This window comes from Idiotropiscis lumnitzeri, chromosome 10 (genome assembly GCF_059441095.1).
Source record: "Idiotropiscis lumnitzeri isolate Australia: NSW breed Sydney's pygmy pipehorse chromosome 10, RoL_Ilum_1.0, whole genome shotgun sequence".
Taxonomy (NCBI): domain Eukaryota; kingdom Metazoa; phylum Chordata; class Actinopteri; order Syngnathiformes; family Syngnathidae; genus Idiotropiscis; species Idiotropiscis lumnitzeri.
In genome coordinates, this window is record NC_142400.1 from 13,571,845 (window position 1) to 13,716,023 (window position 144,179).

General features: G+C 38.9%; 1 protein-coding gene and 1 long non-coding RNA gene across 2 annotated transcripts in view; one reads left to right on the forward strand and one right to left on the reverse strand.

Annotated features, from left to right (window-relative positions):
- Positions 1 to 45,206: 45,206 nt before the first annotated feature.
- On the reverse strand, positions 45,207 to 112,454 carry LOC148329427 (uncharacterized). The gene is made up of 4 exons (XR_015845707.1): positions 112,105 to 112,454; positions 58,225 to 58,307; positions 45,573 to 45,670; positions 45,207 to 45,332 (listed from the first exon to the last, which is right to left on the reverse strand). It is a non-coding gene; the product is annotated as an uncharacterized LOC148329427 (long non-coding RNA).
- A 20,814-nt stretch (positions 112,455 to 133,268) lies between these two features.
- The window catches only part of adamts16 (ADAM metallopeptidase with thrombospondin type 1 motif, 16), a 37,226-nt gene continuing 26,315 nt past the window's right edge, over positions 133,269 to 144,179 (forward strand). Inside the window, exons 1-4 of the mRNA XM_088306805.1 lie at positions 133,269 to 133,396; positions 133,561 to 133,648; positions 136,071 to 136,426; positions 142,635 to 143,037. Coding sequence (XP_088162931.1) covers positions 133,337 to 133,396; positions 133,561 to 133,648; positions 136,071 to 136,426; positions 142,635 to 143,037 — 907 coding nt within the window. The 5' untranslated portion in view covers positions 133,269 to 133,336. The remainder of the gene's footprint in view (positions 133,397 to 133,560; positions 133,649 to 136,070; positions 136,427 to 142,634; positions 143,038 to 144,179) is intronic.

Below are 144,179 nucleotides of genomic sequence, written 5' to 3' on the forward strand. Positions count from 1 at the left end.
AATACATTTCCACATCTTGAGTAAATGCCATCGCCTTCTCTTTGTGATCCTTCTGAGCACATCTGGGGCCAATACCGTCTGACATGTGGTCAGCTCAGCTTCTACTTGCTTTCCTCAACAGCAACAATGCCATCAAACCTTTGACTGAGAGTGCAAGGTACACTATTCCGATACAGTAGTCGGAAAACAATTTTTAATTAATTAGTCAAACAATTGGATGTTCAATTTCGTTCTTTTTTAATCCACTATGGATCCCAAAATATTAGATAACCAAATAATCAGCTGGCAAGACGTAAACTACTTCATTGATCAACAATTCATATCCCAGGGTCAAATAATCATTATCATTCCAAAAAAAAAATGTTATTAAGCTTATAGCTTAATGTTGGAACACAACCTAGTGGTGCCGTATCTGAAGATTAATCAACGATTAAGAAAAAAAAAAATCGACTGAGGAAATATAGTCGCACCTGTAAGTCAAGGTAGTACTGTACTCTATCTAGAATGTTGGACATTTTACTTATGAACATAAATACCTTGGGCATGAACAGATCAACATATGTTTCAGGGAAAACCAATTCATGCTCAGGAAAATTTGGGAAAAAATATTCAGCTAAGTGCAGGGCTGTTTGATTATAAAAAATAATTATCACAATTATTTTAGTAAAAATTGAAGTCAGGATTATTCAAACAATCATTTTTTGGGGGGAACAAAACAACAAAAAATGTGTAAATGTAAATAATATTAGAACAAATTAAAAGGATTTTATCTTAAAATAAAAAAATAAAAAAACGGTGCAATGTATAAATTTGAGTGAGGTCAGTTTTCCTTGTACAAAGAAACTGCATTGGAGTTGACTTGCTTGAATTGCCATAGAACTGTTCATAAAATAAGCAATTTCAATAGAATGCTTAAATTGTGAACTCATGTAGAGTCACTAGAACATTAGACATAAAATCAGTACTATTTTAACAATGTATGTATGTATATAATAATGTTTTTTTTTTTACAATTATGCCAATATAGTTCTCATTGAGTGTAGTAATAGTAATCGTAATTGAATTTCGATTAATTGCACAGCCCTAGCTTAGTGTTCAATACGAACAATACGTATCACTGCAGTACCATTACAATGCAAACTGTCATTCTTTTTCATCTAATGAAAACCATTTGCCTTGCTGTACTGCATTTCACAGTTACTCACAGCTTGTGCGTAGCATGAAATCAACAATCAATTTGACAGAGTCTCAAGCAGATGTTTGGTTTCCAACATCGACATCCAAGAAAATCTTTAAAAGTAGCTTGTTTCATGCAGAGCCAAACAAATACTCGCAACCTAAAAGTGAGCAAGAATTCCGCTCCCTGGAAGCATATTGGAAACTGACAATTTGCAGCAAGAGTCTCTTTTGAGGTAACAAAGGTTATATTGGTGTCACTGAGATTGTTGTGCACTCGATTTTCAATTCAAGGTAGCCTTTGAAATATTCATCCAAATTCAGTCAATGCCAACTGTTGGTATGTGGCAGGGGCACTGACAACTGGACTTATCTCAACATCCAAGTTCTCAGCGGGCCGTCCTCTGCATGCTATTGGCTTGTCCAATGTTACAATCTCTGCTTCTGGGTGAACGGTGCAGTTGGAGAGAAGAGATGGCTAAATACTTGGCGAGAGTGTGGTGCGACTCGGTCCAGCCTGTGTGCCTTGCTCACCTTCCCTCTCTCTTTCTCTCGCACGCTCACCTCTCATGTATCTTTCGCTTAAGTTGCGAAAGCGCTTGCTGAGAAAATCTTTATGAACTCCTGGGTCTGTCGGCTATGCCCGGCTGCTTAAAAAAACCTGCCAGTGTAACAGCTGTCTATGAGCTCGGCCCTGGATAAAGCACTTGGAAGTGGCACGGCTTACACCATAGGGTGGGTCTTTATGAGGGGCCCTCCTGTGTGGCAGCCACTGCTGGGGCTGTTAATTGGCACACTCTGAAGTGCTGTATATCTGCCCTTCGTCATCCAGCCACAGGCGGAGGCAGAGGGGAAACCCAAATGTTTATTCAGCACTCGCAGCCGGGTTCACTCGTTTGCCATTCCACTTCATTATATGAAAAGTATTCACAATCGTGCTTTCGCTCATTGCTTGAAACTGTAATTTATAAAATAGAATTGATAATTGATTCAGAATTAAGCATTTTGTCTTTGAGCATTATTGTGCAGTATTTGCAATGTTGAATGCAATACGTTAATAACACACAAAATATATACTATTGGGGGCAAATAATGTATATATATATATATATTTATATATATATATATTTTTTTGTCATGTAACTATTCAAGGTAAACATTAGTCAATAATTATTACAATGCATTATAATAAATAATACCTCCCTGACTCCGCAATATATAATTGATAGCATTTTTGTATAGAGTTGTACGTCAATACAATAAATTATTTGTATTAACAGAGCAATAATCACACTCATAGACCTGCAAACATACACACACACGCAAGAGTGCACCGAGCCTCACAGGAGCATATGCATGTTGTTAAGCATCATGGCCCTGGTGCACCATGGGAGTAAAACAAACACGAGTCCACATTTCTCTCTGTCTGTCTCTCTCTCCGGAGCGAGTGAAACATAGTGAGCGTTTCGTCTTTTTTTACGATGATTTGCTTGCAATTATATTGTAGTGTGGCGGCTCGGTGAAAAACTGATTTGCATATCCGCCTCACAGTTCAGAGGTGCAGGGTTCGATTCCTGATCTGGCCTTCCTGTGTGGAGTTTGCATGTTCTCCCCGTGCCTGTGTGGGTTTTCTGCGGGTACTTCCGTTTCCTCCCACGTTCCAAAAACATGCATGGTAGGTTGATTGGACGCTCCAAATTGTCCCTAGGTGTGAGGGTGAGAGCGGGTGGTTGTTCATCTTTGTGTACCCACGATTGGCTGGCAACCAGTTCAGGGTGCCCGGAGACAGCTGGGATAGTCTCCAGCACGCCCGGGAACCTTTCTACCTTGAGGAGATGTGTGCCCTCCTGAGTGTCACTGAAAACCTTTTCATGAAAAGATTGTGTCCAAACTACATATGCAGAATGGTTCAGAAAGCTTGTCCCACCTGACGGTTGTGAGATGGTTTCCTCTATCGGAAAGAACTTTTGAGGCACTGTTTGGGGGAGACATGACTTGGGCTGCAAATGCAGCTCATGAACCTGTGCACTCAGCAGATATGGCGCTCATGTGACAAATTGATTTACACAAGCTACATCAACTTCCTGCCATTGCAACACATGACGCACACATGAAAGACTGGCTAAACCTCAGATATCAGCACATACCAGTGGATGACATATATGGCAGCCAGCGCAATTGTTAAAAACAAAAAGATGCGTTGAAAGCATTAAATTTGAATGAAGTGGATACAGAAATATAGAAACCCTGTGAATTATAGGAGTAAGACAAATCAATAAAATATAAAAAAAGATGATAAAATAAGGAGAAAAGCAAGTGAAGAATGAAGACTGGAAAAAAAAAAGAGTGACAGAAGCTTTCGAGTGGATGAGCCGCCCATAAGGTTGCCAGATGAGCTTCAGCTTAACCACAATCCTCCAAACTGAGACAAACATACGCCTCTATCTCCTGTATGCCTTCCACAGACGCCCCTAAACGATTGTAAACATTAATTCTGAAGAAAAGGGAGGCTTCCCGGGGGCCACTTCTGAATCACACTACTTCTGCACTGGTGTGAGATAATCACCAGCAGATAATGTTCAGTTTGTAAAGACATTTCCAAGGAGTGACTTCACTCCGCATCACGGTCGGCTGTTTTAAATGAGACTTGGCAAAAGGGTGCAAATACAAACCTGGAGCGAAATGGGAGATATTTATGCTTGTGGCTTCACTGGAGCTGACAGTGACATTCCTCGATTTTTGTGGGTGACGGAAATAATTAAAAGGTTGAAAAAGACTCATGACATCCCATTGCACCACATGCGCCAAAACAATTTAAATGTTTTAGGAGTATACTTTCTGCGGCCACTAACATTACAACTGCTACTCTGCTATCAATTAACCTTCACTTAATAGTTTTGCTTCACATTTAGAGTTCAAAGATCCTCTAAAGTGAATTCTGCTATTTTTGTTTTCTATACACATTAGCCACGTTTGAAGAATGTGAAAATCTGCCAAGTCTAAGGCTAGGGTCCTCCATTTTTCATTCAAGAACTCAAATTATTAATCAAGAAAATTCAACAAGCTTGCATTGAAGTTTTCTCAATTTGTTTTTGGAGTAATCAGTATATAACTAGTCTTAACACCTCTTTTGTAATTGACAATATGGAGCTTTGGCGGGGTTAGTGACGGGAAGCCTTGAATCCGGGCCCTGAGGGGGGCCAGTGTCTGTGCTGCTAACCTAGTTGGGGTTAGCGACTGCAAGTTCAATGCCAATGGGCACGGAGTGAGATTAGCCCTGATACTGAGATGATGACGTCAGCGCAAGGAGGTTTGCAATGATAACAGAGAATGAGGAGCTGAAACCACAGAGAAGCCATCGCTACAGAGCCAGGCAGCTATGGATTCTTATTCAAGTAAGCAAATGGCCTTCCAAACTTTGACCAAAACTTCATCTTCCAAGTGTGGGTCATTGATTGCTTCAGAAGATGATCCTTGGCTCGGGACGTCTTGATTGTTTCATTTTGCTTAATTGTTCAAGTTTCCTGAAAACGTAACAGGTGAACAACAGCATTCATTTCATCGGGGTCCTGAGATATAGCAAGTAAAGTCTAACTAATAATTAATTAAGGTACTTATGAGACCAGTATGAGTCGCCCATCCTCCACTATACATGCTGCTACAGCAACCAGTTAGTTAGCTGTAGCAAAATATTCCTACACCCCATGAATGCATCATGCATCAATTTAAAGAATTGCTGTGATTTAAATCCCTAAATTTTACAATATTTTTTTACTCACGCGATCAAATGCCGCTGAGCTAATACAAAATTCACTTTCACTCTCACTTCCATACAAAGTAAAGCACGGAGCTTGAAGGTGACACAGCGGACTAGCCTGCCGCCTGTCCACTGCGTCAGCTTGTCGGAGCATTTTGTAGCCTGTTAACTTATGAGCTAGCTAGAAGCTAGCGCCTCTTATCATGGCTTAGAAAACCTTCCAATGACTCGGGATGATATATTCTAGTCACTAGTCACGGCCCAATCATGTACGGATGGGTAGAAATGAGAAAAATTTTAGAGTTAATGTTATGCGATTGAATGCTGAGCAAAGGACATGGGGCAATGTAACAGAAACAAAAATGAGAAGCACTGGTTTTAGGAGACTTGAAATATTCTGAACAAAACAGATAACAATGATTCAAATGTGTCATGGAAGTAAAAACAAGAAATTGTCGAATGAAGATGCAAACTGATTTACGCCCCACTATTGTAGATACTGTATTTACTGAAACGGATAGACATAAGTTGTTTATGATAAGAAGCATATTTCATCTGTACTACATAAGTTATAATTGCAAAGCTATAGTATAGTACAGAATGTGTTATAACACAACTGTTAAATGTCTTTAGTCTATGTGGTGGTGGTGGTGGGGGGGGGGTCATAAAGTTATGAGAACCAAAGAAAGAGCATTTTTGGCACATGTTGAGATGTGAAGTACTGTTACAAGCACACGTCTGCATGAACTAAGTGGGACTTAACTCTATCAAAGTTCCCGCACCCTTTTGCATGAACACAGAATTACATATGGCAGTCACATGACTACACAAATTTGCAGTTTTTTTTCAGTCAAATACAAATGGCGTGAGAGGGAAACAACTGATTTGGCTCCAGTCATACACTCAAAGTGCAATTACGAATGAAAATTTGAAATATAGCAAATTCTTTGTGAGGTCTTATTTAGAATGTGGTGAAGAACTGTTCTTGCTATTCATTGAAAGTCTCTTTTGTTTGTTCACTCAATTTAATTTTTTTGCTCTCGCCTTGTTGAAATGGTCCAAAGTAACTTTTGAGGAAGAAATACTTCAGGTGTTTACATTTTTTTTTTTACTGAGGAACTCAACATTGCTCTGTATCAGCTAATTATTTACTGATTTGACACCAAACAAATCCAACATCTCTGAGTTTACGTTAAACAGGCTGTGGCTCTCTCTCACTCTCTCTCTCTTTTTTTTTTTTTACAGATGAAACATTGCATGTGTCACATCGGGTATGCGTTTCCCTTTGTGCTTTTTTCCCTGTCCCTTACTTTGTTTGAAGTCTCATTTATTTTACTTACGTATCAGCTTCAGAATTGATTAGGCTCTGCTTTCAAACACCCGCAGAACACTGTTGGTTTAGACATTTGGAGGCAAGTTCCTCCTTTCCCGAATCTAATTAAAGACATAGCACGTCTTGACATTATTACCATTTCCAAGGGAATACAAGAGGAAACGAAACATAAACACTCTGGACATGTGAAAGGAGGTATCCTATTCAAACTTTCACCTTCTCTCACTCTTCTTTTTTTTTTTTTTTTTTTTAACATTGCTTGAAAATAGAAACCTGGAGTTTGTTTAGGTTTGCATGCCGTGGGATTGAAAACATTTGCTCACTATGTATTTAATTGTTAAACTAGCTGAATGTCCCGGCTGTTGAAGGGCTCCAAAGGTCTTTTCAGCAACGTTTTGAAACTTCAACACACACACAGAATCATTTGAAAACATATTGCAAATTCTCTGTAATTGTTTGAGAAACAGTCAGACACAGAAGTGAATGTCCCACAGTGTGATCCGATTAGAATCCTCACACACAGATTATTGAGTTAAACAACCATCTAACTAGATTACACTCTGAACTGTTTGTACGATGCTGAACATAGTCGCCTTCGTATTATTATTGTTCTCCGTTTATATTACTTAGTGCTTTGAGTTATTATGAGAGCCAAAACATTCACGGGGAGAGAGATCAAGTTTAGTGCTAGAATATGTCACGTATATTTACATGAATGTGAGGCACTTGTTATTAGGTCATGTTAAGTCATCTTGCAGGAGAGAATTAATATCATCTAGTGTTCAACAATATAAACAACTGAAAAATTCTGATTGGAACGGAGGCCTATGTAAATAACAAAGTTATTTGCTCAAACCTTTTGACACAAGTAACTGAGAACCTTATTAAGTGGTGTTGTAATAGTTTTGAAATGGAATGCGCAGTGAAAAAGAATGAAGAAAATGAAATATGGAAATGTGTTTCATCAAAAATTATCACTTTTTTTGGGTTATCCTATAGACCGGATTGTTTATTTGATTTATTTTTAAAGGTGTATTGAGTGTATTGATTGAGTCCAGAATTATAGAAACGAAGATAAACTACTAGCACTTGAAGTTGTTGTAAGTCAAGCAATAAAATGAAGATCCAAGTTTGAACAAATTTTATAGACATAGGTACTGGTAGAGCAGATTACGGGTATTAAAAACCTTCCACTCTGTTTAAAACTCGTGATATGTTGTGTGTATTTGTGGGAGGTTCCATCCATCCATCGTCCTTCAATCCAAAAGAACAATAGTGCCCATTGGACTTGAATGTACTTCATCCAAAAGATTACTAAAAAAAAAATCACTTACTCAAACATACATTTATGGAACATGGTTTGAGCACTAGAGCAAAAAATGTTGGCTTAACTCTTACCAAAATGCTGGCGGGAGATGTATGTGTGTATACATTCTAGAGTCTCCCTATTTGAAAAAAAACCCAAAGTAGATAAAACTCAAAATGAAAACCAACACAACAAAGAAAAAGTAAGTAAGTGAAGTGGCACCAAAATTGGCCTCCTGTTCGTCGTCAAGCAACATCCAAACAGACATGCTTAAAGGCTCACATTGGTGGCATTCTGCTGGATCGCATTGGTTTGCTGCGTGCCACGTCGAGCCTCTGTGGCCAATTCATGCTGGAGGCCCAGGGAGTTTGGGTCATTGAAAGCTTGGGACAACGTAGCGCGACACACGCACACAAACACACACCCAAGCGCACGCTCGCACAAAACAAGAGAAAAGTCGAGTTGGTTTCCCACAGGGCAGAGCTGAAAGCTACACCATGTTCAGCTGGTACAACATGATGAAAGTGAACTGGAACACATTGTGCTGGACTGCCACTGAGGGGACATCGCCTTGTGGTGATCTTTTTTTTTTTTTTTAAGCATGAAGCTGTGTATTTTCCATTTTTTATTTATTTTTTTGTGAGTAAGCTCCACATTGTCAAGTGGAGTTACAGGAAATACTGCAACTGTTACCATTTAGGCGTTAACCGATTAAACTACTTTTGCTTGTGAAGCAACAGTTCTGTTCTTGTAGGCTAAGATGAGAGGCAGAAGAGATTTTACTATGGCAAGTTGCTGCAGTATTGCATTTATCTATTGTTGTAATAACATAATAATAACATTAGTATTTTGAGTAACAAAATGAAAAATGAATTAGCTCAGCTTCCCTCAACAAAAGCAATTTTGGTTACATAATGCATTCCAAAATCAATGCGAATGCTACGCCAAAAGAATATTTTTCTTGTCTGTCCTAACAGATCTGCAATGGGATTGGGGGAATCCAAGGGGTGGGGGGTGTGTGTTCAAATAGACATTACCAGTTGGCGAAGCCAGCAAAGAACATCGCTCACCCACATGAATACACTTTGTCAGCCATGTTTTGAGCAGTGTTTTGTGTGTTAGGGTCAAAGGCGACCTCTTGACTCAGGGAGTTTATACATGCTAATGAGGTTTGCACTCTAACCTCGCAGCTAACTGCATATGGCGTACCCACACAGCCCCGCCCTTTGTGTTTACGTGGGATGAGGGTATATTGATCATTGAACCAAGCGGAGAAAATAGAACAAAGTCAGACCACGTCAAACGATGGGATTCTGCTGTTTCTAATTCACCTTCAAAATTACTAAACAACAATGGGAGTTTTCTTTTGGGGTTCATTTTAGTTGAAAACCATCAATTCGTGGTCCTGCTCGATTTAGGCAAATCCCAACAATGGCTATTGTTCGAATAAAATGTTCCACCATTTGGCAATAATTTGGAAGTCATAAAATCATACTCATATTAGACACATTAAAATATTTGTATTCAAGCACACAGCACAGGATGTGTTAAAGTTGAAGCTTTGAAAACTCACTTTTTGCAGTAAAACTTCTACATTTGCAAGAAATCAAAGCCTCTTTGTGGGGCTGGCCTTAATCCTTTCTCCAGCATATAAAGGATGTACCTTTAAACTGGCTTTCACTGCTCTGATAACCATGCAAATTGCTGAGAGGTGGGATGCCATTTCATTGACATTGTTTGTTCGAATAACGTGGTGCAGGGGAAAGGTCCAGTCTCAGACATTCCACTGAAGCCCTCCCCTCTGTGAAGTTGCCTGACAAATTGTCACAAGCTTGTTATTTGCCATTAGTTTCTTGCATCTCTTCCTTCTGTTGGCCTAACTAATTCAATCTTTTTGGGAGGTAATCTCATTGAATCCCCACAGGAGGTTTCGAGCAACTTTACTGTTTTCATTCTGTCTATGTCTCTCTCGCTTGGTTTCTCTTTCAATATATCACTGGACTGAGTTCTGTGGATGACTGTTCTCTTCCTAAATTATCTCTAAATAATGATTCAAATTGTGTTTTTTTTCACCTTTATTTAAAAAATTGCTCATTTTAATTCCATGATCTTGTGCGTGTTCTTTTCCTCATACTCAAAGATTTTCTTTCTTTTTACCCAGTATTTGCTACAGCATAAAGTATTTATTTTTGTTTACATTGCATTTATATCCTCCATCTGAAACTGTATGTACCTTGTTATCTTTTAAAAATCTTAACCACACATATATTATTAAAAACATGCGTACTATCAATATTGCCACTCTTGTAGATGCATGTGAACATGAGTGACATAAACATTTTTTTTAATGTGCAGTACAGAGGTTGATGTGATGATTCCCAAATCAACTTTTAAATAAAAAAAATGAAATAAGTCTGCGCTCTGCGACAGACTTGGCAAGAATCGGGCTTTGCGAGTTTACTCATCAACAGTCCACCCTAGAGGGCATCAATCAGATGTCACATTGTAATAAGATCCAGAAGTGTGCTCAGATCAGAGTAGGGCACGGCTAAAAACCATATCCCTGTGGTAGCAGTGTGACTAAGAGTTTAATTTGGGAGCAGCCGTCACTTCAAAGGGAGACGTGAGTATTTTCCTGCTTATTTGCACCCCCAATGGGGCCTATACATTATAGTATAACCAAGCCGTGGTCCTCTGCTTCTACACTAATGCCACCCCGATTGCCTAATTTCTCATGTCAGCAACTTCTTCAGTGGAGAAAGAAAAGGACAAATTAGGGAACAATTGAACATGATTGTGATGTAAGTTTTCTGTGCAGCAGCAGGCAGCTCACAAGCCACCATGCTTTTTAAAATGCACCCCCCCCCCCCTTCAATTTATGTTTTTTTGTCAGAGTTCATTCCCAGGACACATCAGGAACCATTTGTGATTTGCAGGCAGTGAGCAGTCACTGAGGGAACCTCATGGCCTCCAGCTAATTAAAAACATTTAGACGCAGAACAAACAGAAGAATCAGTGGTGGTTTGAGTTGTTTGACAGGTCATGTGGCTTTGTGCTTGTGGGTGTCACACTTTACACTGAACTTATTATTGCTGCAATTAAAATATGACTACTATATGACGATACAATCTCTATGGATATAAATATTGAATTTTATCCATGCAAATGTGTTCGTCGAATGTTAGTGTGCACTGGAGCGGCAACTTTTTGAAATTGTCAAACAACACGGAATTATGCTATGTCCTATTACAAATACAAAAAATACATTGAGTTTAAAAACTGTCTACTTTTAAGTAAAACTCAAATAATGTCGCATCTCAAAATAGGCTTTTGTGAATTGTGGAGACACGTCTTTATTAATAGAAAGTTACTGTTTCAACATATTGGCAATTTGTCACAAGCGAGCATGCACTTTAACTCAAACAAAACAGTCAGCGAAGCAAGTTTTCAACACGGGTGGCCTCATTCTGGTTTGTCTCAACCGTGAACAAAAACTTAAATGATAAGTAATAATTAACTGGGAATGTAAGGCGACATTAACAAACTCACAACTTGGTATGTCTTTAAGCATAATTACAGAAAAGATTCAGTGACCTTTTGTAACCAATAAAAATAACAATTGGCACGCCGTAATAATCAAGAAGCTGTGGTGAGAGTAAAATATTTAAATTATCATAATAGATACCAGTCAAATTTTCAGTTCCTGTATATAAATAATTAGTCAATTATTACTACAGGTAAATGACTTTGCCAGTTTTTAAAGTATTTAGTTTGTCATGATTTATATATGCATTAATCCATAAAGTTGTTTTTTTCTCACATAAGTGAATTTACTTAATTTATACGCACATAGACCAATCAGTTGTGCAATTCCATATACATTCTCAAAAAAAGCATTACATTAATAAATGGGTTGGCTAAAAGGTCCACGCCACTCTCTGTTATGAAGGAAAAAAAGGCCAAGTAGCACGGCTGTCGAGCCTGTCTGTCGTGAACAGCAGCGGCCCAAGTGAGACCACTCAGAGTCTCAGCAGGCTGCGGCTGTCGTGCTCTCCAGAGAGCCGACAGCATCCTTGATAAGACTATTCTCAATGAGAACTCTGCGCCATTCCTACACTTTAAGAGGAAATCTTCTTAAAATACTGTCTTGTATTGTATTTTATGATATGATCATCTTGGAGGCTTCTTGAAAAATAAGATGGATAAAATAACAGAAATGTTAATCATCTCATGTCACTTAATGCAATATATCTACATGAATTTAACACAGAATTATAAATTATATTATGTGTACACAAAAAAAACAAATGTGCAGCCAGTGAGGAGAGATGTCAATTCTGAATTCAATGGAGTGCCTTACATACACTTGCAGGGGAGTACATGAAAATTTACAGTTGAATTGTGACAGTTTAAAAAAAATATAAAAATAAATAAATAAATACATTTCCTCAAGATGATGGACCATTTTGATTGACTCTACCAGAGAAGTACAAATTTAATGTGGTTTTAGTTTTTAGTGGCAAAAAAAAAAAAAACGTCTGAAAACGGTAGTGTGGGGGGATGTGGATTAGACATTTGTCTCAAAATCAGGGTTCAAATCTCTGCTTGGACTTTGTTTGCATGTTGACTCTGTGCTTACATGTGTTTTCTCTGGTTGCTCTGGTACCCATCTGAATTTCAAACAGTCAACTACTGCCGGGATTGGCTCCGGCCAACCTGTTACTTCAGGCAAACTATTAAAATGAATCATGCGGTTTCAATATTGCTTGTCGTCAGAAGTTGACTTCGGGTGAAAGAGACTACACATTGGACTGGTATATAAGTCACACATTTCAGAACCGTGCCATGCCAGCTGTCAAAGAGTGAAAATCTGCATATAATCGACAGCCATTGAAATAGATGAGAAAAACTGTGGGGGACAAAGTTTGTATTGTAAACCTAAAACAATGTTAAAAAAATAAAAGTAAATAATCCATGAAAAACATGAATAATCAAAAATGTTGAAAAGAAAGACATATATCGGAAAAAATGTTGGAAAACAAAATCTGTTAAGAGGAGAATCCATGGGTGCCAAATATCAAGTGTGTGGGGCTCCACTGTAGTAGAGGAAACATTCGAGTACTCCAGTAAGTAAAAAAATAAAAAATAAAACATTTGGCCAACGGTGTAGCAACATGTTCCAATATTAAGCTAGTTAACATTGTTTATTCGCAATTTTGCGGATTTATTAGGTATGCAGAGCATGATTTACCGTCAACATTTTTTTCCCCATAATACCACAGGGTATTGACTTGCGCCAAAAGGACTTGATTTACCAGTCGATCTACGTTCCTACTCTCGCCTATGGTCATGAGCTGTGGGTCCACGTTGAGTGGAGCCAGATAAGTTGGCTCGGGCATGTGATTATGATGCCACTTGTTCGCCTCCTTGGTGAGGTATTCTGGGCACAGAAAGGAGACCCCGCGGTCGACCCAGGAGGACACACTGGAGAGACTATGCCTCCCGTCTGGCATGGGAACGCCTTGGGATCATTCCGGAAGAGTTGGAGGAGAGGGAAAACTGGGCTTCCCTGCTTTGAAACGTTCAAACGTATCTCATAACATATATATATATATATATATATATGCACATGTACTAATAATAATGTAATAATGTCATAAAAAAATTTAGTAGAGTTAGATTCAAACACAGTTTTAATAGCTTTATTTGATCCTTGAAAATAATTCTTCCATCCATCCATTATATCAAAACGGAGTATCTTTTTTATATTCTTCTCATCGAAATCATTCTCAAAATTTCTGTCTTACAAGTTTAGATGTACCTTTGAGCACCACACTACCGTTGATTTCCGATGTCTTGATAACTTAAATAGGGTATTTTCTTCTGAGTTGATGTGCCAGAGACAGACATTGAATATGGTATTTGAATTTGGCATTGGAATTTGGGTAAATTAAGCAAGTAAACTAGCTGCACAACTGAGCGGAGGTTATAGGTTGCCACAAGAAGAAATTTTGACATCCCTATTGTATAGATTATATAAATATACAAGCTTTATTTGTGACCAACGTAAGGCCTCTGTCGTTCTCTCATCTCTCCATGACCCAATTCCACATCTGTCTGTCAAAGTTCTGCACCATTTCCAACTGGTAAAGTGGCTCTGTGGAATGACTACTCTGCGACGATTCACTGACATATGTCTGTTTTGCTGGGAATGGCACAACTAAGTCCAAATTCTGATGAGGACATATGGAGGTCAGCACCTCTACAAAAACAATGACAGATGCAAAAGCAAGATAAGAATTTGCCATGGCATCTAACTGTCATCAGCATGAGGGAAGCCCTCTGCAGGCATGTGGGGGATTGAGACGAGCAGAAGAAAAAGCCTGCAGAGTCCGTTCGTACCAGTGTCTATTTCGCTGTAAAAGAATTTGCCTGGGATCTTGGCCTGACAGATTAGCCCAGCACGCAGATGGGGCAGTGCATCTGTGAAACAAGAGCTACTTTTATGAGGTACGTAACACAAGCCTGGGGTAGTCACGGCAAGACCAGGTAAGCGATCCCTTGATGAAAGTGAGGGCAGCGCTCCACCTTTCATGTTTCCATAGGTTTTATTTGGAGTGCACACAGACAGGGCTGCAGACAGAAATGACAGACAATTAAGATTGCACAAAGGCAAGGGAAATTCAGTATCGGGCTACATGACCCCTGCTTGCCGGCAGTATTTCAATGCATATGGCTTCCTTTTGTGATGAAATTCTTGGAGGAAATCTGTGTGAAAGACAGAGAGAGAAGGAAGTGGGAGAAAAGTAGAGCCTGGAGCTCAAGCAATGGGTAAAACACACACTTATATACACCTGGCAGCTTCCACCTAAACCAGCCTTCATGCATCAAAGAGGCAAAGCAATGGAGGGATGTGGGGATTAATGTGGAAATAAACCTTCGGCTTTCTACATATCAAAGACCAGATAAGCTTATGAAGTTTAATTCATATGTTTTATTCTGCTGAAGAAAAAAAAATGTGGTCATTTGTGATGATGGCTGGGCTGTCCCAGTGGAATGATAGCACGATGATAACGATCCGGCGCCAACACTTCAACTGAATCCATTTCCAAGGAGGAAGGAACAGGTTTGAGAAATATAAATTAACCTCCCTTCACCGAAAGGAAGAAAAGGTGGAGGTACACCCATGAATGTCCACTGACAGGGATTTCTTCATCCAAATAACTAAGACATCTAGTTTGAGCTATAAAGGAATGATGCTACAGTCAGTCAGTCAGTCGGTGGCTGAAGACAGAATAGATTTTTTTTTTCAGAGGGATGTTTAAATCTGAGAATGGATTTTATATTTCCAGCAGAATATCAAGGGCGAGCAGGTGAGTTTCCGGGATTTTCGTTCTGCAGATACCTAATCTTGATCCCCCAGTAAATGTGGATGAGGAAATGAAGTCACACAGCAGTGTAATTGTGACCATTTTAGGAATGCATTAGAATGAACTTGACATAACGAACAACCTAGACCAAAAAATAAATTGTGGAGAGAAGAATGCTGAGTAAAGCATATTCCTTGAAAGTCAAGGATATATATATATATATATATATATATATATATATATATATATATATATATACATTTATATTATATATATTTTTTATTGTTTCCCCCCCCCCCCCAATGTATAAAACAAATTGCTTTCCCATAACCGCACATGCTGTATTTGGATGGAATAAATGTGTGAAACACATTTTAAAAATAGTGTTATGCAAAATAACACAACATAGGGAAGTGATTGTACCGTACTGTAATTTTGAATATTATCAATATTATTATTATTATCATTACTATTTTCTTCAGAGATATTTTCATTGTTGAATTTTGCCCAAGAGGTTTCTTCAAATTGTTCTTTTAATGAGGAAGATTATTTTTCCTTCTGAGGCCTCTCTTGTTCGCATTCAGTTAATCAAATGACACGGCATCTTTAATCTATGAGCCAGTTTATTAGCGTAAATTCTTAAAAGCCTACAGCAATGAGGGGGTGCGATTCAGAGCGCATGATTAAGTAGCAACGGGGAAATTGTTGTCAGTATTTCTTATGCTCTGAATAGGTTTTCAACTAGAATTGTACTCAAACACGACGGTCGTTAAAAACTCAAAGATGAATATAAAAAGAAGAGGATAAGACATTTAAAGAAAAAAAGCTGGAGAACATAACAGGATATCGATTTGAGCATTAACAGCATACAGATGGAGATAGCTCCTGCCCTATCGGGTGAAGTTATTAATGGACGCAAGTGTTCTGCCAATCCGTTAATCGCAACCGTGCTGAACCGCATCATATATCACTCATCCTCACAAACACAGCCAGCAAGCTAACCAATCAGTCAGGCCGCCGAGCACAGTGGCAACCAGCCAAACACCAAATGAACCAGCTCATGAGGCTGCGAGGAATCAGCCAGTCAAAGAGTCATTCAGCCACTTGCCTGTCCACTGTCATCAAGGGTGACAAAGTCAACCTACTCGTCAGCAATTCTGTCTGCCAGGCCAAACTATTCACACTTAATCCTTGGAGGGAAAAAAATATACAGCATGCAATCTGTACACCATAAACACAATGTGACACTCGATTTATCACCACATTCTTGGCTTTGCAGTTGATATGCTGAACCCCACAGTGGCCGAAATTTCACCTCCACCCATTGCCATTAACATCCCCCTTCTTGTGCTTAACCAAAATTACTTTCTTAAAAATGCTGAATCTGTTAGTGATAAGCAGCATTGTGTCTGGTTTGAGATCATGTCAAAGCCAAACTAAATCTCTCTAAAGTGCAACCAAGTCTTGATATATGGCATAGAACACTTGTATTAGCAATGTTTCAATTTGGTAGCTATATGAATGGTGCATCCAAAATGGGTGTGGCCAGATTTGCTAGTTTTGTTTTTAGGATGACACAGCAACAACATTAAAAGCATTGTTGTAGTACTCACTTTTAATTGCAGGCGAGTGATGTTACATTTACCACATGTAAGAGGGCATCATTTTATGACATTCCAGGTCTCGTGTAGTAATTCAAACTCGAGGTGTTCGGGAAGACACCAGCAATAATGTCTTGCGAACGTCACAAGACTTTGAGCCAAGCAAATTTCCTATTTTGCTTTGTTCAAGTCGAAACCCCAATCAATAAATTTTGTATGGAGGTTACAGTTATGTGAGAACCTGATGTCACATCCAAATCTAGTCACAAAACAGATTGTGAACACATGGTAGACATTCTGAGCTCTGGAATGTGTCTTGTGTTCGAAAAATATGCTGCATGTTACATTATTTGATTGTGTTTCCAAAATGTGAATGGAATCTTTTCCAAATCTGTATAATTGCATTTTTGTACATTATTATTCCATTTAACTCAGCCTGTAAAATTGTCATGCTGTTTAAATTTAAACTGCAAATAAGCCAGTGTCCTTGGGTGACATTTTCCTGCTAGTCCACGGAAAAGACCTGAAGTTTAAACACTGAGGTGTATAGTACATTATTTATGTTCATAATGGTGAGTAAAACATTTTGTCTTTGTTTAGTTAGTGCATTCCATTTTATATTGTTTGACTCAATCCCGTGCATACATTGTGATACTTCTGCATTAAAACATCCCCACAAGCATGTCGTAGATTTTCCCAGCAAAACTTCTGTTCTAGATTTTGAGCACAGATGAAAATAACACGAGAACAAATAAAAACACAACATGTAAGAAACCACAATGATGAATAGGGAATTACTACAACAAATCACAAAACAAGACAACAAATAACATGTGGCAACAAATCACAAATTAGATTAACACAAAAGCAGAAATGCAGCGCCATTAAACTTCTAAAGCAAAAGAGCCGCCAGTGTTGGGCATAAAGGGTTGTAAAGCAGCAGAAATGTAATAAGTGGTGTGACAAAGGAGGCTTTGCTGATTGAAATACTATCAAGTGAGTAAGTCCATATGAAACTTTTCCAAGTATATCCAACCCATATGCTTGCAGACAAAACAGTCTGCAGTGGACAGTTGTAATATGTAATCTAAGCACTCTTCTGTTTTGATCAAAACAAAAATAAATTTTAATTTAAATTACATTAAAATAGGGGCCAAGCCTTGCTTTGAAAAACTAAAACAAAAAAAATCTATGACAAATTGCCCCGCCTGTAAACATTTCTCTCAGTTGACATGTGTCACATCGACAAAGTTTTGTGGCACTTTGGTGCCCTTTTGCAACACTGTAGGGCAAGAAGAAAGGGTGCTGGCGTCATGTGGTGGCAATTTAAGGTTTTCACACAGCACAAACAGCAAATAGGTGAGTTTTTCAATGAATGGTTGAACTAACGATTTGCTGGTATGCAGTGAATATTGTATAAACTCTGAAGTTTAAACTTTGGATGGGCCACTGCTGAAAGAAAAAATGAAAAGGAAAAGTACTTGCAGATACTGTATTCAGGTGTACGAATTTGATAAGAATAACACTGTGTGTGTGGGTAGCATTTTTGCTTTGGTTCGCAAAGGAGCATCAGAAGTTGTTTCCTGCTCATTTTTTTTACATTCTTCTTCTTCTTACATTATGGGACCGCAAATTCAGTTAATTTGGTCCAATTCTCAAGGGCAATAGTCAAAAATCATTTTTGCACTATGGACCGGTTTCATGTAAAGACACATTTTGATGGACTTCTGAAGCCACTGTGCATTGACATCGAGATGCTCACAAAGCCCGGCTGCCTCTTCATCGGCGGCACCTGCGCGCTCAGCCATTGTTGCCTCCGTTCGAGTGATGCATTTGCGGGGGAGTTTATCATGTGGCACACGCTCGCGGCTGAGCCCAACTAAACTGATAAAGGAACAAATCAGTTCAGTATGGTCACTAAAATGATTTCCCCCATTTCAAAAAACAAAGTCCAAATCTTTGGTAAACAAATGCGCAGTGATGCACTTGAATCTGGTGCGCTTTTAATATTTTAAGTGTGTACGCGCACCTGTGCACCACTTACGTGCACCTCTCGAGATAATGTTTTTCAACATTCTATTGGGACCATATAAGTATATTTTAATATTTTCAGCCTTGATTAAATGCCGTGGCAATTACATGGAATACAATTGTCCCATTTTTGTCAATCAATCTTGACCAGTAAGCTTACCCAGTCTACTTTTTGCATCCACCCGAAAGAGGGGAATGGCTTCGTGAAAAAAGCTGGTCACATCCATCAGTCTGTCAGTAGCAGACAGTGACAGAGAGAGGATTAAGCAGTTTGCTGACCCCAGTGCTTCCAACAAGATCTCCATTGACATGGTGTAAATTCACCATTTAGATTTGGCAACTGCTGACAGAGTAGACATTACAGCTTGAATGCAAGGAGATGATAAGAAACTGGAGAGCAAATGGTTTGTCGCTTGTTGTTTTGTGCATAAGGAGTGTAGCAAGTAAACTTTTACTTGCCTCACCTGATCTGTAATGTCTGATTAATATATGTTGCAGACAGGAGTCTGAATGAACATTTTTGCACACCAGCCAATGGCTGGTGACTCTCTAAAGTTACCAGCCAATCAGAATTTACATTTTTTTTTTTACTTCAGATTTCCTGGTTTTTTTCCTACCTCCTTCACACGCGTTCTGCTCGTGTCTGGCACTGGTTGCAGACTTGACTCTGGTGTGAAATACATCCATTTGTGCTGCCAATGGCCGTATTAAACGTCATTGGCATTACAGCATAGTATTCCGATTCTGGTTCCTTGTTTTGATTTTGAGTCCAGACAATTCTTCATTTTGATTCCTTGAAAGTTTGTTCTCATCTCTCACTATTATATTTTTTTTCGGGTGTATTAATATCAAATGTATTAACATTAATTTACAAGTTATGAATGTTTGACTTTCAGAAGAGCTTTATTTTTGAAAACCACCTGAAAATAAACTCATACGATTGAAAATGAGTATACACTGAGTTCTCAATGATGGGCTAACCTGCAGTGTCGACAGACAAATCAGGGCAATTTGGCAACCCACTTTCAGATTAGCAGCAGGTACTGATCTGTTTACAATGTGCCCATTGTGGGCACACATACTCGCTTAATATAGAAAATATTGTACAAGCTAATGTTGGCTGGTACTTTGTGCTTAAATTGACCCACTGTTTAGTTGTTGGCTGTGTCAATGTTGGCAATAGACATGTTTTAATATTTAACTCACCCAGTTATGATACTGAAGTTTAGAGCACAGTAAGGTAAGGCTTGGAGTGGGATGAGACATCAGACATGATACTCGATTAATTTATATACGCTATGCCACCTGCTTTACACAAGATAATTTTCATTTAGTTTCACAAAGTGAAGCCACACTTGTGATCGGTGCCCGTTGCACCCATGAGACGTGCTAATGTGCCCACTTTGTTGATCTCATAGCAAGTTCTTCCTCGAGGTGGCAGACAAGACACCTTACGAGGAAGTATCATTTTAAATACGAATGATTCCGGGTGAATAGTTCTGGTTTCAATTGATGCTCAAGACTCAATTTCAAATCCCAAGTATATCTGACTGACACAATTACCCAAACTGGCTGCAAAGTGTTTATTAACACCCGGTGGGTGTTAATTTAGAACCCTGGTTGCGCAGCACCCATCCGTGCGTCAGTCTGCATCTTGTTGATCAAAATATACCGTGTTGATCCAAGATTTGTTTCCCACAATGTCATTTGAGAGCAGCAGGGAATGAGTATCAGTGAGCAGTTGATGTGACAAATATAGAGTCGAGCCTTGAGAACATAGCATAAAGGTCAGCCACTGTGCAGCCGATAAGACTAGCTGTCTAGACCATCAAAGTGCTTTCTGCACGGTAATGTGTTACCAAAGCAGCTATTCTTTTTGCCTCTGTGAAAACAAACACTTGCGACGTGATACTATAATAGACAATGTATGTTTATTTAACAGTTTTAAGGGTCGTTAGGTCAGTACTTGTTTGAATGACCTTTGCTAATCTTATTCCAATGGTAAAAATACAAAAGTAACCAATTTGATAATATAAAGCAAAGTGCTATTTAACCTTTGTGTAATTATGGTAATTGATTGAGTTACAAATATTACAGTACTGTACAGTAAGTACTGTAAGTGATAAACCCACAAAAGTCGAAAAAAATGTAATTTTTTTCTGCACTGTTTTATGTGTTTGAAAAATATATAAAAATGACAGAATTCCTTCATGTGGAAAAGAAAGCTGAAATATGGCATGAAATACCAGAATGGAAATTAGTTAAAAAAAATTATAATATTTGTCACCAGAAGGCAAGCAAGAATGTCTGATACAAATTGGTAAGTAAAGTAATTTCTTAAGAGAAATACAAAAACAAACAAAAACTATTCTCTCTGTATCATTTCAGTGGGCTAGTACAGTCAGGCTCTCCTCTCATTTATTTCTCATCCAGTTTGTTTGTACACATGATGAGATGGTCACCTGGCCCAGAGGATTAGAATGGTCCCCTGTTTACATTCTGCCCACAGCTTTTGAAATGATTCAATTTCCCTAATCTTGTTTAGCTTTAGAGTATGTGGCTTTGAGGCAATATGGCATCCTTTTTAAATGGAAGCTCCTTTGAGGACATTTGCATATCTAAATTTTGTACTGAAATTCATGACTGCTTCTGCTTTGCAGTCCTCTGAAAACCCAAACTGGAGGCATTGCTGGCTCAACCTGGAGGCGTAATACGTGTTTGATGTGTAAAGATAGTCACCTGCTTTTTCCTCCTACTGCTGTTTCTGAGGAATGCAGAACTCTCTTGATGTTAATGGGATAGTCTGCTATACCATTCACATCATCATAGGAGAGAAAACTGCTGAATTCATCCCTCGCAAAATGGATAACATGAATGTTGTTCACATTTCTATTTACATCCTGTAACGAAACATTCGTAAAGTTAGAGCCATGTGTCTCGCTTTCTCGCTGTCCTCTACTTCCCTATAGAGGGCATTCATTTGGTGAAAAAGCATTTCTATTCTAAATAAAAAAATGTGTTAAGTTCTTGAACATATTTATCAAATTTTTAATTAGATTAAAAGAAGAAAAACAAATATGTATCCATTCCCCGTACTTGTTTGCACACACTCCGGCTCACTGCAATTACCTGCAACAGCTAATGTGCACTGATCTGTAAAATATATGTTGAACTGCTGAGAGGCTTTCCGTTCCAAGTGGTCCCCAATGAATTGAGTGTTAAGCCCTTATGGCACGATGATGCAGAAGACATTTGTTCCTCAGACTTAGCCAGCAGGGAAGCAACAACAGACTAAATGGAAGCAGATTTCCTCTTCATTTGTGTAACTGCTTGATCTACAAAGAGCCGTTTCAGCTTTGGACTGTTTCTGTTTCGTGTTGTAGATTAAATGTACGAAATGTAACAAATATGCTCCACTGAATAACATGTCATTTCTAATCAATGTAATACAGGATATACCAAGAATAAAAGGTTTGTCATCTTGTCGTTTGTAAAAGCAAAAGTATTACCTCAAACATCTTAGAGATAACAGCCTTGTTAATATTCTAAAATGATGTGGAAAGAGTGTAAACACATTTTATTTTATCTGTGGAACTTTAGCGGCGCTATTCACATCACACGGCATGATTATTGTTTCAAACGCTTGAAAATATGTCACGGAAAAAAAAAGATTAATCTTTCCAATCCCCAAAGAACATCTTGATCCGAGCAAGAAGATGCTCAGTGTGACCCGAGTGAAAAAAAAATATATTAAAAAGGAACAAATCATTTCTCTTTTCGCTGTAAGATATATGTGATAAAGCGAAATGTCAGCAAAAATACTGAAGCTGTATGTCAGCAAAGCCGGTTGACAGACAGGGGGGAAGAGGTAAAAATGTTCTATCATGTCCGACAAGGTGTTCTTTTTGAGATTTAAAGATCGCCACACAACTTTAAACATGTTTGTCACTTTTTACCCAGACGCAGGTAACTATCATGGTCTTCACAAGAACTTTATCAGCTCAGTCTAAAGGTAGGGGAGGAGGGTGGTTAGTCCATTCCATTTATCTTAGCCCGGTTCCCTTCAAAGGCAACAAATAAATTACAGTGTACATTTGATACAAATTGATTTCTTAACTCAAATAACAATGTTGTCCCCGCGGTCAGGGCCATGTGTCACTCAGTCACCAGTCTGAGTGAAAGCCTCAATCTCTCTCTGTGATAGAAATAGGCCTGACACATCTCCACCAAGGAATGCTAATCACGCAGGCCTGGCCTGGTCCTTTGTGGGCAGGCCATGATAAGGAAAATCAGTTTCCTCTCCTGTCAGACACTGTGGCCTGCGCCCTGATCACTGTCTGAGAGGAAACAAGACATGGGACGAGAAGTTACTATCCCAGGCATTATGTCGCCTCGTTGCAGCTAATGGCAGAAGACTAAAGGTGGAACGGTGAAAAAGGAGTGAAGAAGGCGGTGAGCAAGGAATGAATGACTCGGAGTGATGGATCGGTATTGGAGAGGTAAAGACAGAAGAATCACATATATACTTTCAGCAAGACAGAGCTATCCAGAAAAGGGGGAAATTCCTGGATGGACTTTGCAGTTCTGTGGTTTCAGTGGGAGATGAGACAGAGCTGGAGCAAACCCCAGTGAATATCTAGAGACGATCTTATCAGCGACGGCGAGAAATGAGATATTGGCAGGAGCTGTTGAGTGCTCTCTCAGATGAGCAGGTTAATAGGGTTGGAAGGCAGGCCACAGGCTAATTGGATTTACGGTGGCTTGATAAACAGTGGAAAGCCTTTTTTTCCCCAGCCTAAACTACGGGTCGACTTCACACTCCTAAAAGCGACTTCTGTTGCTACACCCCACCACAACCTCAACAAGCTTCGAGAGGGAACTTTCGCTGCCCTCTCCTATTCTTAAAAGGCTATGAAGAGAGGGTGACTGTGCAGTCGGGTGTGTGCATGTGTGTGTTTGTCTATAGGTGGTACATGTGTGAAGAAGAGACACAGTTTGCCATCTACTGATTTTAATCAAATACCTTTTAACCTGTCTGACCTCTAAGAGTAATCACACAAGGCTAGATCAGGCAGCTGCTTTCTTGCTCAGCATTTGAGGAATGGAGGGAAAGGGGACCTGACAATGCTAAGAACACGTTTCCACACATTGCCATCTTAGTCATACATTAAAACTGTTTTTTAAAACTGATGTTTTAAAATGATCAAAATGTGTTCAGTGAATTCTAAGGGATTGTCCCTCACTGGTGTCATATTTATTAATTAAATCTGATGATATCAAAAGTATGTGGAGCAACAAATTTGTCTGTGTGCATCTCTATCAAATTTTGTCACACCACCTGCTCGACGAATTAGATCCACTTTTCCAGAGTATAAAATCGAGTCTAATCGAGTCAAATTTGTAGATGTGCTTAAGTATATACGCTGAGCATAATAATAATAAAAAAAAAAAAACGCCCTGGGTCCCCAGAAGGCCTGGTATCACCCAGCGGGGTCTACTAAATTCACAATCACACTAAACTCGACTTCCCCCACGTCGAAAATTGACATGCGTCCGTTTTTACACCGAGCCCAGTCTACTTTCTTTGACCAAATTTGCAGCTGTGTCAAGGACGAGGAAGCTCCGTGTTGGAACGCCCAGTGAGGTACCACGCAGTCTCAAACATGCCAGACTAGACTTGCCCCAGCACCAAAATGAAGTTGTCCCAATTTTTACACCAAGTGCACATGTGCCAGTCTACTAAAAATAGCGCCCGTATTAAATCATGAACATTATTGTTTTTATATTCTCTCAATTTGAACTTGATTGTTGTAACTATGCAGAATTATAAGATGCCTTTTTAATTTTTGAAGCTTCAACACTGTTGTTAGGTAATTACAAACATAAAGGTTTACATGACAAATGGTCATGCAGAAACTTATGCGCAGCAGGAAGCGCACTTCAAAGAACACACTTCTCACTTTCGCGGTTCAAGGTTTTCCAAAAACCCATCTATCTTTGTTTCAGTGTAACTGCTAATAGGGCTGCTGACTAACTCGCATTCTCACACAATAGTTTTCTTTTGGTTTGCCAATTGAGACAGAATTATTTTTACTCTGCATTAACTTCAAATGTGAGCGCAAGGAGGAAAGTGTGCCCTCTAAAATCTATGTACAAGGCAAGCGAAATATTGAAGAGCAAGCGACAAGCATTAAATATTTTTTCACAAATAGTACCCAATGTGAAACACCCTGCGGTGTCACAATGTCCTCATTTACATAAAAAGCCCAAACTGGTGGATAACTCCTCTGCATGCTTGGGAAAAGCCAGATTGGCTTAGTTACTGTGAACCCCACACAAGACAAACCCAAGAAAAAAAAATGTTTAGAAATAGCGGGGCGGTGGTGGGGAGTGTGCAGGGCTTCACTCAGCCTCTGGATATCCATTGGCAAAAGAGACACATCAAGGCCGTCGCCAGCTTTGAAAGCAGAAACTAAAACTGTGATTGATGTGGAAGCGGATGCTGAAGTCAACTGTTGGACAGACTGCATTTGGTAAAAGTTCACAAATTTGCAGATAAGCCTCGATGTAAACTCAGAGCGAACCAGCAAAAAGCATGATAAATGCCTTCAAGGACCCGACAGGCTTCCGTACGTTTGTAAAGTCCATTTTGGAATGGATGTCTATGCATAGTTTGCATTAGATGAACAAGGTCAATCACAGAGTATGCACACAGAAACAGTGTCGCAGAGCCTTATCGGAAAAACAGCTTTTAGTTTGCTTCTAGGTCCTTTCGACTAAAATCCAGTATTTACGCTGTGAGAGAGAGATGGACAGAAAGAAAAATAATCAAAGCATGAAAAAGAGAATGGTATGGACACAAAGAAGGAAACAGACTGTCCCCTTCCCCCATTTATCTGAACTACAATGGGAGACGACAGGGTTGGAAGGGGGCCTTTGGCATGGGTTATCTCACAGACTGAATTCATCAGCCCTTATAACTTCAGCTTGCCCATAAAGAATTTATGAATCTGTGGATAATAATCGGCTGCATCCTTTTCCTGGAGAAGAAAGAACAACTGATGTCTGTTAAACAGCCCAAAGGCACTGACCTCTCCCATCTGATGGCTACAGAACAGAAACACACACATACACTCTGTGCTATGTCACATTGTTTCCAGACTCCAGAGGTATAGAAACAAAACAAAAAAAATAAAAAAATGACTCAACGTAGTAGTCCCACATCCTTGACATATTGGATTTGAAATGCTAACTACTGCCAGTATCCCTTTTATACTAAAAGAAAGTAGTTGGGAAGGGATTGAGGGGGGAATTGGTGATGCAGGGAGACTTGTCGTATTGGAACAGTGAGGACAAATTTTCTGCATCTTGAAAACATTTGGGTTCAGTGAGATTGAGATTTCCAGGTACAGTATGTGGATCCAATACTCAATTTGGAAGATACAATGATTCATAACATAATGGCAAGTATTAAGGTGAGCAATGACATTGCAACAGATTTTAAACAGATAGCGAATTATAATAGCTAATACTTAATAATATTTATATTATTAATCTTAATAATTATTCCCATCAGTCCTTCAAATCGTCATCCCATAATTTTTGCATTATCTGGTGTTGCCTCCATGCTTTGAACAATATAATGCGATACCTTCCCTCTCTGCCCTCTGGAAGGTGTTTTTGGAGTTACATATTTATTCCTCTGTTTTTATTTTTTTATGTGACGGTTGTTACAATATGTCAACGTGATAAAGTGAGTCGACCTGTCTGTAGAGCAAGGAAGGTTGGGCACCGCTAATCCATAAAATGGCAAACACACCTTTTTTTTTTATTTTTTTTTTTATAAATGACCCTCGAACATTCAGTCATGGTGCCTTGACTCAATTAATTATGTTTATTATATTTATTAGATTACAACAGACTAATAAAAATCGAGAAAAAAAATTGCTGTTTTAAAGTGTTAATGTGTTAGCCAGAGCCGGGCACACTTTCTGACTGATGACAACACATTCCCAAGCTTTTTTTTCCCGCATGGATTTCAATGACTTCACATGTCTTGGGAAAAATTCCATGCTTCATGATTTACAGCCAGCCTCCAAATTCAATTAAACATGCCTCTTTGGCGTTTGCCCACTCATTCCCAGGTTATATGCAGAGGGTGTTTCAGAAGTCTTGACATGAAAATTTGTGTATGTGCAAACCATGGCATATAAAAAAAGACGTACAGGGATAATATAGCCCATAATGTAAAATTTTCGACATGCTTCCAAATCCCATATAACACTGAACTAATTTGTTGCTTGCAATGGAAAATCTGAATGTATTGCTCTGCTTACACTACACCAACCAATTTTAGTTGTTGTGATCAGTGTTGAGTTTCCTGAGTTAAGCAAGTATGTCGTGGAGTCCTGCCTTCTCCCTTTGAACTGTGTTGCTCTCAAGCGTACAAGCGCACATGCCCGCTGACATTGCACGACGGTGATCAGATCACTGATAGTAATACCCCACATCCATCACCGCTACATTACTCGACTGTCATTGTGACTGGTGTGCCAATTTCTGGTGGACATTTGCCTAATTAAATGTGTCCAAATGCCAGCTTATGCCAACGAATGTAACCTGTGGTTGTAACTCTGCTTCAAATGTGCAAACCCTGAAACAGCCATCTGAATGACACTTCATAAATTCATCAAATTGTCACATGACAGTTTGGGAGCTGCCAATTGCTCTTCATACCCTACACTGCAAGCTTGACAATTCCCACAGACTTGCATATTGTTGTCCTGCACAATTATAAATCTGGATGGGATAAAATGTTATTCTGCATCAAGATGCTACTTTATAGAATTTTTTTTTGTGTGATGGTTTTTGTGGATCAGGTGTTATAGTTGAATAGTTTAACATCCACTACATTCTGCATATAGCATGTGTTTGAACATAGATTCACATATTGTCTTTCCCTCTCTCTTTTGCAGTATGGAGTGCACAATTAGCACTTCAGGTTTTCGGGCATGCATGGAAACCCTTCCGGTTCGGTAACTGGCTCAGCATAAAATGAATGGAACACAAGTCCCTTATCTGGCACGGGCTGTGTTTTCGCAGCTGACCATGCCTTCTTTTTTCCCTGACGATCATCTTTCAGGCTGAGCTAGGATTCCATTCCTTACACATCAGAATGAAGACATTCATCTTAAGGATGACATCTGTGGTGAATTTCTCCCTAACCCTATAGCCATTAGCAACAGGAGTGGGCAAGTGAATGGGCCTATAAAGTTGGCTCATCGTGGATTCTGACTTATATAATGCGAAAACCCTGTAAAGTTCAAATTTGGTAATTCAAGCTAAAATGGTTTATGGTTCTCCAGAGGCGGACCATAATCCATGGCATGTAATGTTCAAACACAGATGTGTAGCACATTTTAGCAAGGGCACAGGTTCCATATAACATCATTAATTTGTCGTTAACACTTAGATTTGTAAAGGGAGGCAGTGTTAGTTTACCCTCCTTCGGAGAAAAAGAAAGAAGTTTAAAGCCAAAATGAACACAATATTTATTGTGTTGGAACACATGTCATGTGTTGAAATGGGTGCGTAGGTTTTTCAGTCCTGGTTACAGCATGGATTCATTTCCATCTCTATTTTCACATAAGTCGCACTTTTAATAGTTTTACATAAGGGCATTTTAAACTGTGCAAACAAATACTGGCTCCTCAGTTTACAAAGCTCCCAATATTATTTAAGGCTGCAGGATGACACATTGTCAAACAAGAGTGTTTAATGAGAACCCACTCTTGCCCCAACACAAACAGTATACGTATGCGATTTGTATTGGCCTTGATTCATATGGTGTGGATGACACGCTTTGAAGAGACCCATCAATCAGTTGATCTAAAATAAAATGGATGGGGCAGATATATCACACTTTTGAAGACAAACAAACAAAAAAAGGAGAGAGGGGTAATTCGAATGAGAATCAGCTGCGCTCAGAGATTTCAACGGTAGTTTAGAAGAGGGATTAAGGCGCACCCTCACTGTGGAGCCAGCCTTATAAGGTACACCCTATTACTTTTGCTTCACACGTTTATAGATATTTCATCATCTGCCTCACACCAACGCCATGCTGTTATGTCTACGTAGTCCGGGTCTAAAGCAAAAAGGATACTACCATACTTGTCTGCTGCAGTCTTGTGATGTAATGGAGTAAAATACTTTACAGACTTAAGTAGAATTTTACACATATCCATACTTTACTTATTTACATTTTTGGAAAGTGAAATGTAAACATTTACTCAAATATGTTTCCGATAGCCATCTTTGTTACTCGATACTACAAAATTAAATCTGAATAATTTTTTTTTTTGTCATAATGCCTGAACCGTTTCGCGCAAAGCAAAAGATTAGCTCAGCCTGTACTGACTGTTAAAAGTGAACTGGACGTACAATACGTGGATGGGTCCAGGGTTACCTGCAACCTTGTATTAGGTTGCCCTGCTGTCAATCAAGAAGCTGTTAAGTCAACCTCCCCGCCTCACTGCTTCGCTCGTTCTTTAGTGTGAGTGATCTGTTTATTTTAAAGTGTTGTGCATTCACCCGAGTCAGTCGTTTTTTTTTGTAGTTGGACTCATTAGGGCTTCTTTGCTATTGAATTACTTAGCATTGCTATTTATAGACATACCACTATACTACATAGAGTTTTTCAGCTTGTTTGAAAGTGATGCTTTGTGCACATTTGTGGTATTGATAGCTTGTCATAGTTGGTTGGGAAGTTGGTTAAAATGTGAATTCATTCTAAAGAAAGAAAGTTAAGAAAACATTGTGAGGACGCGGTTAGACGAGTCCACCTGCCCAAAGACGTTTGGCCGTGCTCTTGCCATTTTAGCCTAGACTCATTTTAGGCCTTTCATCGCCCTCAACTCATGAGAGCACTCACTGGTGTGCCTGGCGACAGTTAAAACCAAATGCAACGTCTACCATATTTCCGCACAAGGAACCGAAAACACACATGAGTGACAAGTGAAAACGCTAACGTGCTAAACGACATGAGATGGTGGACATTAACTTGGACCATGCTTCTTCTTCTATGCTCGTCAAACAGCCTGACATCTGTAAGTGTACAATATTCATCATTCATGACAGTTGCATGGCAAGCAGCTGCCACAGACACCACCCAAAATGACCGCCTTTAGCTTCCTGAGTTTCCGCACGTCTTTGACTACATTCTGGTTTGAATTGAAAAGGCTGAACGAGGAGCTCATTGCCACAAACAATAATGTATTTCTCTGGAAATTATTTTAGAAAATTTTATTGTGTTACCAGCAATCAAATAAGTCATATACAGGAAATGTCATTTTAAATGAGAAAATGAGCAAAACTGCGCTACTGTGGAGCAGTATGTGTTTCCTACTCTCTGCACACACAAAATAAAATCCAAATGTAACGGGCTTGGAAGGGAAGTACACCTGGCCGCTGACCTAAATGCCTGGGCGACTAACTAAGTGGCGATAGCATCCTCTTTGAAACCTCAAATAAAAATAAAAAAAAAGCAAAATAAATTATGAAAATAACCTCGCTTAATTTAAATGATAAATAAATATGTTTAATTTACATCCCAAAAAATTTCACCACCTAACCCAACCACACGACACATGTCTTACTGGTTCATGTCAATCACATGAAATTCCCCCTTTCCTTTCCACAGTAACAGGAATAACTCTTCTCGGAATAGGCTTACATTTAGTTCATACATGTGGGACAAAGTGTCTGTAAACTCACAGTGCTTACTGTATGTAATGTACATGCACTATTCAGCATTGAGTTGAAAGAAGTGACCCACTGGAGATTGACCGTGAACTATAACTCCATTTATACATTGTAGCTGGAATATCTCTGTGACCAAACAGATTTTTTTTTTCTCTGAAAAGTCATTGAATGTCCTTCAACAAACAAGATATGAGATTGTGGTCTAATCCACAGCGAGACTGTACCTTTTTCACAGTTATCTTTCAATCTAATACACACAGAATAATGTACATACAATCTTGATTATGCTTGCATCATCCGCCTGTTTTTCTCCATGACAAAAATAACCAAACAGTGTGTTAAAAATTTAACTATATTGTCTTTCATGTCATGTCAGTGTTAGAGAGTAAGGTTAGGGATGTTGTGAACATGTTTGTCTCGGCAGTCCGTTGCCTGGGGATAGTCTCCAGGCAAAATCCATACTGTGAATCCAGGGCTGCCTTTAGATGCAAGCCACTGAAATGATTAGTGCTGCTCAACTGGAAAGGCACAAAGGGCCTGTTGGCCAGCCCTGAAAGTTTCAAAGTGAAACCGGTACACCTTGTGTCTGTGTTAATTGATCACAGGAACATTATCTTGCCTGTTCATGGCTTAATTTGCCCTCTGAATCAACACCATTTGTCGACTACCGCATTCATTTGTTGGAAGAGGAAAAAAAAAGGTTTCCCACATGCAATTCTTTTTAACGTGTACTTTTATGTTCCCATTGCAATATAAGTAATTACAAAATGTACTTATATATTTTTTTGCAATAAAATTCACTAGTCTGAACACGGCATTCGGATTCGTACTGTGATTGCAGAATATGAGTTAAGCAGTAAAATCTGTCCATTTTTAGCCATCTCAAGGGGACGGCCATTTTGTCAATTTTGTCGACTGAAAAGGACATCAGAGTTGCTCAGGGCGCAAGAAATGACCAATCAAGGCTCACCTGTTTTCTAAAGCCGAGCCATGATTGGTCGTTATCTGAGCAAATGCAATGTCATTTTCAGTCAACATAATTTAAAAATGGCCGCCCCCTTTATGCTTAACTCATATTCCGCAATTAATTATTCGGATCAGTGCTTCGGATTATTAAAAAAAAAAAAAAAAGGTACAAATTTTACTTAAAAATATATACTGTTATCAGTAGCAAAAAAAAAACCTTTCAATTATTCTCTAACAATTGATGTCTTGAAAATAATGCCAACTGACATTTACATTAACAATTTGTAAAAATGAGAGAAAGAAATCCGCATAATAATTATTTGAAACAAAATGATAAACACATCACACTCGCAGCTTTGCTCTCCTTTGAAAATTAACCCTTGCAACTTTGTTTGCATATTGCCATTTTACTTTTATAATAAATGGGCAGATGACATTAAGTTAACAATTCTATTATTGCCTTGTTTCACTGTTGTATAAAACTATAAAATGTTTACCAGCATAACGGCCCGAAAACATACTTTGACATTCGGTGGTATGTGTGACTTTTTTTTCTTGTACGGTCATTCTGTGACAATGTGTTATGTCCTCACAAAGAAGGCATTCATAGCCTGACTGACACGGTTGGCTTGCTGCAGTCGACAACTCACGATGCATTTGCTTTGAGATAAGCGCATTATCAACACCCTAGTGTCTGTGCAATAAGGGTGATTAGAAGACATAGTACAAATGCTTCCATTTTGATTTCAGAAACCGTACCTGCACCCATTTGTAGCTATACAAATCTATCACAACAGACGATCAGTGACGGGAAATGTGTATTTCATTTCACTTGCTGTCCCCATTCTTAATGGGTAGCCATCCAGAGAGAATGGAATGATTGATTTTTGTCATCCTGAATGTGGATAGATGAATGGGGTATAAAGGAGGAGGTGGAAACAGAGTTGGAGGAGAAGGAATGGTTAAGATCTCACACCTCCTGCTCCCCAAAACAAATCATGCCGGCAAAATAAATAAATAAATAAATGAAATAAATAAATAATATGAATGTGAGTTGTCACCATGCAGACTTCACGTGCACATGGATGTTCATTTCTACTTAGCTTCTAAGGGTACCCCATTGAAAATTTGATGGGAGGAGTGTGAAGTGTTGGACTGGGGGGGGGGGGGGTTGGCGGTAGTGTTGGAATGATAAATCCTGCTTTCTGTAGCTTGCCACTCTCAATCTCAGCATGACGGCCCTGTCCTAATTCATAGTGATTTTGAACTGTTTTGTATCAGAGAAGGTAAAAAAATTATTTATCGGATGGGGAAAAAGAAACAAAGAATGAGGGGTGAAAGGTGAGGTGACAGAATGGAGACTATGCTAAAATATCCTGCCAAAACATTTCAAACACATGATAATCAATATTTAACACAGCTTGTCAAAAATGTCTAATATGTACTTTTTCAAAAAATTGACAGAACAATGAGGTTTTCTATGCAACACAGGCTTTTCCAAAGGCTGACTGATGTTACGCTGCAAGCGTGACTCCACTAATGGAGCGAGATACATCCCAGGATTTTTCTTTTTCATGATTAGATGCAGCTTGGAAGAGGTTGAGGAAAGGAAAAGAAACAGCATGACAGTAAATAGCTGCTTCACAGAATAGCTGATGCATAATCATCTGTCCGACACCATTTACTGTTTCCAACTTCTCACTGAATCTGAGGTACGACTTTATTTTGTCACATTGTTTGACTTTTTGGAGAGTCTTTGCAAGGCAATCAAGGGAATGCATTTCTTTTCTAATTATCTCTTTAAGTAAATGTGAGCGAAAAAATATATGACGGCCTGATTGGAGATCATCCAAAGCCCATTTATTTCGACAGTATGTGATTTTCCTTTCCAATCGTGTAATTGGGCTTCTTTAGAAAAACCACTGAGCTCATTACTCTTCCAAACTAACTTCATTTCACCAGGCAGTTTTCCAGATTTTTGTGTTTTTAGCTGACATGTTTTATCCACGTCCTTGATTCCAGTGTGTCTAAATAGCTGGATAAATGAGAGCTATGTGCCAATAGTCTGAGCAACCAAGTAGAGCCGGGAGTAATTGATGCACCTCCTGCGGGTTCAACTAAAGGATACAGAGATGTGATCTAACCAAAATGTAGTGTATGCAGTACATCATTTCCTCTTCGCAATGGGTTATGATTAATTTGCCAAAAACTGCCATGAATGACAAAGTGATTATTCAGCGTCATGCGCAATTGCAAACTAAAGGAGAAGTGTAGTTAAAAAAATTCACTCTTTTTTTTTTTTGTTTTGTTTTGGGGTTTTTTTTGAGCTGCCGCAATTCATGTTAAAATATCTCAACATTTAGTGATACCATAAGTAAATGTTTGGACTAAATTTACCAATGTCGCCTTGTATTAAGCTATAATTCTAGTAATGCTCAATTTGATTGTCACAGTCAAAAACGTGTTGTCCTAAAAAAATGTGTTTAATATAAGAATGTATTTTGATATTTATAGGCATCAATATTTTGGCTGCTAAAAGCCACATTCGACATATTTATGATGCTGCCATTCCATAGCGGTGCTGTCTCTAACTCTGTGCTACTGAATGGATAATACATATGAAACTAATCTGTTTAAACCGGTTGAGAGGAAATATAGAATTCTTAGTTAACATTTATCTGACCTCTTATCTGAATGAAAATATGTATCCGACAAGAGTAAACACTATGTTTTTGCCTCGGTATCTCTTCTAACATGATGGAGTCTAGCGGACGCTAATCTTGTAAAGTCAACCTTTTAAAAGGGGAAAGCAGTCGATGTGGCTTGGAGAAAAAGGTCTGGATGGACAGCTGTGTACAGGATTGTACGCGAGCAAGGAGCTGCCCCTGTCCATATCCAATGTAAGGTTATAGGAATATCATAATCCCTCCTCTGAGCTCCTTTGCTCGGAAGATGATGACTAAATTTCCAGTGTCTTATCACACACTACCAGACTGGAACTAGTACAAGGGGTTCTGAGGGAGGAACCCAGCATGAAAAGTGCTGGCGATGAGATGATCTGATTAGTGGTGGCTATTGGATTTGTTTGTGGTGGTTGCAATCGGAGAGAAGCAGGCGTTGTTCAAAATGCCCATGGAGATGCAAAGCCTCCACCGATCCTTTTACCCCCCTCCCTAAAAAAGAATTCCCTTCTTGGAGGAGTGTAACATGGGGCAAGTCTGCAGGGGTAGGTGGGGAGGGGAAACAAATTTAACACTTCAGGGGCTTGGAGCGAAAGGGGGTTTGTTTATTTTATCAGGTGGGTGGATGCTGGACTGCTTCATGCAGTGAGACAAGTGGGATTGACTGGCGGTATTCAGTGGGACGCGGAATGGTTGAGTGTCAAACGCTGCCTGCAAGGCAACGATCAGCGGCATCAGGCTCTTAAGAAACCCGACCTGAGGCACAGCTAGACATAGTGGATTCAGGAGATTCTCCAATAAAATACATGCCATGTGAGGGGCTGGATGGGGAGGAGACGCCAAGCGGCTGTGAAGATGCCTCAAAGGAAGCAAGACAAATAGGGAGGGTGAAGGAGTGGGGCCTTCAGGGAAGCGCTACTTGGCTGATGTAAGGATGAGCTACCCAAGCCCAGATAACAGAGCCCAAGAAAATGTGCCATTGTTCAATTAGACGGAAAACACATCCAAGTAAAGATATATTCCATACAGAAAAAATGCATTTATGGTCTCAATGACAGTATCAATCACTGTAACGGCTGTGAAATAGATTCTTAATGATGATTAAGTAAATACCTTTGAAGCTATTGAGGAATGGATGCTATTTGAGAGTCATTTATTGCAAGATTCTTTGAAAAAAATACTCTGGAGAACAGAGAAATATGAGGGGAAACAGACAAGGAAATACATAATACATTCGTTTCAGATAGGTACTCGGCTCAAACAGTAGCTCGTGCACTTGAAAAATTGTATTCATTCATGTTGAGACGATGTAAAGGTAAATAAAGAAAAATAAAATCCAACAGTCTAGCTCCCTTAACAGATGCATTCTTCAAGGCTATTTTCCCACATGTTTAATTTTGTTAAGTGACAAACACATGTCAATAGTGGTCTGCACCACTTACCTTGAATAGCTCGTTTGAACAACGGACAAAGACGTGGTTTGCTTATATGACATAATACCGCAGTGCACTTTGTACCCCTAAGCCCAGTCATTTCAATAGAGAGAAAGCCACTGAGTCAGCTTGCCGAGACAATGTCGATAGGGTAATGGCACGGATCAATACCAAAGATTTGGGCCAGATCTTAATTAAAGAAACAACTGCTGATACAAATGATGTTTTCAATGTATTGATATTGCATGGGGCAAAGGGGAGTGCGGCGGGAGCACAGCAGTTGATCAATGTACTTAACATTAGCATTTCTTTTCATCGTGTACCAAGATCACTTAATTCTCCCTCTCTCCCTCTGTCATTCTTCTCTCCCTCTCTCTCTCACTCTCTCCAAACACAATTGTTAAACAGTCTGAGGCAACCCACATCCCCTCCCCCACCTTACAAGGTGAACTTGAAGGTCTATGTAGTTGTGCTTTTATGTGTACCAAGTTCCTGTGGTCATTGTGTGTTAAACCCAAGGAAAATCAAAGAAACTGTTAAGAAGAACAACAGGACTCAAGTGTATGAAAATCAATTGTCTTCCGCGCAGAATAAATCTCCCTTTCAATTACACAATACTAATCTCTGTGCAAAGCTATGTCTCTCTCCTCGGTGTTTAGGTTAATGATGTCAAGTCATTGAAACAGGGATTTATGGATTACTCATACAGAATTTTATCTTTTCTTTGTTGCATCCGGCGTGTGGTGTTGTTGTTTGGAAGAACAGGTTAAAATAAAGTGCTTGTCATGAATTGGCGGGGGTGAAATGAAACAATATGCTGGTGTTGTAAATTCCGTATGCAGAAACGAAAGGAAAACACAGACATCTGTTCCCTCTTGGTCAAAAAATAGGATGCTATAGTCTCTTGTGAATGGTACAACAATACTTATTAAAAAAGAAGTTGAATTGATGGATACCATTAAAGCAAAAAAACAAAGTCTCTCGAGACCTGGTACCACAAACAGTCTAAAGTCAATAGGATGATTCCCCAGGTATCCCTGACCAGCACCCAGTTTAAAGAGACATCAATCTCAGATGTCAGTTCCCAGCTAATGAAGCTACAGCCAATCAATATTCAGGATGCTACCACTGACTTAAATGAAGTACTAATGCTAATAAAGCTCTCTTACTCTATGAGCTTTTAACACGCCGCCTGGAACAGGTTCAGTACAACGATATAAAAAAAAATTAAATAAATCTTGCTTCGTTCTTGATTAATTAGCATTGTCTTGTATTTACAACAGAAACAACGTTGCAATCTATTTTTCAATTGATTTTCAATCATAATAACAATATGATAATGCGGTGGTCACCAACCTTTTTTTTTTTTTTTTTTTGCATCACAGACCGGTATAAACCAATACATGCTGTTCACGGACCAGCAACCATGCGCAGACAGGGTGTGTGTGTCTGTGTGCCATAAGAATCAATGCTTTTAAATTGCTAGTATCAAAGCATCGGTACTGACAACAAAGATAATTAGAGACTAATTCAACATTTTAACATAACTTTTTACGATATTGACCACATAAAATAACATATGGAATTACTAAAAGTGGACCACACGGGAATAATGAATACGCCTTAGAAGGTAGGCAATAATTTCTAAGTGCATGATCAAAATATGACACGATTGATTTGCTGCTTTTGTCCAATGGCTGCCGTTTAGTTACTATTAACTGCTAATGTTTTCTTGGGCAGGCTGTACAAACTGCTGGCATTTTCATGCTTTCCACTTCATCACTTGGGCACTACCAGTTCAAATGATTCAACAGGTTTTTGGTTTTTGATGACATACCTTGCACAATGGCTTCCTCCACGTGAGGCTTGGTAAAGTGCATCGGGAAATATATAGTGAAGAAAAAGCTACATATTAGTGCATTCCATTTACCATTATGAAATTGTTTTTTTTAATTTTTTGGGACTATGACGTGTTTTTCGGTAAAAGGACAATTAATAACCCAAGGACTCGCTTCTTGAACAGTGAAAAAATAGCAAATGTGGATTGTGGGTGCAAGTTTGAGCTCTAATATAAATAGATTAATTAATTCATTTAATAATACATTAATTATCCCTTTGTGAGCTTTGTATGTTTTGTTTTTCTACTCTTTGAACATCTTAACTTAATTTTTTCATTTTCTATGCATCACGTGCTCCTGAAAGTTCAATCATTTACTTCTATTATCTCAAATGCAATTGAAATGCAGAGTTTCAGAATTCATGTGTAAGTATTTTTTTTTTATGTAAAACAAACAGATTTTATTATTTGGGACATTCACAAATGTCTTTGTTAGTATCCTCAATATATGCTGGAAAATAAACAATATTTGGAGATACTACAATTGTGACAGACTACAATGTTTGCTTTTATCTATGAGATCAAAACTGAATAAATCAGTTCTTGACTAGAATACAGTAGCACTAGCATGGCATTCCCTAATACTGCGATATAATTTATAGCAGGAAGAAATTCTTCTGGTGTGACTCTACAGCAAGGAAACACGATTATTTCATGCAGACTGGCAAAAAACGATATGAATATGAATCTTGTCTTACACATCCATGCAAAGGTGCAGTCGGCAGTGCTGTGGATGGAGTTACCAGTTAATAAAGGGGGGTGGGGGCGGTTCAGGATTGACTGACACGCTAATACTGAAATAATTTCCACTTTCTCACCACCTCCCTCTCATAGGCAGGGAATTAGTATTATCATATCAAAGGGTTCCTTTAAAATGGGTATAAAAATCATTTAAACAGACAGTGGCAGTGATTATTCAGACTAGGTTATTTGCCAGCGTTTGCATGTAATATGACATCGTCTTCAAGACAACTTCATTTGCCGCTAAATTGCTGTCTGTCACCAGAATAAGTAAATTTGGTGCTGTTTTATCAGCAGCATTGTGTCAAGTTAGGGGGGATACATCAAACAGTCAATCTGATCAACAGGAAATGAACACACAGTGAATAATGCAGTGACTGAAAGGAGAGCGGATTGGTGGCGATGCGCTACCTTGATGTGCCTAATGTAAAAGTCCCCACATTCTTTTTTTCCCTCAGCAAAAAAAAAAAAAAAAAGAGGAAAGACGCTTTAATCTAAAATGCTGTCTTATCGTCATGGCTTTATGACCAAATTTATTAACGTAGACTCAGGAGAGCATGTGGATGAGTTGAAGATGCATCATGGTTAAAAACCTGAATGTGTGGAAGAAATATATGGAATGTCATCCGCAGCACAGTGATTTCATGCTCTTTGTTTGATTTCCCAAAAGGCTTGTTTGCAAAAAAGACAAATGTATAAAACATTTGATAAAAGGGGAGTTTTCTAATATATTTCCTCTTCTTTTACAGTGAAGGGAAACAAGGAATAATAATTAAAAACCTTGACTCGGCTGCTGTTCTTTGTCTAAACCAGGGGTGGGCAAACTTTTTGATTGGCGGGCCACAATGGGTTCTAAAATTTGACAGAGGGGCCGGACTGTTTTGAATGGAGTGTTTTGGTAACCTCACCTCATATGAGAAAAAAAAAAAATTAATTTGAAATGAAAGTGAACAAAAGCATTACAACAAAATATGTGCCTTTGACACACTATAGTAATTAGAAAATAAAGCCTCAATAAGGTTTATTCATTTAATTTTTTTCAAGTTTGGCGGGCCGGATTAAAACGTTTAACGGGCCGCATGTGGCCCCCGGGCCGTTGTTTTCCCACACCTGGTCTAAACTATACCTTCTTATACATGCCCTCCATTTAATTTGAGCTCAGAGGAATCATTTGACCACAACAATCGCACCCAATTAGATTATTACATGCAAGAGTTGTGGTACGACTGTCTGCTCATGTATAAGACAAGGACAACAGACAGAAAAAGCTGGATAAAGGTACAGAAGGAAAAAAAAAAGATATAATAGAGTTCTGAAGTCTTTTGTGGAGCTGATATTGTCTCTTAGTTGGATGTTTGCCTTCGGGATAAAAAGAACTCGTCTGGAGTAACAATATACACCAAAATAAAGTATTGAGCTTGAAAGAAAAGGGGACAACAGCAATAAGCGAACAATAGCGCACAATAGCAGGTATTTAAAGGCCCCAGGAGAAGAAGGATGGGCTTACGGTCACGTCTGTCTGAATGATGCCCCACAAACTAAGGTCACAAAAAGCGTTTCCTGGCTTTTCAGAACCTGCCGAGATTCATTATATTTTGAGGGGATCAGGCCAGAGATTCATGAAGAGTGGTTTAACCCCCCAATTAGTCAAAGTCCCTTTGAGGCGTCTTCTACCTTGTGTTGATACATGAGGCGATGGTGACAAACCCGCCCTGGGGTAAAGTGATTCAATTCCAAACAGAGTTCAAAGCACTCCAGTTAAACTTGGAACACAATACTGCAGTGCCGAGGGTACAATTTGAACACGTAGCCATGGCCAGACTCTGTGAGAGAAGGACATGGATGATGGGGCATCACGTCATTACAGTTCTCAATGTTTAACTGACACAGATGCTTGCAGGACAATGGTCATACATGAGAGGTAAATCCCAAACCAAAGTAATTCGCTATCAATAACCGAGCAGAAATGGGCTTTCTAAACAGATAGTAATATAATCTGGGCATCACGTCACTGACTCCATACACATCGGGGGAGAATAAATTTCCAGTGTTTCATATCCCGATTTTAATCACACATCTTGTTGCCTCCTCGGTCTGCGGCCCCATAAAATTTAGCCGCTTTAGCAAAACAATAATTCAATATGGCAGGATGTCATTATACGACTCCTCTCACATACAATCAAATGAAACATACATGGTGCTTCTAGCTCTGGAATCAATTGCTTACTTGGATGTAGTAAGCAGATTTATATATAACAGCGTGACAGAAAAAAATAGCATGATACCACAATTCGCCTACTCTCTTTGTGTACAGTATCAGTTTAGAGACTTTGTTTCAAATAACAATCAAGTGAGACCTCCATTAGTGGTAAGTTGCATTGCTGTCATCTCTAATCACAGTGATGAGTAATTTCAGGAAATTTGTGAAACAGTGTGTTAAATGTTGGATTTGACACTGCAGGCTAGGATTGCTCTCAAGATGACCTGCTATAACTTAAAGCATGATTACTGTAATTTGAAAATCCCAACCAAATATCTTGTCTACATTTAAATTGACCTAAAGGACTGGAGAGGCAAAGCAGATAAGCATGTGGGTGTTTTTAGAAGCACCTTCCTGTCATTTAGATACTGAGATTCCTATTTGCAGCGACGATTAAAATGCATGTATTTATATTGTTATAGCATGGTTAATAGTATATGAGAAGAACTGGCCCAAGCCTCGTCTCTTTTTTCTCCTTCACAACCATTTTATAATGGAACTAAGAGCACTTTTTTGGTTATCTGTATCTCAATTGCTTTCTCCTCATCAGTGAGCAACTCTTCTGTTCCAAGATGATAGGTGAGAGAATAGGAAACATTGCCCGCAGCAAATAAAGAATGTGGAAGAAAGAGAAAATATAAAATAAACGGTATATATATATATATAAATGTAAGGTGAAGAAGATAAATAAGACAGATACTTTGCTTCATTGTCAGCGGCACTCCAGGGTTATTTGAAGCACTTATTTATGCACTGTAAGCAGAACAATACCAGTGAGCAGAAATGATTAAATAGAGACTCTTCAAGCAATAGACATCTCATTGTGGTGGCCCATGGCTTGCCACTGGGCCAGCTTGATAAAAGCACTATGAGCTGATAGCTGATACAATTTGCCAGCCGTTTTGAATGGGCAAAGCAGGGAGGAAGGGGCTGAGGCTCCGTTAGTCTGTCACAGACAGCCTGTATAAGCCATAATAAAATCATTAGAATGTAAATGCTTTATTGCAAAATAAGAGCCTCAAGCTAGGGTGACATTATCTGCCGCCACCAGAATGAAAGCACCGATTAGCATTCCCCGATTCAATGATAGCAGCAACTTATCTTTATTAAAATTTCTCAAATTGAGTCTTCATTTTTTTATGATTGAGTTTTAAGCAAATGTAATATCCAGTTCAGTTTGTGGATGAAATGGGCGGAGGGGGAGCACAAGATGCCCCAGAAATAATTAGTGCACACATTTCTTCCCGACATGTGTTTCATAACCAACAAATTGGATTTTGTATTTGCCGTGTCACTATCTCATACATTTGCATTAGAATGTGTGGCTGAGTTTACAGAATAATTACTGAAAGTGTACACCTCTTTAAACATGTGTCTCATAAGAATTAAATTTGATTTGTTTGAATGTGACTATCATGGTGCTGGCAAATAATTGTTGCGGCACGGAGGTTAGGACTGTCACTGGATTTAGACGTTCATATTCATGACACACACACACGCACACATTTTCAGCAAAGTCTTTAAGCAGATCATTGCTTTGTCGACAGACAGTCAATTCTTATGCAAATAGCCCGAGTGCTGCGTATAGAGAATAATATGCAAAAGATCAAATGTCACACTTGGACTACAAGAGTCCGTGTGATGTAATAATGGCTGACTTCAATTTTGTCCTGTAGTTTATATTTCCTTATATCCTACTCAATGTGCTAAATGTCATTGCACAAATCGCTTATCGTGTAATCGAAACGGTCATGAAGCACAGAATGAAGACAATTGTTTGTAACACGGCTGTAGGGGTAATACAATGTATCGTACCGTGTTGATTCATATAAAGGGCCCGAAAATACTGATGACCATTTTGCACCGGGTGTCAGTCTGGTTTACACTCATACCTAGCAAATAATTATTGCTGTTTTACCACCTGGGTTAAAATGAAGGTCAAAAATGCTATTTTGATGGCAAATTGAGTAAAAGGTGGACTAAAAGTTTGTCATTAAACTAGCTTGCATTCTCTATGCTTCTTTTTGGAACTCTGTGGTATCTCAACATACCCAGTTAACAAAAAAAGTCAAAATGATTCCTTCCTCACTGAAAGACAATTGGTTACTTTCAATTGCAGTCATTGTCAAGCTCGTCGCGCAAACATTCGTGTTGTGTGCTTGGTTGTGACTTCATTAAGAGCGTTGAGAAGTCCTGCACAATGCAGTTGTTATGGTGCACCCAGAAGATTTGCAATGGTGTTTATGTGCCGCCTTTAATCGCAATCAGGGCTCATATATCTTGTGGAGAAAATTCAAAATCCCAGACATCTTCCCTATTCGCCGAAGACAAAAGAGGGGGCACAAATTGGTCCAAAACACATGTGTTAAAAAGAAGCGCTTACATCAAGCTCAAGGGTACTCAAGGGAGCCAGTCCAATCGTTGTATGTGAAGAATGATTGTGGAGCTGGGGAGCACGTACCAGTAAATAAATCACTGACACAATGCAGATATTCTACGTTGAAGTGAAAAGATAAATGCTTCGAGAGCGGTAGATGTCAGTTTGCGCAGGAGAAAGCCACAGTATAATTCCGAGTTAGTAATTGAAATTTGCAATAATTATCCTTGAGGACATAATATTAGATTATGATCAGTGAAAAGAAAAAAAAAAAGAGATGGACCATAATACATCGCTGGATAGGTGCTGCGTGGCACTTCACCTCAATACTCGGCTCTCACTTACCCCTTTGACTGTATTGTGTTACTGAAATATGACGGCTCCATTTTTATCCTGTCACAATGACAACTGATGGGCTTATTTTCTTGTGGCCCCCAGGGATGATGAAATAGTAAGCAAACATTCCTTCTCAGGAGAAGAAAGGTGCTCCATCATAGTGGCTGGGGCCGCCACTGCCGCTTGTGTTGTGTGGCAATAACACAAGGTTAGAGGATACAATACACTTGGCCTCCTCCTCAGAGGGTCGACATTGTCACTTCTTCTACCTTCTTAACTGATGCCTTGTACGGCTCTCAACACTGTCTTGTCTTTCAAAAACGTTCTGACAAGATGCAGTCTTCAAAATTTGGATTGGGTTTGATTGGCAGTTATAGTGTAAAAAACAACATTTTCAACATTTGCTACTATTTGGCAATATTTGTGTTTTCATGCTGCCACTGTGTTTTAAATGTTCAGAGAAACAACATTATTGCATAAAATATTGCCGTATATAATCACCATACGTGTCACAGTCATGGGGCCTATTGGCTTCACAATGACAGTAAGTGCCTTGAACCATGACATGCCATGTATAAAAAAAAATAATTTAAAAAATCATAAAATCTGTTCATACTTCCATGGGATTGTGACGTGTCAATGCACTGATTTAAGGAAAATAACTGAAATCCGGATGTGCACATTTCCTAAAATTCCCTGATCATCTCATTATGATCTAATCTCGTTGCACACTTGAGTACAATGACAATAAAGGGATTTCTATTCTATTTCTATTCTATTTTAACCAATATGAAAGAATAGTTTTTTTCCCCATCTTTAAGCAGAATTCTCAATTAATGTGTTGTTGTTGCATCTTAAAGCAACAAAGACTCACTATTCAAATAGGATTAAGGTTCAGCTCTGACAACAACAATCAAGCATTCTAATTGTTTGGTGTGTCATTTCTATAATTGATAATCAAAGTCTTTATCATGAATAATAAACTGTTCCTATGTTAGCATGTTGCTGCCTGTTGGAACACCCACCGTGTCAGGGCACAGCCAGGCAGTGGCATTTGTCTCCTTGCTGTAAAAAGAAATGACAGTGTAATGTGATTTACAGGCGATCGCTTCAGCTCAATTCAATTAAGACCCCAATAATCCATGATGAATGCACACCTACGCCAGTCATTAGGATTACAAACAAAATACGGGGCTTATCGTATCATGGCACCATGGAGTGAACACACCCTTTAATAGATGCGCTGATTCACTTAAGTCATTTATGTCACAGTCTGTAATGCATTCAATGTCTGCTGGCTGCTAATGACCAGTGAGTCTCTCAAGACAATCATTTCTCAAATCAGGGCATCACTGACTGGGTGCCTACCGCCAATACCGTACAATGTTTGACTATGTTAACACATCTCTTACAGTAGCACTAATAACTATGAAAAAAAAATTATAGTTGACATATGGGTGAATTAAGGACAAGCCGAATGTAGGAATAGCAAAGCAGTTAATAAGGGCAGACGGTGAATGTGTGGCCACTACGTTTAGATTGACAGTGTCATATTTTTAAGAGGGTTATGAACCACAAAACAAGGGTTAAAGGGAAATTGACCCAGCAGTTGACGGGTGACTGATATATTGAGCTGAAGGTCTTTAATCTTGCCGCCGAGGTTACGTGTAGCTTATATAACAAATTACAATGCCTACAGGGTAATATATCACCTGATGGATCTCCTTCAGTTTTTCTTCCTGTATTCTCATGTTCACATTTCGTCCACGAGAGACCCAGTAGAGTCACTAGAATATAAGTTACAGGTACAGTGTTCTCTGAATACGATCAAGATGGATGATCTGTCAGGACAGACTCAATTCTTTAGGACGATTCAGTGCTACCGTTCGACTTGTTCTACTGTATTGACGAAATTCAATACAGCATTATTTATTAAGAATGTATCATCACACATGGAGGTACTTTGAGCAAACGTGCAGAGATGGGCATCATCAGTGTGTCACAAAATTTCCAGAATATAAAAAAATAATTTCTATGTCACATAAAGGGCGCTGCATAACCAGAAACGCAGCCAAATAAAGAAATAAAATAAGATAAAAACAACGGTCACGCACCCGCACACTATGCTGATCGAGGAACAGAAACAATATGGAACAAACATCATTGAGGTCTGTGGAATGGAAAGACAAACTTTATTGTTTGATTTCTTTAAGTATTTGGCTGCATGTCCGGTGTGCGGCACCTGCGTGTGACGTGCTACCGTCCGTTCTTGACACCGTTTGGCTGACTCAGACCAACTGGGCTGGCCTGAAATAATGCAGAGAACTCACAGTCGGACTAAAGCACTGACACATTCCCAAATCTGAAAACGACTTGTTTCAGAAGTGTCTCAAAAGTAACTCTCACTTAAAAAAAGGTTTGGAGATCTGTTGTATGCTATAATTTCTTATGACACATTTGTATTTTTGAATACAATTTTATACTGTATATGGAGCTGAAAATCAATAAAGTCACTCTACATTTATTTGTGAATCTCAACCAAAATACCTGGGTCCATTGTACCACTCTGGCGTCAGACGTCAAGATGTATTTTATTTTCTTGATACGAGAGTCCTTGTCAGCCTTAAACCATGTCCAGGCTGCATCTGGCAATTGATAAAATACATACAAGCATTTTCTGATAAGACCACAAGTAGAACAACAATGTCCAGGTGCAGATTATTGGTGAACTAAAAGCTACGTTTGCGACTCAGAAAGAAGCAAGTCCTTCCGATAGCTCTGCCAAAAGAGATTCTGCTTCAGCACCCCAGCTTTAGATGTATTTTGATGTTCTGATATCCTACTACTAGTGTAAGTGAGAGGTCATAATCCCCCATTGTACAATGGTTCAAAATATGCTGCTAGGATGCTCTGATCACTGGTGATACACTCCCCTCAAATATCACAGAGGGCTGCGGAACGGTTCGCGCAAGGGTTACAGTACGATTCGAAATGGTGGATAAACTGCGAAAATTGAAGTTATTTCTCAAGAACTAAATGAAATCTACTTATTTTCACAACTCCTCTATGTATATAATGGCTGACTGGACAGACAAAGTTCACGAAAGACCGCCGTTATTTGACATAACCGTCAGAGGCCGCATTGACTATCGTCGTTAATGGCATGGAGGGGTGCTACATCTCATGCATGCACAGAAAGTCCGTAGTAGTTGGCTTCTCCGTCGGCTTATGCGGTGAGTTCTTCTGTCGTTTTCCGGTCTGACGTGCCGACTTCTAGGTTGAAGCGACAATTGGCCACAACGGCCTGAAAGAACAACCTGCAAAAATAATTATATTTTTTTTGTGTATATTTAGACATCTGATAGACGTGCACATCTGTTGCTTTTATCATTCACAAAATATGTCGTGCAAAAATGTATAATGTGGTCTGAAGGAAAGGATGTGGATCATCTGAAACCAAATCTGCCTCCCACCCAAGTACAAGGATGTCAAGGCCATCTCCCTTACCCCTGTCTGTCAACAGCTTTTGAGAAGTCAAAGTATAAAATAGCAAGGTGCACTAACAGTATCTGTCCGATGCAGGATACATATAGCGAGTGCGTTGGGAGGCTCAGGTAAGGACTTCAGCGTCAATCTGTCACTCGCTTCCCTCAAGGCGATAAGAGAATTCCAACAGAGATAACGCTGGACATTCAACTTAATTCCAAAGGCAGAACTTTTCATCAGAGGGCCACATATTAGCTTTTGAAAAAAACATAGTGTTGCAAGGACCCGCCATCACCCCTCTGCCTTTTGCTTGCATTCCGCGGTCAAAATCTTAGCATGACATCATGGACGTTGGTACTTGCAAATTGAGAGCAGAAACGTCATTCTGAAAATTGCTCTTTGAATGTTTAATTCATTCTCTAATATCATATTGCCCCTCTTCAAATAAGATTGTTTTGATATCACAATGACCATCTTTAGTCCTCGATGTGTCAAGCCGAATATCACATCTATGGATGAAGTTTTGAGATCATCCACAGTCTCCTTCACAGCTTAGTTGTTTTCCAAATGAATTCTTCAAGGCATTCTGTTTAATAAAGTGGAGAGAAATGATCATAATTCTTAAAAGATCATTATAGCGAGCAGTTGATCAAACTGCCTTATAGAGCATAAAAAAGCAATTTCCCAAATGTATACTACAGATTGCAATATCATGGATGTCAATATACCGTGTTGATATTCGTTTCTTTCATCCGCGGAAAAAAGGTACATAACAATCCAACCTTTGTACATAAAAAAATCCACGAGCATTTCTACGTCAGGGGTGGGCAAACTTTTTGATTGGCGGGCCACAATGAGTTCTAAAATTTGACAGAGGGGCCGGAGCAGATGGATGGAGTGTTTTGGTAACCTCACCTCATCGTAGAAAAAAAATACATTTAATTTTAAAGCAACGTGAACAAAAGCATTACAACAATATATATGTCTTTGAAAAACCAAATCTGGAAAATAAAACATTAACAAGCTTTATTTATTTAATTTTTTTCAAGTTCGGCAGGCCGATTAAAACGTTTTACGGGCCGCATGTGGCCCCCGGGCCGTAGTTTGCCCATGCCTGCTCTACGTAATCACCCATTTCGATGGAAACTTAGTGGAAAACGTGAAAAACAAGGCATTCCATACAAAAACAATTGATTATGTTTTATAGTGCAGCAATAGCCCTTACTCAGCTGGGTGCATGTGCAAGAGCTAGTCTTGCTGTTTTTTTTTTTTTTTTTTTTTGGAAAGGCTCATGTGGATCAATACGACATGGCACATTTAGGCGACCTCTACACCACACCTTGGGACGAGGAACGCAAGATTGGAGCCCCTTGCTGCATCATTACCACTATCCCTTTCTTTTTGCTGATTAGTGGGGGGTGTCGTGACAATAACAACTACAGCAATACCCCATACCCTTGTTCAAGTACATGACCAACCTAAAGTATTTTTCGATTTCAGATGTTATATTTGCTCTGTGGCACTTGTCAGGGTTCCACAGAGGAAATATTTACTGCACTCGTAAGCCAGATACAAAATATGACTGTTGACCATGGGTTTAATATTGGCTTTTTTAGTTTTCTTGCAGGGCTTTTAACAATCAAGATGTCCCCCTGCAAACAAAGACTTATAGGCATGTGGAAAGGTGAGATAAAAACAGTTAAAAGTGACAGCTGAAATCTAGGGCTGTGGTACCAGAGCCATTACTCAGTACTGTCTTAAGAAAAAAAAAAAAAAAACTCTTTTGTGCTTTCATTTAAAAAGAAAAGGTTCAACTTTCTATTTTGTTCCTGTCTAATATTTATATAGCGATTCAGCACAGTGGGCATCTTAATCATCTTTAATCATGACTGTGTGCATGCTGGGACATTTAAATTGTGTAATTTACATCCAAAAGATAAACATAATAACAGTAAAACATACCAGGTCCCGGATTTAGAAGTAACACAAGTGTAGCGTTCTCACCAGGGTCACCCCTATGACAGAAGCCACACTAATATATATTCGTATCTTTCGTAAAGCTGTTTGAGGCTGTAGCAGATAATTCAAGAGAAGATTTTATTATTTTTCTTATTTATTTATTTTTTGGTCTATGTGGGCCACCAGAGAGACAATAGAGACCCATCGATTGGAAAGGGGCTCGACATCCTGGCTTCTTGTCAGCTGAATAAAAAGACCATTACCCCTTCAGCACTGAAGTGATATATACCACCGGGGAAAGAAAGAATTAGGACTTTTACCTCCCGTTCCATCAAGCAATATTCTCTCCTTTCTTTTTCCTTCTTTGTTTTGTTTGCTGCAGTTTGTCCCTTAATCATGGCAATCTTTTCGACATTACACAGCTAAGTTTGTGAAACAATAGAGGAGAGGCTAATAACTTTTCCTGGGGCGGTAGTTTTGGTGCTAAGGGGAAGAAAAGGGAAGGATGGTGATGATAAAAGGATGGCGGCATTGGTCAAAGGTTAGCTACTGTGATCTCATTGTTGCTTCTTTAGCTCTTTCAAGAAGAGACTTGTGTATTTCATTACCCCGGGAAGGAATTCAACCCTTTTTCCTGAACATCTTCAAATAAATTAGACTGTTGATGTGAAAGTTACGCAGAGCACAAGCATGTATGTTCGCACATTTAAGTTAAAGATAATGGACGCCATGGGAATTGATAATCTGACTCTGAACGGACAGACCTTTATTAGAACTGGTGGTTTGCATTTATGAATGTTATAATATGTAGTGGCACATGTATGTGGATAGTTTGTATGGTGTGCAGGTCACTGGATAATAAAAATGTATTGTTTTCAATGTCTCTTGCCAGTAAATTGTCATACTGTAAATAACAACAAAAAAGGTCAATATGCAGGTTAACATGAGAAGGTAGTTCAAATCAATGGCGGACTTCAAGTTCAAAGAACAAATCCTTGAATGTTGTAGTTATGCCTCAAGATACAGTATAAGACCCTGAGATATTGATCATGGTGTGGTTTTAGTTGATTTGCCTCGAGAGTCCACCCCATTTCATCGCCAATATGATTAATACATTCCAATTTACAGAGCGATGGTATTCTTACAAAGAAGAGATCTATTTCACCCCTTAAGATCGAAAGTTAGAAACCACAGCATAATTGATGTCCTCCCGGGACAAATGCTCTCATATTTATCACCACCTGACCTTTCATCTGATCTCATCCATCATAAATTAAAGTTGTACAGCAGTAGCGTGGCCCTCACTCCTCGCTCAGCACAACCTTTTGTCCAGAGGTCCTCTCCTTCACTTCATTTGGAGCTGTTGGAAGGAGCAGTTTAAAAACCTGCAGTTCAGCACCTCTGCTGTTCGGGGCAGATGGTCATCACTGAAAGCATCCGTCAAACTCAGGCCCTCTCACCAGTAGCCCACCGGCATGTACTCAGTTCTTTTGCTCTTCTCGCTTCTAAAGTGCCGTAAAAAAGTATTTGCCCTGATTTTTTTGCGCATTCATCATACTAAAATGATTCACATCATTAAACCAATGTTCATATCTCTCAAAAACAACTGAAGTGAATGTAAAATACATTTTCCAACGGTGATTTTATTTTTTTTTAAGGGTCAGAAATTCCAGATCTATGTACAGAAATTGCCCTTGAACCCCTGAATAACTGAAATCAAGAATTTAAGAAAACTGGTAGAGGGGTCAACTCAGGTAGGGCAACTGGCGCAAAAACTGATTCTCAATGGGACAAACCAAAATTTGCGACACGTCATGGATGAGTTGTTCTACAACTCTCCATCGCAGAATTGTTGTAACTTATAACGGGGCGTTTGAACATGGACTGTTTTTTTAATTTCATACCAAAGCATCTCAAGCAGATTTATTTCAAACTTTTACTTGGCCACTCCAAAAGCTTCATTTTATTTTTTAGCCATTCAGAAGTTGCCTTGATGTTCTTTCAGGTCATTGTCCTGATGCATAACTGAAGAGCGCTCTAGATAGAGGACATGAACTAATGCCTGGCCTTTCGCCTGCGGCATTTTCTTGTAGAAAGCAGAATTCATTGTTCAATGAATAACAGCAGGTCATACAGGTCATTAAGCAGAAAAGCAGCCCCAGACCGTCACGTTTCTACTACCATGTTTGGATGTCGGCATGATGTTCCTTTTAGGAAATTATTTTTTTGTTTGCTTTTTTTTTTTTATATGAGATATAAAAGGCTGCACGCCTTCTAAATTGTTTAGAGTATTTCTCTAAACGCAATTAATATGTTTCTTGGTAAATTTGAGCGGAACCTTTGTGTAATTTTTTACACCAGTTGTACCCTTCTCCTGTGGATAGCATTTTTTTGCACTGTCTTTCTTATGGCTGAGTCACTGAACTTAACTAAGGCCAATGACGCTTGCAGTTCTTTGGATCCCCTTCTGGGTTCTTTTGATGCCGCCTGGATGAGTCGTTATTGCACTCTTGGAGTCATTTTGGTTGGCTTGGTAATGGCTTTGAAACGTTTCCCAAACTGATTGATTTCAATCATCATGCTTTTCATCTTTTGTTCATTTCTATGGATTGTTTCACTTTTAGATCTAGTAGCCTAGTTTACAGCCTACTGACAGTTAATTCTATGTAAGTAATATCCTTAATCAATAAAACTACCGTCAATCTGGCTGGGGCTTTTTGATTGGCGGGCCACAATGAGTTCTAAAATTTGACAGAGGGGCCGGAGCAGATGGATGGAGTGTTTTGGTAACCTCACCTCATCGTAGAAAATAAAAAAAACATTAATTTTAAATGAAAGTGAACAAAAACAATACAACAAAATATATGTATTTGACAAATCAAAAAATAAAACATGAACAAGGTTTATTCATTTTTTTTTTTCAAGTTTGGCGAACCGGAATAAAACGTTCAATGGGCCACATGTGGCCCCCGGGCCGTAGTTTGCCCACGCCTGCTCTAAACTGTATGGTGCATGAGAGTACCAGTTCTCCAGGCTCAAGTTTATATTTGTGCTACATGAAATCAGCTTACATTTTATTACATTATACCATAAGCGATTTAGGATTTTGTTCCAATCCAGGTCCAGTAAGATTCACATCTCCAACTTGCTCTCCGGGTACGATGGGGTATATTAATATTAATGAGGCATAGATCATTAATGTTAAAATTGAGATTTGGGGCCGAGCCCTTATGACTCTACTGTCGTGATTAACACAAAGTAATGGAATAATGTATCATTCACATAATATTAACAAGGTGAATTGGAGAAAAAAAAATCCACTCAGAAGAGGTCAGTAATTATGGGCTAACGTCTATGCCAGCTATGGATTTTTAATAGGCGGGTCTAATGATGGGTGAAATCTGTATCGTATTGCGATAGTGAAACATGCATTTTAAACATCTTATCTGATCAACCCGGGTCATAGCAAATCATTAGTTTGGCAGTGTTGTTCCGCTCATCTGTTTTCATTAGAAAACTTCAGAGAAGTCAAAAAAAAAAAAAAAAAAAGCAAACACATGGATATTTTATCACTTTTAGCGATGTCGAAATCATTTATTAAAATGAAAAAAAATGCTTGAAATGTTTCTCGCAGAAAGCCTTGTTTCTTCGTCCAGCTCCCCTCTCTGTAGCCCACTCAAAGCTGCTCTTCAGCAGTGCAGCAGACACTGCAAAGAAGCAAGTGAAGGAGCATTTCATGTTTATCCATTGTCATTCAGTGCATGACTACCCCACACTCCCACCAGTGGCAGCCTACAAGTGACCCCTGAAAAGAGGGGGTCAGGAAGTAGGTCGTGCGGAATGGCCCGGCTGTTAGCGCCGGCACTCTTGACAGCTTTAAGTAGATCTCTTTTTAGCCATTTATTTGGAGAGTCTTGAGGGGGTGTGTGTGTGCGGGAGCAGGCAGAACAAGAGCAGAGCTTGACTTCCTCCTGAAAGGGAAACTAAGACTATGATGCAGGAGTGAACTTTCACTGATCTAAGCTTTCAAAGAGTTTTTTTCCGAGCAATGGTGTGATCACCTCGACAATGAACTCGAGCCTATCAATATGGCACTTGCAAGGACGTCAATATTTCTCCTTTTTTCTGATTAAGCTGATTTCTATAGTATGGTTTTTCAGAGACTAGGTCATTCCCAGGCTCCTGTGGGGCCTCCTTACAGTGATTATTTGCTGCTGAATTTGTCACAGAGGTACCTCCTGAGTGACTGATGTCTACACTACTGGTTATTAAGTGCTAATGTCATCATGGTTGATGCAGAATTTGTTGCCATTATTTTAACCATACTCTTGCATCACTAAACACTCAAAGGTGTGCGAGGATGATATTGAATATATGTTTTAAATGATTTTATACTGAAATAAAACAATGTGCAAGCAAGCTGTTTTTGTGTCAATGCGTTGATGCTTCCCTCAAATAAAAGCATGAAAACAACTATTTGAATTTTAATGTTCTTACTGCACACTTACATGTTTGGCGCTTGAAACTCCCACATGAATAACAACATGCTGGTGATTTTCTTTCAAAATAAATTTTATTCTCTTCACTTGGTCTGTTTAAGTATGTGCATTAAATGCAAAGTGTGTGGGTGGAGATCCATGTGTAAAGTTGCAATTCCATGCGTTAGAATGAATAAGTTTAAAGAGATAGTACTAAATTTAGCCCCATTGTGCCCAAATTTAGAGTCCATCCAATAGTCACTGTCTTGCATTGTATAATGCATTTTTATCTCCTCTGCACCAGCAGACCATAGATTAGCATTATAGATTCTAGGGTGAAGTCTCGTCACCACTTCCCTTGTCTAGAATTCTAACTGCAAAGGCTGCCATCAGCTGCAATAATGAGCCTGACAACCCGGGTAAATGTGTTTTTTACGATCATAATGGCGAGCATATTGATCTAAATGGACATAGCGTTGGCTTATTCTATCAGTCAGAGAAACTGTGTGGCATGGTGAACACCCACTATCAAACTCTCTTGGCCACTTCATTGATATCCAACACTGATAGTCTAGTATTTTTATGTAGGAAAATGTTTTTCTTTTTTTTTTTTTTTTTTTAGATTTGTTTTCAATCATTTGTCAGCATCCATTTGTAAGCTTCAAATTTAAACAACGTATTTGAAGTGGTGGGAAAAGATTCATCACAAAGTCTCATTTGTAACATCATTGACATGACAATAATGACCCCTTGGCACTACGGAGTAATGGGTGGCTCTGCCCTTTAACCCAAACCAATGAACACATTTGGTTTAGGCCAGAGCTCAGTGATTTATTTCTGACAATATTATGGCTTCTGAAGTCGTAGAACTGGACACCTTGGGCATTCAATGGGACAATCATTAACTTAGCAGGACATGGTTCACGTTTACTCTCGTTCCCCTCTGCGAGGGTATTTAGAATTCACTCACTTTCCAGATTTCTACTGGTTTATGGCCCAAATAATGTGTTCTCAGAAACTGAATGTTTAAAGATTCTTTAAGTGGAAGAAAAATAGAGTGTTGCACATTTTGCCCACAAACGTGACTAAGTGCTCTTATCATGCACACTTATATTTTTTTGTAATTTAGCATTACATAATTACCTTTCATAATTAAAAGAATTTTTTTTTTTAAATGCACCATTAAATGCATAAATTTTAAAGTTAAATTAAATTCTACATATTTTATGAGTATACAATATTTATCACTTGAACGTTCATTTAGAGGATAAATATGTTTTTAAATATCTGTGTGTTGTCCCATTATGCACAACAATTGCTGATGAAATTGTGTCGGTGAAAAACACTAATGTCGTCATCGTCTTCAACACCGCTTATCCTGTAAATCGTCGCGGGAGGGTGTTAAGCCTAGTACAGCTGGGGAAAAGGCGGACTGCACCCTTGACTGGTGCACACGAAGGTTTGGTGTGCAAAGTTTTCCAGGCATAAAGAGAGATATTACAAGCTGCCACCAAACCAGAAAAGCAGTAAAGAACCTAAATATAAATAGAGTATAAACCAGACAGTCATAAAAGAATCCTACGTAGGCAGTGAAGCAACATTTTAGTTTACGCACTTGTTGGCCTCTCACAACGTCCTAACAAGGGAGAAGAAATGTGAAAAATATGAGCTAAGCACTAGCTATCAGATGGTACAACATAAGCGAATGGATTTAAAATTGGTCCCAAAGAAGACCCTGGGTTTTGCCGTTGGTCAGTGTACAGTGAGGGATTTGAAGATTAGGTTGTCATCACTGTGCCTTCGAGTATACGCTGATATATTTTCAAAAAATGCTGCATTTACATCACCATTTATGATTAAATTGGATTTTTCATTTTTGGGACTGTGACTTGTTTTTTCTGCAGAAGTCCAATTAGTAAACCATTCAAGTTGATTCAAGACTCGCTGATTAAACAGTAAACGAAGAGCGTAGGCGGATTTTGGGTGAGAGTCCGAGCTGTGTTGCCGGTAAACAGTGTAATGAGGATATGTCCCGCCCACCTGTATTGTTGCAGTCAAAGACGGCATCCAAAATCACTTCTTTTTTTTTTTTAAGTTGCAGAATTTATCACCAGTATTATTTCAAATTAATGAGCACTCAAACCAAATAATGCCTCGAACATGGCAGCCGCAGCCATGTCCAGATTTACTAGACGTCACGAGAGAACTGTCCGTACGTACAGTATTTCAACTGTCACATTAGTATGGACACTAAATCTGTGGCCAGTAGCAAATAACAGAAGGAAATCAAGTCGCTGTGACTTGGATTTGACTCAACTATTTTTTTTTCCTTTTATACAAACTACTTCATGAAGGACTTGTTTGAAACATTTTGCATGACATTCTGATTGAGATTTGCTCCTAGTGATCACTAAACATAGTGGAGCTTTTGATTATTCCTAAAAGATTTGCAATATGAGTTGTTGTGTATATTAGGTGCCGAACAATGATTGTGTACAATCATGTAAAGTGTAAAGGATAAAACTGTAAATGTGAAGGTTTAAGAAACAGAGGCCACTTCTCATATAAAAATGGAAAGTCACAAGGGTGGCGAAACGAGTAAGGAATGCAATGTCAAAAATAGAAGGCATACAGAAGAAGAAAATGAATAGACTAAGGTAGAAAAGGAACAGAGGATGGAGCTTTGGTATCTGTAAACAACACATCTATCACCCTTGGCCTCCTGTAAGGGCTATTGGGTCACTGGCGTGTTTGCACCGATCCCATCACTCACTCAGAGTCGACAGGCCAGCCATTCCCAACCCACCACAGTGTGCTTTTTCAATGCAGTCAACAATGAGCAGGCCCTGGCACTGTCTGTTTAGCTAGGGGGGATCTGTCAGGAAAAGTAAGACGAATGAGCTGTCCTGATTGACTATTTCCTTAGATACTGAATCAATGGGCTTATTATCACCGGCAATTACAGTACTAATACAAACAGATGCTTGGGGAAAGACATCTGCTTAGAGAGATGAGACAACCAGATATCCAGTCAATAGAGTGTAGAAAGCACTGTTCATGGCCCTAAGCAAAGATATTTGTATTCTTGGGATACCCTGGAGCCAATATACAGCAGGGCACACAAACGTGGGCAGCACACTCAGAAAGAATGTAGTGTGTAATTAAACAGAAAAGAATGAATTAGAGACTTATGCAGCTTATGAGTGAATGTGTCCTTATTAATGCATTTGAAAATAATTACATTTTTCTAATCCACGTTTAAAATAAAATATAATTTAAAAAAAAACAGTTAATAAGAAATTTGTGAGGAGCTCAATGTTACCTAAACCTGCACTTCAGACCTTAAAGTCATCGATTTAACAGAAACGAGTTAAGATGTTTACCAAATTATCATGATCCTAAAACCGCATAACTGCATTGCGTGTGGGCTCATAAACTCAAATTGTGTTAAAGATAGTAGACTAAATGATGTGATTTTTCCCCTTCTTCTAAGAATGCCATTAAATATGGATGGGATGATCGTTTTTGTGAGTTAAGATACGATTCACTAGCCGGTGCGTGTGTTGATCATGTTAGTTTTAATTATTAATCATTTAGTTGCTAATTACTTTGTATGTTCCTCATATTGAATTTCTCATTTCATTAAGGCACAGAATTAATAATAATTTCTTAGAATTATGTGTGTTATTTTATCAACATGTTACTGATTTTGGATTTTGGTGGATTTATTTCCTGATGTCATTGCTTTCACCTTTTCAGATGACCCCTTTGTTCCCTCAACAATGGCTTGTTTAACTTAACAGTAGCAACATATTACAGCAGGGGACCAAACATGGCTGCCGTGTCATGTTTTGTTGAAAAAGAATGCGAGAGGGATGTGCTTCGCTTCACTTCCTTATTATGATGTGATTCAGTCCAAAGATTTTGACACAGAGCCCCAACAGAGACACAATCATTTTTAACACTTGCCCCCTCTCTCCTATTATCTGACTCCAACAATAACCTAAGCTCCACATCTCTCCTCCCATTGCTGCGACACTGAAAACAGTCTATGGACTTTTGGAAGGGAGTGAGGCATATCATTGGAGCTCAGGCCACGCAAACAGCAAGAGGGCCCATTCAGAACAGGTTCTGATGGACGTGATGCCACTCGAAGAGGACATGCCTGACTTGCTAGTCCCTGACAACGGTCTGTGTTTGCCAGGTGGAGCATTGAGGGGCTGTGCCGTTCCTTTTTTGTCACGGTCTGCTATGTTACCGTTTCCACACTGCAGGGTCATTGCTATAAACCTCCAAGACTTGCTCTCTTGCACGCTCCACGCCTGAGCAAGTAACCTCAAGGAGGTAGCCGAGCAGAAAGGTTCGTCCCTTTCCTCTCTATCCACACCATTTCTCACATTTAATTAATAAATCTGATTTCTTCTGCTTCTGTAGCTGGGAGGAGGAATGAATATTGCCTCTCATGTTTTTTTTTTTGCTTTGGAGATCTGTTGATTGTTCTCATGAAATCTCACAATGGACTGAATGAAAGGGCACCTTCTTGTTTCACATCACACAAGACCGCGCCGCACAGGGCCAAGTATTTGTATGCACCAGGCCAAAGTTTAGAGTTAATGAGTAGAGCAATTCAGCTGTGCTACCACAGAATTTCCAAAAGAAGCGGAAATCTTTATTTGAGCGGTTGCTCTGGGAACCATGCCTGACCGACTCCTTCCTCTCTATTACGTTCAACAGTTTTGAATCCTGTATCGCCATATATCAACAAAGAATAGAAGTATGGGGGAAATATATTTATTCATAAATGTCAAGTTGATGAAAAGTAAACTACAATTGTCATATTACCTTAAATAAATACTAATACGTTTTTCATTTGATTCCTGTCATTCTCACCAATTCATTCTCCATCTGAATGTACACTGTAAGTACTGTACTCGCTAAAATGACAGCAATTCCGGAGAATAGACCATCAGGAAAATTAACCCCCTACTTATGTGACGATACCATTGGAAAATCGCCTAATTACAGTACGTGATTATGTCATTAGGAACAAGATGAGGAGGGGGTTGCACGCTTTTCAAAAGCTCCCTGTGAGCTTGTCTGTGAAATAAAAGACGCAAAGGACCTTAAAGGTAACTAATCCATTTAACTCCCATAGCTCCAGCTCAACATGCCTCAGTAGACAACACAGCAGTCCCACAGAACAGGCCGAGGAGAGAAAGAATGCTTGTGGATTGCTTTACAGCAGTCGCCCTTTGAAACATAAATGACAAACGTACCATTCTTTTGAAGCTAGAAGCAGGTTGGGAAAGTTGTATTCCCGGCATCAGCATCCCTCTTTCTGACTGTTGTGCGAGGTCACCTTAGAAAACAGCAATTACACAATAGGTTTATGTTAAGTTGAGGTGGAGGTGTTATGATATCTGATCTTGACAGTTTATATACTGTAAACAGTAAAATTGATCTACCGTAAACAACATGCTAGTATTCAAACAAACAAATAAATAAATCAAATTAAAAAAAAATAATAATATATATATATATATATATATATATATATATATATATATATATATATATATATATATTGAGGGAAAACAAACTACTCCAGAAAGAAAAGCAATCAATGTAAATGGAACAAATTTCACTGACATTTGACTTTAAGGTTGATAAATTTCAATGACGCTGTTAGTCAATATTTAATTCTGCAAATGCAACTAGTGGTTGTTTTGAAGCTTGGCTAATTGACTAGAGCTAATTTATAACTGGTCAGGCACAGCTGTGACCTGTGAGGAAAACAACGTTATGCAGTTCATTATAAACTACAGCTATACATCACAAGCATTGACTGGCTTTATGATATACAGTGTAATAAAACAGTGGTTGATAAATTTAATGGTGCTTGTTATTAATAGGGCTTTGATAGAGGAGGGGGCGGTGTGTGTGTGTGGTATCATAATCATGTCGGTATTGCAGTATAAGAATATCACAATTGTTTTACAGCAAAAGTTAAAAAATTAATGACTTATATGAATAACATTTATTTGAAGTGACTAATAATAAGAAGCTTATATATAATGCCATATTAAATCAGTGTCCATGTTGATAGTACAGCAGGGCATTGCTATGATATACAGTGAAGTCAAGTCTCCACCCAAGCCCCCGTTTTGTGCACTGTAATAACTCACCATGGCTGTCCTTGTCAAACCACCTAGCCCGAAGATAAATATGTCATTCTTTATGGCTCCCTTCAGAGTACTCAACAGATTAATTTGAGAATAAAAACAGGATTCTTGTGCCTAGTAAATCCATCAGGTATGATGAACAGACGTTCAAAGTGAATGCACAACTCCTGACATTTGACTTATCAGTTATGCTATTTGAAAAGGCCCGTCACTGTACGTTGCGTACATTTTGTGGAGACAATATTCTGTGGAAAAATCACAATTAAAAGAGATGTCTCGTCTGGGAAAAGTTTGAACGCCACTCATGTGTAGCTCTTAGCTATGATTAACCACGCCAACCTCAGGCCTCAGGGTGTCTGCAGGTGCGTTCTGGAGCCAAGCGCCAACAGACTGGTCGAACAGTGTGGTGTAGGCTATTTGGCATCCAATCCAGTTTGCTTTCTGCTCCATAGGGAGCGACTCCCTGAACTCATCCCTCACACGTCATCTAAATAATAATTTTGCTTTCTCTTGCCAGGCCGGAGTTGCAAATGAGAGTCCGTTATTAATTGCCTTGCCTAAATAAATAGATTTTAAATGACACAAATACAATTAAATGTATATCGATAATCTTGGTTGACGTAATCAACGTGACACTGAACAAAAAGTTAAGCCAAGATGACAATTTGTGCCTTTGAAAATGTTGCTGATCAGAAGATTTTTGGAACTACACCAGATTGCAAATGGGTGTACCCAGGCACTAAATATTTCTCCATTTCTTTCTAACTTTCTCTTTAGCACATTTTGACTTGCCTCCGCCCTGCTGTCAGTTCTGGTCCCCTTTCAATCTCCTCACCCACTCTCCCAATCTAATACTCTGAAAACGACTCCCTTTGCAGCTCATTCGTTCCCCAAAACTCTCTCACACATTTACCAGGCACCCTTAGTGACTGCTGGGCTGTAAAATGGCCATAGTCGAGAGAATGAGGAAGGGGGTGGGGGTGGGGGTGGGGGTGATCGGGGGAGAGAGAGTCGGAGGGAGAGGAGTTAGATTCTTGACAGCAGGGACTCCCATTATCTCTGTAATCTGGTGATAATTAGAATTAGTGCTTGGGCACCCCCAAGGCGAGACTTTCAATGCCTCACAATGTCTCCATAGGACCTGGAGCGACTCTCCCTGAAAACACACACATGGCCATACGCACACAAACACACGCACACACATCCTTGACCTCCTCCTTGTTTCTACACCTCAAACGCAGGCCCTCAAACTCTCTTCTCTCCATTTCAACTATTAGGATTTATTTTAAAACCACACACACACACACCTCATTGACTCTCAACCCACAAATACACGCGCACTTATCCACAGCCGCAGCCCATGCAAATAGGCAACTATCAGCATTACCGCAACCCCCCACTTCACCCACTCTTCCTTGCCCCTGGGTGGTGCACAGCTGAAGGTAACAGTGGGTCACTGGTGTTGCTCTTGAGAAGCTGAGCCTTCACTGCCCATTAATCTGCTACTAATTACAATGCTCAATAGACTCCTAAAAGAGATGTTACCCTAATTATACTATCAGCCAGTGAGCTCACTATTAAAGGGATTGATATGTGTACAGGGAGCAATGAAAACTTAAGGCTGACAGAGCAAGGCAGTACCAGGGATGTAGTTGAGTTTTTTTGTCCATTTGACAGTGCAGCGCTGAATAAACCGATTTTGTCCCCCGCAGAGTAGGCAAATTAAAGGTCACCTCACACGCCATTTTAATCATTAAAATCAGATTGTTAAACATCTGGTTGTCGCTCAGTTGCAGGGCACATTTTGGACAACCATTCACACTCACATCGACACCCTCACCTCCAGTGAGGATTGAAACTACACAGCTTGCACCAAAGTCAGCCGATTGTGCAACTAAACTAAATCAACGAAAATATCACGTCTGGTTGATAGAAAACGCCAAGGGCAGGCATCCAAAACGATCCATTAAATCAATTCTTGATCAAGGTGTAGTAGATGGGTACGGTCTTTAAAAATAAGTGCAAGAAATGTTGTTTTTGTGTCTGTCATAGCCAAAGTGACCCCCGTCGCCTCCACACAAAAGTTCCCGTACCCCCCAGCCCAGCGTGCAGCTCATTCACCGAGCTTTAGTGCACATTCCAACCATTCACTTACCCCGGAGACTCTCGATCCCCCCTTTTCCCTCACACGCTAACAGACTTAGCCACTTGTATGTCGCTTGTCCGGCGGACAAGAGCGGTGGACAAACTTGTGTTTGTTAAATTATTTGATTTCAATTTGTTGGTCTAATTTAATACTTTATTTATTTTTTTTCACATGAAAGCCTTAATAACATATTTGCTTCATTTCTTTAAAAATATTCTGAAAATGGAGGACAAAAAAATCCATTTTAATTAGCTAAACCTTAAGAAATCAATTAGAAATTAAAAATCAAATGAAATGACATGAAAAGTAATCCCTTTTTATTATTGTAAAACAATGCAATGTCTAACAAAGGTGAATGATCATAGATGATAAATCTGATTTATTTTCAGTAGTCCTTTACCAAAATAAGAAAACACACATCCGTGTGCTTCGTGCAATTCAAAATCAAATGCAATCAATACAAATAACATTTTTTAAGTGGACCATTAAAGCACTTTTGAATGTCCTGCAGGCAATCAATGTACAATGTTTGAAGAATCAAGTGCTGACCTAAACTGAACTATGTTCAAGGGAAGAACAGGTTACCATTGATTTACATCTTGATGAACATGATGGCTTGTAATTTTTTCCATGTGGCTTGCTTCTAATGGACACTCAAAATGACCAAATTACATTTATTTGAACTATGCTGATGCATTAGCCTCAGTTCACATGAATGAGACAATAACCTCACATGCACCATCTGCCAAAAGGAATTTTAGAATATTGACCAAACATCTAATGAATTGAAAAGAGAACTAATAACGAAATAAAATCACTTTAATTGGCTTTACATACCGTCACTGAAATAATTTGAAGTGACCGTCATTGAGATTTACAACACAGTGACAAAAATAATGCTGCAGCAACCTTTTTTTATGGTTTGATTTTTTTTCTATTTTCCATATTGTCACCATAGACACCGAGCTTCTGCTGCAAATGATTTAACTGCAAACTGTGTACTGTCCCAGTCAACAAAAAAAAAAAACATCATTTACTGACCATCTGTCCCTTTAGAAATATTTATTTCTGCTCTTTTGCAGTTCTACAGCGCTGCTGTTTGGAGATCAATAGGGATAGAGTCACCTTGGTTTGTAACCTCTCATTGGTGGGGTTATATGTGTGTGTGTGTGTGTGAGTGAGCGGAGTGTGCAAGCGTCACAGCATGTGTGTGTGTGTAGGCATGTTCAGTAGAGAGCGTACTAGGTGTGAAGAAAGCCATGGGGATCAACATTAGCTAGAGAGCCCCCTTTGCTCTTCTTTAACTTGATCAAAGGCAAATGTAGTTGAAGCTTATTAAGCACGTCCCTTTCAAATGTGCTGGATAAACACGCTTTGTACTCCGAGAGAGCACACATTCAAAAGCTCTGGCCACCCAAACTCAAGAGCACATATTTCTAACATTATTGAGTAGAAAATGTATACAAACACACACGTAAAGGTGATTTTTAAAGAACCCTTTGAAATATTTATTGATTCACTCTAAGAGGTTTATCAAAACTGGCAACGTTATTTGGTGTCGTTCTCGTCTGAGCTCGTAAAAATAAAATCCTAATTCAGCCCAAATGTTTTACAATGTTTTTTAATTTCAGTTTAATAAAAAAAATGAAATATATTACTTATTTGCAGCGTTTATTATCGATACAGTTTTTTAAATTTTTCAGTTTATTTTGTATTACTTTTTTTCCTACCCTGGTCATAATACATTGAACTGCACACACATTCGACACCGCTACAACAAAAAGCAATAATAATAATAATAATAATAATAATACAATTAAAAGCACATGCATAAAAAAAATTAATTTCACGTGACGTTCTGATTTATTGTAGTTTTGTATAAAAACTGCATTCTGTTCAGCAAGGGTGAGAGCGTATGCAGATGAGGTAAATATGTGTATTAAGACTCAAAACGGCCATTATGACTGGGTGAGAGGACGTTATTTGGAAAGCTAAGTTACGAGTGACAAGGTTAAAAGAGTTCTCCTCGCGCCACTTAAAGCTGCTGTGTGTCTCCTGTCTACTGGCTGGTTTTCTCCATGCGTCGCTCAGTCCTCCAGAGGGACGAGTTGGAATAAACATATATAATCAGATAATTGGGCATTCACCACAAATCTCAGTGCACACACGCTTGCACACGAGTGCGCACACATTCAGATGCATGCCTGAGGCTGGAAAGGCCAATGAGTGTGTTTTATAGCAGATGTTTAAATAAGACAGGGAGTTTGCCGGCTTGAGTGTCCTTTTGTGAAATGACGACATCTAGATTGGATTTTTTAATTCGGGCGTTCATTCGAATTTGTACAAGAACATGGTCAAACTTCTTAGTGTTTCAGTGAGCGTAAATTGATAGAGGTGTGTTAGAGTATAGACAAAAGTGTAATGTGTGTAACAGGAGGCCTCCACCAAGCCTGTCAAATCAATTAGCACCCATCATTAATGTGGTCCCCAAAGTGCCTGTGACCTTATAATCCAGCTTCATATTTGTATCAAATCAGCTGTGTATACCTGTCAGACACATTTTCATAACCTGTCCCATTTTTTATTCAGGAAATCTGTCAGAGTTACCAGCCTTACCCCTTCTCTTCACAATGAAAACAATCAGCCGGGAAGGATTTGCATTTGACAGTTATGACAGAGCAAAGGCGGCCTTGCTTAGTTCCAGGGTGGAATGACTGCACCCCCTAAAGGTTTTCCCTGGAATTTCACAGAAGCTTTCCAGCACCACCCCGCCTCCACTCTTGAGCTGGCGGACAGTCCCACAGGCAGCAAGTGTGAAGGGGAAGACAGAGGAGTGGTCTTGCCACCGACATCATCCTCTTCTCTTCACCGGCCTGCTCTTGTCGGTTGAGGTGCTTATGATCCATTTTCTCACAGATATGAGAAAGTTGCTCGCTCAGAGGAAGAAAGTAGTCAATCAATTCTACTGAAATAGACCAGCTCCATTAGTAGGCTGTAACAGGAGCTGTGCCCTTGCTTAGGGGACTTTGGCTCAGGCGGGCGGATTCAGTCCCACAGCCCCTCTCTTTCTCTCTCTCTCTTTCTCTCTCTCTCTCCCCAGCTCAGCTTGTTTCTCCTCAACCTTAAAATAAGGCCTAATTAATATATCTTTTCTTTTTTTAAGCCGTAGATTCACTTTCATCAAACTTCCACCATGGAATGGACTATGCCGTTTCTCTCATTTGAAATGGCATTTTTTGTGTATATAAAATCCCATGTCTTTGTCTTCAAAAGTTAGCAAAGCAGCTTTGTTTGCTTTCCTGACCTTGTTGCCATTCTCTAAAGACCTACAATTGTATTAAAGGTACTCGCCACCGTAGGCCCTTACACCCCAGGCTTTCTGTCTACGAAAGCTGATACCTCAAAGCTCCTTTTGTTTATCAGGTAAAATCATTTGGGATCGAACCCTAGGTTTTCCACCTGGTGTGCATGCCTCTTTCAACTGGAGCTTATTGCAGGGAACATCTGCTCAGGGCTAACCAACGACGTCAGTTGGCAGAGAACGATAGGTAGCGTGGATCATCTTTACTTAAGCACTCCTACCTCCCCTCTGTGAAGTGGTCGGGACAAGTGGTTTAATCCTGAAGAGCCCCGCAAAAGACACTGAAGTCTTCTATATGAGTAATTTTGATTTTTATTGGCTAACTCATTGATTTGGCTCAGGCAGTTTTGGCCACTTTTTATTTTTACAAGCTTCTCTTCAACATTAAAAAAAAATGTGTGTCAAACTGTCAAGTCAATGCTAATCCATAATATAAATAACGATCATTCAAAAAATACTTATCCATGTCAAAATATCAAGACATACAATTCTTTGAAACACTATAATTAGGTATGTTCTTTTTGGACCCAATAAAATTGATAACATTATTTTTTTACTTACTATCCATTTATAAATTGCCACAGCTGTTGTAACATTGAAGTAAACAATTTCAAAAGATCTCTCATATGAAAATTGGTTGCAGGCTAGCGAGTTTTGGGGGTGGGGGGGCGTGGCAGAGAAATTCATGTGCGCATTCTGCAAAACAACCAAAAGATTTTTTAATAATAGCTTTGTTATGATTATGCCAATTTTGGAGTGTAATAATCAAAATCTAAATTAAATTTCGAATAATTGCTTAGCCCTATTTGATATAAACCAAGACATTTAAGATATTTTTGCTTTAATCGTACTCAGGCTAAATTGTTGGTACCCACCCAAAAAAGAAAAAACACACAATTGTTTATTTGTGTTCTAAAAGAAGTAATAAAAACAATATATATTAAAACACTAGTGAAAGTGAGTTGCAGAAATGCTTCAAAAAGTTTTATGTTGCCTAAGGACTTTTGAAAGTTAAAGTTTCTTCAGTTTCCCTTTTTTTCAGTGATCTCAGTAAGTTTTTCATAAGGGGACCAACAATTTCACTCTGCCATATATACAAAAAAAGGACTAGCCTACCTTTTACTACTGTGAAACACTGACAAAGCTCAGTTATTTGCTGAGGCTACATTGCGATATCCGCTATTGGGAGATTCTATGACGAATATGACATCTCAAAATTGATGTAGAAGGCGTATTGAGAGTTGCAAAACATTGTGTTGGACCACATTAGAGCCCTTTATTTTCATTAGGTCATTTTCAGCACATTATATTTGCCAGTTTGTACTATACTATAATGCAATTCTCATTGGTTTATCGCTTTTTAACGGAAGTGTCCCAACAATTAAGCTAACACTTCTACATCCCGCTAAAAGCTCACATCCTAATTCCGTTTCCACACCTCTGCCTTGTCTGTCCTAGCCCAAGCTCAGCTGGGCGTCACAGAAATTGTAGCCATGTGTTACGCTGTGTCAGGTACTATTAGAGGCTGTTAGGTGGCAGCCTCCATCACTCTCTGCCTCTTCGTGTCCACTCCAGGGGTGAGGTGGTGCAATTGCCTTACATCCACACACACACCACAGTGCTGTGACAGGGAGGCCTGATTGGCAGTGACACCACCATGTTGTGGAAAGACGGTACAGCGGGAGGGAAAGCGGGAGAAGGGGGGGACCCAGGTGGTAGTGCAGCCGCTCCACGGGGTGTTATTCCCTCAAAAGATGAGCGGGGGGAATGCGTGTGTATGTGTGTGTCCCAGGTGTTCACGTGGCCCTGTCCCCAGGTGTTCGCTTGGGACATATTACATATGCTGTACAGTGACAGTGGCCCTGGATGGTTGAGCCTGGATTGATTGTGTCAGGGAAAAGGGGCAGCAAAACATAGTGAGACTGTAATTCTATGACTGGATAGGTGTTGCTTGCTTGGAGCATGTCAACGTCGTTTGGCTGTAATGTATGTATGAATATATTTTAAGTCGTAAATCATGTTAAGCATTAGTGTATGATGTCTTCAGTTGTACTATGTGCAAAATATTTGATCTTAAAATTATAACCGTTAATGGTTGTTTCTTAATCGTTCACACTACTGTGACATGATCTACATTTAAATATCCTGTCAACACCATAAATAAAATGAAAAAAAACACTGCTCATCTCTGCCTTGTGATGAAGAGAAGCGAGAGGTTCAGGAGATCAGTGAGCATTTTGACCCCCTGTGGGCTTGTCCTTGTCTTGCCTGTTCCAGTGTGTTGCAAAGTGATGGTCAAGATGTCTCCCATTGGTTTCAGCTGTTTGGTTTTCTTATTACCTCCATATGCTCTGTGTCTCCACCTTGAACTTCCTCCAGAATGCATTAAAACATCTTTCTATTTATGTCCTGTCATTTTTTTTAATCTCACTATCAGGGATAATGATTACTACTATTAAAATTTGTTGACACTTGAAACTATGAGGAATTAAAAAAATGCAATAAACTATTATTAAAACTATATATATTATATTTCAGATACCTGCTGAAAATGGACATAAACCAAATTAAATACAGTTTGTGCTCAAATAATAAATTACATTGACTACTTAATCAAGTGATTAGCTCACTGCTAAGTGAATACAAACTGAGAAAATAGTAGCCAATATGTTTCCTGTGAACTGAGGAAAAGACAATCAAAAATACCAAGTTGGTGTGTGTTTTACAGGCCACCAACAAATAGAGTCCATCACACAATAATACCTATACAAGTAATTGTCTTTCTACGGGCTATAGGGCCCCGAGGTCCTTTTGCTCACTGAAAGCCTTGCTCATAAACTCCTGATTCTAAAATTTGATATTGCGGCGGGACCACTATTGTTGCTCGTACAAATGGCTGAGCTATCATTGCGTTAGTGGCAAGGCGAAATCTTATGTTCTTCAAATTGTGCCACCTAATTATGTTAGTCTTTTAAAAACACAACATTTTCTGACAACACTCAAAGGGAAATGATTCATCTTTCAGTGGTCAAAACTGAATCTCAAAATGGGACATGCGCTACGACATTGACAATGGAAGAATTTTTTATCTTTTCATTTTTAAACAATTCCCTATCTACTCCCAGTAAATAAACCAACCATAGCTACTTATTTGATCTTCATCTAAGATGATCAAAAACCAAAGATGCTTCAGGCTGTCAAGCACTTTTCTTATGCCCAAAAGGTCCCAACCACCGAGGAGTCCAACAAACAATAAAGACAATTTTACAGTAATGCTCAGTGTAATTTTTTGAATCAGACAGTGTGGTTTGTCATTTCTTATTTGATTAAGTCCTGCAAAACAACATTATGGCCTTTGCTTATGTTCCTTTGTTGCCTTTGGCAATCTGCCAAATGCAGTCAACAAATCAGGGCTTATTTCATTGATGCATCTCTAGAGCCAATTGCATCAGACAAGGTAGTATCGTATTTATCCAGGTATAAGTGAAACACTCCATCAAATATGCATTGTATTATGTTTAGTACAGTTGTCCAGTTCATGAATTTGTTCCACTCGTCTACGTAGTGTTTTCACTTGAGTACAAACCGTGTTAATACTTAAGAAGCCATGTTCAGTGAGGACAGGCAACAAAATAATGAAGCATATTCTGGCTTAATTTATTTACTGTTCAGATGGTCCTTTCACCTAGCGAGATGCTGTGATGTGTGTTTATGATGTTCGTCCTCTTTGAAAAGGGACAGATCTTATTAGTGTTTGTTTGTCCCCTGCCTTGAAAAGCCCAGCAAATGACAAGGGAGTTCATTTTCTAACATTTGAACTGAACATGAAAGAACTCCTTGGTAATTAGTATGTTGCGATTAATGATCATCAGAATTGTGGCTTCTTTGGCTTTAATCAAATTGCATATAAAAACGACCCTTGTGCTTTGACATCACATAAAAAGGATGGATTTGTACTTATGGTCACAACTTCAAACAAGGCAAGGTTTTGCAAAATTTATGAATACACGGTGTATTTCTACTTTCTATCCAAATCAGGGAAGCGATAACTGTACTTAAAATTTTGCTTAATGAGCGATGTGATCCATGGCAAAGATCAAGCATTTTTTTCCCCTAAAATAGCTTACTCTTTAACTAATAAATAATTGTCCTATATTAAACAATTTGGTCCAGTAGCATTTACTACACATTTCCAAAGACCTTAAAGAAATCATCATTATTAATCAAATAGGGAAGAAAAATGTATGGAAAGCGGATTCAAGATTCTGACCACTTGTGTAATGTAAATATATTCAATTCTAGGGGTGAATACTGACTGACAGTGTCAATCAAAACACATCTCATTACTCAGCTCATAATATTTGATTGGGTTGGATATCATTATATTGTGCACATAGTTAAAACATTGAGGTGGTCTAAGTAGACAAAGGCACAATGCAGTAAAAGATTTTTGACTAATCATTTGTAATTATCTCGGGCAACAAGCCAATCAATCTTTCATAACATAACATCACTCCACATGTAGGTCTCAGCAACAATCAAATTCTGCTAATGTTGTTAGGCTTTCTTGCCTATAGGTTTTCTGTCACCTGAATGGATATTTCCAATTCTGTTCGGAGAGGGGTTCATCATAGCCCATCCGATTAGACTGACAAACTATCCAATATGTGTCTTGTTTAAACTAATCTCAGAGGTCATTCACTTTCACCGATCCAAAATAGACTTACTGTTGAGTGTGATTCGAATGCAGTAGTTCATTTTATTTGAACTCTAAGAGAAATCTGTTTCCATGAGATTGTTGAGAGTAGGTAGGGTTTTAACACTGCTTCTGCACATTTATGAACTACAGAGCTTCCCCCCAGCCTGGATTTATTGGAGGTGAAAGGTTCCAAATCCCTCTTTATATGGGTTGATCTTCTGAGGCCCATTATGCCTCTTCACTGTGACAGACTAGATGCTGAGAGGCAGTTGGGGCACAGCAGAGAGGAATTAAAAAAAGAAAAACCAAACTCAGCATTGAGCATTTGTTTAACTTGTTCTATCTCGCAACTGTGTATGATGGTGATTCCGTGGGATATTCTATTCAATGCTTTGTTTCGGCATCACCCATCAACCATTTGGTAAAGCACTTAATGGAATTGAGAGCCGATCGATGTGAGTGTGCAGAATCTTATTATAAAATAGAATTCAGGTACAATTCAGCACTGGTATATTATGTTTGATAATAAAAAAAGGTGCTATCACCCTGGAATGAACAGAATATATCAACAGTAGTGAAGGGAAAATGAAGCTTCAAGATGCTTCACGAACCAGTTGTATTTTTTGACTTCTGCCGTTTTTCTTAAGGGGGGTTAAAAATGGCACGTCAATGAGGAGTCAACAACTACAACAACTGGTTCATGAAGCGCAGGAGCTAAAAGCGGACTGCACCTTGGACTGGTCGCCAGATACTTGCAGGGCACAAATACTGTAGACCAACAACTATTCATGTGCGCAGGACGGAGCTGCGATTCAAACCCAAAACCTCAGAACTGTAACGCAGACATGCTTACCACTCAACCTCCGTGCTGCGTCTTAGAAGGGCATATTAATATGAATTAGTGACCTTTTCAACAATCTGCTTAACTGTTTTATACAGTTCATAAAGGATTATGTCAACACTGCCCTGTCCACTGCTCTCAAAGGACAATGGGTGTATCTATTAGCAGCGAGGTAACAGAGCTGTGGGCAACAGCTATATCCCCATATAGAAAGCTGAAATTGACTGCTGGAAAACAAGGGACAGGACTCATCACCTTGAGCAGTTGATCAAAACACAAATAACAAATAATTGACTGGATGATGGACGACATGATGAGATCCATGCGTCTAAACAAGGTCAAACATCTCACTTTCAACTGCTAACCACAACAATGCTTCAAACGATGGAATCAAAATAATGGTTATGTGCATGACAATCCTTCCAGCACAACCTTGGGGAGGTTGTTAAGAACTTGTGTGATATCCAATAGGTGTTGAGATTAAGAGATGAGCCTATGCGGTCAGAAAAGAAGGTCAAGAGAAACAATGAGTGTGATCCATGCTGCTAGGTAAGTGTTCACACCTGGTTCCACTTGCGGGTTGTTTCAAGTGTTCACTCAATGTAAAAAAAATTCAATGCTACTGAATACAGATCACTTTAAAAAAAAAAGTGGATATCAAAATATAAATCAGATATAAGTAGTTTGGCTTGAGGTATAAATCCATCCATAAATAAACCACAGCTTTTCCACAAATGCTGACGTTTTACAGTTTGCATTATAAAAGCAGAAATCAGGACACTATTTTGCAATTGTTTCGTGATTGTCTACTTGACACATCCACCATTCATTTTCTACACAGCTTTCCCTGTTCAAAGTCACATATTCAATCACATGTTCTCTGACAAAGTTTTTCCAAGTTCAATCATAATCAAACTATGTTTAATAAACCATAAATTTGACATTTAATTGTTTCAAATGTCACATCCCAATACTAATAAACAGAAGGTTTATGGTTTAAATAATGCGTCTGATATTTTGTTTACATGAAAGAGTCAAAATGATGACACTTGCCTGACTTGGGCTCGGTGGGATCGGTTCCTGCTCATTGACGGTGTGTCTAATTTGTCTCTTTGTGTGCCACTGACTGGCTGGTGACCAGTTCGAGGTATGGTCCGCCTTTCTCCCAAAGTCAGATGGGATAAGCTCCAGCACTCCATGCAATAAATTGTGTTAAAAATGACACGAAATTTGTCAGCCAACATACCGACTTAAAACTTGCGGAAAATTGTATCACTCACAATGATGCATTTGCATATAATTATGGAAATGTTGACCTATAATATCATTCTTTACCACAAATATAAAATAGTAGGAATAAGAATTCCATGTTTACTAAAAATCCTCCACGGCTGGAGCAAGCAAAACATTTGCATGATATCCAATTGAGCAACAACAATCTGTATGGTTACCGGTGTTGTGTTTATGAGTGACCAGTGAGGAGTTCACTGCAGACAGGTCATTAGTTAAGTAGCCACAGCACACACTTTGCATTCTCAGAATAATTTATCCAAGGACAAAATTAATCAATTAATCTTTGAAATAACATATGTTACTAGATTTGGACAAGCTGCAAACCCCAACTCCATTAATAATATGAGAAAGTGAGGACTCATTACCATATGGATTTTAAAACCAGATTCAGTGAAATGACCCAAAAAAAAAAAAAAAGAAAATGCAAATGCACAGGCATCATTAAGCTGAGTGCTTGAAATAGATTGCCACAAGGTAATCACAAAGCCTACCACAAATATTTCTACTTGACTTGCGTGATCCATTCATTCATAATGTCCAATGCCTTAAACTTGTGCGTATGTCTAAGTCTTGATTCAGTTGTTTATCTGGAGAGGTAAAGAGTACCAATTTCTTCTGACAAATTACATTTTAACTCCTTTGTGAAGATCTGAAATTGCTCGGCGTAATTATGCTTTAAGACTGAAGCACCAGTTATTAATCAAGTGGTGTCAAGGGAGCCATGCCCTTGTTGTATTTAAAACAATAAATGACAATATAATATTCATATTTATTATGAGTAGGTCTTTATTGTAATTGGTATGTTATTAGGCTGAGGGCTTTTAGTCTGATACAACGTAATTCAATTAAAAAGTGAAATATGGATCTGTCGATGATAAACAAACAAGCTAACCGCAATATGACTGGTCTGGTTGAGAAGCTCATTATTATTATTTTTTTACTTTCTGTAAATAGAATAACTACTTCAGGTGGGTCATTCTGTAATGGACCACATTTTACACGCCAGCTTCTATGGAATCAGACCATCAATCCACTTATCCTTGTAGTGTTAGCTGGATAATTGTGGTGTCTGACACCAATCGTGACGCGGTGGAACAATTGTGTAAATATACAATATATCCTTCTGTTACTCATCCTAAGATCACTTTTCCGCATAAATAATGATATAAAGGTGATACCTCTCCATCTGTCTTTTCCAGTGTTCGGTCTGAGGGAGATACTAACTCCTTTAGTTATCTTGGGGAGCATTAGTCATGATAAGACATTGTGTTCTCTCTCATAAAAAGGGGAGTACTTCTATTCAACGGTAACTAAGAAATAAAGACTAACAGTGACGATCTGTTGGAATGGGATAAAAAGCTGTTTATATTGTTAAAAAGGACACCATCACCACTTTTAGACAAAAATGTGGTTGTAAATGCAAACGTATTTTATTTTATTTGATTTATTTCCAAGATTCACACTGAATATTATCCAGAGCGAACAAAACAGGTACTGTTCTTCGTCAAGGCCTGCCTGCAACGTCTTCATTAATTTGTGAGGCAGTGGACACGTGTTTATTTTTCAACTTTGGCTAAATGACCAAACTATCTTATTAAAATGGCAGTTTGAGCAATGAGAACTCTTGAACATTGCACCTCACAGAAACAGACATATGGCACGGGTTCATATGAAGGTTAGACCCTTTCAGCATGGCGTAAATAAAAACACGGTTCACACACTCTTCTGGTCACCCTAAATCATGTGTGAACAAAAACATTTCTATCATTTTAATGGATGCAAACTTGCAAAGCAATTTGTTGAAGGTCAGCACAATCCGTGATAAAAGTGTAGTCTTGTTAAGCATCCATCAAAGGCTGATTTGGATTTTGAGCAAAGATGTAGTGACAAAAATACACAATGGGTTCGGGGTAATGGGTTTAGGCAGGGATATTGGTTTGGGTAATACAGTTAATAGCCCTTGGAACTGGGGGCTCTTTTAGGCAGATATGAGAACCATAGCCGGCTGTCATATTCACCGATGAGAGCATGCATTAGAGCAAACTCTATTTAGTAAAAGACAATTCAATTAAGGACTATTCAGAGACCCTGGATTATTTCCCCACGGGCATCTGCTCAACCGAGGCAATATTCAGATTTCATTGTCTTTTCAAAGTGGAGAAATGTCAGTGGCTGGCTCCAGTACTGGTCGAGGGACGTGTATGGACATTTATATTTCAACAGTGAAATAAATGAAGATAGAATTTTCTCAATACAACCATAATGTACAGAAACAATATTGTATGGATAGAGCATCAACATTTGTCTTCTGACACAAAGGCTAGATTTATGTTTGGCATTTTTGACTGACCATTTTTCATCGTAATAACTTGAATGAAAAATAAATAACACAGTGACATCAAATGTACAACTTTTTTTGCTGGGAAATTAAGAGAATCTTTTACATTTAATTTGAGTATGAGCTATGACATTTTTTTTTACACTGGCCATTTTACTGTCCAGAATCCAAAGAATGACTCAAAAATGTATTTAACTTGGCCAGTTGTCATTTTGGACATGTGTGATATATCTCACATGACAAGAAATTGATAAAAAAAAACAGTGTAGCTGTGTCATTATGTGTAGTCTACTGTAAGGCATACATCAACTATGCATCCACATGTTAGACATACCATGAGACTACACCTGTCTCTACATGAAACTGGAGACCCATCCCTGCATCCAGGGGCTTTGAGTCATAACAACGATGTAACTGGGTCACAGATAGCCATAAATTCAGCCTCCTAAGGAAATTACACGAGAATATGAGATGCCAGCGAATCATTTCACAGTTTGGTAGTGATCTCATAAACCTTTACTAGTGCATCTAAATCTAATCAGTGTGGCGTAGATCCGGCGTCCTGGAAGATTTCATGCAAAGCTATTTTATGAAAATCAGCAACAGGTTTTTGCAGCATTTTAAATTTAGATCATAATTGTCATTTTACCATAAAACAGACACGTCTGAAGATCACTTGTGACAAAATCCATAGAAATCAATCAGTTATCCAATTTTTTGGCATATAAACAACTAATGTCCTGTTTTGTAAACAATTAACATATTTCCTGGAATTTACATTAAATCCCTCCATTGATGTAAAAAAATTAAAAAATAGAAATAAAAACAACATTTAAACACGGGGAGAACATTCAGACTACAGAGGAAGACCAGATCTGGGATTTGAACCCAAAACCTCAGAACTGTAAGGCAGATGTGCCAACTGCCAGCCCTGAGTTTAGCAGCCATTTCACATAAAGATAGGCTGCTCACAACTTGCCTGGACACTAACTTGTCAGAAGAGAACAAGACTACGTCCTTTTTCTTTTCCTCTTGCCACACCGATTCTTGCTGAGCCATGGCAAAGTTTGAGTGAATCTTTTGTCTTGTGGAGACATGAACACAGTGAGAGGGAGAAAGGAGAGAAGTGGGGGTGGTGGGGACACAACACCGACCATATGTTCAATGTGACCCTCATTATTCTCAATTAGGGCAGCCATCCGTGCAATGGTCTTGCTGATAACAGCCCATAACACCTTCACTGGGAAAAAAAAGCACAGTGGCATGATGGACAAGTTGGGCGGCAAGTGGACTTGAGGAAAATGTTTGTGTGTGTTCCCGACATAAAGAAATGACATGTACAGTTATAGCAAATACGCAGTTTTCACATGTGCATTTAATATTTTACATTTTTTATACTTTTCGATCTGGCAATGCCTTACTTTTGTGTGTGTGTAGGTGTGTGCGCCTAACTTGAATACATGAATTTCTCCGCTGAGTTTTTCACATTTTGAATCTCTGCGGCGAAAATGCAACCGTGTGTATATAGACACACTTGTGAGCAAGTCTTTCGTGCAACCCACAGCAATTACATAAGCAGAGGTAAACAAGCATGGAAAAACTGAGATGCAACACAGAAACACGCATTTCGAGCGAGCGGGAAACCAAATGTTTAATTTGTGTGTTAGGAGACAGAAATATAATGTCTTTTATTGACAATAGAAAGTGAAAAGCGGAAATGACATCTATTTGCATCATGACATTGTTTAAAACTGGATATTCCAATTGATCACAATTACCATCTCTACGCAAGCAACTGTCCACTCACGCATGTAAACGGGTCAAATGGAATGGTTCAGAAACCAGAATTTTGACCTTAACCTGAATATTGACTGCATGTAAACAGTTACCGTTCTGAGCTTGGTGGTTGAAATTCGCTCATCGAAGATTCTAAATTGTAACTGTGAGTGTGAATAGTTGTGCGTCTATAGGTGCCCTGCCGTGACCCTCATGAGGATAAACCCGAAAGAAAATGGCTGGATGCCGATTTTTTCCAAGTGTTGACTGTCACCTCAGGTAGTAGTGAAATGATCACCCTGATTCCTCCTCGCAATGGAATCAAAAGGGACCAGGCGATTAAGTTTCCCACGTGGAGGTAAAGTCAGTCACATGCCATGGCATTGAGCAGGCCAATGATTAAATCCAAAGGAGATCCCAGAAGTGCCACTTACTCCAGTAAATGGTGCACATTATTTGCGTGTGATCTCGTCCTCCTTTGGCCATTGTCTCCAATGTCTTTGTTTCAGATGGTGCCCATTCACCGAACTCCTTCGCATTAATGTCAAAAAGCCCACTTATTACGTCTCCAAATGAAACTGCTAATCTCATACAAAGTCAGAGGGTGTCAAGTGCAGACCCCGATTCATCTGGAGCTCAAACACATTCTAGTCTGGAGGTCATCTTGTCTTACTGTTGTTAAATTATCAATCACAATCACTTACAGATTTTTGACACATATGATAACAATTTGGCTCATTAGAAAGATTTATGTAGGGGTGTTGTCATTTCTGTTTGTGCTACTAAAAGTGGTGAATAAATTAAATCATTATTCCAGAGTATTTAAAAAAAAAAAAAATGCATTTAATGTGCTGTGTGTGTTATACATAAGTGCATGACTTTGGTTTCCTGAAATGTAAAAAAAAAAGCACAATGTCTGAAAAGGCAAATGCATGACGGTTTAATTATGGTGCTTGGTCAAGAAGGTTGCAATTCACTCAGCTCGCCTGCATTTGCGCTTTCATAGGTTATGCTTTTGCTAATTGCTTATTGTAAGCTTGACTTACAATAAACCTTGGCTTATTGTTTTAGTTGCCTAACCTCAACCGATGCTGCTTTGCCACGCCACAATCATTACTATAATCAAAACTCTCGCCATGCCGATAGTTCAAACCTCAAATGAAGTTGTGTTTAGTGCATTTATTTAAAATGGCACGCTGTTTAGCTACTTTTTATTGACAAAACAAGCATCTATTAGAACATTCATACAATTAATTTGGACTTCCTCCCGAGCAAATGTGTGTTGATATTCCAGAAATTATATTGCATTTGAATTGGCGCTGTAAATAAAAAGTTAAAATGCCATATGCGCATCTCCTTTCCAGCCACAAGCACATTTTCCTGTGTTCACCCGAAACACAACAAGGCCGTACAAGTTAGAAATTCATGAGTGTGCCACTACAAGTTCATGGCTTTGACCTCCAGGGTATTTGATCCATTGACACAAGAGTTTATTTTTTCAAAGCTACAGCTTGATATTCCCGCACTTAATTTAAGAGTGCAGTTAAATCACAGAAGCCATAATACGTCAGGCGATCCCACGACTGGGGGTAAAAACAGAGTGAAAAAAGGAGGGGGGGAAGGGAGGGAAAACAGTAAGTAATGAAAAAGCTATGATTGCTTTTCTGTCCCTCCAAATGACAGTTAGCACCTCAATGACCTGCTCGGGGCTGGGCCATCTAGAAATGACACGCTAAGGCACAACGTCATCTAACAGGGTAGTTACAAAAATCAATACAAAACCCATTTCAAAGATGCTCGGTCAGAGTGTGTGTGCGTGCATGCGCACGCGTGCGTTTGCGTGTGTCTGACTGTGCGTGCGTATGTGAGACACGTGGAGCGAGAGGAAGGGGTGGTTACTGTTGTGTTCATTTACTGAAGAGGCCTAAGGGTCAGCAAAAAAAACCAAACTTTATTTTAGATATACACATTACCTTCAAAGCAAACAATCACAAAACAAGGCATTAACGTAATTCACAGTCTATCACTTAAAATAAAGAACCCTCTCCACACAATGTCAAGTATGGCTTCATTCGAAACTCCCCAACCTTCCTCATTGTCGCACACCTTTAACTAACTAGGTATTGGCTTCCAGAAAAAGAATGACTCTTTGTTCCGCGGAATCAATATGGAGCCTCTCTGACATTCACAGAGAACACATGTAAACCAACCGAGCCAACTGTACGACTGTCTCGTCTTGTTGGGACACTGGCAAACATCACCATATATTATAGCCTTTGATTTGTTGTCAATACCCAATCAAGGCGAAGGGATGCGGACCTAGCGGAGCACGGAGACACTAAGGAGTGTAAAACAGACAAATGGGCAGGGAGGACATCAATCCGAGGGGCATGTCAGAGCCTGTGATGAAATAGGACGGCATGTCCATGGCTTAAATTTATAGACAGTAACGTGAGTGCTCAGTCGTCACCCCACCCTAACTGAGGTCAATAGCCTGATGCCTCTGTCTAAACGGGATTCTTGTTAAGACAATTCAGACAATTGAATGAATCGCTCACTGCTTTGTACGAAATAAAGGCTGGTGCACATCATCTTATCAACAACAACATTGGAAATTTTGATGTGCACTTTTTATTGCCAATGCACATCGTTCCCTGTTTTTGTTATTTTCTGCAGTGCATAAAGACCGTGTAGAAGCAGAACATCTGTGCATGATCTGACACGGCGTATCAAATGTCATTAGATAATTGGGGGCATTTACGGTAAGTAGGAACCTTCCTTTGTCTCGTCCGGTGTTCAAGCTGAAGGTTCAAACATTTCTGACCGCAGCGCCAGCTTGTGGCTGCCGTAGAAACGTATTGGACTTTAATGATCACAATGAAGGATGTAGAAGATAATAAATGGACCGCTTTCAACTGGTAAGTTTGTCTCGTCCTCTCAATTAATCTCTGTAAGAAATGGCGGCTCAATTAATAAACTCCAGTGCAGCAGCTGATCAGGTCTCTGATGAAACCTGCAACTTATGTAAGATTTTGGATGAGCCGGCCGGGGGTGGAATTTATCCAACAAGAAAAATCTATGGCAAAATAATCACAGACAGCTTTAACGCTGTCTGCTGCATCTCTTGTTAGAAAAAGCAGCACATTGGTGAGCTGATCAGTGTTAGAGCAGTGTTGGCAGTTCAGTAAATTGTATGTGGTATAAAGAAAAAAAAAAGGTCAAGTCTCACTGATGGAAAATAAGACAATCTAAAAGAAAACAACGGTACATCACCCAGTCACATGAACCCGCACACACAGACATGAACTGCATATGCACTCAGAGAATAAATGTAACGTTGTCACATTCTTCAAATCCTTCAATGTCAGGGAGACTGCTAGCAATTCCAAGTAATCGGGAAGCCACAAAGCAAAAATAAATTTTGGGCTTGACACGCTGTAAGAAAAGAATAGCAATCAGCAAATTTAATGCATTTCTGATGTATATTTAAGGCAGTGACACCAGGCCACAGATGTACATGTGTTGGGTTTCTATTTTGCAAAAGATATGGTTGGTGATAACCTATTATGGTATATCGTCAGTTTCTCCACTGCTACAGCAGAGGATAGGAAAAATTCCATCACGTGCTCTATCCTGGAGATGTAATATTGAAACGAATTATGGCTGGAATTGAAAAGTCACAAGCTTATTCTGTCTTGATCAAAACACTGCCAAGAACCTAAGTGCAGAAATAGGCTATCCCCGTAATGCTTTTGATTGCATTACCATTACTGACATCTACTACACTCGCAGTTCCCAGCTTTAGGACTAAAGGCATATTTATGAATGAATCAATACACACACAAAATGCACATGCAGTGTTCAACATAACCGAGTGTGCCACTTTGAAAAATGGGTGTTTTGTCTATTTCCAGTGAACGACAAAGCATCATACAATTTGAGAATAGTTCATGATTAGGCTCATCTAAGATAAAGAGATGAAAAAAATCTAACAAATCTAAAAAGGATTTCTAACAAATCTTTCAGGTGTTATATAACAGCATAGTTAAGAGGAAACAATCTTCTTGTACCATTCTGAACTTGGAAGTGGCAGTTTTTTTGGGACAGTTTTACTAATACACCACATTTCATACATGAGGCAACTCAATGTGCTTCACACAAGATAAGAGACATCAAGCATTTACAAACACAACAGTTAACAGCGTTTGAATGCAAAAAAGAAAGAAACAAAATCAATATAATTTTCATTGACAACATTTAAACATGAACAGAAAACAAAAAAAGGTTTTGAAAATATCTAATCTAAGTATGAGAAGATAAGAAGATACGTTTTCAACCTGGATTTTAAAAACATTTACATCATTTCTATTTTGCCAACTCAAAGTGCACAAATTCGAATCCAAATCCTAAAAAAAGTATTGCGAGAAGAGCCTCACAGATCACAATGTCGTAATGCTAAGCCTTTACAAGGCATTACTGTGGAATCTCTCGTTTAACACCCCTGCAGTCATACAATCAAGACTTGGAAATATTGTCATACATGAGTTCAGCGAGCAAGAAGGGATTAAAACCTGTTTCTGTTTTTATGGCTTTATGTGACAATTATTCCAGAAGAATGACAATGGGGTGGATGCAGAAGATCATGAGAAAAATAACCAATATCCAACTGAAGTTACTCGACGTTACAGTGGGTTTTTAGAGGAACTGAGATTTAAATTGTGTACATAACATTGTTACATTGTCAATTAAAAATTAAGAAACATTTGTTGCATGAGGCACATTTGTGCTCACCTTCTTATAATGTCTGCACCTTTGGCAACATATGTGAGAGTGACTGTTTTGTTTTGTTTGTTTTGTTACTGTTATGTATATGAGTCAAGGTGTTTTTACATGTGTATAACTCAAAAGAATGTTAAAAATATTCCCAAATAACATTGCTTTTATGATAACATTTTTTAATGGTAGACCCTGGTACAAGCCATTTCAATTTCCATTCCTTTCTGCTCGCAATATTGATGTGATTGCGTTCTCACTTTTGTTGCCAGCGGTCAGTGGTATTATGTCTCACCTGGAAAACAGAGACTCTGCCTCTCACACGTTGAAAACTTGGATATTACGTATGATCACATCTCAAGTTCGTAACATTTGACTAGATGGCAGTAGTTTCTTTCCAACAGCAGCAGCAGTAATAGAAAAAAGGTGTCTCATCTTGGTTTTATAGTAAAGTGTATTGAACCATCTGAGCACTGCTGTGCTCTATGGTGGCCCGGAGGCACTTATTCCTTTAGAAGTGATCAGTCGTGACACACAGGAGGTCCGCGGAGACCCAGTTAAAGATGTCTATTATCATATCAAATCACACACAAGTACTCTCATTATAACTGACACAACTCAAACAGGGGATAAAGGCTGCTCTACATAATGTATAATTTGAAAGTTTTGTGAATTATTATTTTTTTTTTGCATATGGTATGTATGATGAGATCCAGTTAAAAGCTGATGTCAAAGAGAATAGCATTGGTGTGACATTAAAGGATCTCATAGAAGTCAGGAGATTATGGTTGGGTACAGTGACCTCTGACCTGGTTGGATCCCTCAAGGTGGCTGAGCAGCAGCAAAGTGGAGGCCAGCGAACAGAAGGGACCATTCGCCCGTCCTTGCCAAGACCTCGTTAACGACTTCGAACACCCATCAATATTTAATAACTCTGTGATTGAAATTTCAAATTCATCTCCTCAATGGGAGAAAAAAAAAATCACAAAAGCAAGAGATTGAGGGGAGGAGACAGCTCTGGGAGGCGATTTGGCGAGCTACTTTAAATAAAGACTAATTTAAGTGAGGCCATACTAAGTCAATGAAGGGCAAAATAGCTGAGCTCTCTTCAGGCAGTTACTAAATCATCACACCAGATTGCTGATATGAAAACATGCTATTGCCTCAGTAGGGCACAAAGCGTGTGAGAGATGTGTGAGTTCCTCCTCTTGTCCCTCTCCTTCCTCCCACCATCCTTCTCCTTCATCCATTCCTGAAACTATCCTTTAATGCATTTATCAACTCTCGTGACCTCTCCTGTTCATTTGACAGACTTGCGACTGGGAACAAGAGATAGCTTTACTATTTCATGAGGTTATGAGGTTTCTTGCCAGTGCCAGAGATTTCAGTGTCCAACAGTTCACCTGCTCGTCAGGAGATACCTTGGGACTGGTGTCACTTGGATTAAATAAAAAAATACGCACATGAAACAAACTAAATTCAGTTTAGCTTTTAAGAACAATTTTCAAATTAGGATTTCACAGTAATGGCTCTGTTTTACAGTATTGCAGTCAAGGGTGGAAGGCAGTCTTCAAGTGCTCACTTCACATACGACTTAAAATCACCCGCCCGTGGAGGTCTCCTTGCAGTTTTTTATAAATGTACTCCTCGCGCCTCGACCGACAGTTTATTTTTCTGCCATGTCAAGGACTATCAATGCGCCTCTCACATGTGGCATATAAAGAGAATGAAGGGTGAGAGCCACTTCAAAAGGTGGTTAAAAAAGCTAATCCTAATACCACAAAACTCCCTTTTTTGAATGTGAAGACTTAGACAGGTCTGCAAAAATACCAAATCTTAGTCTAACCAACCTCTGCGTAGATTTAGACCAAAAATGCAGCCCAAAGATTTCATTTTTTATCTTAGTTTGTGACTTGACCGGAACATCAAAAATTTCTCTATGAAAGTGTAATGTTATTATCATGTATTGCGATAAATTGCAATGTCACGACTTCTGACTTCATCTACCCAATAAAAATATCAAAGCCCAATTCTGTGTGCATACCCATTGCTGACATTACGCCCCTGCTTTGCTTTGTGTGGTTCATTGGAGGTCAAGATGATCATTCACACCAAGGCCTGAGGGCACCCATAGACTTTCTCGTTTATGAGGACATAAAGAAAGCCAAGTGCCAAGACGTGCCTGATTAGCTGCCCTAATATGCTATTTGTGACTAATTTCACAGGCGCTAAGTCACAGGTGATGGTCCCAGGGCATAAATCTAACTCAGCCACCTTTGACAATGTATGTGCTTGTGTGCAAGTGTCAGTATGTCTTTCTGCGTGTGTGTGTGTGTCCTCTCCCAGCGAAAGCACTTTAGGTCCCATGGTGAATATGCAGAGGCCATTAAGGTGAAAAGCAGGACATAAAAGTAATTGATGAAGCCATCTCAAGCTGACAAGTCAACTTGTGCTTATCTCCAGGAATGATGTGTGTGTTTGTGTGAGATGTAAAAAACACAATGGAGTTGCGCGGTTTTGTTTTACCACAATCATTACTTTTTGCCTCCAGCACAGATACACGTTTACTGCTGAAATTTGGCAGTGTTACATTCTTACCTTTTATGTGTTATACTGATTGACTAGTTCACACCATGCAAATTTAGGAGAGTTGAAAGAAGTTAATGAGTGTCTTTTGGTTATATTGCAGTGGAACAAACTGTTTTAGACAGAGAGAAAGGGATTTTTGACCTCGCCCCACATTTACTGATTTTATATCCATAATTGACTAGGAAGTTGGAAACAATAGTTTTCAGACACAATCTTCTATATATTCCCATGTAAGTGAAAATACAGGAAAATACTTAAAATTTAATTAACTGCACATCTTCTTTTTTTTTGGTAGCCGAGAAGGTTAAACATTATTATTCTAGTTTTGCGTCTTTTCTCATAACGTGAGAGTTTCGGTCACTTCCGTTGTGGATTTTGCAATAGCGCTGTAGTTCAATGTTGTCGTGTTATGGAATTGGCAATTGGTGTGACCTTTGTCGGCCACCGTATAAACAATTATCAATCGACACATATGAAGTACTTATAATGCAAAACATTTTCAGCCACATCACCCAGCCCTACTATAAACATGTTTACAAAAGGAATATATTTAATCTTTACTTTTTACTTCATAGTTGCATTGACATCTTATTAAAGTTTAAGTGTTTTATGTTAAAATAAAATAGCTGAAATTCATAAATTTTTCTCTGGGCCCTTATATTCATTCCTATAAAGAAAAGGAAAAAAAAATTATATATATATATATTTATTGACCAATACACTTCATTTGCCATTCAGTATATTTACGTACTCATTTTTAATTATAAATTGTTTTATCTAAATGCATTCTAAATTGCATTCTAATTGCATCCACATTTTTACATTACATTTTCCAAAGTCGAATCTGTGGTTGGCACCCAAGATCCTTTCCTCTGTTCCTAGCTGGGACTCTTCAAACATTTTTCAGCATTCACGTGCCTTTCAGCAGGATGAGGACTCACAGCAGCTACAGTGTCAAAGCGCCTATTCCAGAGAGGCGAATGATATGGATGGAATGACAGGTTGAATGACGCAATATACTAACCTCAAATTAATATAACTAAAAGGCTAATAACGCAACAGTTGTGATTGATGTAGGATCAACACCATTAAATAGGAGCTGCTCATTTGAATCAGCTGTGTTGCAGGGGGGAGACATCTAAAACAGGCTGTATAGGGGCTTTTGAGAACCGGACATCGACAGGCCTGTGTGTGACAATGCAGATATGGGATGTGGGTCTTTAACATGGAGTCTCTCAGAGATTGGTTGCTTCTCTGCAGAAAGTATTTTTTTTTCTAACATTGCAGAAGAATATATTCATTGAGATTTGTTCATTTAGATTGTTTTCACACACTGATACAGGACAAAACCACCTTGGGAAACCTTGAAAAGAAAACCCATAAACAACCTAACACAGCCCAGTATAGGTTAAACAATAGTTCAAATAATAAGATGCAGAGCAATGCGTCTGGTAAATCAGTGTAAAAACAAAAGTCCCTGCAGCCAAAATAACTTAACACTCCATCCCTGTTTTGACACCAAAGACAAAATAATGCAAAACAGTTTGTACAAAACTATCAAAACCTGTCGCTTCTTCAAGCATCTTAATCAAAAACACCTCTGAAATGTGGCGTGTCACACGGCATAAACATGGAGTCTACACAAGCCCAATTAGGGACATTAAAAATCACAGGCTGTGCACTTGTTAATTATTACACTCCGTTACAAAGAGAGACAGACAAGCTAAGTGTGAGCCACTGACCTTCACACAATGTCACTTTATCTGGCTAACAAATATCCAAAGGTCAAAGTATGTACTTCAGGGGCCAGTGAAAAGCTCACCAAAGCAGAGTGTGAGGGTCTTTGACGGAATCTGGCCTTTCATGTCCTCTGAGTCTATGCTGCCACCTGCAGCTCTGGGTATGAACAAAGAAACAATGGCTGTTGAAGGGAATTGAAAATACCAAGAGACACAGCCCGAAGAGAAAAGCGCTCTTAGCAATAAGCGTGTCTGAAGCGAAACTATTGCAACATTGTTAAAAACCTGATGTATTGTAGTAAACTAACATATTTCCAGAGGATTCTTATAAAATTCAAGCCATTGTACGAAAGGAAATTGTCTTTGGTTTATATGTTCAGGAAAGCAAAAGGAATAAAACATAAGTTTGTCGAGATAGTCTACCCCAAATCTTTGCTTTTTGTTTCCTGGCCCATTTATTGTTAGATTGGACGGGAAGACGTATGACCCCAGCAGCAATTAAAATATTAGATATCAAAGTAGTGATGCCAGGTTTTGTGAACGAAATGTGATCGTGAGCATGAGTAATGACAGTAAACGTCTTGATGTATCTAGTTAGAAAAAAAAAAAACAAAGAGTGGGGGTACCTCAACAGCCGATCGGTCTGAAGCAGAATCACAAAAAACACACACAAAAAAAAAACTATCTACACGTAGAGTTACATGCTCACACAAACACACACAAGCTGATGAACAGATGAACTTTGAGTTGACACCTGTACAGATGTGGTAAGGCCAGAAGCTAAACTGTAATTAAAGCACTCACCCTGGGAAAAAAGGTGCGATCTTCTGTCATATTTTGACAAGGCTCCGGGCACCAAGCGAAGTAATATAGTTACATGCTTGGTGGCAGCAGGAAGAAGAATGACTGTGTGTTTGATTGCCTGATAGCCCGATTGTATCTTGAAGCGACTCTTCTTAGATGATAGTGATCAAATCTGTGTGAGCACCTATGATATATGGAAGTATATCAGTGTTATGGTTGAGTTTGAAAATGTATGTTGGATGGCACTATATTACGATGATTGTCAATGAGAAGAGCTACTGTTCATCGCCAATTGCCGAGTTGTTTTTTTAAACAAATAATATGGTCATGCTCCTCCCTCCATTTAATTACGTAAAAATAGTCCTTAAAGTTTTGCTGGCAAACAATACAACGGCAACAAAATCTGTAGGGGTATTGCGGATGTCTGTATATCACCATGAGATGATGAACATGTCGTTGAATCGAGTTTGACTGCCTTGTAGAAACCTGAGAAAGACACTGGGTGTTCTCTGTCACAATCATTAAGTCAAGAAGGCATCAGGTTCGATTTAGTCCCTCCGTCAAAATTTGAGAATGATACAGCATGATGCGGTTTGAACTTTGAGTCTGTCATGGGGGGCAGGTGGGGGGGGGGTTCTGTCTGCTTCGCCATTCGCCCTGGGCTTTAAATATTGTAGGTGTCTTGGAGATGTGGAGACGCATTTGTCATGCGTGTTTGACAGGCTTGATTAAGGGGTTGTCTTTTCGAGATTCACAATTCTAAGCAGATGACGGGCCCAAGGGTGTCACGGAAGGAATCACAAGTGGCGAGGGCATTTCTCGCCTGTCCTGGTTCGCAGGGTAATTGTGAAAATACAGGGATGGGAAATTATAGAGGGATGACTTAAAGAAATAGTTCACTTAAATACATGCGCATGACACAGTTTGTAGTGTGTGGGTGGTCTGATTCTTTAGTCAATCTGAAAAAAGTTATCATTGTGACATTTATTGTTTCAACTCTGAGAGTGAGGCAAAAAATGATCCAAACACATCTTCAAAAATACAATTTTCCTACAAACTCTCACATAGCTCCGATGATGATTGATGGATTGCTTGCATATGCTGTGATGTCTTATAAAGCAATACAACACTAAGCTAATGTAGATATGTGTTTATTTATATCTGTTATCAGGACGGAACCTCAGATACAGAACCTCCTAAGCCACAATTTGGTAAATTTCATATTTTTTCAAAAATGTATATTATTGTTCAGTCCACATGTGTGGAAGTTATCTTTACAAATTATTCACCAATCTTAAGTGTTGAAAATGGCTTGCTTTTTTTGACAATTGAATTTTAATGGTTGAACAATCACGCCACTTTTGGGGTCTCCTGAAAAGTGATGATGTTGGAGGTATGACAATTCCGCCCGATGTCAGCAATACACTATTTGGCAATTTCTTAATCGGAAGCGGTAATACTACTGGCATTTAAGTATATTGTTCTTGCTTTGGAAAATCAAGTCAAGTGGAAATAGATTACAAATGTAAAATCATAAAATAGTGAAGCAACTCTAACTCTAAACTAAGAGCCCAAGAAACTATCTCGTATGTGAATGACTGAAATGCGAAAAAAAAAACCCTCCATTCCCTATTGCTCCCTCTCTCTGTTTCTGACATGGAGGTCAACCTAGCATATAATAGACAAACTTGGCAGTAATCTGTGGACTCTGAGAGGTCCGGGAGATTTATCAATCAACTGGCCACATTAAACAGATTTCCTAATGAAGTGAGGTCTTTACAGGGATTAATCCTCCACCACCTGCAAAGAGCCACCTGCCCGACTGCCATAATTGGCATGGATGGCACCGCCACCATCAGCAGAAAGAGGAGCGGCACACACAGAGAACGAGGTTGACTGGAATCAACAGAGAGGGAGGGAAAGGGGAAAACAAGTTGGAGAGAGGACAAAGAAGCCAGACATTGGGGTGTCAAATTCATGCAAATGATGACACTCGGTGTGTTGCAACAGCACAATGATGGAGAAAAATAAATAATATATCAATCTTTTTTTAAAAAGGATACAAGACCGTGCCAGGTCTCGTATGACACTCGATGAGCACCCAGCCCATAGTTTGTGCCAGTCTTGCAGCATTGCAAGACCTTGACAGCACCTCCTCGCTACATCTTCCAGCAGCGTCAAATCTGCCTATGTGCTAATGAATGTGTCATTGCCCCAGGCGTGTCATTGCTGTGTGTGTTTCAATTCACCTCTGAAATTGAATGCCTGGTGTGCCAGCTTACACATTACACTCACCCACTATTATTTCGGCATACATTCGCATCTCTCAAGGTAGATTGCAGACTGGCACCCTGATTTTGTGACCAAACAAGTCATTTTTGTATTGATTTTTTTTTAATTCATGTTTAATTGAACTGCATTAGGACCATATACCGGATGGAGCGTGGACAAGTATCATTGGACTGTTATCTATTATTTTAAGAAAATTAACTTCTTTCCCATGTAATTTTTATTTTATTTTGTAATAGAAGATCATTTCTGTGTTGTAAAATATTGATGTTGTTATTCGTCACTAAGACATTAAACATAAAGAATTGATGGTGTGATTTTGTTCAATTGTTGGCCAGTCTAATTTACAACAGTCTACAGCGGCCTTACTTAAATTAATTTTAGGCGCACAGACCAATACACAACCAATATGTTTATGTTGGCGTGCAAGAGTCCCATATAATTTTCAAAGTGATTCTGCATTTTTTTTTTTGTGGCATTTCGTAATGTGCCTGCAAAATATTTTCTTATTTGTAAACAAATAATAACACTAGTAGACTGGCACAAAGGACAGTCTTAAACTTAACATAAGCGTAAAAACAAATATTATTTCTGCTGCGATATGTCAACACATCCGCCATATTTGATGTGGCCAGTGTGGCCATATAATCAGCAAATTATATTTGCAAAATTGAGTCAGAATGACATAATACAATCAAAAGCAATGGTTGGGTATTAATCAAATGAATTCTGGCTTGATGATATAGCTCCAAGGAGCAAGTGAAAGAGTTATCTTCACAAAGAGCTTCACTTTACCACATCAAATAAAGCTCTACTCAATAAGGCATTTATGTATATGAACTGTACAAGTTGTCTATGGTTATAATAAAAGGAAACCGCTTTCAATCCAAATGCAGTGTTTTGCCAACCTCCACCATCGTCACATTTGTTTTGACGCGCTTTTTATTTGCTGGTTTAACACAGAGGTTAACCATGTCATACATGGTGGTTAGAAAAGGAAAACACATCCGATCCAAATGCTGTGTTTAGCCATCCTAGGCCACCATCGTCACATTTGTTGTGACCTGCTTTTCATTTAAAGAGAGTGCGCTTTTGGCTCTGTAATTCCTGACTAATGATCCATTCTCCAGAGTCACAACTCCTGGGAAGCAAAGATGATTTTGTGGTGTCTGCCAAGGGACAGAGACTTTTGGCACAGATAGTCCCTCATTTGTTATTGAGCCATATACAAACCTTGCCAAAAGAGGTGCCAGGTCAAGGACAATGGTGGGAGTGTGTGTGTGTGTGTGTGTGTGTGTGTGCGTACATGTATATGCTGACCAACGCCCAAAGACTCAATGATCAGCCATATTGGCCATTACAAATATTCCAATAAAACAGATTCATTGGCAGGGCCAATGAATTAATCAAACCAATTAATTCTAATTTTACAAAGAAAGCTAAGCACAGTTTTTGTTTGAGCCGATTGGTTACATTAGAATTCACTATATACATATTCTCGTTCGCAATGGAGTTTATATCAGGGAAAGTATTATTAGTATCGTGGTAGCTTGATAGCGCCATTGACGGCTAAACACGTCAAAGATCCATTTTCTTTACTCGGCTGGTATTGAATGAGTTTTAAACGGCAGTGAATTTTTGGGGGTCAAAGTTTAATTAAAGAATATATCAGTGTGTATTGCGTAGGACTGCTTTCTGAAACACAAACTCAAACAAGGATTCATCCATCTCAGCTCTTCAAGCTGTGTTTTTGTGAGTGAAAGAAGAACCGTCTCTAATCCACTTCACGGATCGGTTTCACAGAGAGGGAAAAAGCCATTCTCCCTCCAAGCTAAAGTAATTCAGATCAGACACCTTGATGTCTCAAAGAGCACACTGCGGGCTCTTGTTTTCTGTTTTGACTGCTGGGACTCCTTGCCAGGCAGCACCTGATTCCTGCTTACAGATAAAACTAATGAGGTTTTCATTCAAGTCCGTTTTATATCAACAACTGAGTCATCGTAAGACGGGGCTGGTTTCACTAGGCCGATGATTATGTCATCAATTAAGGCAGGATTGTGTGAGGTTTGTCTGGCAAAAAAAAGCTAATTTATTTCAGGGGTTCCTATTACATTCATTTCCTGCATCGTTACCCGTGATCAACTCGACTAGGTAGTTTCACACATGTACCTGGTCCTCAAATGGCAACAACCACCCAAAAGGGTTTCAAATGGTGTTTGAATGATTTGTTTTAAACAGATGTGCTGATAACCAATTCCAAATTTATATAAAAAGTGAATTAGGGTCAAGTCCAAGTGTAAACATATTTCTTCTGTTGAGCTGCAGACAAAAAAACAATATAAATTTGTTTTTTTATTAATTGTATGTATTTCTGAAAACGATTGATATTATTGTACAAGAGTGACTGTTCTCTACATCAATTACAACATTGTACACTAATAGTGGCCCATGCGACATGACACATTGTCTTAAGGCTCATTAGCTGTGTAATTTGTGTTAGATGCCGCAGAAAACCATTGTCACAACACAAGCTTACTTATTCTTGTCAGAATGAGGTGTCAGTAACATTAACAAGTTAATTTGCAACTAATTGTGCAATAATGAGAGAGTCATTATATGGGTCCGTATATTTGTCCAAGCTCTTGCTTGATACCTGCATGACACCTGAGAGACTTTGAAACACACCCACTGTGACCATCTAACACGCAACAAGACCTCGCTTTTAGACATCTTAATCTTTGAGCAATAATCCTTTGTTTCCTAACAAAACAATGTTTTCAAAGCCATCTAGGGCTGGACACTTTATTTTTCCTTTGATGATATACCTTAAGGTGACATTTGTTCGCAATGTTCCGCAACTTTCAAATTCCCACCTGGAAACAGCAAAAGCTGTATGCTGCCTTTGCTAATTATTGTCCACATAGTATTGTGTGTCAGAACGTCTGCTTTACTTTGTTAGGTGTTTGGACATGTTTTAAGTGAGGATCATGAGCAACTGCTGAGGTTTTGCTCAAACCTGCAGACCCTTTGGCTATAGGCTCTGTTTCCTTTGTGACATCATGATAGAGGTGGGAGGGTATCCAATAGAAAAGAATGTCTTGGAAAAGAAAAACTTTTCGCCATAAAAAGCTGATGGCACCATTTAGAAAAGAAATGTGTTTTCCCTCTTAGCTTGTTTCTATCCAGAGGCCTAATAACTTGTGTGAACTAGAGCCAACCTCTTGGCCATAGGGTCAACAGTGTACATAAATAACAGTTTGCACAGAACTCACCCTCTCCCACCCCCATTGATGTCTGAGTCTTAGATGGGGTAGATGGAGAAAAATATGGGCTATAATACAACGCAAACCTGGCATAATAAATTGTAGAGATTTTCTAAATAAACGAATATTTTTCAGGTACTGTGACAGACCCCATCATTTTCCACTAATGTATTTCCACTGGATATGCATTGAATATACTTTTTTTACGAATAGACATTGAAATTGCGGTGACAACTTTAAAAGTGCAGTGCTGCGTGGTGAGGCTCATCGGCGAATTTGCTTCGTTTGACAATGAGAGACTAAGAAAGCTTCTGTCTGTGTAACTAGATGGGTTCAGCATTGTTTGGGGAAAAAAGTGTCAGCCGGTTTGTAACGTTTTTAAACATCTGCGTGATGTCTTTTTTTTTGCAAATATCCTGTTATTATGTGGAGACCTGTTATTTTTATTTGATTTTTTAATGAATCCAATGAAGCAACCACTGTATATGCAAATTATTATTTATGGTAAAATTTTGCAGTTGCAGCTTTTAATCAGGTGCATTTTATTGTCCGGAAATTATGATAATTATAGTTTTGAGGCAGAACTTGTGTCAACAAATCTTTGTGGTCGACATAACCAAGTTTTCCCCCATTTTTCTTATTCTTTTTGTTCAATTCCTGTTGGCTTGAATGGAATATCATTCAAATTCCATTGGGCATCAAGTTGATTATGACTTGGCTCTCCTGTGACTGGTGACTTGGAGTCTGAGGCCCCGTCCATACGAAAATGTGTTTCAGCTTGCTTATTTTACTGCTTGAAAAAAATCTATTTCAGTAGATGATAAAAATGCAGTTTCTGTTAAATATAGCAAAAATATCGACATTGGTATAGTCAACACACACATCGCATGTTTCTCCAATATAGTGCAGCCCTAGCATCCATAGCCCTTAAAGGCCGGATCCCCTTATATCCGGACGGGAAATGACGTGGCTTTAATGGTAACTCTGTTTAAGTTTTACTGACTGTCGGCAGTGGAACTCAGCGCCAAATGGTGCCCAAGAGTGCGCATTGCACGAGGAACGACTGCTCGAGGAAAACCTTTAATAAGAGTCTCTTGGGGATGCTCTGTGCCTCCGAACGGGAAGTATGTAATTGTTTCAATCGTCATAAATAAATCAATTTTACTCCTGCGCACCTAAAATAAGATATTCATACAAAATATTTTGGAGCACTTTTATTGCAAGATTTCATTTTTGTTCTTGATTATTAGAATTTTTTCCCCTTTCAATGTGACTCAGCTGTGTTGGAGGGTGTTGCCCTAGCGCCCTCTCTTGATGAGCCAGCACTTTTTTTTTTACAGCAAGAATCACAGAGTTGTAGACTGCACTATAAATTATGTGTTGTGTCTACACATTTTACATTAGCAGTCGGTTTTAAATTATTTTAATATGACCGTTAATGTCGAAAAACGTTATGTGTCACACATGCGTCTCATTGTTATTTTTTGTTCTTGATATATTATAATGTCGGCATGGTGGGCGACTGGTTAGCGCAATGGCCTCACGGTGCTGAAGTGCAGGGTTTGATTCCTGTGTGGAATTTGCATGTTCTCCCCGTGCCAGCGTGGGTTTTCTCCGGGTACTCTGATTTCCTCCCACATTCCAAAAACATGCATGACAGGTTGATTGAACACTCTAAATTGTCCCGAAGGTATGAGTGTGAGTGCGGATGGTTGTTCGTCTTTGTCTGCTCTGCGATTGGCCTGCAACCAGTTCACGGTGTACCCCGCCTACTGCTCGAAGACAGTTGGGCTAGGCTCTAGCCCCCCCGACCCTTGTGAGGAGAAGCAGCTTAGATAATGGATGGATATATCATAGTGGAGTGGTTGACATCTCCTAATAACCATATGACAATTAATAAATGTTTAATGTTCCCCAAATCAATATTGACAATTAATAAACAGTTGCAATTTCTCCCGTGGGAAAGGGGACAACTGACTCTGGACTGCACCTACTGATCAGAAAGACAAAAGGAGCTGCTGGTGGAAAAACTTTATTCTTCACAGTAAGTTTGTGCGGCAGTTGGGTCTCTCAAAGAATTCACCTCACGTGCCAAAGCTGAGGCTCAGTTAGCACTGACTCGAATCTTATGTAACTCTGGGCTTTTGACAGACACGCACCTCTGTTGACTACAGATAGGTAATTTGTTTTGATCTGTGATTATACCCCTTGTGTTCCGTGGAAGATGTAATACACCAGCTTGTGAAGCTGTTAGGCAAATCCTCACAATGTGCAGGGAGGTGCCCCCAGGGCTCTCAAGTTTTCACCCACCTCTCTGTCTTTTCCTTTTCATTCCATCTTCCCCTTTTCATCTCGTATGAGAGACAAAGCCTCCTGCCAAATACCGGAGCCCCCCAGGAGCTCATCATACACAAACTTAGAGCTCCTCTGAGGGCGGGGAGAACGAGCAAGACGGGGGAAGGCAGAGGCTAGAGAAAGATGGAGCAAAGATTAAGGTTTGTATAAAGAGGAAGAAAGTAAGAAGTGTGTGTGTATTTCAAAACCACAGGTCATTTTAGCCACCCCACAAGCCTCCGTTGAGTCTCTCCCTGCAATTAGCTTGAACGCTGCCTTCAGTGTTCCCTGCGAGACATACCTGCAAAAGGATCTACTAATTATTGACTAAATATGGTTGTTCATGTTCGTTGAACAGCTTATTTAATTGAAGTGGTGCGACACCTTCCCTTTGCTATTCCCTTCCTTCATCACCACCAAGTACAGGAGTAGGTGGGTGGGAGCTTGGAAGAGCGGATTATCTTTAAGAGCTACTTACATTAATGTCAGTAATTATGTTTTGCTGACTTTTGATGTGCGGTGTTCAAACAAGTTAATAAGAGAATGACTGCAAATAGAGTCGGCTTTGTGTGTTGTCTTTGGGCTCGGGAAATTCCTGTACACAGTGAGGAGCGTTTGTATGAGTGAGCGTGTGTGTGTTTGATCGCAGGGTAGAATTAAAGGGGACCAACATGAATGTCAGTGCACAGATAATGGAATCTTGTGATCAAGTTCATCTACTCCAGTTCGTCTCAGATACACGCCCTGGTCAATCAAGGTTGTAGCTGAGTAGGGGGTTTCCAGGGAGGATTGTTTCAACACAGTTTAACAGAATTGGGAGGTTTGCTACCCTCTCACTGCCCTACCAGAAGAAAATGATGGCATGAAAAGGTATTCTCTAATAAAAAGAAAGGTGCTAATGAAAAAATAATAAATAACAAGCTCATGAAACGACAAGAGGGGCGGGGAACAGAAACTGAAGATGAGGGAAAGAACAAGTACAAGATCATATATATATATATAAATATATATAGTGTTTGTGATGACAAGTTAGAAACTTGTTGATGGAAACACAAGATGGTATGATTACATATACCAAGGATTCCTCCTCCAACTATATGCTGAGTGGTACGTGTGAAATGTGATTATTATACTTTTTCTTTTGAGCTCTGGATAGCTGAAGCTGTCCTTTTTTGTCATTCTAGAGTACGGGTGTATTGTGCATTGACATTCTTTGGGCCAGAACAACCAATGTTTCATTTTCACTAGCGTGATATAAACAATACATGCTTTTCAGTGCAAACATTCAACCACAGTCTTGATATAAACATATAAAGAGAGTTGCTGCTTTTAACACTCTGACCGACATTGTACTATGATGCCATATCATTTGAAATGAAGTTTTTCCTTTCTTTACAAATTGAGCAGTTTTTTTATGACAGTTATTCAAATCACACCTACAACCATGCACATTTACAAAAATATGTACATATGTACATGTTCCATGTAAATCCATGTACGTATACAGACTGTACATATATAAAGCGTATAGAAAAATACCTTTTCAAATGGCAGGTTTTTGTGTTAGAAAAATATGAGACCAAAACCTTTTCTACATACTCACTTACTACTTATTACTCCTTTTCTCATGTGATTTTAACTTGCACAATTTAATGAAAAAAAAAGCTTTAAAAGAGTGCAAGCAAAAAGTAACAACTGATCTAACATGGTCACTGGAATTACCCTTGACATCCTGATTCGCTATTCGTCTAATCAAATGTTTACTACTTTTATTTTTCTCAAATAAAGATATGTCATAGACCAACAAAATAACAATCACATTTGATCAAAATAATAAATGGAGTGTGCACTTATAAAGTGTTTAATTTACACCACACGGTGATCAAAATGAGATTTGTTCTGATTTGAATTGCTCTGACAATTTTGATATGCGGATCGCTTACACAGGGAGTCCAATAGTGGATATTGGTTTTAGCGTTTCTCCCTAACATTTTACATCAAAGGCTGATCTTTGTGGTGCCAGAATGCACTGTGCAGAGATGGCGTTAACACACATTAAAAACAAATCCCTAGAGTAAGCCACTGCTTCTTTGCCAAACAAATGGAACAAAGAAGCGATGTGCGCATTTATCAAGGGACTGATCATCTCGGTGCATATCGGAAGCAAGGGGTGTTTACATATCAGGTAGACGACTTACAACTGTCATAAACTATAGTATGTTTTGGAAAATTATTGTATTATGACATTATTTACTTACATTTCATCAACTATGTGATATAAAAAGGGAAGAGAGTAGCAAAGAAAAAAAGTATCCGGTACTTAAGGTTGACTCCTTGCGATACTGCAATCTTCCTGACGAAAACTGCTTAAAGACAAGTTCCAAGACTAAGACGTTGCATTTCTGTCCTTCTGATTATCATATAATTCAGGATTATTTGACTGTAGATTGATACCCATTGCCCCCTTTGCTGCTAACCTCTCTCCGATACCACAGTGACTTTTAAGAATGCCACGTTCAACAGCAGATAATGATGTAGCAGTCTCCTTAAATATGTAAAGTATAAGACTTAATAAAACCCAGCTGTGTGATTATGTCTTAAGCCTAACACTGCACTCCTGGATATGCAGTGCTACACGGTGATCCATTTTAAATCTCTTCTCTTATCCACCGGAACAAGGGGAAGAAAGTTCACGTGGAAATTACACAAATCAGTGCAATGGAAGTTTTGAAGTAGTGGAGTGCTCTTGGTCACAGTTTCTCAATTTCGTTATGTTGAGATCTCAAAACATGAGGGGAATGTCACAGGGGTTAAAAGGCAATTAGCTGTTCGGTGCTATCAGAGCGTTAGTCAGAGTGATGAGAATGATGGTATGAAACTCATTATTATATGTCCGAGCGTTGATATTGCTTTCATGAACGATCAGACAAGAATAATGAGAAAACCTGTGACTGCTTTGCAGGGGAAGACTTTGGATGAACACTGGACCGTTTTGATAAGCTGAACCCAATGATATGCATCTACATTCTGCTCTAAAGTGGTACCTTTTTATTTTAATTGATGGTTACTGTTTTCCATGTTTTTTTTTCAAGTGAGTTCAACCCAGATATGAATATGTATATAGCAAGCATAAGGAAATACACATCCAAAAATAATAATATCCTATTTTGGCTCTAGCTTAGTCACTCGAGTAGACATACCTCATTATCTCTGGCTGGGAGAACTGCTGAAACTTTATCTCGAACAACAGACAAACTGGGATGAGCCACTCTTGAAATGTGAGGGTTTATGCGAAAGCACAAACAAAAAGACAAGATAAGGGGGTGGATAGACAGTCAGCAAGTTGCAACAAAAGAGACTGAGAAAGTGAGCGGGAAATGGCATAGCTAATGACGTCGGTATCAGATTTATTCCAAAGAGATGGCAGCAGAAGAAGGCAGGAAGAAAGGCCGGATGATTTCTTCGCCCTGTCTTCCCCTTTCCCTGATTATGAAAGGAGACATGGCGTGAGGTCGAGGGTCAAGCCAAAAGGAGACAGCATTGTGTTGAAACTGTCACGCACCGCCACCTATTTTGACATGCACAGGCCCGTTTGTTGTCTGTCGAACATGCAAATTGGCGAGCCCGGGCTGTCATATAAAGGCAGTCAGTTATGCGCTGGTCGAGAAAATGAGAGACCACCTGTAACCAAGAGAATGGCGAGTGATAGACAAGCATTCAGTCGGCCTGCTCGTCATTTCCAGTGCCGCCATTCACCCATCATCCTCCCCCGAGCCCCCTCCTCTCCCTTCTGCCACAAGCTATCATCAATCCCATCCCCAGTTGCAAATATACAAATGTAAAAATCTATTCTTAATATTCAGAAGCAAGCAGTAAGAAGAAATAAAAATATTCAATGGACCAGTATTGAAAGGGATTGATTTCTACCCACTGAATAGGATGCAGCATGTCGACAGCTGAGGGTCAGACCCGGATAATTAGTGGTCCAGAGTCCAAACGTCACTCTTCCACGGGGAAGGGGCAGGAGGGGCACCTCATAACATGGCCCTAACGGCTTGAATCTCAACAAGAATCGACAGTGAACAAAATTACCAGAATTTGGTGCTTTTGTCTAAATTAGGGACAAAGATCTAACTTCTATTTTTGGGTGGAAATAAAACTATTAGGTAACTCAAATATATTAGGGCTGCTCGATCAAGAAAAAAATATTATCATGATTTTTTTGGTTAAAAACTAAATTGACAATTTTTCAAACGATCATTTATTTCTTTTCCACAAAACAAGAAAATGTGTTTATGTAAAAAAATATCAAGACACTACATTGTTTGAAACACAACAAATATATAAGTTCCCTTTGGACCAAACTAAATTCATAAAATGAGCTAATTAAAAAAAAAAAAAAAAAATGAAAAGCTCAAATGCATAAATTAAAGTTTGGGTTTCCTTTTATAAACAAAATGTGTATTGGAGTTTACTTACTATATATACACTTACAAATTGCCATAGAACTGTTGTAAAATTGGAATAAACGATTCTAATAGATCTCTCAAGTACACATTTTGAACTCAAGTATGTACACTATAGTATTAGGCATTGTATTTGAAAAATGTTATGCAATAATTACATTTTTATGATTATGCCAATTTTGTAATTTATATTACATACACAATCATATATACATATATACACACATATATATATATATATATATATATTCACTTTGTGATAACAAAGGACCATTGGTTTTCAAATGTTTTAACTCCCATCATGGTCATCAAGTGCCACTATGTTGAAATATAAATACAAACTGGATCCTTTCCCCTTATGCAGAAACACCACATCCAAAGTGCGGTAACCCGTGCACCATATGTTATGAGGTCATGGTCTAATTTATTATCGCCATGTTTTGAAGGGAGACGTTAGAAAGAATGAAGATATTCCCTACAGACATACCATTTCTACACCCAGCCACCAGAACAAAAGGGTCACACACTGTACTCGCTTCATCTCAGCCAATTTAAGCAATACATCATAACCCATGTAGACATAAAATAATCACATCTGTCCACTGTTGTCAGTTTGCCCTACAAAACATTTCCCCCAAATTATCCATTAAAATTGAGGGATTAGGTGTCTTTCTGTTATAATATGGGGCAGAAATTGTCCTCATTATTTGATTTAGTCCAGCCAAATGTATTCAAATGCCACCTTTATTACCCCCGAGGTGCTTTGCATAAATTGAATAAATCCAACAGATACTCGGCAAGAGTCAAACATATCAAAGGTTTCCTGTCTTTGAAGTGGGGGTAGACTCTAATTCCAAAACAGATTTTCATGATAAATAAATACATAATTTATGAATATGTGGTTGTAGTGGTAGAAGATGACGAAGAACAGGGGGGAAATATGAAAGCCACTCTAAAAATGCATGAAGCATTTTAAGATGGGGAAATGTCAAGAGACGCAGAATGACACACAAAGTGCTGCCTGCCGACCAACTGGCTGACTGATAAACAAACTAATTAGCATATGTACATCCGAGCATAAGTTGTTGCTGCTCGTTTGCTTAAACAGTAGTCTCAATCAGAATTTAACACCACACTTGACGCATGTCATAAAAGTCCGGAAACGATGGCGATGGAAACGTTTCAATTACTGAATTCCTGAAAATTACGCTGACAATTTTTGCAACCAGCATAAAGACTAATTGCTCTCTGGAATTTATGGAAATGGATACTAAAAGCAAGGCAAGATTTTTGATCAACTGTGCAGCACTTCTCACTTTTCTGTACAACATACTGTCACAATATCCACAGATTTTAATATAGAATTGAATATGCAAAATAATTCTATTCATGCAGTTGATACGAGATAAAGTTTCTTGGTCTGAATCTGTTTTACTGTACAATTTCACTTGTTTCGAAGCTGTTTCGCCCAAGCCAAGTATGCTTAAATGCTAAATTATAATTAGGACCCAAAAAGATATTGTGGGGATTTATCCCATATAGTTACAGATTGAATTGAACTGCTAGCTAGTCAGGCCATATTACTCTGACAAAATAACATAAATGTAGAATATGACATACAGCTGGCAGCATAACACAAGGCCAGAGTGAGTCTTTGAAGTCATGCAGGATTCCGCGGAAGCAGCAAGGACTGCAAATATTATCCGAATAAATTACGCATCAGCTTATCTAAATCAGAATGTCAGAAGTGTCGTTTCACAAAAGATGAGACATTATTAGATTTCCAACTATACCTGAGCAAATGTTCTGGCATGATTGCTGTCCAATGTGAGCATTTCATTAGTATGAGCTGCCCCCCCCCCTCCCACCAACCACTTTATGGTGTTTAAAATAGTCTACAAGTAAATAATTGAAATTATGATTGTCTCTTCCATACAAAGGCCTGCGGTGCAAACAATCACAACAAATCATCCAAGACGGTGTCTTGAAGTTGCATTTTTGCTTTAAGCTGTTTGATAGCAATGTTGAACAAATGTCTTTTTTTTTTATTAAAGGAACCTATAAAGTACATTACAGATATTCCAACATTTACAAATTGAGTTTGGAAAGATTAATCAATAAAGCCTTTGAATAATAAACTACAAAAGGAATGCCAACAGGGTTAAATAATGGAGGTTCGGCACCTACGCAAATGTTCATTTAACCTGTGCACCACAAGGTTATTTCTACTGCTGATGACGCTCACACACATTCTACACAAAAGTACACACACACACACACACACACACGCAAGCCTGAAGGAAGGATGATTTATGTGGGAAGATCCATCTTCATCATCTTGCCGCTCACCTTGGTCTCCATCAGTGTTAATTAAAGGAAGGTCAGTGTCACCCTCTTTGCTCCTCCACCCCCCCGTCCAGCCCTCTTTTACATAATAAATCACTCCAGATACACAAAGGGAGCTGTTGACACAAACAGAATGCTCCCAGCTAACTAGCCAACTGCAGTTCATTGAACAGGGGAGTCAATTCAAAGCATACCATAAATAATACTAAATGTCACAGTGTAGCAACTTTTGTCTGGCAACGAAAGAATAGAAGAAAAATGTACTTTGTTCTGGGGCAAAAATAATCTATACTTTACACAATATGTGGCATCGGTTAAATACATTTGAAGATGGGCATCTCATATTGATTCACGGTCCACGCAAAATCAAATAAGAACATCGCAACATGTTTCATTCCGGACTACATTTCAATAAAGATTTGGTCAGCAACTCGATCTGAAACAGTTAAAAATAAGTCCATAAAAACCCTTATGCTAAGTTATGACAGTATGTCAACAAGTTTATCTAAAATCATATGGATTGAAAACAATAAAACCCCAAAGTAGTCATTATTCGGATCACTTGCTGCACATGGTTCCATTTTTATCCTCCGAGGACGGAATTAAACTGTGCGGCTCACACAGGAAGAAAGAAACATCCACGGGCATAACCACACCGCCCACCCCACGACAGTACAGCGGTTTGTGTCATGGGGCTTTGGTCAGCCTCACATTGTGTACATCATTACCTTCTTGGACTCATTCTTCATCCCCAAAAGAAACAAGAAACACATGCTTTGTATTGTGCGCAATTTCCCTGGTTTTCTAGGTTACTGTCAGCCTTGCATAATGATGGCGACAGTGCTGCGCTTATCACAAACTAGCATTCGTGGCCCTGCTGCTCTCTCCTCAGTCATCAAGCAATTGATGTAATTGAACCAGGCCTTCTCTGTCAAGCAAGCCATGCAGCTCAATAGCGTATGCTCCCAGCACTGTGGACTGAGAGAGTCGTGCCGCCTGGCAGGGGTGCAGCCTTGCTTGTTGCTTTTATTGAATTTCATTTCTACTAATTGTGCTGAATTCAGTGAAATGAGCTTTACTGACATAGAACTATTTCATTATCCGTTTCGCTGTGTGACCAAGGCAAAATATTTGTTTCCATATTTTACTCTTGACAAATTGTGACTGGGTCTGTCAAGCATGCTGTCAAGAAAAGTAATATATATGGTTTATTAAATCATGTAAGAGCAAAGGGTCATTGGAAAACTCAATAAATAATCAAGATATCGTGAATTATTATTCATTCTCAAGATTAATACTGTATTTTTTTTCTGTTTTTCTATCTGTATGATTTCCTTTTCCTTATGGACATCTTAAAGTACTATAAATGGGGAAAAAAAGTCAAATGGGCTGGGGGGTGGGGGGGGAGTAAATGTTTCATCCACTAATCAGTAGTTGATAGTCTAAGACCGCCGCCAGCATTTGACTTGTGTTTAGTGTTAATTACTACCCTGATTGAATAAAACTAGGACATGAACAAAGCCGTTACCATCAGACGTAACAAAAACAAACAATTGCTTCTTCCTTCTTTGTTTTTCTCCTCCATCTGATTAGCACTGACCTTCCTAGAGTCCTTGCTGCCCTCTGACAAAGTCCTTAATGTCCTGCATATCTGCCTAAGTGACCAGCAAGGGGTCAAGGGTTACCAAGAGCTGCCACTTCCCCTGTCACAGGAAACAAACAGCGGATCGGTGAAAGGAGAAAGAAGGCGGTGGGGTGGTCGGGGTGTAATATTCAAAACAAATACAATGACATGGAGGAGCCTGGAATCCAAGTTAGACACACACAAACACACTCTCATACACGCACAGGGCGGCACGGGGTGATGCTAAACCGGTTGAAACGGTTTCACGTTGCGAGTTAAACATGTATGCTTTCAGCTAACTGGTAATAATTCCACTGCTGGTGGATAACTAATTCATATGAGTTTGAAAAATGTAATTATACACACAAGTCCTATCTCAGCATACACATACCGCCTCAGGGAGAGGTTGTCATGGTCAAGTAAGCATGGAGTCATTGCTGGTACTTAAGATCCACACTGATCACATCGCACTACATGTTTATATATGGCACATACGTACTGTTATGATAGTGAGATATCAACTCTGAAAGCTGAGGAAAATTGCCGAGCAATGAGTTTTACAAATACTAGGGCATTGAGTGTCAAATGTGCAACTGCAGAGCAGCTACTTTGTAGAAAAAAAGAAAGCCTTAGCGGGATGGCTACATTCACAAAACCACAGATTCTCTCTGTGGTTAGCAAAACACTACTTAGTCAGGCGACACTGTCATCTCTTTATTCAAAAAAGAGCCTGAGTGTGGTTGCAGAAAAGTAAAATAACTATTATCAAGACGCTTGTGCTTGTGCAGGATGCCGTAGCAAAAAATGGTCCTTTGTGTGGCCATTCTCTGACACATACAAAAGTTAGAGAGGTTTATTTTGTGAGCGGTTTCTATTTAATTCCGTTGATAAGCACCTTGTTATTTCAGTGTCGGGCCTGTCATTATATGTGATATTGTTGCATAATATTGTGCCTCCCTTTGTCCCAGGTCGTTGTTTCACTCAAGTTAATGTGGGACAGAGCGAAAGTGGTGGTGTAAAAAACGATTTCAAATGTATGTCAGTCGTAAGTAATAAGTAAGTTAAAAGTCAAGTAATGTCAGAAAATAAATCCTATTTCTGTTGAAGACATGCTGATAAATATTTTAGGAGTATGTTTGTAAAACTCATTCGTAAATTCACAAACCTTTGCAATGTTCGAAACAGTTTGCGTAGCGTCACATTACAGATCATATTTTGTTTAATAAAAATGTGTTCTTAGCATTGTTTGTAATTAATTTTTTTTTTAAATATATTTTAACATATTTACCCTTTTTGCATGCAATTTAAATTAAAAAAGAAAGTTTAGGTGATTAATTTTAGCACAGGATACAACCATGCCAATACTCGTTGCATTGTAGCATGGGCCATTTCCAAATATCAAAAAATAATTAAGAGGTAACTAATGCAAATGCATTTTTTTATTAGTTTATCATTCACATTATTAAATCAAAGTAAGGATTGCGCTGCAATGCACTGCACTATAAGTACTGTGACTGCACTGCCCTCAAATGGCACATTAAGGTCAATGCATGAGCCTCTCATCCTTCTTGCTTCATAGGTCCTCCAGGATATGGAGAAACATTAATTAAGGAGCCACCATGAGCAGCCAAGGAGCATAATGCACACACTAAACTCACTCACTCATACAGTCTCTCTCTCTCTTACTCGCTCTCTCACAAACACACACAGACGCAAACACACTAGAGTGACTCACAGTAATCCCCCCTTATTCTCCACAGCTTCTGATAACTGTGAAATTCACTCCCTGTGCACAAAGACATAGCCGCGGAGGAAAATAATTTCAGTAATAGAGCTAATGGGCTTAAGTGAGACTGGAGAGCAGCCAAAAGCAGCTGGGGAGAAGAGGGCGATGGGGGAGAAGACTCGCTGGAAGAAAAAGATGCGAGTGTGTGGAAGAAAGGAGAAAAGCAGAGCATCTTTTGTTTCATGATTAGATTGTTGAAGAAGAGATGGCAATGCTCATTTTCTCCTCAATGTCAGGATCCAATTGCTGATAACAGTGACTCTGCTCGCACAATGGACGGATTTGGGATGATGGGTAATATAATTGATTCAGCCAAATGATGGTACAATGCTTGCAGAGCAATTACATTTCTTTTTGTGTTTAATTGCCATAGAGGGTGCAGATACATGATAAAATACACACTTAAACACTTGACCGTCGGCCAACGAATTATAATGCCAGGAAGAAAGATGGGAATATTTTCCAAAAGGAGTACGTAAGGAAGTTATGATATTCAGATGAATTTTCTCAACAAGAGCACTACAAAAGAAAGTTTTTGCAAGTGTAGTATTCAAAAAAGTGAATATGCTTCAGTGACATAACATTAACATACACAGAACATATTTTCACAAAAATAGAATATTTGGTGTATTTTTTTTGTAATAGACTAGTTCTAGTCATCCAAGGTCATTACAATCACCAGAACTGTTATTATTATTATTCTTCTTATTTATTATTATTATTATTATTAGTGCTGTAAAGCTATATTTAACAGATTAATCACGCAAAAAACTTAATTAATTCAGATTAATCAAATTTTTTTACAACAATATTTTGAGAAGTTTTAACATGCATTTACTTGAATAATATCATGTAATTAAAGTAACATCACCTGATATGCAGTGTATTTTAAATCGAAGACTGTTCTAATAAAAAAAAAAAAAATACCCAGTACATTTAGTTATAATCACCACACTCCAGAGGTCTTAGTTTGCAAGGCCCAGTGGTAACTTGAGCAGGGTGTTTTATTCTGAGATGATGTGCCATAGATGTGCAGCTAATATGGTGCAGTGTTTAAATTTGGCGTTGTTATTATTATTATCAGTAACATTAGTACTGAGGAGTGACTCGTTTGATGAGAGGAAGTCAACAGATAATTTCTTTCAGTGCATGAATAATCTCATTAAAATGTAACCCCTTTCCACAGTTATGACTGCGCTTTTAAGATTTACTGGGGTACATGAATCAAAATGCTTGCTCCCCGGCCTGTGTTCCAATAATGTGCTCTATAGTGGACTGCTGGGTATACTGTAGAAGACGAACGATCTGTTCCGTAACAAAACGGGCAGTCACAAAGTGGAGCTGAAAGCCTTGAAAGTACAGATGAAATAATTTTAAAACTCCAAGATACCATCATGGTACCTTTCTGTTTAAAGAAAAATAGATGTATCATAACTGAAAATGTACGTTTTAATTTAGCCGTTTTTCCACTGTGTGTGTTTTTTTTTCTTTTTAGCCATGGATTTTTTTTTCCAACATTGATAATTAAACCTGAGGCGGGTTATTTCTCATGATTCAGGCTCATACACAAGTAGCCACCACAGTAACACAATATGGAATTGTTCCACGTACGTAAACAGTGATGGATGTGCTACCCAAACTACTGTGAACATATCATGTAAGATGCTGACTTTAACTGGTGCTAATGTAATTGTGTTTACTTTCATTATGTAGAAAGCCACCGTCAAGAAGCGTTGGCCAACAGCTGGTGACTGTTCCATCAGGAATTAACCATCAAGCCCCGAAGTCCAAATGAGCCTGCTCTCTCTCCTAGCCTTCTCCTTTCCACTCTCCCAACCAACCGTCCCAGTATTAAGTGAGGCGAGCGACAGAGATATGAATGTGATATTCCCTCTGGTATTTTTAACCGCCGTATTGAATTCGTATAAAACACTTAAGAGTCCTCAGTTTCTGCCTTGTGGGAGCCTCTTGCAGAGCTATCTGTTGAAGTCTCTAGAGAGAGAGAGAGAGAGAGAGAGAGTCTCTGCTGCCAAGAAAAAAAATGCTGTTTTCCTCTTACACTCCCCTTATCTTTTGAGGTAAATGAGAATATCATGAATGGCGTCCATAGCAACTCTCACTCATAAAAAGCTAATGAATATGAGAGAAAGGTCTACAAGAATCTTGATGTGTTCATCTCTTGATTTTGGATAATGGGATGAGTCACGAAAGGTAGTACTGTACGTCTCTGGGAAATTCCAAGACGCAGTATAACACTGAACTGGCATGGCACTAGAACTTTTTTTTAATGAAAATCCCAATAAAAATCAAAAGAGAAAAAAATTCAATAAAGACTTGAGACTATCAGGCTGTAGGATGAATAATGTAGAAGGCTGAGAGACGACCACACCAATCTAACACAACCTTATGAATTACTCTGTGATTTATTTCTGGGCCCAGGCTTTTTATCATGCTTGAGTGAGACTTATCACTTAACAATCAATTATTAACATGTGTCAGCATAAGAAGTGCTATTACAGGGATTGAGATGCATGTTGTACACTGGCCAAAACTGACAACACTTCTTGTAGTCTCGCTCTGCCGTCTGTTTGAAAAGCTCGATTTTAGGTGGAAACTGGAATTTCTGGCTCTTAATTTGTGAATAATGCATCAGCTGCAATCCACATTATACTAAAAAGGATGAGTAGGTAGGATGGTACATTAAAAAGGTTTTCAACTCAACATGCTTGCTTCATCATTTTTTTTTCTCAGAATAGAACTAGATTTGCAATGAAAAGAAATTTGTTTTTTTTGGAGGGGGGGGGTGAAAAGTGGGAAAGTTCCTCAGGGTTGAAACAACAGATATAAAAGTGTTGCTGATGTTGTTATGAGCAACAGAATATTATAAAATGTTCATTCTACAGCTGCAATAAATAATCATCCAAACTACGTGTGTTTATTAAGGTTAAAATTGGATGGACTCATCCCATTATTCATGAGACAAGTAGATCAGTCAGTCAAGGATATCATCACGGCACCCTCATGTACATCAACAACAGTACAGATGTAAGCAGTGGTAAACCTGACGACCGTTAAACAAAAAAACATTCATTATGCAGACAGATCATCACTCCCATAATCTGCCTATTTGCATAATCACAATCGCTTCTGTTTGTATGACGACGTCTAATGAAAAGTCTTTATGTATTGATACGGGTAGCGAAAGAACAAGGGAATAAGTGATGGGCTTTTAATGGATGTTTTGAATATGCAATGTGTGTCTGACCTCGTCGGGTTTGGAAGAGGTGACATGTATGATTTATAAGTCGTCTACAGCCTCCTGATTGACGAAAGCACAAGGGATCATTTACGGTATATTAAGCATGGATGTGGCTAACAATCGCTTAGGGTCAAACTTACTTTTTCTTTGGCGGTTTAAACTATTGGAAGTTTACACTTACAAGTTACTTCAGCCGTTTCTATGCAGTAGTTTGTTTAAGTTTGTGCAGGATCCGATGTCATATTTTTGTGTGTGACCGGAAATCTAAGAGCAGAAAGCCCTCACCTTTTTTTTCCAAGAGCTATGGCAATCTGGGTATGAGAGATAACAGAGTGAAAAATGTTGGAAGCAATCCACTCTGCCTTGGAGTAAGACCTTTACGATTTCACCACTTCATTAGGAAGTGGCTAATCTCTCCACTCGAGTGGCCTGATAAGGACTCGGCGCTAATGCAGGGGGAGTCAAAGTTCAAACAGCCTTCGATGTTTTGATGCTTAACTTACCAAAGTTCTTGTATGTTCATTAGACAGCTTTATCAGGAAATTCTTCTCTTACATTCCCCAATACCCATCAAGATTGGATGAGGTGGCGGTGGATTCGGGAGGGGACAAGGTGGAGAGCAGCACAGTCTGCAGATAACAGATAGCAAGGATAGCGTGCTCTTGTTGAAGGACGGATGGAGGGATGAGGTGGAGAGAGAAAGGAAGCAGACCATCTTCAGTCATATCTCGATTAAGTCTTCATCCCCGACTGGAGGGGGGGGGGTGTAATAAAAGGTGTGTGCCTTTGTGCATGCATGTTTGTGTATGCTGTGTACATATGGGTGTCTGTGTATGATTTTGTACGCTGTCCACATTTGCATGCATCTGCAAAGTCGTTTGTGTGGGTGTGTGTTGGGGTGTGTGTGTGTGTGTGTGTCCCGGGCCTTGATGTCCTTATGCAGTCACATCTCCATCCACGCGACAAGTGCCTGAGCCCCTCCACTCATCAATTTTGCATTGCCATTTAAAAAAGCCTATCAAAAGTTCCCATCAGATTCACATCTGCCCCTGGTGCACATAAAAGGCCTATTTATACTGATCCCATCTCCCTGAAATTGTTTTTCAAAGCAAAGATATTATTTTGTGCCCTTCTAGTATCAAAGGCTCGTCAGCACTCCAGAGAGTTAACCACATATATCAAAGTAACACAGGAGCAAGACGACACAAACTGCGAGTGGTTAAAAAAAAAAAAAATTGCACATTAAGCCTGAGCTACTTTGAGATGTTTGGATGCTCTTATTTTTGTTTACCCAGTCTGGATTCTGTCACTTTGAGTCAGGCGACACCAGCGCAGCCTTTTAATTGGCTCTGACATGTTTCTCATTTCAGACAAACTTTACTGATGTACAAACATGCTGTTCTCTCTTCACTGAGGAACTTGTGAAAAATATAGATGACAAACTCCTGAGAGTAAGTGAATCAAAGGTTACAAAATGCTCAGACATCGCGATGCGGTACGATGCGCTCGGGTGGTTGTACGGACCAACAAACGTATCTCTGAGCACAGGTGCACTGAGCTATAGTCAAGAAACCATGCAATACAGTTTGTCTATTGAACGGCTAATCTGAATGGATTTTTTTTTATTTTAGAAACAATCCCACAACTGTCTGTGTTTGCATGGTGTACGGGGGTAGCTTGCAAAAGTAATTCCACATTCAAGTCCCTTTAAAGCAAATACACGACATGAACTCCGTTTTTGTGACCAGCAAAAGTCTAGTGCAAAGTGTGATCTACTTGTGTGCATGAGTGGAGTTTTCTTTCTTTTGATATCTTTGAGAGAAGCAGGCGTTTGTGTAAATTTGAGTGTGAATTAGGACTGTGTGATATTGCTAAAATGTTATACGTCGATATTTCTGCAAGATATCTTGATAATAGTTGGCTTACCTTACGATCACGTCACTTCAGTGAAAACTAAATATTCTTTTGTCAAGTAAAAACAAAATATCAAATCCAAAAGGATGTGGCAAGTGTTATTTATTTATTTATTTATTTATTATTTTAGAACAATCAACATTTAGGCCTGGTTCACACCGAATACGCTGTGAGGGTTTCCAGCGGCACGATTGAGTTGCAGTCAATGGAGTTTGCACGAGCGCGCTCAGTTGCATTTGGAGCGATGGGACATGGAGCAAAGCACCAAAAATTCTCCCATTTGCCCTTTCGGTGAGGTTAAAAATAATTCGTCGCGGCAGCCAATCAGCTCCGGGACGCACTACGTCACACTCAGCGTCATGTACATCCGGTGGGTTGTTTGAAAACCGAAGAAAGAAAAATGAAGGAGAAAATTATCGATGCCGTCTGTGGACATCCAAAGCTTTGCAATATGGCCAGCTACCACTAGAGGGCCAAAAAAAAAAAAAAGGTGTGAACGTAGCATCAAAAAGTCAGCAATAAAAAAGTATCAATAAATAAATTCACATTGTAATACAACTGTGCTTTAATGAAAAATAATTTCATGCTACAACAGAAGTGTTTGTTGTTTCGGCACAAAATGCTCCAGAGATAATCTTTTATCGGTGAGTCTGACTGAGCCAAGGGAGCAGAAATGTATCTCTGAGGGCAAAACGTCAACACCTTAGTTATCAGGATCAAAAGCTGAACTGGCCTCACCGGACTGCACGGCTTCACCTCTACGCAATGGTGACGAAGGTGGCTGAGAAGTACAAATAGAAATGACAAAAAAAATGAAAAAAAATCTAAAATACCTTCCCAAATGCTCACCCACTGTAAATATTTGCACTAGGAATTATAATATGTTTTGGTTGATGATTTTATTTCATTTTATTTCAGAAAGCATCACCCTTAATGGTTTGATTTCCTGACAATTAACACTTTTTTGTCATTTTATTTGACAGCAATAGAATTGCATGATCATATTCTTCACATTGATGTTATATCTTAGGGTAGTCTTTTTAGGTGACCGTTATCCAATCAGAATGCACCTAGCTCATGTTGCCAGGCAGATTTCATTTCATACCAGTCACATGCACTATTTGTCCCAGGCCTTCAGCTACAATCATGCGGGCGACTGTTCTGTGTCAGTCAATGGGCTTTCAGAGTTGATAGACTGTTGCGATAGCCAATCAGATCACGTGTTGGTTACAGTGAGCCTGCTGGCAGGCCCCACGTTGAAGGTGATGAACGTGTTTTGTGATTGGATACGCGTTTGTGAGGGGGCAGCGCTATGCAAAATCATCACACCCGAAAGTCATAACTGGCAACCGTTGGAAAATTTAAAACATAGTCTTGCTTTTTTAAACCACAATGCCAGAAGAAAGGAAAAGTGTGGATTTCATTGCAGATACTCTTGCAAGACAATTTTCAAGATGGACCTTTCAAGAGAAGCTGGGTCATCTAACACCCAGTAGTGCAGAAGTGTGCGTCTGTATATTATTTCTCCAGCCGTGGTATCATAAATTATTGTATTATGAGGGGTATTTATTCAAGTTGGACTAAGAAGGACTTAAGTGATGACTTAACGTGGCACAACCTGCCACTTGCTTCCACTGAGAGCAACCACAACAGTTGATTTATTCAGTGATTTAGTTTGTCATTAACATATAGCGAAATCCACATTTTCTGTTTAAAGAATAACCCTTGTCCAGAGTGGTACAGCCACCAAACCTTCAAACATTCTCGGTGTATCACCATATAAATTGAACCTGTAAAAAACAAATATGATACGGGACAGTCTAGATTTTAATTTTGGTTCAATCTCTTTTGACAGAATCTCCACATGTTCATAGCACCTTCATATCCTTGCTCCATTTCAACATTGCAGCCTCGCATCTTGATCTTGAAAAGTTCTCTTAATCAAAGTGCAGCTGGAAGACTAATCAAAGTGCTCTAAATAACTCCATCTCCCAACACAGGCCATAGGAGGATTAAAAATCCACTATCCAGAACTGGGTTTCTTCGATCTGGGAGATGCTAACGCATAATGGGAACTCCCCAAAGCCCAAGATCACAGCTGAGCTGTTGGGCACAGCATGCTGAGGCCCCTCTTTAAATCCTAAAGAGATCCTATCAGGAGCAGATGAAAATAGATATTTCTGTCTCTGTGTGTCTGGCAGAGGATTACAGAGTCCAGTGTGGGTGCTGGTTCAAGGAGCAAAAACATTAAATAAATAAAATCAAAGTGTTCTAGTCTATGGGAGTATGTTTTACATGGCTAAAATTGATAAGAGTATCTTGAGATTAATGGTGACTGTACAGGCAATGCCACATTATGCAGACTTGGAAAAGCTACATTTGTCTGCTTAGATGTTTCAGGGGCTTTGTGATTGACTGGCGCATATTCGAGAGTGTGCCTCGCTCAGCTGTGATAGCAATCACATGCCTGTGAACCCTGTACAGGATAAGTGATAGAAAATGATTGGTTGTGTTGATGAATGGATGGATGATAATGGGAATACAGATTATTTGTTTTGACTTCTGTGAATATAAACCTGGATTACTTTGGTATGACTGTTTGGAGCCAGGGTTTATTTTGATTGTGGTTATTTTTTATTTTGAGTTTTATTTTTTAAATTCAGTTAATTCAATTAGATTTCAGGAAAGCTTTGTTAGGTTTTTATCAGGTTTAGTTTTTTCCCCAAAAAATGTTTAGTTTTAGTATTTGTTTTTTTTTTAAGAAATCTGTGTTTAACTTGTGTGCAAGAATAGAAAAACACTAAACTAAAGTGAAATTCGACAAAAATATTACTTTTAAAACATTTTGATAATACTGTGTACAGTTTAACAGTCCACAGACCTTTAATTAGAATAAGTGCAGTGCATGATACCGCTTGTTAGAAAGAACGAAAGTTAGACGCATGCATGCACCCTAATTAAATGAAACTGGGTTGCCTTGTTGCCAACTTCTATAGTGCATTTGTGGTTTGAAATCTAGTCGTAAGGTGTACTATTTTTTTTGTCTACTGTATATATTTTTTTCAAATATGAAACAAAAAAGGAAAGCACTTTTTACCCAGCATTGCATTTCAAGCTGAGAGCAGATGAGACATTAAACCCAAAAGACACACGCAAAGTTGTTTCCTAGGAGCGACATAATCTGCTAGCTATCGTCTTATTGCCTGTTGCTTGATGACGTTGCTTCTGTGCGACACACATGAAGAGAACTACAACTCCCAGACAACTGTTTGACATTCCGTTTTCCAGCTAAAGGCCGTACACAGTAATATGAATATTAAAATCAACCCCCTACCTTATTTGGGGCCGTTTTGCACCTGTTTGGACATTCCAGCACACCTTGTTGGCGCTCAAGTTCTTACATCATTGGGCGCATTTTCAACAACATTCCAAAAAAATGTGGAAACCTGAGATTGTTAGGGTTCGCCGTTCGGCGAAGAGGAGGTGGACCCAAAAGGCGAGGAGGCAGAGAGGGGAGTAGCGTGAAGGGAATTTATTGACTGAACAAACAAGGACAGACAACATGGCACGGGGCTAGGGAGCAAGGGGGGAACCAAAACGTGACTTTAACGGAAAACGAGGACGTGGACAAGGGCGTCAACAGGACCAAAACGTGGTCGTAGCAGTCCGTAATTTGCGGCAACAAGGAAAAATGACCCAACAACGTGTTGTGGGTCTGGGAGGCTTAAATAGTCTGAGTCATTAGGGGAGCAGTTAGGAATCAGGTGTGTGATGAGGGTAACGGGGAACAGGTGCGTGGCTGGTGAGGACGAGTGCTGAGGGGAGGCGCTATCACAGCTGACCAGAACAAAAACAAAGTGCACATGGCAGGGAGGTGACGAAAACAATAACAAAACCGCATGACACGAAAACAATACAAAACCCCTGTCATGCCTGACGCGGATCATGACAGAGATGCTTAAAACAGCGTGTTTTCAGCAATTACTTTCAAACATGTATAATGTATTTTGTAACAAATCTCTCAATTCACCAGATGAGACTATCATGCCGAGAGCAGTCACACAGAAGTTGTTATTCTTATTTTACTTTATCATATAAATAATAATAATAATAATAATAATAATAATAATAATAATAATAATAATGATAATGACATAATGACACAGCATCTAATGCTGTTGTCATCAAACAAATTTGAATATACGCTTCACTAAAATTGGATCAACAGCTCTTATGGGCCTAAAAGCGAGTATTAAAGCATCAATATTTTTTTAAAGCATGTACCTGAATAGAAAAAAAAATCGACTTGAAATCCAATTTGCATAACATTTGTGAACCCGTATTTATGTTATTGGCAATTTGACATATAGGGAGACACACTGTGACAACCAATCAGCCTGTCGGTCATTTCAGAGGAGAGGAACTGTATGTTCAAACTAGACCAACAGCGATCTGACAAGGTTGTGTGCACCTGTCAGGTCCTGATCTCCTATACCTTTAACATGTTCATGCTCGGGCATGGCAGGTCATTATAATAAATGAGCTGGCCTCGGTGGACAGCTAGGCCTCGTTCCTCATCCCTAATGGGAGAAAAGAAATCTGCAAACTACTATTTTACATTGACTGATGTTGAAGGCTCGAAGGAACTAGTTAAAGTGGACAATTACAAGTGTGGGATTGGGGGAGTGCCGTTAAGCCCACCCACATGAAATGTCCCTTGTTATTTTAATAATTTAGACAGGGGCTAATTTCTGCACCCTGACTGTGCCGAGCTAATGTGCAGCCCAAATGCATCAAGGTGAATTTGGTCTCAACAGCTTTCAAGGTATTTTGGATAGCTTTGTGTGATTTTAAGGAATCTTAACGCAATACTGAGAGTGAATAATTGCGCACAGGTCCAATACTGCAGGTCTCTTTGGTGGTGATTTTTCTAACGTTGGAAGGCATGTCTTTCTTTTGAGAGCAATCATATACGCCGCACCACCATACCGACAATATGCTGCAGTGGGCATGAATTGTATGAATTTCTATCACCTCTTCTCTGCCCTCGGTGCTTACACAGCTCAACAACAGACCTACAAGCATACCTTGATGCTCAAGTCTAAGGTTGTTAGACCCTCCACTCACATCTGATGTGGCTTAGCACAAGTGCAAATCTCTCCAAACCAGACCCTGAGGACTCTATTTCATACTCAGAGTCTCTATGCCGCTTCCTCTGCAATATGTCTGACCTAGACGTCTGCACTCCTTTCATCCACATTCCCATGGAAACTCATTTAGCCTAGCTAGAGGGAGAAGGCAGCCCTGGGTTCAATTGGCTGGATTTACACTTGAGATATTATTCATGACATTAGCTGCCATTCTGATCCCTCGCTCGGCGGTCCTCTCTCTCTCTTCTATCTCTGCTGCTCATTGTCTGGTGCCAAGATTCTCCAAATGTGCCCTGTGTTAAAATTCATGGACTTCTCTGCTCAATACATACCTCAGTTTGAGGCTATTGCAAACCATCCGGTATCACTGCCACATTGAAATTGCATTCTTGAATGGCAGGAGCAATAATTTCGATGACAAATTAATGAGGTTGAATTAAACTAGTGTGCAAAAGAAAATTTACTTGTATGCCTTTATAAATACACACCAGTGGTTGTAAACTTATGCAAATACTGCTATCATTTCAAGAATAATGAAACTGTATCAGCGTCTTAAGAAAATTGTGCATGTCCCGCAGTGTACCAGTGAGGAGGCTAATTGTCCTTGCTACTGCAGATTTTATGGTCTTTAAGCACATTATATAATTGCTTGCCAGAGCCTCCTTCCTGTGAACTGTTTTGCATGAGTATGCATCTCAAAAGAAATTTATCATGATCCACATTCACAGCGGAAAGTCGAAATCCATATTTTTCCGGTGATTTATCACATAGCATAAAGAATTATTCGGATTGTTGGAAGTTCTGTAAATGCATCTGCAGTGTTTTTATTTTTTTTTTAATTTGGGTTTTAATTCAGAAAGGCTATTAGTATTCTTTAAAAAATAACCTCAGGACAAATAATATAATAAGAACCTTAACAATCCCAAAACTCTTCATTCAATAGAAATATGTCCCTCGGCTGACAATTCCACTTTTCCATATTCTGCATGCATGCTTGATGTGCATTATCCACAATGACACTGCACGCACACACACACAGGTGTGTCTGTCTTGTGTCTATTGGAGAGGAGGGGGGTGTATCCATCATTCCCAGTCCATTTTTTGGAGATAATGACAGCAATTTCTTCTCTTCAGTGACTGATGACAGGCAGAACTAACCACTAATGGCATGCCCATGCTGGAGCGCACCACTTATGTTTTTTTCCCCTGACAAGGCTCAGGGGAAAGCTTCATTTTTTTGACATTTGACCATGCAAATTCACTCCGTGAACATTATTCTGCATTTACAACCATCTCTCACCCCCACCCTCTTTCTCTGACTCCACTCACCCCCCCCCCCCACCCCATGCTATCTTGTTCTCGCTCCCATTCCCTCCAAATCTCCTTTTGATCGGGGACAGTAAACACCGCCCTAATAAAACTTCCTGAGGAAAAGAAAAGCGTTAAATAAGAAGGAAGTTCAGTTTTAGACCCCAGCATTTTGAGGGATGTTAATATCTTGCCTTCTCAGAATAAATAAAGGAGGTTGAAAGGAATAACAGACATCGGGTGCAATCCAGGTGAATATGCACTGACGTGGGAGCATTTATTTTTAACTGCCTCTGGTCCATGTTTATGTCAAGTTGCGACAAATCTTGAACCCCACATATACGCCAACAATCAGATGATAAGTATCTGTAATAAATAAAAAAAACATTGTTTGTCTATTGCATGTGTTGAATTAACTCCTAATAGAAAACAAATGAGTCTCTCAAAAAAAAAAAGAGTGGCACACTAAAAAGACGGCAGTCCTGTTAAAGTGAACTCGACCCCAAATTATATCGTTTAAATCGCTGTTGTCACAATGCATTTGTTTTTTTCCCCCACTGAGAACAGAGATTCATGCATACATTTAAATGCATTGTGACTCTGTGTGCTCTTTTCGTTCAGCGAGAGAGATAGAGAGAAAAAGAGAGAGAGAGAGAGGGAGAAGCAGGGGGTTGATGGGTCTTGGTGGGTCAGCTCACCTGCTGAGGCTACAAGCACTCTGGGACAGCAAATGTTCACTGAGCTGACAGGAGTATCCCCCACCACTCCAAAGCCCAACCCTCCTGCCGTCTTCTTTGCCTTTAGTTTGAGCCGAGATAGACTGACCTTGTAACAGGGGCTAATAATGTGCCGCGAAAGGCTTTTTAATGGGGAGGACTTTGATAGGTTTTCCAGGTGGGTAAAGTAGCCACTAAAGATGAAGACAAAAAGTATGTGTGGCATCTGCATAAAGAATGGACACGCACGTCAAGCTCACAAATAAATGCGCATTATACCTGTCTGCTTGTTTTACCAAATTATCACGGCTGCAGCTCTCCAAACGCAACCGGTAATGTGTCGAGGGGGAGAAAATGAGGATGGTAGAGAAAAGTGAGGGGGGAAAAAAAAAAAAAAGCGAAAATAGCAAGGAAGTCGACTCACTCGCTGACAACAAAGTAAAGCCCATTAGGGAGAAATGAAATAACAGAAAAAGGAAGTGACAGTGAGATTGTTACACACATCTTTAGTGTCCTTAACTACTGTCAACTCCCTTGGGTGACAGCAGCTGCCATCACACACACAAGACCGAAGACGAACACATTCTGCTTAAGATTCAACACGAGCGTCACACTCACACAAAGACTTGAAATTGTACTTCACCTGCTTCTACGACTAATTATGCACTTTCTGGCATGTGTAAAGTACGCGCGCAGTCAGTATAGACAACACATCAAAACAACTTTGGCATAAACAGTACGATTCATATATAGTGAAAGATGTTTTTTATTCATATAGTACAGTACATTGTTTCTTGTGGAGATGTGAAAATGGAAATAAATAAAAGAGATGTATCGGCGGCTTGAAAAATAGGGGAAGAGTATTCCTACTGGTGATGGTTGAAAAGGAGGGTATTGCTTCTGCAGAGCAGGCTATTTGAATAGTTGATACAGTTTAGTAATTGGGAAAACAAAAGTCAGCAATTTTTCCGTGTTGGTTTGAGATGAGAAGAAGAAACTTGAGTAGACTTCTTCACCTGCTACTTCACTTGCTTTCCTGTGTGAGAACATGAGCGCCAAGCAGGCCTTGCAGAAGTTTGATAGCCATTGGAGCTGGTGCATGGGCAGCCAGCCAAGACCATCTGCCCATCATCTGTCACTGATCCCATGTTGTCATCTCGACATATCCAGGATCCATGATAGGAACCACTGTGTGAATTATGTGAAAAACCTTGGCCAAGTCAGTGACCTAAGTTTCTTTTAAAAACAACACGAGCTTGTGTGTGTCAGTTACAGTTTTTTTAATTCTATATTTGGACATTGGATAGAAAGTTGGGATAGTAAAAAAAACAATTAACAAAACATATTACAACACCTTATATTCTGCAACATTTTGTCATTCCGAAGTCCAAGCAATGGAGTAATCTTGGATGTAACACCAGTGGCTTATAAAGTTGAGTGGTGCGGCGCTGGCATCCTCGAGGTCAGCAAAACGCAATAAATTAAAGGTTGTCATAGAAATGAAGTGGATGTCATGTAAAGCTACATTTCACTAATGTTCTTGGTCATTCAAATGCATGTTTTAAAGAGAGACGAGGCTTACCTGTCAAGAAAAATGGACTTTAAATGATATAGACAGAATACTTGTAAGGCCAGGTCTCACTAATATATTGAAATATTAATGTGTACCTCCATCAACGCATGAGTGAGGGATATTCTAATAGATAGTTAATTATTCATACCCATAAATAAAACCTGCGTACCTAGATTAGGACTAAGACTCCCTACAATGAGGCTTTATGAGGACAGTTCATTAAAGTATGCATGGAAAAGGTTTCTGGTGCCCCATCATACCTGCACTCTTAAGTTTTGCCCCCAATTCCAGAAAGCCTGGTTCCCAAAAACAAATACAGGTCAGTGGTATGGTTATGCATATGTTTATTCAATGAGATACATTTGCACCGTTTTCAAGCAGAGTTTGCATTATCTAAGTCATCTCACACACTTCAGTATGACTGGTAAATATGTATGAGAGGTATGCTTGGAGTGGTCCTGTCTCTTAACCCAATTTTCATGAGACGCGGTGTCAGTCATATTTGTGTTTATGTTATTTAAATGTATGTATTCTTTGGACATCCCGAAAATTCATTGCGTTAAGAGAGTGGTTCTCAAATGGGAGTAGGTGTACCCCTGGCGGTACGAGAAGGCACTCAAGGGGGTATGCGATTTTTAAAAAATATATTTTAAAAGGAGCATCCATTCTAAAATGGTTTAAAAATATTTTTTTAGATGATGCAAATATTTCAGAAAACGTAACTTTATAATTAATATTCAGTGGAATTTCATTATCCTAAAAACCCAGATTGACCCAACCTCTCATATGCTACTAAGAATCACCCGTTTATCACTTAAAAAACTTTATTTAAAATTAGCTTAATAAATTATTTTTTGAGAACAGATATTTACTATGATCCCAAAGGAGGGCACATTTTATGTGCACAAATCTCTATCTATAATAAACTGAATTGTTTCATTTTTTGTAATATATTTTTATTATAGGTCAAAAGACACCACTAAACAAATGACGTTCCAAAGTTTAATAAATCAGACAATGACACCACAGCACTCTGTTTAAGGTTTGCTCAAACATAAAAATACTTTGCGCTGCTTGACAGCACTTCCGTCATAGCTGAAGTTGTTTTTAAAGTTCTCTATATGGAAAGATGAGTCGAGATAAGTTTGAAGTATAATATTTCCATTTTTTAATTTCCTCCATTATCACAAACACACTGAGAAGAGAAAAAATAATAATAATAATAATGAGAAAACAAAAACAATTCTCCTGGTTTTACTTTTAGTCCCAATTAAATGTTAATTAAAATAAAGTGTCACAGAGGAACCAATGGAAGAAATGTGGACAGAATGTAAATAATTGTTTTAAAATAGTACAATTAATTAAATGAATAATACTATGGTTGACCTCTAAAATTGGGTTGAAGCTGGGAAAAACAGTTCAATAAAAAAAAAAAAAATAATAATAATAATAATAATATTAGTGAGAGAAAAAACTGTTAACATACTCTGCGAGATGCTAAAATTAATCTATGGCGTCATTGTATGGTTAAAAAAATGCAACAAAGGTCAATTTCTGAGTAAAAAAAAAAAAAACCTGAATAATTAATCTCTGGACTCAAAATGATCATCCTGACCCAAAATATTCCACATTAACTAATAATATTTCTAATGGCAAGTGACAGGAACAACAGTTTCATTTCACATAGCATGCACTGTACCCTGCATGTGTGTGTCTGTGAGTGCATGTGCATGTTCTGTAGATGAGCTATATCATGAATGAGTGCAATACATATAGAATGAGAATAAGAGAAATTGAAAGGATGCCAGACTGAATATAACATCTTTTCAACTGCACCCATCTCAGAAAACAACAGTGGCACAGATGAGCCTGCTGTGCCCTCCTGTGGCCACAACTGTGAATAATGCCTTCTTACGATGTGGTTTAATTGCAGTCCTGCTGAATTTAATTAACCTCATTTGCACAGTTCCTCACTTAAAGAATCTATTTTAAAAGTCCATAGAATTTGAGAAATAAAATTAGGTGTGGTACTAAAAACCATTGAGGACAGAAACATTTCATAAACTACAATATAATTTTTGTCCTATTATTTTAGATTTTTCATCTAAAAATGCCAGACAATGATTATGCATCAGCAAACGCTGTCTATGCAAGTTGCGGGGTATTATTTTTCCACAAAATACGCTGGTATTATTATCCTTTTTGTTGAAATCACAGTTGCTGCTCTGCTGCAAATATTTTGGGAATTTGTGTCCGACCACTGATGTTGGATGGTTTTCGTTCATCTATTTGTAAAGGTGTGTTGAGATCAGGACTCGGTGCAGGCCAGTCAAGTTCAATTGTCTAAAATTCTGAAAGCTCATTATTAAGGAGCCCAGTGTAACTCTCAACTGATTAGTTAATGAGATGGTACAAGCTTGCATGGTGAACAGTACCAAACATTTTGTCCCAGATATCTGGACAAACACCAACTGATCTTGTCAGACAGGTTGTAGTAATTAGGCACGCGCCTACAAGTCACTAAAAGACCAAGACATCTTTTTGTCAGTCAACTAGCTAGTCAGCCATTCGGTCAGACTGCCACCTGCCATTGAATGTCGTTCCTTAAAGCGGCAGAACCAGCAGCCACTTCAAAAGCAGTCAGTCACTCTGTCAGTCAGACAGCAAACCAGTTAACCTTTGTCACTGAATCTACCATTCAGTTTCACCAGCAGCCATCCTCACAGTTTAGCATAGTTTATACTGTATAAGTAGCTCTGAATAGCACACATGACCTTTTTCAACTTCACGTCGAAAGTGGCAATTTATTATTAACAAAGAGGAATGAATAAAAAGCAAACCATTATAAAGAAGAGTCTCTTCACGTAAACATAAATTGACATCTACACTCATGCACAAACAAACACACACATACACACATGCACGGCATGGTCGACGACATGTGCCCATCTCATCTCCTCTGCCCTTGGAGAATCTAAATGCAAAATGTATGTGCATATTTTTTCATAGCAAGAGACATATTAGAATTTTCCAGCAAATCCCCCATCTCGTCCGCATTCGCCAGCTCCCATACGGAGGACATGAAAGTGTCTGAAGCGCATAAGGCAAGAGGAATTAAAGGATTCCTTTGTAGCCCTGAGTACCAGGGGCCATCGTAATGACGAGAGGGCTTAAATGCTTTGTATACCCCCTTTTACAAAGCTCTGTCTCTGCTTGTCCAGCTGTTTTCATTTTTCATATTATAGGAAGTGTCCCTGTCATTAAATATTCATAGAGTGCAAAAAGTAATGATTACACGATTGTTATTGAAAGGGGAACTTAGAATGGAAGGAATAGATTTGTTGGTAAGTTGGAGTGTCAAGAGACAGCAAAAAGGAGAGTGAGTATGCCCTTGTTTGCGTTGCTATGAATGTCACTGGACTCTGCATCCAAAATGGGTCTTTTCTAAATTGCTGTCTTCTTTTAGCAATATGTATGTGCGCTAAAAAAATCATCACTTGCACGTGTGTATGGGAGAAGAGAGACTTTTCTTGGTTATTTTCATCTTCTCTAATGATGGATATTGAGCTGGAAAAGGGAGGAGGAAATTGATTGAACTCAAGCATGGTGAAAGAGGAAGGAATCCCATGTGACCTCTTGATTGATATTGTCATCATAGTCAAATTACATTCTCACTCCAATTGTTAAACATAACACTACAATAAGAAAAATGTCCTTTTGATTTGGGGAATTTCAATCGAGAAATGAGTCTTGTAGAGAGGAGAGAATGTACATATATATTGTATTACACATTTACAATTCATCGTGTAAAATGTGAATGTGTTTGATTTTCATTAAATATACTATTGTGTGTTTTGTTTGTCTCATGAACTCCTCATTTAAATGACTACACCACGAGCCATTGTCATGATATAACCGTGTGTTTCTTTGTGCCTAATGTTAAACACTAACACAAATTGTGGAAGCATAAATAACTAAATTGCATAATTCAAACTAATAATTCTTTAGTGAAGATTACAGTATACAATGCTTAAAGTCAATTCCAAAAAACAGTACCGCAAAATGTCCACTAGAGGGTGACAATGCCCCATTAAAACGGAGACTATGAAGCTGCTTTGAGTACGAGGTTAGATTAGTATCTCAATACAATACATAATTCTATAGATAGAAAGACAGACAGATAGATGGATAGATCAAGTGATTTATCTTTGTATTGATTGATCAATCGGTGTTAAAATATATTTTTTAAATTATTTCAGTTTTGTGTATGAGTTCAAACTAATTCAGGAGTGTGTATGCGAGCATTTCATTTGTGTTCAGTATATGAGTGAGAGTAATAAGAACTGTGTATTAAAGTGTTTTAGTATTATGTGTGAGAGATAATCCAAAATTATACCCCTAACAGATCCTCTAAAAAAAAAACTTGTAAGCCTCTCTTTACAGTGTTAATCGACTGTGTTGCTTTAAGTGTTAATTGAAAGAATGAGGTTCATAATATGGTCTCCTGCTGTGATTATTTAGCATTGTCTGATTCCCAAACACTTCCAGGAAAAATGGAATCACAACCATTCTCATTAAAATGTTACAGAGTTTGAAAAGAGAAAAGGTTTTGACTTGCCTTTGTCACATTTTTCCACTAGTTTGAAGGTCATGTGGAGTTCAGTGACAGTTGACACTCATTGTCAGGTGACCCTGAAAGCCATCCAAGGTCTCTGTCAATGTTGTGGTGCTTTCCACCACCATCAAGTTATGTGGGGGGAGAAAAAAAACGGGTCATTTATTTCACAAGGCAAGATAATGACCACTTATGGTCCAAAATCCAACGGATGGTAATAGCTGTGTCAAGTCCATTAAAAGCTTAATATTCTATAGCAGAGTCAACAAGTACTGGAGCCTATCTCAGCTGACTGCGGGCAACCCTGAGCTGGTCGCCTGTGAGTCGCACGACACACACGTTTGGTTCGGTGATCGTTTGTCTACATTGCTGACATTGGTCCCCTTCAACATTCTTCCTTGTTTCAACAGTGCATTTTTATGTTCTCCAACATATATGTGAAGTAGTTAAATGTCACTTAGTATGAATAAAATCAAAGTGAGGTCCAGACATGGCCAAGCTACATGTATCTTGGCCGCTTGAATGTTGTTTTTATATTTGATCAAACAGTACGCTTTTCAGACAATGGCTCGCGCGAAATGAAAATCCGATTCACCTGTACATTTCAATTCCAAATAGTAATGCAGTGAAACTTCCGCATTCCCACTTTCCTTCACTGCTGCATATATCACAAGCCACCTTGTTATATTTTGCAGGCATGTATTCAGTAGCTTTCTTCCCACAGTGAATCACCCCAGTTTGTCTCTCTCTGTTTGATGCTTCCAGACCAATATTTTCAGGTTCACCGACACAAACGCTTAGGCAACCATGACACTGTCAGTAAACTAGCAGCGTCAGACCTTTGAACTTCAAAACCAAAATAGAGCTTTGTTCCTGTAATATATTGCACCCTAACTATCAGTGATGGTGACTTAAACTGACAGAGTAGGTGACCTATAATGATTGTGTATTTCTTATTATTGTTTTCCTATGAGCATTTCTGTTTGATAAATGACCCCAAAGAAGATTATTGTTGGAAGGCTGAGTCAACCACGGGGCGGTGGTGGATCCCTCCTTTTCGTCAGTTACTTTAATATAATTTATCTGACGGGGGGCTTGGGTGTGACTGTGGTGAGCTCCTAGCCTCACATTCAAAAGGTTCCAGGTCAAATTGCTCTTATGCTTTAATGCAGGTTTAGAAACTATGCCCCCCTTCCTCTTCACCTGTATCGATGATTTAAAGCAGGGGTGGGCAAACTTTTTGATTGGCGGGCCACAATGGGTTCTAAAATTTGACAGAGGGGCCGGACCAAGAGCAGATGGATGTTTCATTTTTTTTTTTTGGTAACCTCACCTCATCTGAGAAAAAAAATACATTTTATTTTAAATGAAAGTGAACAAAAGCATTACAACAAAATATGTCTTTGACACACCACAGTATTTAGAAAATAAAACATTAACAAGGTTTATGCATTTATTTTTTTAAATAATGTGTTGCGTTTGGTATTTATCTTTATTGAGAACAGCGTCTTCAAATAAAAAAGTGTGTATGAATGAAAATATGTGCATGTGAAGCAACATGCCCCTCAGATGTAGTATTAGTAGTAGTCTTGTGATTACTAACATTCTAAAGTCCGTGTGGAAAAAATACAGTTAACACAGTCAGAGTGGCTGTCTGTGCCTTGTGGTATTTGTGCATAAACACTTGGGTGGTCTGTCATGTTTTCATAATTTCACTTTCCTGGGAGGTAAGGAAGTTCTTGGTCACTTTGACTGACTGAGTTTGTCACCAATGCACCAATTCTCAGCTGTGATTAAAGTGAATGTGGTGCAGCACTTTGATGCAGTCAAAGAAAAAAAAAAAGAAACTTGGCCTGAGAGTCATTGCCAAACTAGTGCAGCTAAAGAAACACTTTCTTGTGGATGAGTCAAACATATATACTGCACAGAATACTAAGAGGTAGATCTGTTTGATCGCTCATCCATATTCATCTCTATACAGATGTCTCGATGGCCAATCGCTATCTAGAGCGCACTTCACCAACATTTGAGCAGGAGGCAAGTGCATTCTCTGCAGGGTTTTTATTTTAAGCATTATTTCTTGCACAAACACTTACATACTTCTGAAAGTGGACCTTTCCTGCAAATCAAGCATCACAACGTGGACCATTTTATTGTCTCCAATACATTTGTACATTGTACATTTGAGCATTGCATGAACAATTTCTTCGGTGTTTAACTTAGCACAGTAGTCGACACAAATTTAATGAAACCGTGGTCAGTGGCTAGCTTTTACAGGGCCCAAGGGTACTTTGCTCGAGGCCACCTCAGCCCTTCTTGGGAACCAAACCTGCGGGCCTGCAGTCACAGGTCGCATTCTTAACCACTTGTCTAATTAAAATTCATCATCTCTGAGAAACAGTTACTCTATTGAGGTAATGATGAAGGGGGGTATAATAACTGGACTGCTTACACAATACAGAGGTGATGAACTTTAACAGGCTCTTACTCCTGCAGAGTGTCATAAGACTGGCCACTTTGGTTTTAGGTTACACCCCTCCAGAGATGCTTTTTCTGCCCCAGTGATCACATAAACTTGATGACCAATAATTAGTACAATTTCTCAGCCCCTCATTTTAAACTCGGGCTTACAAGCCACATGTTGTGCTCGCAGAAATGAGTCCTTTCGTGGTTCAAAGAGGTATAGGAATATTTTTTATTAAACTTAAATATTTTTTTTGTATAAAATGTGCATCAGGTCAGTGAGGTGTGCCATTTACAGTCAGCAACAACAAATATCTAGAAAAAATTGCAAGAAAAAAAAATTTGACAATTTCAATGTTGCAAGTGGGTAACTTCACAGTATTGTTTTATGACAAATGAGAGATCAACACAGAATATACTCTTAGATAGAATGTAATTTGTTTCCAACTACAAAAGTAAAATTTACTGTATATGTAAATTGGAGTCCAAATGATAACTCATTGAAACTAGACACATAATTATCTGTAAAAATCAGCAGAATCTTGTGCATTTCAGATTGTCTTAGCACATGTGCGAAATATGGGTAAGAAAGAGACATCCCATATGTTTACACTCGCACCAACCACAAATCAAACAATGGCAACATAACTTCAATAATCATCGCATATTTTGAACTCCCTCTCCCTTTTACATATTGTATTTTGTTTACTCTGGGCTTTTTCACTGGTATAGCACTCAGGATCAAACCCACAACCTCCAGTTTGGGAGACAACAGCTCTACCGCAACATGATCCATGCTGCCAGTAATAGTAATAGTTTCTGCTTGAACTACAATACTTATTAAGCATAATATTACTTTGTGTGAGGTAGTAATGCAATGCAATGACGCATGCACAACAACGGTTCTGCTCTAGTTCTGGAAGTGTCAAGAAAGGTCAGAAACAGGAGACATTTTTTCTTTGTTTTCCTCCTGTCACTCTTGTTTTTAGAATATTACAATGATGACTCAAATGCAGGATAGTTGAGATCATTGGCAATTTCTGGCATGAACAAAATGTGCACCAGCACAGGGTAGCATTGCTGGAGGGACAGGGGGATGGTTTCCTATTGCGTAAAGATGACCCGTTAATCATTAATCATTTGTATGGGGAAACTGAGCCCCCTTTTTGGAGCCGCTTGCTGCCGGACCACTAGGAGAGAAGCATGGTGCACACAGTCTTCCAGTGCACGAGTCATAGAGTTGACATGACTCTCAAAATTACCTCTAAATTGTAAATTAAACAATAAAATTAATCTTTATAATATGCTGACTCTGGTAATTTGCTACAGTCCAAAAAAAAAAAAAAAGTCATTCAAATTCCTAAAACACAGTGAAAACAATCATGTTGGTCACTCTACAGAACACAAACCTCACTCACGATACAAACAAAACACGTGAATAAGTAAAATGCATACAACTACTATGGGAAAACAACCAACAAAAACTATGAGCTCACCTCAAATCTCTTAAGTGCTACTTTCCTAGCCATATAAAGGAGCATCTCAATTGTCTTTTTCCCAATGTTTCCCTAAATCGAGGGACCTCTGACGCATCCCATATGAGCATTCCCGATTGCAGTAGGTGCTGGCATGTAAACTGAGGAGCAATGACCTAGGAAGTTGAAAAAATAGAAATGAGATGTGTGTTAACAATAAATACAGAATTCCTAACTCATATTCCAAATGCATCAACTAAGTTTTGTTGGAATTGAACCGACTGCCGACTCACAGGTGCCTCTGAATCGTTGGAAGTTTCCTTATTCATTTATACGCTGCCATGCTCGTGAATTGGTTTGGTTGCAGGAATATTATAAAAATGAATAAGTTTCTATTTTAAATTGTGGGGGACTCAGGGCATTGCAGCCAAGTGAGGCAGTCACCAACTAAATTCTACAATTTTGAGGGAAAAAAAGAATGCTGAATATTGTCAACCTTCACAGGTCTGATTTGAAAGAGTATGTGCGCAAGTATTTGCATGGAATCAGAAATATGAATGCAGGGATGAATAAAGTTGTTTTCTAGCATTGCAAGAATTATAATTTTCGGATTGTGGAGTTTTCATGAGACATGACAATTGATTCATTTTAATAATATGGCATGCTTTTTAACTTGCGTCATAGATCCAGAAGTTATCGCCAATGATGGGTGCACGGTTCATCGACAGGCTACTTTGAAGCAAAATAAGTTTTTGCATTCACTTTTTAATGAATCCAATAAAATCTATTCAACCAGCATAGCGTGCTATAAAGGAATGCTTAGGAAGCAGTGCAAATTGAGAATTGACCTAAAAGATTTTTTTTGCCATATTATATGATATATTGTCGATGTTAGGCTGTTGTCATGTAGCAGGGTTACATATACGGCCATTGGACAGTCAGCGAGCATATATGGGACAGGTCTGAGCACCTCCCCCCTCCCCCACCAAAAAAACCCCCAAAAAAAACTTCAACATGGAAAGTGAGTATGGAAGGTACAATATGACTCATTGATTAAGCCTCAACGGGAAAATTTGTCTTTAAAAAAAAACCTCGAACCAGTCCAGGGAGAGGCAAAAAAGACAGTCATTGCGCATCTGCAAATATTTACATTAAAGATTAATCTCCTGCGGGTAGATTTTAATGCCACTTTTTTGCCTTAATCAAAAAAGCACCAATGCGCTGAGAAAGCCATTGAAGCTTTGCGCAAGTTTGACTAAACCTGCCGTCATCAAACTTACTGGCAACTACCATCTCCCTTTGCTCCACTCTCATCCTCACCCTTTTCTCCCACCGCCCTTTACGTTTGCTCCCTGTCAGCTCCGATCAACCTCCCTTCTGTTCAGCACAGAGAGGAATTTTACAGCTGCCGTCCACATTACACATACAAAGGCCACAAATATGGGAGCACGTACTGTACTTGTGCAGGTTCCCACTCAAATAAGGACATAGGTAATTGTAATTCACTTATGAGAGCATCGCACACAAAATAAAAGCCCATCACACTCGAAATTCAAGTGAGGGAGTGGTGGGAAACCATAGATAAAATTTAAGTACCCGACAGTGAAGCATAAATTCACTTCCACATTACAGCATTGGAGACCAGATCCTTTCATTCATTGTTAACATGCATCTTTCTTATTTTAGCAACGCGTCAAATAAATGCTGAGAACGTCAGTGTATGATGGAATGAAAGAAATTCATTTTTTGTGCCAAAGGCCTGGCGTCTGACGCTAAATGGAAGACAGACGGACAGGGAAATGGTCCATCTGATAGTCAAAGAGGCAGGCATGCAGACTGGGAGGTGTATGGCAGCTAAAGGGTTAAAAGGTCAGCTCCTTCAAAGCAGCCAACTCAGATCAATATGCCGGCTGTTTATTTATGCTCAGTCCCCTCAAACAACTTTTATTCTTTTACAGTATGGAGCCTGATTTTTGACTCCAAAAGTCCGCTGCTGTGCTTCCTTGCATGTTTGGAATAGAAATGTTTGGAAACGTTCAATTGTCTGTGATGTTTTACATGCAGTACCCCAAATATTTGACCGCTTTTATGCTAGAATTCTATTTTTTCTGAGTGTTTGTATGTTCCTTTTGTGTTTTCTTTGTCATACAGAGTAATATTTGCAGACCCTCCAAACACATGGTAAGTATTAACATTTTATTATCTGTCAACATAAGATTGTCAAATTGAAGAATAACGCTGGATTGAGTTTATAGGTCGAGAACATATTAAGCCGAGGATGGGCAACTGGCGGGCTGTGCCCACAGCCTCTCGATTATGTATTCATTTTTTAATTGTTTTTTTCAAATGATTTTTTTGAGGGGGGGATTTAAACATGTTTCCTCGACTACTGTAGAACCCCCCCCCAAACGCACTAATGGATTCACCTTTTTGCGATACTTTTTCCATTTTATTGAGTTTTTGTTTGTCTTTTCAAGCAGGAGCCAACTGACGTTTTGTTGTTTTTTTTTCATGAAAAACAAATACTGGAGGTTTATCATCGTGTTTTGAAGAATTATTTTGGATTTACAATGTTTTTACTGATCTATTTATTTATTCTCACCTTTTTCCCAATGTATTTCGCTTTTTGCAGGTTAGCACGTATGGTGACCATTTCTAAAATTTTATTTTTGTCATGAATCTGGCTAGGAAATGCTATAAGCCCACCATAGTAGTGCACAATCATTTAAGTATCCCCATATAAGGTCCTGTAAATTTATATTACACCATATGGAAATCGCTTTGTTAAGGCTTCTGCTGTTGTGAAATGCGCTATACGAATAAAGTTGTATTGTATTATATAACGTTGACAGGTACTCAGGTGAGTAATAAACTCCAAAAACGGATTACCGTATGTCTTTTGTAGATTCTGTTCCACTAGCAGCCCGTTAGCTATTGATGTTGTAATTCAAACTCTGCTGAGTTCATCACTTGCTTTGATTGAAAATAATCAAATACAGAAAAAGCAAAACATAAAAATCATAGAAAGGAAATAAATAAATGAAAATAAATGCAAAAGCCTGTATCATAACATCGGGTACATGTCCGCAATCATTTTACAAAACAAACCATCTCATCTAACTTTACAAATATAATAAGGCACAGTTTTGATTGACACTGTCTGAGAGGTACTCATTTTACAATGTAATTATTGTTTTCCAATTTGTACTAATAATTGTATTTTTCATGACACCCGAAAAAGATTCAGCAGGTGCACTTAACGCGGCGACCAGGGAGTGGATATTTGGCCGACTTTCTAAACCGCTGACAACCATTTGAAATATCCCATTCTCACTCATGAAGATCCTGAGCCATACACAATCACATATCCCCTGCTGTGATTCTGCAATCTCGTGGTTTTCTTTGGAGAGGATGAATTGCTCCAGTAATATGAAACAAGCACTCCCAATTCTCTGGCTCCCACACCCTCGAGTACTTCTGTGAACATCCGTGGTGAGTTGAGGCGTGCTGGCAAGTTGCCAATCAGAGCAGCTGCTGAATCTAAGTGAGACGGGAGAATGAGGAACAGGGTCAGAATTTTTATTTCTTAAATAAATCGCAAATGATCCATTACCTTCTGCAGGGCGGACTCTACAGTGCTAATTTTGTGATTTGGGTTCACAAGATTTGGACCACTGAAAGTTTTTCTCAATTGCTGAGACACTAAACCAGAGGTATTCAATTCAAAGTCACAGAGGTCCACGACTAAAGTTTCTTCCAATTAAAAGGTCCGAACCAAAGTCCAACTTCCCTTAATGTCTAGCCTATGTTTACATTTTTAGTTTCAATATTTAATCATTTTCAACAGAGCCAACTTATATACTAAATATTTAGCAATGTTCACATTAAACACCTTTGCCAGTCAAACAAATATAAGGCGTGTATTTCACATTCAAGAAAATGTGGCTCCAGGAACTTAAGTTTGCCACTTCCAGAAAAAAAAAACAGTCAAATATCTCCTGCAGAAATATATCAAGTGCTAAGCATTGAGTTAACATATTTTACCTTTTTTTTCCTCAAATCAAACAGTTAACAGCCTAAAAAAACGGAAAGCCTCATTTTCCAAGTAAAACAGGTCAACATGTTCAGTACAAAATCAATAAAAATGGCTGTCCTCATGAAAAAGTAATTCAAAATGAGCTTTGACACCACCTTTTCTTTTGAATATTTTTTTAACTTCTCTTAATGAGAAAAATTAGTTTGTGACTGCCCTGCCAGTGACTTAAATCTGGGTTGGAACGGAGTCAGGGCCATTGGGATTTGGTGGATTATTTCACACATCTGGCCTTTGTGTTTTCCTTTAAATAATGTTTGTGCAACCGTATTTAAGCACTCCTTCGCAACTTCCCCATCACTGAATGTTTTTTTATGTTTCTCCAAAATCCATGATACTTTTAGTGAACATTCGTTTGCATGCCGCTGGGCTGTAAACGAAAATGTAAATTTCTGTTATACTGCACTATAAGTTCGATGTTTTTGCGTGCGCTCACTTCAAACTTCAGCGGATAACTTTGCAAAAAAGGGTGGTGCTTTGTTTCGTAGTGGCGCTTCGCAATGTTGCGACGGTTTCGGAGCATATGATGCACGCTGGTTTGGAATCGGCTGCAGCCAGAACGAAACTACATTTCTCCGTCCATTCATTTAAAACAACATGCATCGACCTTGCTAACTTTTTAGCAAGGCATACTGTCAGCAGCACTCTCTTCCGGTCTGCTGCGTAATTGGCAGTGGATCGTAAACAAAAGATTTGATTGGCTCAAATCAGTGACGCCTTTTCCGTATTAACTAGAATTGCAGCGCCAACGTTTGCGAATGCGCCCTGAAAAAAATTCATCTTGAGCGGTCATGGGTCCGGTCCGAACCATCGGGTGGTCCGGATCCGGACCGCGGTCCGCCATTTGGTGATGCCTGCACTAAACCCTATTGTCTGAACCAACTCTTTTCTCAAAACCGGAAACATTTTTCACCCATTGCCAACACATTTTCTTTGTTGCATATTGGTGAGCACAGTTGGCAAAAGTCAAACACAACTAAAGCACCGATGGTACGTAGTCGTTCAGGTTGTCATATTCCACTATACTACAACGTATAGACTGTAACACAGTCACTTAAATGTGTTTTAGTACATCACGGTGCCAGTGTACTTTGACATTGGTTAGTCTGTTTCCGGGCCTAGGATTCAATTTTTTTTTTTATTACTTTAATTGTACACATGCTTACTGTGCGAGACCACCAAAAACTTTTTTGGGTGCATTTTCTTTTTCACTAGATGTACAAGTACTAAAAGCACAGGTATTCTTTTTTTGCAATGTGTATTTATCCTAAGGTAAAGAATAAACATTTATTTCTATAGCTTCATATGCTGAGTATTATATTTTATGTTTTTCTACGAAATGTTTATTGATTGATTTTTGTTCAGTTTAGACAAAACTGTAGCAGCTTCAGTATTCAATATGTCTTGGCACTCGAGAAGAACTGTAAATTTATGTTTGCATACCACTGGGAACATCACCATGCAATCCTTGATTCGGAACAGTGGAAATGACATGGAAAAAATATGCATTTGCCCGATAAAATAAGTCTGGATTACAAACTTTAGCAACATTTTACATTTTCAAAAGTAATGCGGTTTTAGGAAATAGATCGTTAACAAATTAATTTAAAAAAAAATTATATGACGTTGTTTGAAGTGATTTAGCAAGATATATAAATGTGTATACATAAAAACAAAAATTGAAAAACTAAATCTGATTCTAATCCAATTTTGTAAATTTGGATTGGTCAATTTAGGGTGGGACCGGCCATCAGGCAAACCCGGTGGGCCGGCATTTTCAGGGGCCAATTAATTACGTAACACTAGAACTACTAGGATTCTAAAAAAAAATATGTCTACCAGAACAATCATTTAGATGGTTTGCATGCTGACAATGAAGTCATCACCTAAAATTACAATTACTCACTGTTTGAGTAGCTCATAAAGGTATTTTGTTCATTCAAATTCTCTTGTGTCTCTTATTGCAAATTACTGTGTGTAATATAAATGAATGAGAAACAGGTGGTGGAGTGCCTTTTGTCCCGTGTGGCTATTGCGCTACTTGCTGGTCAGCTGTTCTCAAATACATTAGTGTGGTGCCAAAGGAAAAGAAATGAGACGCAGGAAAAATGTTGCAAAAATACTTACCTACCCTTCACTTTGAAAGACCAGGAAATAAATTGGAAGTCTGAACACGCCCTTTAGCTCTTTGTTCCATAATGGACTTCGATCAACAACTACCACATTAGCTTATTTGTTTATTGATTTCGACTCTCTGTCCTGTACTGCCCAAAATGTCATGACCATCATATCTAACAGCCTATATTTCACTAAATGAGAAAATATATGTCAGATTATCGAATAAAATGATGGAGAGGTTTCATTCTGGCGAATTCTAGCTTTCATCGGACCCTAGTGCCCCTTACCAGGTATAGTGTCATCCCTGAGCAAATGTAAATCAGTGATGAGATAGAACCTAAGCAATGGCAAAGAAAAATTAAAAAAAAAAAAAAAGCTAGGCAAAACCTTGCTTTTTACTTAGAATTGGTCCCGTTTGTATTATGAGTGTGAATTTGATTTTATGAAACCATGACTATGGATCGTATGAGAAACAATGACTTCTCAGTCACTGAGAAATGTGTATCAACATGTACTTGTATGCTGATAACGTCAAGTGTTTGTGATTTGCTACATTCATCCGTCCTTCATAATGGGAATTTAAAGAGTAAGCTGGTCAAAATGCTATCTTTGTGGTCGTCTGCCGTGTTCTGATGGATGGATTGTGCAAGTCAAGTGAATACCCAAAGTTGTGCCCAACAAGTATAGTGAATGTAGAAGCAGTTTGAGACTCACACGTACTACTACCATTTGATACAGATGTGTTATTGTCATTTTCTATTCTAAAGACGACTATTTAAGACTGTCACGTGATAACAGTGGGAGTCAGAAGGGTCCGCAAGGATAACTGGAGGGAGAGAGAGAGAGACAGAAAGAGAGAGCGAGGAGAGAGTGGGGGTTAGTAGAACAGTGGAACAAAGTGGCACAAGAAAGGGACTCTACACTGCATATGAAAGTAGCTAATGGTTCATTCATCACTGCAGGTCAGTCTTTTACAACCCTAATTGGGTGCAAGCATTAATTTACGTGACTGGGAAAAGGAGCGTCACCTGGAGATACGGACCTGCGCTGAGAGGATGGGTCCGTTCTGGACGGTCTTATTTTTCCATTTGGCTTGCAGTCGCGCATTAACTCAAGTAAGTCGCTTGTGTGACCCCGGCATCGGTTAGAATGCCTGCAGAAGCACGAGTTTATAAAGTTGTCACCGTACACAAATGACAGCGCGTCGTTTTAGGATTAAAGTGCTGCATGCTTTATTTCCACGTCTACAGATTCGATATGTAGTAATGCTTCTTTCCAGGGCATTCGTTCAAATGATGGTGCTGCAAGTGTTGAATCTACCGGCTCATCAGCTCTGCTTCGTTCTCTTGGTTTACCTCAGCACACAGGTATGAATAACGTTTTGACTGACATTTTGTTGAAACAGACTGTATATATTTTATTTTTACGCATCGTTCCCTTTTCAGACGTGCAGAATCTGATTGCGCTCACACACGTAGTACCTCTCTTCGCCGCTGTGGGGCATCGCACACGGCTATTTTACATCATTAGAGCGAGAAACTGCCGCAGATTGCTTCCTTCATATCGTGATTGATGTAGGCAGGCGTACAGGCAAACAATCATATAGTCGCCATTAAATAGTTAGGTTCGTTTTTGAGAATAGCTGTTGCAAAACGTTTGTGCCAAGGTGGTTTGGTGATTTGAGCAACTGGTTATTGAGGACATTCATCTGTTTTTTGTTTTCATAGTGCAAATTGATGTGGTTTGCTGCATCAGCAACTGTTTTGGCCACACAGCCATGCAGATTATTAGTTTGTTTTTCTTCCAGTTGGCATGATAAACAGACACTGAGACAAATAAAACCTCCAGAACTCAACTCATTGCATGTGGAAATGAGCTCTAAATATTGGTGTTACACTGCCTTGCACGAGCGATCGTTTGACCATGGATAATGTGTTTAATATGCTTCGAAGGTTCCTTAAGGAGCTCACATGTCCAGTGTGTTGTCAAAATTAAGCCAAGGTACTCACTGGTGAGACCTCATATCAGTGGGCCTACTAATGGCACTTAGGAGCCACTAAACCAACAAACTAACCACTGCAGGATCTCGTCACGTTCCATCAGACAAGATATGTGTGTGCTTGTGTGCTCAGTTCCCGTGGACTCTTTGTTTGTATACTGTCAGACATGGGTCGCTGCAGATGGTTTTTGAGTTAAGGGGTGTGGGGGACAAACAGGAGTGGACTTAGTTTGTGTGTGTGTTGGGGGAAGGTGTATCAAGATAGGCAAAACGCAAAATGTTTCTTGCTAAGTGCCTTCATGTCTGCAAAGTAGACTCTTCAGACTTGAAGGATTTGAGGGCTCCGTTTGGGGTTGTTTTAAGATCACACAAATAAATCACTTTAAGGCCTGAAGATGAGCACCACAATATGACCACCCGTGTTAAAAAAATGCACTCGTAAAGTAGATTGTTTGAAATTAATTATTAATTAATAAGCATGAATCATGTTGAGGAGATGTGCTTCATGTCAGCATCAATATGCATCACAGCTTCAAACCACAATGACTTCATACCGATGACACACTGTCTGCCACTGTGTATTTTTTAATCTCCGTGCTATCTTTACTCAATATTTGGACTTCTTAAAATAGTTCATAATATGTGATAACTGAGACTGGCTTTTATTGACCGCAAGTTCAAGGTTGGTACGATTCTTATGTTGGCTAGGAGATAATTCTACGGTGTATCACTTTCCTTTGGCATGACAGTTACATTACCCTGTACAAGAGTAGCAGTATACCAAAGTCAACAGTGAAATTGAATATGTTTGCTTGCTGGTGACTCGCAGACAGTTCAGTAAGTAAATTAACTTCAAGGACCAGGCACCCACTTTTACCATTAACACCCAAGAATCATCAAGAAACCAGAATTAAGTTACAGAATGCTTAATTGCCGGACAGCATGGAGCTAAGAAAATTTGGAGAGGAATTTAATCATGTCTACATTTGGAAAAGCAATAGTGTTGTGGCCTAAAAGGTTAACTCCACTTTTGGCTCAATTACCATGGGCCATTAGAGATGTTGCTGGCCCAAGAGATCATGTCTGTGACCATCTGCCTTCATGACCTGCAGTTACTTGACCTCAGCAAGAGTTTAAAAAAAAAGTACTAAAACACTAGGTCAAACATGATTCACTCACCGCTAAAGTGGCTGAATAAAAACTTGTCTCAAGCCCTTTTTTTCCCCTTATTTTTTGTAACTATACAGCAGAATTAGACGAGCCATAACAAGGAGAATTTGTGTAGCAATAGTAAAGTAAGACCACAACATCATGAGAATATTTTTATTTAAACAGCTGAAAACGAAGCATAAACAGAATGCAGTGATGTTTGTGGAATAAAAACAGTTACTAAAAATGGACATTAGACTGTTTATGACCATATAAGGTCAAAGATAAAATATGACAGAGAAGCATTAAACAAACAACCACCTGGAGCAGCTCACGGTCTCGGATGACTCACACAAATATAGCAAAAACAGAGGAGAACCTCTGCTCACTAGTCCATTAACTATCTGAAGTCGTCAAGTACATCGGGTCATTATTGGGCAGATGGCATTTGCTGTCAATGTTTGGACACACACCTGGGCCCAATGTTAGCATGTGAAAAAGCGTGGTATTCAAGTAAAACGGTAGTTGCAGTACTTTTTGTAATCTATGTCTAATGCTTTACGTCCATGAACACCAAATTCAAATAGCTTGTTTTCACGCAGTTCAATTCATATCTTTTTTCATTCTCTAATCCTGACCAGAATATGAGATTGTATCTCCGTACGAGGTCAACCACCAAGGTGTGTACATCTCCCACGAGATTGCCCACCACCAGCGCAGACGACGCAGATCCCCGTCTCCGGATGCATCCACTTCTAACGCTAATAGCAGCAGTGAAACAGCTCACTTCCGGGTGAGCGGCTTGGGGCAGGACTTCCACATGGAGCTGCGGGAGGCTTCAGAGACCCTGATTGCACCTGGCTTCGCCATCCAGGTCCTGGGAAACAACGGCACCAAGAGCCTGAGGGCTTACCAGCAGGACCACCTCTGCTTTTACCAGGGGTCACTGAGGCTAAAGGTCAACTCGTCAGTGGCGCTGTCCACATGCATGGGGATGGTGAGTCTGAACATGCCTGGAGTCAGATTACGCAAGGGTTTGAATGAGTAGGTAGGAGTTGATAAATCAGGGCTGTGTGTGTGTGCGTGGGTGTGCGTGAGCGGGTGTGTGTTTTCAAAAAGAAAATGTGCAGCATTTGCCATCATTTAAACTAATGTAGCAAGATAGTGATAATAATTTCTACGAGCCATGTTTGTTCAGTTTGTCTACAGGGACCACTGATTGTCTAAATATTGTGTTAAACTTAGCATTAAACCACTAAGAAATTAAATAAAAAGAAGGGGAATGATCCTTTGAGAGTTTCAAAACATTTATAAAAGTGCTCGATTCCTACAAAGACAATAAATAATAAACGTACAATATTTGAGTTTTTCAAAGCAAGAAAAATTCCAAAAGATATACTGATCTGATGGTAAACCTAAAGGCCTCAACACACCAATCCGAAGTCGACCGTCGTGACCAACTGTCGCGTCGGCCTAGAGATCGACACGTCGGACCAAAAACTGGCCGACCAACACACCGCAAAAGCAGACGACGACGCCAACTACTCCGGAACTTTTTCGCACGCGTGAGAAGTAGTACCCCTTCATGCTATCAGTGCCGATAGTGACTGCGTAGCCTTTCATCGTGAAAAAACGGCGATCTTTCGTGAGCTCTTCTGTCCAGCCAGCCATTATGTCCTTAGATGAAAAGTGAAAATGAGCAGAATTCATTTAGTTCTTGAGAAATAGCTTCAATTTTCATAGTTTTTCCACTTTCGTCACTTCCCGTTATTCTGCAGTGCACTTATTCTCAAAATGACACCCAATCACAGGGATTATTTTTCCGACAGCCCGACCCGATTCTACATGTTAAATCGGCTGAACACGCCCCCCAGAACCGCCAACAACTTCTCCAGCTTACGACGCGGCGCACTACATCGACTTTCCGACGGTGCGACGTTCGATTGGTGTATTGAAGCTTTAACGTGCTGAAGCTCGGATGCAATTACTAAAAGGAAACAAGAAATTGTGTTTTGCCTGGAAAGGAAATAAAAATACATACAGGATGAAAGAAAAGCCTATTTATGCGTGCAAAAATGCCTGTTGATGTTAGACAAGTGTGTGTGTGTGTGTCTGTGTCTGTTCAGATGCATTGCAACATTGACAAATCTGAGCTTCTGTACCCACTGTTTTGTTCTGTGAGGACGGTTGGCAGCATTTCATTTCATTTCCTGGTGGTCCTATTTGCTGCATAAAAATAAAGAGGGAATGACAATAATTGAGCTTAAGTGTAGCTCAGCGGCACCACTATAAGACCACAAGTTGCAGTCCTCTTAGCAGTCAGAAGAACAAAGGACCACATTAATAGGTACACATTTAATCCGCTCAGCGTTGAACTGACATTCACAGTAGGCAAATCAATTCCACATTGTTTTTTTTTCCAAGTTCAAGTACAAAGCAGAAGACATGTCATTCCAATTATTTCAAGGCTGTATGAGCAAGTCAGAACAGGACATAATGTTTCTTGTTCTTGATTTATTTTCAATGAATTTCAATCGATTCCATACTGGTATTTGGTAGTTTGGATTGTTTGTCTGAGAATTTGTCTCTTCAACCACAAAGAAAGGCACCCATGGGATCTTTCTATTTGTGTGGTAGCATTACTGAACATAGTAATACATGTGTAAAAGTGGATTTCATGCGAGGGCTGATGCCGTTTGGTACTTAATAATCAAGAATGTCAATGTGGCATATATATCTATCTATATATATATATATATATATATATATATATATATATATATATATATATATATATAATTTTTTAATATATATCTATAAATCTATATATGTATATATCTATATATATATCTATATCTATCTATCTATCTATATATATATATATATATATATATATATATATATATGTATATATATATATATATATCTATATATATCTATCTATAGATATATATATATATATATATATATTTATATTTATATTTATATATAAAGATATATATATATATTGTATTTTATTATATTTTATTATATATTATTTTTTACTCATTTGAAAAGCCAAAAATTAAAATGTGAAATGTATGCAGTTCTTCCATCCATTTTTATAATACAGCCTGCTCCAAAAGTATTTATACTTAAATAGAGATAACTGTGTTAAAGTGAACCTAAAAATACGAATTTAAACACAGGTTTTTGTTCGCCCGGGTATTGTTTGCACAGGCTCACTGATAGAGAACGAAGGTGACTTGAGAGAATAAAGGGACACTAAAACATGTGCAATAGCTCATTGTTATTCCCAGGAGACATTTTGAATAGCGGAAACACGTTTTCAAAAGGTGTTACTTTGTTAAGTCAATGTATACATTGTATTGCGCCCACATAGAATTTGGCAAAGCTAAGAGTAAAGTGTTCGACCATAAAAATTCTCACAGTTAAAAGTGAATGATGGTTGAAATAAAAGAGCAAAGCAGATGAAATGGTCTCATGCCAGTGGTGTGAAACTATGCAGCAACTGACATGTGGAAACGGGGTCTATAACGTGATTATTTTATGTGTCGACCTAATAATACATTAATCTTTCTTTCTTTTATGAGGGTGTTTTTCCCCTAAAATGATTCTTCAAAGACGAGCAGGGAGAGGCAGGAAAAAAAAATGCAACTGTGGTAGGTTCAATGTACAATCTTCCCATAATATTCGCCTTGTCCTGAATATCACGTGATCAAGTGTTCCACACATGGTTGCCTTCATTTCACTCTGAACTGCTGACGTGAGACTTTAAAAGTTCATGTCTTTCTGCGGTTCTTGTTTTTTATCTAAATCACTTTGGTCTTTGGTGTTATTTAATGATGAGAGTCTAGGGTATTGTTTGACAAGTCTGTATTTCAACAGAGAAAGAATCATGCAGCTCCGACTATGAAACCAATAATTGAACATGGCAGATTATATGCATGACCGCCGAATAACTTTACACAATGACAAGTTTTTTTTCCAAATGCACCCCTCGATACATCCGCAATTTGTCACCCTTGCGGTATGAGAGGTAATTTAGAAGATGCTATTTGTCTTCCTAAGCCGTACTAATCACAAATAATATTTTTCTTGCAATGGCATCCCTTATCTTTTTCTCAAAACGTACATAAAAGTCACAGAAATAACAGCCAAGTCTGATTTCTATGGCATAACACTATTTTCTGCCAAGTGGAAAAGGCTAAATGTCATCCCCTAATCACCTGGAGGTGCTTGTGCTTTCCTCTTGTAAAAGGCACATTTCTTGCTTTAGGGCTTGTCGTGGTCGTAATGACAGAATGGTACGCCTTCATCCAACCTCTGGGATTTCCAAGATTTAGAGTGAGTGATCCTTCATAGATGTGATGCAGCTTTGAACAGTGCAGAACTAGTTGCTGCAGTCACTAAACATGTATCGTCAATCAAGTGTTCTTAAGGGATGCCTTTTAAGTCAGTTGGAAAATGTGTGCCTCGGTTTCAGTATGTTCAAAATGTCTTTTCTATAGTGAGCCACCACATGTCTGAGGTATGCTTTGCACTGACATCATGAGTCCTATAGCTTCATTGAGCCACTTGCATTCACAAGTACTATTAAAATAAATGATCTACATAACTTTGCTGGATTAGCATTTCTTGAGGAAGGCATGAGTGCCACTTCTACCGCAGCGGACCTTTGCATTTTTTACCTAAATTATTATGATTATTGTTTGGTAACAAAATGTACCAATGACTGCAGTATTTCTCCGAACAAATCAGAGTTCAAAAGCCTTTTTGGGCTTTATGCCAGGAGGAAAGGGGACTCCACACATGGTCAGGTGCACCTTGAAATGCACTGAAGTTAGTTCCGTTTTCAGTGACACACCCACCCCTTCCTGTTGCTGCTTGTCTGGGTGTGCCTGACTCCATAGAGGCCAGCTGTTTGCGCCGTTCCAAGTAGTGTTTCGGGCATTTTATGACTGCTATTTGCACCTCGTGGAGTACAGTGTGTAATCTGATGACTTTGCTATTTAGGCTACTCAATGGAGTGACCTAATCTCTTAATATAGGGATGTGATAGTAGTGTTGTCGCTCGAAGCCCCAATTAAGTTGGGAAGTTGTATATAACATACATTAAAACTGAGTACAATGATTTGCAAATTAATTTCAACCTATAAATGACCACACTACAAAGACAACATTTTGAATGTTTAAACTGATCAACTTTATTGATTTTTTTTGTTGCTTGGAGTGTGAATATTTTTTTTTGTGGTACTTGCAATCAAAGGCTGTCATACAATACAATGCATTACAACACAACTTTCTTTATATACCGCATTTCACAACAGCTGGAGATGTAACAAAGCACTTTCCATATGGTGTAATATAAATTAGCAGGAAATTAGAAGACAAATTAAATCACATAAACAATAGAACCCAAAAGAACAGCAGAACACCGACAGTCTCATGGTGAGTTGAAACCTACAGAACGAAAATGTCTCTTCAAATAAGTTTTAAAAGTGGAAAGAGAGGTGGCTTGCCTAACATTCAATGGGAGGTCATTCCATCGGGAAGGCCCGGCAACAGAAAAGGCACGACCCCCCCCCCTTAGGCTGCGCTTAGTCATCTGCGCCTCTATATGCCATGAATTAATAGGTCTGCAGTCAAAAATGTTTAGATTTGTGAGTGCTGGTGGAGTGGTGAGATAATTCCCAAAAGTAGCGTCAAATTGGCGAAGTTGATACACCATTAATGTGTTTCTTTTGTCATTTTACAGGACCAGAAAGATGAGTCCTAGGTTCTAAAAGCATGGTATTATCTGTTCAGAAAAATATGTGTTTGTCTGTTATCATTTGTCCATGAAACACTGCTTATTGTGCGCTGGAAAATGATTACTCTTTGAGGTCAAAATAACTGTAGACAAGTCACTATTCTATCGGCACACGGTACCATAAGTATACTTTTCAGTTGATGGTCCTTTTCTTGTTCCGTATTGAGATTTATGCGGAATGGCCAACAATCCATTTAGGACTAATGACATATACACGTACAGTATGTCAATGTTAATATCATGTATTGTAAACTGTCAGCGTGAAACCCGACACAACTGTGCTGGTCTGTATTATTAGATCATTATTTTTATGCAGCCACAGCCAGACGCTGAGTCAGTAAATACTCATTTAATGAGAAGAGTCAATGTCCAAATATACAGTAGCTATGCGCTGGCATAACTGGTGGGTGACACCCACAAACACTTGCCGTATGTATCCACACATAGTAACATGCATACTACACATACTAAAGTTTCTGCTGACCTGCAACATGTAGACATAAACTATACATATACATCGTAGGCCAGTTGACAATCTCCCTTGCTGCTTCTATGGAAGGTTGTCAGTGGAAAAAAAAAAGAAATCCACTCTTCACCCACATTTTGCAGTGATAAAAGGCACTTGCAACCCAGTATATAGCCTCTTCTTCATCTTAATTTACACAAAATCAAACATGATAAAGCATATTTATTGACATCATCATTTTGACTTTAAACTGTGCATCAGTCAGGCGCTATTTGAAGTAAGCTATTTCCAAAACACATTGATATGAACCACCTATCCTCACATATTTTTCTTTTTTTATCTGACAGCCTTATATAGATTAGGAGATAAGGTCTAACCCTGAGCAGCAAAACAGATGTTGAACATGAAGAAACACAGCCAGTAATTGAGGTACGCCAAGTTCAATCTTGACTAATTGCCAACAGGGACAGATAGAAAGGTTAGAGGAGAAAGAGAAGGTTGGTATATCCGTGTGGAATTCAACTGCAACCCTTGAGGCTACTTTCCATGTCTCGTTGGACTTGTTGGACAATATAACTTGAAAGTGACTCGCGTGTCATTTTTTATTTATTTTCTCATATGAACTTATGCTTGGAAAAAAAGACGTAAAAACCAAGCGTGTGTTGAGGTAAACCTTTTACCGAATTTTTAATGTCCATGTTGCAATATAGAAAATCTAAATGCAAGTTGCCTTTTGATTACAATATGATTTCATTGCAGTTGCACACCAGGGATGGGCAATCGATGGCCTGCGACTGTATGTCGCCCATACTCCTAGAGTAGCCCCTTGATAAATGAAAAAAAAAAAGTTTGATTTTAAACAAACTCTGTTTCTTTGGCAAGAGCCCACCCCTCTTAGAATAACTGGACTTTGTATCTTGTCTCCAGTCAGGTTTGATTCGCACTCACGATGCAGACTTCTTCTTGAGGCCGGTGCCCCGCCACATTGCTCAGAGAGAGAACTTCTCAGCACCTTCCCATCACCAGCCACACATCCTCTACAAGAGTGACAAGGAGAGAGGTCATCATTCTCGAGTGTTTCAGAAGAGATCACCAGATTCAGTTTCTCACCATTCAAACAGGAGTTATTCCACTAAACGGCAAACCAAATTAAAGACTAATGAAGAGGACCAGGGACGGAAGCAAAGTGATCATCCCAGCAACAGAAACAGACATGAGGACCAGCAGAAGCATCACAGTAGAGAAAATGACCACAGCAACAATGGGCAAGACGATGACTACACGTACAAAGAGGAGCAGAGGCAACACTTCTGCGGAAGACGGAAGAAATGTATGTAAGGGAAACTTCTCATTCTATTGTGTGACAAAGTCATGAAAATAATGACTCTGTTAATGATATCAGGAACATGCAGAAACACAAAAACACAGAGTTGAAGGAACCGTGAAAAAGTTCTTAGACTTCCACCCATTCATTTTCTATACTGCTTTTTCTCTCTTGGTTTGCGGGTGCGTTAGCACTAGCTGCCATTGGTTGAAACATGAGGTGTTGCTAGTCAACCAAAGGGCACAGATAGGCAAACAAATTTATGTCTCCAATAAATCTCACATGTACATTTTGGAATGTGAGAATAAACCCACAAGAAGATTCAAACAAAAAAAAATGGAACATTGAAACTCAGAACTGTGAGGCAGATGTGTTAACGATTACTTCACAGCACTGATGATGATATACAGTTATGGAACGTTTCCATTAGCTTCGAACAGCACCATTACACAGCACATCACTGTGCTTATGCGTAAAATATATTATGGTCAAGAACATTTTTGGGTTGACTTCCCCTTTAAGAAAACGTTGATTGGTTAATGCCATTTCTTCTTCAAAAGTGCACGTATTATCCTACATTGCTCGAGTTAATTTGTCTTACATGTGATGACAGCACTTTGTACGACGTACTGAATGTCAGTTTATACTTTGGTTGACATGACCTATGAAAGGTTATGGGAAATAGTATATGTAGTTGAATCTTCACTTTACACCATGATAAATGTTTAGGCTCGACTAATAACTTGAAGATCATTTAACATTAGTTGTGTCATAAAGGTCTGAACTGGTACCACCACAGTTAACCTGCAGAGCTCCAGCTGTCTGTCCCTGGTGAAAACACGCAGTGTGTTTTCATTCCCTGATGATGACATCAGTGAACACCTGTGCTGTGTTTTAGTCACAAACCCACATTGGCTGATCACCTAATTTCCATCTACATAAGCAAATACTCAAGACAGAAAGTGTAAGATGATCAAAATAATAACTCAAGATATAAGGAGATATAATGCGATTGTTTGAAGGTACTGCATAACTTTAATTATATACCCGATGAAATGGTATCATTGTATGTGATGAGAAACATGAAATGAGACGGTGGCTTCCAGATTAAGGGCCCTATTTTTGTAGCGAGGCTCCCATGCGCTTGG